The sequence below is a fragment of the Mesoplodon densirostris genome, chromosome 3 (genome assembly GCF_025265405.1).
Source record: "Mesoplodon densirostris isolate mMesDen1 chromosome 3, mMesDen1 primary haplotype, whole genome shotgun sequence".
Taxonomy (NCBI): domain Eukaryota; kingdom Metazoa; phylum Chordata; class Mammalia; order Artiodactyla; family Ziphiidae; genus Mesoplodon; species Mesoplodon densirostris.
Genome location: NC_082663.1, coordinates 83,116,466 through 83,260,644, shown reverse-complemented (window position 1 = coordinate 83,260,644; position 144,179 = coordinate 83,116,466). Strand labels below are relative to the sequence as shown.

General features: G+C 36.3%; 1 protein-coding gene and 1 long non-coding RNA gene across 3 annotated transcripts; one reads left to right on the top strand and one right to left on the bottom strand.

The window, feature by feature from the left end:
• Positions 1-34,939: 34,939 nt before the first annotated feature.
• FAM174A (family with sequence similarity 174 member A) lies at positions 34,940-62,993 on the bottom strand. Of its 2 annotated transcripts, XM_060091825.1 has the most exons (3): positions 62,401-62,993; positions 47,688-47,822; positions 34,940-35,507 (listed from the first exon to the last, which is right to left on the bottom strand). In XM_060091825.1, the coding sequence occupies exons 1-3, from the start codon at positions 62,838-62,840 to the stop codon at positions 35,504-35,506; spliced, it is 579 nt and encodes a 192-aa protein (XP_059947808.1). In that variant the 5' UTR covers positions 62,841-62,993; the 3' UTR covers positions 34,940-35,503. The 2 variants fall into 2 exon arrangements, with proteins under 2 accessions (XP_059947808.1, XP_059947809.1); XM_060091826.1 differs by lacking the exon at positions 34,940-35,507 and having other exon boundaries at positions 47,684-47,822.
• Positions 62,994-63,239: 246 nt separating this feature from the next.
• On the top strand, positions 63,240-115,571 carry LOC132486022 (uncharacterized). The gene is made up of 3 exons (XR_009531432.1): positions 63,240-63,326; positions 65,998-66,060; positions 115,487-115,571. It is a non-coding gene; the product is annotated as an uncharacterized LOC132486022 (long non-coding RNA).
• The last annotated feature ends 28,608 nt before the right edge of the window (positions 115,572-144,179 follow it).

The following is a 144,179-nucleotide window of genomic DNA, read 5'->3' as shown; positions in this document are numbered from 1 at the left end:
GAAATCAGGTCTGCTTATTTCACAGAAGAAAAAAGAACTGCACTATTATCATCAATGCTGAACTGTGAACTTCTAAAAAGCGAGTTGGATTTTTTCCACCTAATGCAGTGTCAAAATGCTGCCAGAAATATCCTGATTTCAGGATTTTTATTGCTGGTGATGATGTATGAAGTGAAAAAGAACATAGCTTGATTTTCTAATAAGTAGTTAAGCTTGCACTACTGACTACATTATTGAAAAAATAAAAAGAACTTGGTAACTGAGTGAGCATGATAGAAAAGTCACTGATGAGGAAGAAAACTGGAACACTAAGATATGTCAGCTTTATAGAGTCACATTTTGGGAAATATTGTACATTAAATCGAAGAAAGGTTACATAGAATTTTTTTTAGTAAGTTACAGCACTTTTGAATAAAATGTAGTGTTTGCCTTAAAAATGCTTCCAATGGAAAGTATTTGTCATTTTTAAACAAGAAATAAGCTATCAACAAGTATAAATCTCCATAGTCAATTTTCTCATGGTAAAACACAATTAGGCTTCAATTATAATAATGCTTTAGTGATAAGCAATGATATATCACATGGGCTTGGGAAATAGAGAAATGAGAAAATATGTGCTTATCTTAAAAGTTGCTATTTAGACTTATTTACACATACTTGAATTCACATATAATCAAATTATGTAATAAACAAAATTTGATAATGTCCTGTGCCTCATTGTTAGTTCCTGGGGACCAAGCAATAATAGAAAAACCAGACATAGGCAGAGCATGTTAGAAAAACAGATAAATCTATTCATTGTATACTTTCCACAGAGTCATTTAAGAATAACTTAAATTGTGTTGGATCATTATGTATTATCAATATCATATCATTATTACATATTATAATTATATATGTACACATACTATATGTATCTTATATAATCCTGTTTTAACATGTTCATATTATTACCTCTTTTAAACCTGTTAAACATTAGAAATACCACTCTACATATTTCACAGGTTTCATTTTTATCTCCTGTTACATATTAATTTTTTCCCTATAGCAAATGGCTGCACTATAATTACACATCATCAAGATTAAATTAAGATAGGAAAATCAACAGTATGGTCTTGTAAATATCTTCACTAGTTTATCCTGAAGTCTCATGTCCTATATCCATCTTGGGTTGTTCTTTCCCTCAAGGACCCAAGCTAATGGAGCAGCCCCAGTCTATGCATGTCAAGTTAATGGCAGGGCAGAGGAGCCATGGAAGAACCATCAAATGACTCTTAATTGTTCTGCCTGAAAATAGGATGCTTCACTTCCACTCACATTTCATTGGACAAAGTAAACCTTATGACCGTGACTGATGTCTATGGGATGGGCTCATTATGGAGGAGTTTGGTGGGGAAATCCTTGACTATTTTGCCAATAATGTAGATAATCCCAACGCTCAAGTTGAAGTTCTCAAACAGTATTGGCTTTGCTTACTAATCTATTATTCACTTTAAAACTGTCTTTCCTTATCTTTATATTAAAACTGTTCCTACTCAGATCATCTCAGTGTTGGCATATCTAATGGACACTTTTCTATTCTTCTCTTTTGCCCTATCAGAAGCATTCAGGTTTCCCACTCCCTCCTTACTCTCTTTTTCCTTTTGACATTGAAGACTCCATGATCTCTCCCCATCCAAAATGTGCTTCTTTACATCTTATTTGACAGTATTTGAACTCCTTCAGGTTCTTCTAGACAGTGATCTGGGCTTTATTCTTTAAAACTTCCTTTCCCTTGTCTTTTATGCTAATCCATAATAGAATATTATTCATTTTTAAAGCAACTTTATTGAGATGTAACTGATACATCTTAGAGTATTGCTCATACAATTAAATCTTCCTAGAATTCTTTTTAATCCACCTTTCTATGCCAAATGTCTATATCCCTTTGGTTTTAGAGTAAAATCACTTCCTTGGAGAGCCCTCTATAACACACTGGTCAAAATTTATATTTAATATATGGTTTATATTTTCCTGTTGTTATCTCTCATGGTACCCTGAGTTTTTCTTTTGTAATTTTAGAGCGACTACTTCTAGGATTTTTCTTGCTAAATCCTTTAAAGTTCCTTTGTTCATTCATTCATTCAATTCATTCATTCAGAATTTGCTCACTCAATGAAGGAAAGGAAATGAAAGAAAAGGAATAGTCTCAAGAGCACATGCTGAAAGGAGATGAAGGTAAGTAAAGATTTAGTTAAATGTAAAAGTATATATAATCTCATTTCATCCTATAACAACCTAGATATGTAGATAAAAGCTTTTCGATTTTGAAGCTTAATAAATGAAGGTGCAGAGTTGAAGTAATGTCACTGGGATTTAAAACAATATGTGAGTGGCTTAAAAAGCGCTTTCATTAAACTATGCTGCCAAATATGGTGAAATTGCTGCAAATCTGTTCAGTGTTATCATTTGAGCCTTTTATCCCACATGATCCAGTTTCATTGACCTGCCATGTTTTATGAATAGTGAGAGAATTAACTTAAAAGATATATTATGAAGGGACCTTATATTTTAAAGTATACATCCTCACATATTTTATGACTTTTAACACAGATATTAGGGGACTACATACCCACACAAAGTTGAGTATGCAAATATAATGTTTATATAAATGAATGAAAATCAAAGATTAAATTAAATTCATGTAATATATTACAAAAATATTGATTATAAGTACTTTATCAACACAATATAAAACATTCTGCAAGTAAGTTTAGCAAGATTTTTGCCATAAAAAATAAACAATTCTAAGGAAAGAAGTTTTGTATTATGTATCTATTTAAAAATATGTATTGGTAAATGTGCTTACTCATACAGTAAAGAAATTACAGTGGGATGCCACTTTTCTTCTTAGATAATGATAAATCCGAACATTTAAATATACTCATGAATATTGTAACAGGGGTCCTGTCACACATCCAGAGTGTATCTGTGTATGACTGGGAAATTTACTTTTTCTTTACATTTTCCTTTTTTCAAAAAAAATCTTTTGGCCACACCACGTGGCATGTGGGATCTTAGTTCCCCGACCAGGGATGGAACCCATGCCCCCTGCATTAGAAGGTGGATTCTTAACCACTGGACCACCGGGGAAGTCTCCTGACTGGGAAATTGATGAGGATACTATAATTCTTTTTGTAGGAGGGCCTGGAAGCCACTTATCTTGTTTGGTTCCCCCCCATAATTTCCCTGTGGGATTAAGCTCAAGTAGCCTCAACTTGAAATGGATCTTAACTACTTTTCCTTCTTTGAACGGCATCCTCAATCCCTACCAGTGGTTTCTGAACTTCTCAAATAAACTATTATACTCAAATCCTCATCTTAGAATCAGCTTCAAGGGAAACCCATTCTAAGATAGCTGGTACCATTCTAAGATACCTGGTTTTACTGTCTTGCTAACATATTACAGTCCAAAAGAGGCTCAATTATCTGGATGTTACACAGAACATAACTGTAGCCCTCTGTATTAATGACCTCATATTAATCAGAAATGAGAAGCAAAAAGTAATAAGTATTCTTCATGCCTTAGAAAGAAACATACCAGGATGTGAGAAACGAAATATAAAAATTCAGGAACCTGCTGTTGGTGAAGATTTTAGTCAGTCAGTGGTCTGGGGAATGCCAGTATATACCCTCTAAAGTGTAAAGCAAATCATTACGCTGTGTCCCTCCTGTCGCTAAGAAAGAACTTCAGTGCTTGATTGCTTTCTTCAGGGTTTTGGAGGCAATGTCTACCACACTTGCACATGTTGATTCAGCCCATTTATTAAGTAACTTGTTGGGTGACCTAGGAAATTCCAGCTAGCACTGTAGCCTTGACATTAAACTGGCAGATCCCATTAAAATCTCAGGAAAGAGGATTAATTCAGGAGAAAAAATAATTTCAAATTCCTGAATGTATAGACTCAAAATATTAATCACACTGTTGGCTTTATCTTGATAAAACAAAACAAGGTGATTTTTGTACATAAGAAGTTCATTGAAGCCATAAAGAGGGGAAATTTTAGGAGGGACTATTAGGAATCATGATAGGAAACCAAGTATAGATGAATATAAATAATTATAAAAAGTGAGTAAGGAGTCAGTTCAGGTCAAAAACACCAACATATATTGAACTTAACAAGGATGGTTACATTATCCCCTCAGTAACACCCAGCAGTGTCATATGAGGAGAACAGAAAACAAATAATCAAGACTACCTGAGCTAGATATTGGCAAAGTGAGAATGGAGGGGGAACACTAATGTGGGAAGTAGGGAGAGTGGACTTGGAGTAACTTGAGTGAAACCTACTGTACAACAAATTGGTACCATAACCACAGAAAAAAAACATGTAGCTTTTGAGCACAACTCAGACTGTACATCATTAGTAAAATATTCTTTTAGAATAAAAAAAATTGCAAAGAAATCTTAAACTTCTCTTACTAGATGTATTGTCAGTAAAAATATTGGTTGGTAAAAAACATATATATTGGTATTGTAATTTTGAAATAATTATATTCAAATTGAAAGCTCAAGCAAATAAATATGCTATTAATATTAGTGACTGAGATTTTTCATGTAAGAGAAAAGAGGCAAAATTATAAAATCAACAAAGTTAAAAATTCTGCCATGTTAAATTTAAGTTAGACACGTCAACATGAACTTATGCTTTTTAGGTCACTGAAAGATCACGACACTCCAGTAGCAATTGTACCCCTAAAACCCAGAAACCCGGATCTTGGTTTCCACATATCCTGATAAAATAAACTAGGGCTCTTGGACACATTCCAAAATCAGAAGAGAGAAAACAAAATGTGAGTTTGGGACTTTTGTTGTGCAAGCCTAATGTGGAAGTTGTCAAAAGGACATAAAATCAGCTTGGAAGGGCTCCCACTGGCCAATTAACACATCACAAGTGACTGCACTTGAAGGTAAAACAATGAATAAATAAAAGTCTGTGAATTCTTTGTTACACTAAAAAAAGAGGAAAGATAAGAAAAATTTACATTTATATAACAATATAAGGCAAAATAGTTATATTACTATATAAATGTTAAATAAACGTGAAATTATTGTATTGACTATATTCAGGAAATAAATGATCTCTAAAATACATAAATCAGTTTTCTGATAAATATGAGGGGTTTTACTTGTAATTTTTACTTTGCCAAAAATAAAAAATTATAAACTTTGCTACCTAAATTATACAATGTTTAACGGGTACTTATAGGAGAAATTCAAAGTTATTTATATATTTCCTACTGGTACAAATACTAATTAATAAAAACCCATTGCTGTAAAGGAAGATGAATTAAATACATATTTAACTGGTGACATATTTTCAATGGAAATCATAAACTCTTTAATAATGTCACACTTATAATAATTATAATCACTTTAACAAATAATTTAAAGTAAAAATAAGAAAAAATCATTGATACAGTTTTAAAAAATGAAAGTAACCATACATCTGTTCAAAGGAGATTCCAGAAGGAAACTCTTAAGGATTCTTCATTCTTGCTGACTTTATTTCTAATAAACAGTACAGCCAAAGATGCTTAAATTCATGGGCAAATTAAAAAGCTCTCTTACTCTGGGATGAAGAGATCATAAATCCATGGTACTGACATGAAAGAGAGCATGAGTGCTCACAGAGTTTATTTGGCTGTAAAAATCAAATGGTGGTCTTTAAATAACTTATGTGACTGGGTGGTCGCTTAGGAAGCTGCAAATGTCATTTACAATCTTTGCTAAGAAACTGCACAGTTTCTCCATGAGAATGTTTTGATTTTCTGTGAGAATTGTCTTTTTCAAAAAATAAATTAGTGCTTTCTGATTATGATAGCTTCATAAAATTCCTGCTTTACAAACTCTTATAAAAATAAAATGCACATATTTCCATCTGTAATTTCATGAAATCCCATTATTCAAAAGTTATTACTGTTCCTTTCCCATGTATTTACAGAGACTGATAAGCATAAACAGAAGAGATCACAGAAAGAGATTCCTTATTATAGCTATATGTTAAATGAAAGAAAATTCTAGTTCTGAATATATGTGGCAAAAGGGGCCAGGAGATAGGGATAATTCAAAGAACTTCTCTTAGGAATTTAGACATGGTGGTGCATGTAATACATTTCAATACTAAAGGCATGTGGAAATCCAACATAAGTAGAAAAATAATCTAAACCTATCCATCTATGGCATGTTTCAGAATGCAAAAGGAAGACCATGGTTTGTGTGCATGTGTGTGTGCGTGCGTGCATATACATGTGTCTGTGTTTTAAGAGAGGGAGAATTCCTCCAGTAATCTCTCTGGAATTGTTGTTCTCCTATGTGGATAGTAGGCAAGTTTTTGCCCAGTGTTTTAAAATGCCTGGACCTATGGGTACAAATAGATGTGGCTAGAAAGGATTAGGTTTACACAAATAATTCACAAGAAATGCGCTTCTAAAAATATAAAATTGCTTTCTTTCAGAAAATTGAGGAACACACTTAAGCAACATACTAAATATTTAATTCTCTCTAAGAATCTAAATTAATTTGCATAGCCAGTGGAGTGTCTTTTAGGAAGCAAGTTTTCAGTTCAGTGTTTCTCATTCCTGGAAATATGTTCATTTATTTCATGGTTATTTATTAATTCTGTTCTGTGTGCTAGGCATCATGCCAGGAGTTGAATACAAAGTAATGAATTAGTCAAAAAACTTACCCACATGCAGTATACATTTCTGTGTTGGTGGTGAGAGGGAAAGAGACATACTTGCAATTAATATAAATAAGTAAATGCATAAGCTAATTTTATACTGGGATTAAGCAAATGAAATAAACAAGACATGGTAATAGGGAATAACTGGGCTGAATTATGGGTAAAAATGGGAGACCTCTTTGGGACAGTGACATTTAAACTGGACCTAAACCATAGCTGGACCTGACTAGTTATGTGAAGAACCAGTAATGAATTCCTTAGAGTGACTACTTAAGTAACTTGCCCAAGGCCAACTACCCTGTTAGAATGAAGACCAAATTCAAACTCAGATTTTCTAACTAGAAGATTACTCTTCTCAGCACAGAACATTTCTATCCATATAATTATAGCCTATTCAAAAGTTTCAGATTCCTTTCCCTCCATCTGTTCTCTTCATCTCTTGGTGTTGGAGTCCTCCAAGACATGATCTTTAAAATTTCTCTCTTCTCAATCTTTGCTACATTTATGCCCTTTGCAATCATGTCTCATCTCATACTTTAAACACCACCTATAGGCTGATGGCTCCTAAGTGTATATCTGTAGTCAGGACCTCTTTCTGACCTTCAGACTGATTGCCTACTCATAAAAATGATGGCTAATAGACATATCAAATTTAACATATCTTAAAATGAAATACTGGTAGTCAATACTCCTTCAAACTGACTCTATCTCAGTTAAATGCAATTCCATTTCTCCATTTGCTAGAGCAAAACAATTTGGAGTTATTCTTGAACACTTTCTTCCTTTTATAAACTGTCTCCAACTCATGAGCAAATTCTGTTAGCTATACTTTCAAAAAATGTCTAGAACTTCAGAACTAGGTAATTTCTTCAAGATATTTTTTCTTGTGTTCGCTATGTGTGTTCTGCTGCTTAACATATTGTTGATTTTCTAGTCCTAAAATTATTTTTTTCCATTTCTATCACTTCCACTTTTCTTTCAAATTTGCCTATACGTTTCTATTAATCACTTTTTTGTTCATCTTTGTGATTGTCTTTTTTTTTTCCTTTTTGATATTTTGCACACGATCTCCTAAGTCCTCTAAATTACTTTTTGTTCAGTCCTTAGTAATCTAACTATGATACTTTATTTCTATGACTATTACACATGTTGTCTTGACAATGTCTATTTTTTTTTAATTTTTGATTGCGAGCTCATTGCTTTATTTTAATCTGTGGGAGTCCTGTGGCCCTAAAATATGAAAGCCTTCCTCAAGATAAGATTTGCTTCTGCTTCTTTTTAGTAGCTGGGAAGCACCACCCACATGGGTGGCATTCTAACCATTTTCAGGTAAGAGGTTTCACTAAGTCCTAGCCTCAGTTCCTCCACCTTGATTCTAGCCCAAAGCTAAGGGTTCAACAGCTTTTATGCTGGTGATATCCATTGTGCCTCTACTTGTTGCCTGCAACTCTTAGCACCAATTCTTGTCTTGTTTGCTCACTTGTTTGGGAGGGGTTTTCCTTGGAGATCACTACTACCTCATATGAAACCAGTGCTTTACAGAGCGTGTTATATCTATGATCCAGTTGTTTTGAAGTTAGCGGGTCTTTCACATCACCAATCTACTATAGTATGGCCAAGGAAGGAAAAAATTGGTATTTTTGACCTTTTATTTTGTTTCTAGAAATGGATATAGAAAACCTGACATGGTTGTAATTTTTTTTCTCCTTTAATTATCTCAGATTTTACCTTGTATTTTTCAGGTCTGTGCTTTAAGTACATACAAGATTATGATTAATGATCTTCCTCTTAACATTAAGTAACCTTCTTTAGTTATATCCCATTTAATTAATTTGCCTTAAGTTCTATTTTTCATATAATGCTCCTTTTCTATTATTAGTGGTCTAGTGAATCCTTTTCCCTTTTATTTTATGCTCTTTATATTTTTAAAATATGGATGTGTCTCCTTTAACAGTTATATTATATATAATTATATATATTATATATATATATATATATTTATATTTATATAATTATATTTATATAATTATACAGTTATATTTATATATAATTATACAGTTATATTTATATATAAATTTATATATAATTATATAATTATATAATTTATATATAATTTATATATATAAATTAAATATATATTAAATATATATAAATATATATTAAATATATATAAATTATAAATTTATATATAATTATATAATTATATAATTATACAGTTATATTTATATAATTCCAATCTTTGTGTCCCATAAACAATAAGTTCATTCCTTCTGTCTTTATTGTTGATATTAATACTAGTGTGTATTTGGTTTCACTCTTGCAATCTTGTATATATACCATGCTGCCTTTGCTTTGTTCTCCTTTTACCCTTTTTGAATTAATAAGTTCCTCCTTTCCCCCATTACTCATTATTAAGTGATACATTCTATTTCTAATTTCATTGATTAGCCATAAATGTTGAACAAACTTATTAACTTTATAAGTTTTCTGACAAAGTTCAAAGTCAGCACATAAATAAATTTCACCTCCTCCCTATACTCCTCTTTTTCCCATCTTCTTCTTCTTATAAATTTACCTTATTTTTATTTTTATTTTTATTTTGTGGTACGCGGGCCTCTCACTGCTGCAGCCTCTCCCATTGCAGAGCAGAGGCTCCGGACGCGCAGGCCCAGTGGCCATGGCTCACGGGCACAGCCGCTCCGCGGCACATGGGATCTTCCCGGACCGGGGCATGAACCCGCGTCCCCTGCATCGGCAGGCGGACTCCCAACCACTGCGCCACCAGGGAAGCCCCTAAATTTACCTTATTTGTATGTAACAACTTGGTTTATCAATTAGTTTTTTCACCATTTCTTCTCACTTTCCATTCTTTTCTTCTGGGTTCCTTTTATTTCTTGTTGAAGTGTATCTTTTAATCGTCTTTCTCCTAAACTTCCCACAACTACTAAACTCTTAATCATGTTTTGCTTATACAGGTATTTATTTTATTTTCACTTTTGAGTAAAAAATTAGCTAGGCAGAGAATTCTAGGTTTATAACAAAATTACATTTCCATTTAAAAAACATAATTCTATTGCCTTCAGACTTTTTTTTTATTATAGATGAGGTCTGCTATATTCAATTTTTTTTCTTTAGTTGTTTGTAAACATGCTTTTTTCTTTGGTAGTTCTGAGCTTTTTCTATTTGTCCTTGGTATTAGGTAGCTTTATTAGAATGTATGAAGTGTATCTTTTAGTTTTTATTCTGCTTTTTTATTATTTGTTAATTTAATATGCTCCACTTTCTTCAGTTCTCAAAAGTTTTAGCCATTATAACTTTGAATTGTATCTCACCCCACTTGCCTCTCTGTGCTGCCCCTATAAATTAAGTTACACACTTGTTTTCTTCTATCTCTCTGTTTAGAATTCTGAGTGATTTTCTCAGTTTTACATTTCTAATTATATGTTTCGATGTGCCTAGTTTACTGTAGAGCTTTTCTATTAGATTTACTATATCAACTATTGTATTTTAATTCCAATATTTTAATTTTTATATTAGTCTGTTATTGATTAATAACTACAGGCTTTTACTCCATAATTCATTAAAGTGTGAGACTCCTAGATGTCCACTAGCAGATTTTGAATAAAAGCATCATGTGCCACTTGCACATGTGGCTCATAAACCTCCTGTCCACGATGCCCCATGCTCTTTCCACTGTCCTGTGGCCTTCAAGATGGTCATAAGAGCAATTTCTGAAGCCAGCTACTAAAGATGGAACAACATGTACAAGTCCAGGTCACTGAACAATTACATGTGTCAAAGTCAGCGCCAAACTAAAATTCCCACTCTGTACTGTTATGTGAGAAAGAACTAAACTTCTTGTCCTTTAAGTTAGCAAATCTTAATTTGAAAACTCATCTTGCATTGGAATATTTCTCTTTTGGTCACCAGATCAGTCCTGTTTGTGCAGTATTTTCTGAGGTCATCTCAGCCCAGCCCCAAGAGATGCAAAGCTCAGAAACAGATCATCCAAATGTGTTGAGAACTCTAGACAACAACATCTCTGTCTTAAAAATCAGCATATGGTTTGGCCAGGATCCAAGTTGTATTGTGACCTCTTTTTACTTCCTCCACCACGTACAAACAGTTTGTTTCTCCTACAAGTGGGCAAAACTTTACTAACTACATTCTTGTATCTAGACTGGCTTTATGACTCAACCACGAGCTGTGAAGCCTCTGTTTATATGCAAGGGTTGAAATTCTAGGCTCAACTCCTGCTCCTGAGCCCAGAATCTCTTAGACTATAGAGCTTCACTTCCTACTTTGACTTCCAAAATATTTCTTGTTCATGTATTTTTTTTTAGCACTGTGATACTGTTTTAACCTTAAAAGCTATTTCTATGTATTCATAGAAGTGAGAGCAGTTATACTTGTGTACTTAATCTAATATCATGACTTCTATAATTTATCCTAAACAGTGAAATCCATGCAGCAATGTATATACAAAGACATTTATTTTAGGGTTCTTTATAAAAAATCAGAAATGAAATAAATGATTGACAATAGGGTTTGATTAAATAAATTACACTATTCCACAAAATAGAATATGTGCAGTCTGTAAAAATAATTATGTTAGAAATTATTGGCTAAGCTGAACATAGATTAATTTTTTAATTTAAAAATAGCTGCTTATACTATAGTTCATATATGTATATTTACACATTTGCATGTTTGAGTGCATGTGTGTGCATATACAGTATGTTACAGTGATAGGACATCAGGTTATTTTAAATTTGTAGGCTCTGAAATTGCATTTTCCAAAATTTTTATGATGAATATTTTAATGTCAGAAGACAGGATAAAAAGCTAAACTTCTGGGCCTCCCTGGTGGCGCAGTGGTTGAGAGTCCGCCTGCCGATGCAGGGGATACGGGTTCGTGCCCCGGTCCGGGAGGATCCCATATGCCGCGGAGCGGCTGGGCCCGTGAGCCATGGCCGCTGAGCCTGCGCATCCGGAGCCTGTGCTCCGCAACGGGAGAGGCCACAACAGTGAGAGGCCCGCGTACCACAAAAAAAAAAAAAAAAAAAAAAAAAAAAAAAAAAAAAAAAAAAGCTAAACTTCTGAAGGTAATATTGGACTTTCATAGTGAAAATAGAGTTGGTGTTAACTGGCAATGTATTTAAAAACATATAATTAAGATATCATTTAGATTCTGATCTGTTCATTCAATGGTTTCTGGCACAAAAACAATACCTATGCTTATTTACTTCAGTATATGACTGGAATCTGGGATCTTGAGCCTGCTGCTTCATCTGGCATATGTTTCACAAACAGATGGCTCTTCCATTATGCCCCAAGGGCTGGAAAACTTGGGCTCTTTCAAGCAAACCAGTAAATTATTTAACTTCCTCAGGGTTCTGTTAATGACCTGATAGATCAGCAAAGCAATGAAATGTGTAAAGTGCACTAAGTTAATGATGGTATGAAAAATTCAATGAACATAAAGGGAAGAAACAAACTGAGCAAAGAATCAGTAGAGAAAAATTTTGCCAACATACATTCCTTACAAAACTCTATGGGAGGGAGTCGGTGGAGGCTTTTAGGGAGCAGTGTTGGCGGGAAATCTCGGAGCTTCCCAGGTGAAATCTGAAACGGAACCACTGTACAAGGAGGGCAAGGAGAGATAGAAGAAAGAGGCAGCCACTCCAGATTCTAGATTTTATGGGAGGACCTTCAAGATGGTGGAGGAGTAAGATGTGGAGATCAACATCGCCCCCATAAATACATCAAAAATACATCTATCTGTGGAACAACTTCTACAGAATACTTACTGAATGCTGGCAGAAGACCTCAGACTTCTGAAAAGGCAAGAAAGTCCCCAATTACCTAGCCATGTGCCTGACAGGGTCTTGGAGTTCCGGCCCGTGGTCAGGCCTGAGCCTCTGAGGTGGGAGAGCTGAGTTCAGGATACTGGACCACCAGAGACCTCCCAGTCCCACGTGATATCAATTGGCGAGAGCTCTCCCAGAGATCTCTGAATGCTAAGACTCAGCTCCACTCAATGACCAGCAAGCTCCAGTGCTGAACACCCAATATGAAAGTAGCAAGACAGGAACACAACCCCACCCATTAGCAGAGAGGCTGGCTAAAATCATAATAAGGTCACAGACAACCCCAAACACACCACTGGATGTGGTCCTGCCCACCAGAAAGACAAGATCCAGCATCCTCCACCAAAACACAGGCAACAGATCCCTCCACCAGGAAGCCTACACAACCCACTGAACCAACCATACCCACTGGGGGCAGACACCAAAACGAACAGGAACTATGAACCTGCAGCCTGCAAAAAGGAAACCCCAAACACTATAAGTTAAGCAAAATAAGAAGACAGAGAAATACACAGCAGATGAAGGAGCACGGTAAAAACCCACCAGACCAAACAGATGAAGAGGAAATAGGCAGTCTACCTGAAAGAGAATTCAGAGTAATGATAGTAAAGGTGATCCAAAATCTTGGAAATAGAATGGAGAAAATAAAGAAACATTTAACAAGGACCTAGAAGAACTAAAGAGCAAACAAACAATGATGAACAGCAAAATAAATGAAATTAAAAATTCTCTGGAAAGAATCAATAACAGACTAACTGAGGCAGAATAACGGATAAGTGACCCGGAAAATAAAATAGTGGAAATAAATACTGCAGAGCAGAATAAAGACAAAAGAATGAAAAGAATTGAGGACAGTCTCAGAGACTTCTGGGACAACATTAAATGCACCAACATTTGAATTATAGGCGTCCCAGAAGAATAGGAGAAAAAAAAGGGGACTGAGAAAATATTTGAAGAGATTATAGTTGAAAATTTCCCTAATATAGGAAATGAAATAGTTAATCAAATCCAGGAAGCGCAGAGTGTCCCATACAGGATAAATCAAAGGAGAACCATGCCAAGACACATATTAATCAAACTATCAAAAATTAAATACAAAGAAGAAATATTAAAAGAAACAAAAGAAAGCAACAAATAACATACAAGGGAATCCCCATAAGGTTAACAGCTAATCCTTCAGCAGAAAATCTGCAAGCCAGAAGGGAGTGGCAGGACAAATTTAAAGTGATGAAAGGGAAAAACCTACAACCAAGTTTACTCTACCCAGCAAGGATCTCCTTCAGATTCAATGGGGAAATTAAAAATATTACAGACAAGCAAAAGCTAAGAGAATTCAGCACCACAAAACCAGCTTTACAACAAATGGTAAAGGAACTTCTCTAGGCAGGCAACACAAGAGAAGGAAAAGATCTACAATAATATGTCCCAAACAATTAACAAAATGGTAATAGAAACATACATATCGATAATTACCTTAAATGTAAATGGATTAAATGCTCCAACCAAAGACATAGACTGGCTGATGGATACAAAAACAAGACCCGTATATATGCTGTCAACAAGAGACCCACTTCAGACCTAGAGAAACATAATGACTAAAAGTGACGGGATGGAAAAATATATTCCATGCAAATGGAAATCAAAAGAAAGCTGCAGTAGCAATTCTCATATCAGACAAAATAGACTTTAAAATAAAGACTATTACAAGAGACAAAGAAGGACATTACATAATGATCAAGCGATCAATCCAAGAAGAAGATATAACAATTGTAAATATTTATGCACCCAACAGAGGAGCACTTCAATACATAAGGCAAATGCTAACAACCATAAAAGGGGAAATCGACAGTACAGAATCATAGTAGGGGACTTTAATACCCCACTTTCACCAATGGACAGATCAACCAAAATGAAAATAAAGAAGGAAACACAAGCTTTAAATGCCACATTAAACAAGATGGACTTAATTGATATTTATAGGACATTCTATCCCAAAACAACAGAATACACTTTCTTCTCAAGTGCTCATGGAACATTCTCCAGGATAGATCATATCTTGGGTCACAAATCAAGCCTTTGTAAATTTAAGAAAATTGAAATTGTATCAAGTATCTGTTCTGACCACAATAGTATGAGACTAGATATGAATTACAGGAAAAAAAAACTGTAAAAAATACAAACACATGGAGGCTAAACAATATGCTACTAAATAATCAAGAGATCACTGAAGAAATCAAAGAGGAAATCAATAAATACCTAGAAACAAATGACAATGAAAACACGATGACCCAAAACCTATGGGATGCAGCAAAAGCCATTCTAAGAGAGAAGTTTACAGCAATACAATCCTACCTCAAGAAACAACAAACATCTCAAATAAACAACCTAACCTTACACCTAAAGCTATTAGAGAAAGAAAAAGAAAAACACCCCAAGGTTAGTAGAAGAAAAAAAATCATAAAGATCAGATCAGAAATAAATGAAAAAGAAATGAAGGAAATGATAGCAAAGATCAATAAGACTAAAAGCTTGTTCTTTGAGAAGATAAACAACATTGATAAACCATTAGCCAGACTCATCAAGAAAAAAAGGGAGAAGCCTCAGATCAACAGAATTAGAAATGAAGAAGTACCAACTGACACTGCAGAAATACAAAGGATCATGAGAGATTGCTACAAGCAACTATATGCCAACAAAATGGACCATCTGGAAGAAATGGACAAATTCTTAGAAAAACACAACCTTCCAAGACTGAACCAGGAAGAACTAGAAAATATAAACAGACCAATCACAAGTACTGAAATTCAAACTGTGATTAAAAATCTTCCAATAAACCAAAACCCAGTACCAAATGGCTTCACAGCCGAATTCTCTCAAAGATTTAGAGAAGAGCTAACACCTATCCTTCTCAAATGCTTCCAAAATAAAGCAGATGGAGGAACACTCCAAACTCAATCTACGAGGCCACCATTGCCCTGTTACCAAAACCCGACAAAGATGTCACAAAAAAAGAAAACTACATGCAAATATCACTGATGAACATAGATGCAAAAATCCTCAACAAAACACTAGCAAAGAGAATACAACAACACATTAAAAGGATCCTACACCATGATCAAGTGGGGTTTACCCCAGGAATGCAAGGATTCTTCGATACACGCAAATCAATCAATGTGATACACCATATTAACAAATTGAAGGATAAAACCCATATGATCATCTCAATAGATGCAGAAAAAGCTTTTGACAAAATTCAACACCGATTTAAGATTAAAAACCCTCCAGGAAGTAAGCATAGAGGGAACTTACCTCAATAGAATAAAGGCCATATATGACAAACCCATAGCCAACATCATTCTCAGTGGTGAAAAACTGAAACCATTTCCTCTGAGATCAGGAACAAGACAAGGTTGTCCACTCTCACCACTATTATTCAACATATTTTTGGAAGTTTTAGCCACAGCAATCAGAGAAGAAAAAAGAAATAAAAGGAATCCAAATCAGAAAGGAAGAAGTAAAACTGTCACTGCAGAAGACATGATGCTATACATACAGAATACTAAGGATGTTACCAGAAAACTACTAGAGCTAATCAATGAATTTGGTAAAGTAGCAGGATACAAAATTAATGCGCAGAAATCTTTTGCATTCCTATATGCTAATGATGAAAAATCTCAAAGAGAAACTAAGGAAACACTCCTATTTACCATTGTAACAAAAAGAATAAAATACCCAGGAATAAACCTACCTAAGGAGACAAGAGACCTGTATGCAGAAAACTAGACACTGATGAAAGAAATTAAAGAGGATACAAACAGATGGAGAGATATACCATGTTCTTGGATTGGAAGAATCAACATTGTAAAAATGACAATAGTATCCAAAGCAATCTACAGATTCAATGTAATCCCTATGAAACTACCACTGGCATTTTTCACAGAACTAGAACAAAAAATTTCATAATGTGTATGGAAACACAAAAGACCCTGAATAGCCAAAGCAATCTTGAGAAAGAAAAACAGAGCTGGATGAATCAGGCTCCCTGACTTTAGACTATACTACAAAGCTACTGTAATCAAGACAGTATGGTGCTGCCACAAAAACAGAAATATAGATCAATGGTACAGGATAGAAAGCCCAGAAATAAACCCATGCACATATGGTCAACTTAACTTTGATGAAGGAGGCAAGAGTATACAATGGAGAAAAGACAGCCTCTTCAATAAGTGGTGCTGGCAAAACTGGACAGCTACATGTAAAACAATGATATTAGAACACTTCCCAACATGATACACAAATAAACTCAAAATGGATTAAAGACCTAAATGTAAGGCCAGACACTCTAAAACTCTTAGAGGAAAACATAGGCAGAACACTCTATGCCATAAATCACAGCAAGATCCTTTTTGATCCCCCTCCTAGAGAAATGGAAATAAAAACAAAAACAAATGGGACCTAGTGACACTTAAAAGCTTTTGCACATCAAGTAAACCATAAACAAGATGAAAAGACAACCCTCAGAATGGGAGAAAATATTTGCAAACTAATCAAGGGACAAAGGATTAATCTCCAAAATATACAAGCAGCTCATGTAGCTCAATATCACAAAAACAAACAACCCAATCCAAAAATGGGTAGAAGACCTAAATAGACATTTCTCCAAAGAAGATATACAGATTGCCAACAAACACATGAAATGATGCTCAACATCACTAATCATTAGAGAAATGCAAATCAAAACTACAATGAGGTGTCACCTCACACCGGTCAGAATGGCCATCATCAAAAAATCTACAAATAGTAAATGCTGGAGAGGGTGTGGAGAAAAGGGAACCCTCTTGCACTGTGGGTGGTAATGTAAATTGATACAGCCACTATGTAGAACAGTATGGAGGTTCCTTAAAAAACTAAAATAGAACTACCATATGACCCAGAAATCCCACTACTAGGCATGTACCCTGAGAACACCATAATTCAAAGAGTCTTGTACCACAATGTTCATTGCAGCTCTGTTTACAATATACAGGATGTGGAAGCAACCTAAGTGTCCATTAACAGATGAATGGATAAAGAAGATGTGGCCCATATATATGATGGAATATTACTCAGCCATAAAACGAAACAAAATTGAGTTATTTGTAGTGAGGTGGATGGACCTAGAGTCTGTCATACAGAGTGAAGTAAGTCAGAAAGAGAAAAACAAATACCATATACTAACACATATATATGGAATCAAAAAAAGAAGATTCTGAAGAACCTAGGGGTTGGGCAGGAATAAAGACACTGACATAGAGAATGGACTTGAGGACATGGGGTGGGGGAAGGGTAAGCTGGGACAAAGTGTGAGATTGGCATTGATATATATACACTACCAAATGTAAAACAGATAGCTATTGGGAAGCAGCCGCATAGCACAAGGAGATCAGCTCGGTGATTCGTGTCCACCTAGAGGGGTGGGATAGGGAGGGTAGGAGGGAGACGCAAGAGGGAGGGGATATGGGGGTATATGTATATGTATAGCTGATTCACTTTGTTATACAGCAGCAAGTAACACAACAATGTAAAGCAATTATACTCCAGTAAAGATGTTAAAAAAAAAGAAAAAACTCTGGGAAATAATGAGGTAAATGAGAGTAATGGAAAGAAGTATCAAGAAAGGATGAGTTTGAATCTCTGAAGATGCCTGTGTGTGTCCATTTAGAAAAAAATTTAATATAGAAATTTCTGTTGTGAACTGTGTCTTAATACATTTAAAACAAAATCTAGAGGACTTATGCAACTAAAAGTTACTGGATTTGATTTCTTTTAAAGCACTATATATAATCTAAGCTACTTGAATGCTGGGCAAAATAACTATCATTTTTACTTCCCAATGTATCAGCCCAGTGTGCTCCGTGTAGTAAGTGATCATTAAATCGTTGATGAATTGAATAGAATGTACTGAAGTTTCCAAAACTAAAAGAGATTTAAAAGCAATTATATAAATGTTAATAATGACAAGGTGAATTCAGGAAATCTGTGCTCTATTTGAGATAAATCTGTTTTCTATTTGGTTTTTCTATATGGAAAGTACCCTTTAAAAATTCTTGGGTTTTAGATTTATCCTTGCTTTAATTTTTCCTGTGTCATTTACTTACTTTTAAGATCTAAGAACAGTAGGAATAGAAATGGGTATGTTTTTTTCAAAGTGAAGCATTTTAAAACCCAGTGTTTATAAATAATTAATGCATCTTGGCATAGAATTTAACTGATGCACACAAGAGCTGGCCTACCCAATGAGGCTGACTTTTTCCTAAGCTTTGAAGGCAATAATAGCTTTAAGCTTTCTGGGTAAAGAGAAAAAAGAAAGAAAAGCAAGCCTCCAAGTAGGGGACAGCTGTGTTTATGAACCCTGAAGCTCAGCAGATAGATATTTTTGCCTAAAACAAGGCCTGCTAACCGTGGACACATAAACCTAAATCATGTTAGTCCGCCAGCTTCGACAGTGAGACAGCTGCAACACAGAGCCTGATTCAAACAGCAGCCTTGGCGGGTTTTCATGTTGCTTCAGCTCATATCCATGGGTAAGCACTCTGCAAGGGAGCATGCTGAGGACAAAAAGCATGCTGCCTGGGTACAAAGACAAAAGAAAGAAATGAACAGAAAATAAAATCTAGGTCTCCACTAAGGAACACAGCTTGTTAAATATCCCTTCCTGATATCCATCATATCAAATATCCCTCACTGTGTTTAATTTTCTTTAACCCCAAATTTTTTTTTTTTTTTTTTTTTTTTTTTTTTTTTGCGGTATGCGGGCCTCTCACTGTTGTGGCCTCCCCCGTTGCGGAGCACAGGCTCCGGACGCGCAGGCTCCGGACGCGCAGGCTCAGCGGCCATGGCTCACGGGCCCAGCCGCTCCGCGGCATATGGGATCCTCCCAGACCGGGGCACGAACCCGTATCCCCTGCATCGGCAGGCGGACTCTCAACCACTTGCGCCACCAGGGAGGCCCTAACCCCAAATTTTGGACAACTGTATTTTTTTTATTTATGTATGTATGTATGTATGTATGTATGTATGTATTTATTTATTTATTGATTGATTGATTGTTGGTTGCATTGAGTCTTCGTTGCTGCCCGTGGGCTTTCTTTAGTTGTGGCTAGCGGAGGCTACTCTTTGTTGCAGTGTGCGGGCTTCCCATTGCTGTGGCTTCTCTTGTTGTGGAGCACGGGCTCTAGGCACGTGGGCTTCAGTAGTTGTGGCACACGGGCTCAGCAGTTGTGGCTCACAGGCTCTAGAGCACAGCCTCAGTAGTTGTGGCGCACGGGCTTTAGTTGATCCGCGGCATGTGGGATCTTCCCAGACTGGGGCTCGAACCCGTGTCCCCTGCATTGGCAGGTGGATTCTTAACAACTGAGCCACCAGGAAGTCCCTGTATTTGTTTTTTAATGGCAATGCATCAGTGACAAACTACAGTTAACTCCAAGGTTGTTTCTTTTTTTTTTTTTTTTTTCTTTTTTGCGGTATGCGGGCCTCTCACTGTTGTGGCCTCTCCCGTTGCGGAGCACAGGCTCCGGATGCGCAGGCCCAGCGGCCATGGCTCACGGGCCCAGCCGCTCCGCGGCATATGGGATCCTCCCAGACCGGGGCACGAACCCGTATCCCCTGCATCGGCAGGCGGACTCTTAACCACTGCGCCACCAGGGAGGCCCAAGGTTGTTTCTTTTTATACCATATCGTTTTTATGTCTACAAAAGATAAATATTTTGTATAGATCCTATATATGATAAATTATATATCCTTTTATTTTTAGTATTGTCCCATGAAGTATCTAGTTATTCCCCACCATTATTAACTGAGATACCACGAAAATCTTAAGGAACTGCATTTCAGTAGTGATCTCTATTTTTTAATAGTTGAAACCTGTCTTTAAGCCCAAATTTTGTAACCTATAGAAGAAATAAATTCTTGGGCCCTATGACCCATTTTTTAAAACCACATCCCATCATAAGATAAATATCAAAAGATTAACCAGAATTAATACCAGAAAGACTACCAACCTCACAATCATAATTTCAAATATCTCACAACCTCAAAACATTTTCCATCTGGAAAGTTGTTTTTAATATTCCACAATATTTTAATTTCTTTGAGATCACCAACCCATTGATCTCTTCACTTTCTCACAGTCCATCAAGACTGTCATGTTTTCACTTCTCTCACTGTCCAGCTTAGATCCCATTGTTAATCATTTTAATCTTCACTTGCAAATACTCCCAAATGCCTTGTCTTCCATTTTTTCTTTTGCATTCACTTGGCAAAACCTAAACCTAGTTATACCCAATTATAACATAAACAGCTTAGTGCCTACACAACAGCCATTCCCCATTCCCTTTCAAAAAGAAGTCTATTTATTATTACTACTATTATTATTATCGCCATACTATTCTTCATGAGCACGTAATTTAGGAAAGGCTGACTCATCCCCAGATGTAGGTTCTGACTAGACTAAGCTACCATGTTTACCCATTCCTCTTGCTGGGGAGTGGCTGAAGCTTGAAAATATGACAGAACTTCGGCCAATAAAAGAAAGTTTTCTAAGTGGTTTCCAGAAACAGTGGAAACTCTTACAAAGAGATAGTGGTGTTATGGTACATCTTTTTTTTTTTTTGCCTAGATGTCTGCATATGGCTCCTAAAACTGGGGCAGCCATTTTGTATCCATGAGGGAGCTAGTCATAGAAAATGCCAACATTTGGAGACTAGCCAGGGAAGTTGAATGAGCTTTGGTTACTATAAACCACTGATTTAATCGACCCTGGACCAATGCAATGTTGAGACTTTTTTATTGAGAAAATAAATCTTCCTTACTGGTTTATTTGGGATTTTGTCTTGTTTGTGGTCAAAAATATTCTGAGAAACCTGAAATAATAACTATTAAGTAATCACATACCTGGTTTCCCTTTCAAATTATGATCAATAACTTTGAATAGACATTACGTACCACTGAGCACTGAGCAATCCCATATCCTTCTTAGTAATTTTCCTTTTCTACTGGCTCAAATTGCTATTTTATACCATCTCGCCCCTGCCTTTTTTTTTTTCAAGTATAATTTTTTTTTTATTTTACAAATTTAATCAGTTATACATATACATATGTTCCCATATCCCCTCCCTTTTGCGTCTCCCTCCCACCCTCCCTATCCCACCCCTCCAGGCGGTCACAAAGAACCGAGCTGATCTCCCTGTGCTATGCGGCTGCTTCCCACTAGCTATCTACCTTACGTTTGGTAGTGTATATATGTCCATGCCGCTCTTTCACTTTGTCACAGCTTACCCTTCCCCCTCCCCATATCCTCAAGTCCATGCTCTAGTAGGTCTGTGTCTTTATTCCTGTCTTACCCCTATGTTCTTGATGACATTTTTTTCTTAAATTCCATATATATGTGTCAGCATACAGTATTTGTCTTTCTCTTTCTGACTTACTTCACTCTGTATGACAGACTCTAGGTCCATCCACCTCATTACAAATAGCTCAATTTCATTTCTTTTTATGGCTGAGTAATATTCCATTGTATATATGTGCCACATCTTCTTTATCCATTCATCCGATGATGGACACTTAGGTTGTTTCCATCTCCGGGCTATTGTAAATAGGGCTGCTATGAACATTTTGGTACATGTCTCTTTTTGAATTATGGTTTTCTCAGGGTATATGCCCAGTAGTGGGATTGCTGGGTCATATGGTAGTTCTATTTGTAGTTTTTTAAGGAACCTCCATACCGTTCTCCATAGTGGCTGTACCAATTCACATTCCCACCAGCAGTGCAAAAGTGTTCCTTTTTTTCCACCCCCTCTCCAGCATTTATTGTTTCTAGATTTTTTGATGATGGCCATTCTGACTGGTGTGAGATGATATCTCATTGTAGTTTTGATTTGCATTTCTCTAATGAGTAAAGATGTTGAGCATCCTTTCATGTGTTTGTTGGCTGTCTGTATATCTTCTGTGGAGAAATGTCTATTTAGGTCTTCTGCCCATTTTTGGATTGGGTTGTTTGTTTTTTTGCTATTGAGCTGCATGAGTTGCTTATAAATTTTGGAGATTAATCCTTTGTCAGTTGCTTCATTTGCAAATATTTTCTCCCATTCTGAGGGTTGTCTTTTCGTCTTGTTTATGGTTTCCTTTGCTGTGCAAAAGCTTTTAAGTTTCATTAGGTCCCATGTGTTTATTTTTGTCTTTATTTCCATTTCTCTAGGAGGTGGGTCAAAAAGGATCTTGCTGTGATTTATGTCATAGAGTGTTCTGCCTATGTTTTCCTCTAAGAGTTTGATAGTGTCTGGCCTTACATTTAGGTCTTTAATCCATTTTGAGCTAATTTTTGTGTATGGTGTTAGGGAGTGATCTAATCTCATACTTTTACATGTCCCTGTCCAGTTTTCCCAGCACCACTTATTGAAGAGACTGTCCTTTCTCCACTGTACATTCCTGCCTCCTTTATCAAAGATAAGGTGACCATATGTCCGTGGGTTTATCTCTGTCGCCCCTGCCTTTTAAAAAAAAGATTTCCTTATCATTTTCTTAGCTCTGTTCTTACTGATTATGTTATCAGAATCAAATGTGCAATCTCATTTTTTCATGACTAATTTTTCAATCCTATCAGTGTCTGCATTCAACTTCTCCTTCCCTCTTGTTGCATCTAATGAAAATTTTGTGCTCCTATAAAATATCAAGCCTTCCCCATTGAATTCAAGATCCCCATAATCCTTGCTTTCTAAAGGACTTCAGTTCCTTCTCTAGGTTCCATTTCTTCACTCTTGTTTTCTATATTGTAACTACTTGATCTCAAACTCAGGATTAAACTTACTTTTTCTGGCTTAAGTCTCCATCATTTAATTGATAGGGATCTAGTAAAGCCACCAATAAATTTCATGTTCCTAAACTCATTATATACTTCTATGTCATGTTATTAAAACTTTCAGAAGTATCTGATTCAGTTAACCACTCCATCTCTCCTAAAATATTTTCCATTTTCCTTTCTCAGCCATTGTGTCACTAACCCAAGGTTTTTCTCCTTTTTAAAAAAATTCTTCTGTGTATCCTTCTCCACTACACCTTTCAAAGTTGAAGTTTCTCTGAGCTCAGTCTGGGGCCCTCTACTCTTCTAAATCTATACACTCTCCCTAGGTGACTGGTGACCCCATCCATCTCCAAGACTTTTTCAAAATCAAATATTACTTACACAGAAACATACCTACTCTTTTCCTGCAGTCTGTAATCTAAGTCAAGAACATGCATAACAGAACTCTTTACAAACTTTGTACATTGAGGTTCCTTGGACTGTGATCTTATGACTTTTATTCTCTAAATCTATATAATCTCCCTAGGTAATTTCATTTTCCACCCCAAAATAAATATTTTCTTTATGTCGATAATGCACAACATTTTAATCTCCAACCAAGAGTCATGGATTTAGATATCATTGCATTTTGGCAATAGTCAAATGCATATTTTACTACCTCTGTGTTCCTGACCCACACCCAACTGTCTACTTGAGATCGTTACTTGCCCATCTCATTGAAATCTTAAGGTCAACATGAGCAAAATGAAAGTATTGATTTGGTCAATATTGGTCACCTCCCCCTCCCCCACAAAATACTTACTTCAAACCTAATCTTCTGTTAATTTTCCCTATCTCAGTTACAATACTACAACTGACCCAATTACTAAGGCAAAAAACCTGGGATTCATTTGACTTCTTTTTTTATCTCCCCCTCCAATCTATCAATAGGTCCAGTTGGTTTATATGTCTAAATCATATCAAGTATCCTTTACTTAATCCACTTCATTTCTCACCACCTTAGTCCCATACACCACATACGTAGTTCAAAAGCCTCCTAACTAGTTTCTCCAATTTTCTCTTACTTCACACCAGTCTAGTTTCTATCTAACAGCCAGAGGGATCTTTCTGAACACAAATTAGATGAGACAACTTCTCTACTTTAAAAACCTTTCCATAGCTTCCCATTTGCATTGCAGTTATAATAAAACCCAAACTTCTTGCCAGGCCTTTATAGCTCTGCATAATCCGGCCCATGTTGGCTTTCCAACTTTGCACTAGTCTCTTCTAACTCGTTAAACCCCAGACAGCCTGGTGTTCTCTCAGTTTCTATAATGGTTCGAATTAGTTTCCATTTAGGGAACTTAACATTGTAATTCCCTGGAATGTTTTCCCACCATTTTTTCACACATCTGTCTCTTTTCATTCCTTTAGGTCTCATTTTAAATGTACCCTCTTTGGGATGCATTTCTTAAATTCCATGCTAAGTAGCTTACCCTGCCCCTACCAACACTTGTCTAACATAGCAACTAGGTATTTCTTTCACAGGACTTATCAAAATCAGTAATCATTTTACCCATGTTTGTATACTGGTATATTGTCTGTCTCCCTTATTGAAATATAAACTCTATGTGAGTGGAGATCTTGTCAGTCTTCTCACCTTTAGGCAAAGTGACTAGCACATAGTAAGCGCTTAACAAAATTTTGTGGAATTAGTGACTAAATATTGACTCAATAAAGTTATCCATGGCCCAAAGAGAAACGTGAGCTGATAAACTTGTTTACATAAGACCTTTATAGCTCTCCCTGAAAAATCCTGAGATACTTTCTACTGCTAAGTCTTAAATTTCCATGCAACTTGAAAAATATTTTAATACTCAGAATTATTTATATTTAAGCCATGTCTCATTTCAAAAAGAAATGTCAAATCCCTGAAGTACCTTTTCAAAACAAATATAGAAAAACTTCAAATTGAATAAAAACTTGGGAGATTGCTTCAAAGTGAAAATAATCTATAACAGCAGTAAGTATTACTATTCTTGAGAATTACAACTATTAGTGAGAATTGGTTTCATGTAGATACTATGCAAATAACTACTACTTGTACTATCCTATATGGTTGTCACAGTAAGCTTATGATGTGGTATTATTATCCCAGTTTTTCAAAATAGGGATACTAAAGTTTATAAAAATTAAGTAATACCCAAGGGCACACAGCCAGTGGCATATGAACTCTGAGTATTGAATCTACTGTGTTGCATTTGCCACTCTGCTATGTTGCTTTTTTTTTTTTTTAATTTATTTATTTTTGGCGGTGTTGGGTCTTCGTTTCTGTGCAAGGGCTTTCTCTAGTTGCGGCAAGTGGGGGCCACCTATGTTGCTTCTTAACCAGGAAGGGAAATACAATAAAAAACAGGTGTGGCAGGGCTTCCCTGGTGGCGCAGTGGTTAAGAATCTGCCTGCCAATGCAGGGGACACGGGTTCTGGGAAGATCCCACATGCCGCGAAGCAACTAAGCCCATGTGCCACAACTACTGAGCCTGTGCTCTGGAGCCTGCGAGCCACAACTACTGAAGCCTGCGTGCCTAGAGCCGGTGCTCTGCAACAAGAGACGCCACCGCAATGAGAAGCCCACGCGTAGCAACGAAGACCCAACGCAGCCAAAAATAAAAACAAAACAAAACAAACAGGTGTGGTAGATTCTACACATCCACTTGCATCCCTTTTAGCTTGCTTTTCTGTAAAATAGAGGCTGTAAAGCTAAAAACTACAACCCCCAGACTGCTTTGCGATACCAAGCAGAAGTTTGGCAGCAGAATGAAGCAAAATGAGTCAGCCTTTGGGCAGAGAGATCTGATCTTCTGGCACGTATAATCAGAGGTATGTTTTTCTGGGGCAGCTGGAGCAGTTTCTGTTATCAAGTTCCTAGTGTTATAAGTGTTAGGTGACAAGCCATGGTAGCAGTAATGTTTCTCTGTGAACAGTTTCTTCTCTGGCTCTTCTGGGGATTTTATGAACTAACTATTGCTAATTAAATTATTTAAAGTGCATTGTTCTGCACACAAGCACTGCGACTGATTCAGTAATTGTTACTACAAATAAGTAACAGGGACTAAAATATGGACTCGACTTAATGGAGAAAATGGAAAGATGAAAAGTCAACTCTTAGGTACTTGACACTGGAAAATTGGTCACACTTCAGATACAATGGAAAATATTTGGTCAAATTGTTATCTGATGAACTTTGTTGAAGCAAACTATACACTGACTGAGGCTGTACTGTTGGGAAGAGTGAGGACTGATTGGAATGTTGGCTAGTGCTAGCTCTATTGCCACCTTTAAGAAAATTCTACAAGAGCTAGATGAACCCAGGTGAGAGGCAGACAGCTTGGAAGCACAGATGGGAGGAAAAGCCACTTTCGTAAGAGAAACACCCTCTCCCTACAGTCTAACATCTATATTGCCAGAGAATCCCCTAATTTGGGGCCTAAAAACAAACAAACAAACATATTTCACACCCTAAATAGAAGCCATCGCAATGGCAGCAAAGCAGCAACCTTAGCAAGAGATAAAACTGGTAGGCAGCCAGGCAAAGGCAACTAGTATGAAGGCAAAAATGTGATTAAGGATTTGGCCTTACCCCATATACATTATTTTAAATTACTCCAAGGCAATGACCATTAAGTTAAGGGAGGGGGAATGGGCAGAATGTAAAGGCTATTCAGTAAAGAGAATATTCAAGATTAAAAACCTTCACTAGGTAAGATCTTTAGCTACAGTTACATCTATAGGATACTGACTGGACACAGGTAATCTGCTAACTTTCGGACAAAACAGTAGGTGACCAAATACCCAGTCTGGATTGCAAAATCTTGTGACAGTCATTGCTCCACTAAAAAAGGTATGAAACAATTCCCAGTCTCCCCCAACACACAATAATAAGCAATTGCTTTTGAAAAGTACAACAGCCTGAAGTATCAGATCTGTGCAGCATCTCAGCAGAGCCAGGGACCATAAAAATGGAATGAGTACAAGATTGGCTGACCCAGAGCTTACTCTGCCCTAGTGGCAGTGTAAGGGGAGTCCTTGCTATTCTTATCAGCAGGATTTGAAAATTTCTATGGATGTTACTTCTATTTTCTTAATCCTATCTTTTTCCAAATGGAAGTTTTCATAATTGTTAATCTATACTTTCTCCAATATTGTGCATATTTTGGGGACAATTTGCCTTTTAGTTAATAAATTGCCAGACAGCCAGGAACTACATATGGTGCTGCTGGTGAAATTGGGGGCTTCCCTGGTGGCGCAGTGGTTGAGAGTCTGACTGCCGATGCAGGGGACACGGGTTCGTGCCCCTGTCCAGGAAGATCCCACATGCTGCGGAGCGGCTGGGCCTGTGAGTCATGGCCGCTGAGCCTGTGCGTCCGGAACCTGTGCTCCACAACGGGAGAGGCCACAGCAGTGAGAGGCCCGCGTACCGCAAGGAAAAAAAAAAAAAAAGATTACATATCTTAAACTTTGATTTGGATGCAGCAACTAGAAGAGAGTTTGAGATGTCTTCATTGGAAAAGAGGTGGCTCTATTCAAGATAGCAAATGTTGTTAGTTCCCTACCAAATACCCATTCCCTTCTTCCTCATTATAACTCCTATTTTTTGTGTGACTGATTTGACTGATAGGATATATCAGGAGTGACGGTCAGGAATTTTTGAAACCTGGTCATATGAAACCTTTTAGTTAGACAAAGTTTAGTAACGACATGCTCCAGTAATGTAGAAAATAGAAAATGGTCCTAATGAACTGATATATCAGGCAAAGGAGATTTCCAGGAAGAATGTTTAAAGTGCCAATTGTTTTCTGTTAGATGAATAGGATAAGATACAGACAGAGAAAGAATGAGCTAAAAAAGACAATATTCAGTGTTTTATAGAAGAATTTAGAGGGAAAAGAAAAGAGATAGGATTTATTGGGCTCAGAAATAGAACTGTTTATCATCTCGTCTTTGTAGGCAGCAACAGGTTTCTCAAAATAAGAAATGTCTTCAGGGCAAAACTCAAACCCAGAATATTTCTAATAACACGTAACAGGAGGATAAATTTCAGTTCAATGGTGCCTTCAGAGCACACTTTACTGACACCTCAGAAACATTTCTGGCAGGGCCTTAACCAACACAAAAAAGCTTCTATGACTATCACAGAGTGTCTTACAGAAAATAGGGCTCCTAAGAATATTAAGGATATAATTCCACACTATTGAGTCTTTCAGCCTAAAATAAAAGAAAAATAATTGTGGGGATGGCTTTTGTCTAATAGAGTGAACCCTAATACAACTGGACTGAAAGGAATAGAGGCAATTCACAATAAAAAAGAGCCCCTGGGGACTCCAACCTTCTAAAAGCAGCAAGTAGGCTGAGAAAGCTACTCAGCAGCAAACAGGCCAGTTCTAAATGAAAAGAAGGGAAGTGTTAGAGAGCATAGCAGAAAACTAAAAGGCAGACCCAAGTGTCAGACTCATTCTCAGGAAGCAGGACTCAGCCCCAATCAAGGAAACTGCATTTGAGAAACTGGACCCTCATCATCCCCTGAACATCATTTAAATGACGAATCCTACACTTTAAACCAACGTCATAATGGAATACAACTTGGGGGATATTGTAGAGGAATAAGTCTATTTTGCATGTGGAATGAACGAACATGAATACTGGTAGCAAGAGAACAGACTGTGGTAGATAGTCTTCAGAAATGGTCACCACTGATACCGTCTCCATGCCCACACATGCTGCTCCTCACGTGACAAGGTAGGCTGTAATTTCCTCCCCTTGAATCTGAGGACACTTTAGTTATTTTCTTGACCAGAATATGTGTCAGAAGCAATATTCAAAAACACCTGAGACCAGATCATTAAAAGTCTTGCAGCTTTCATTTTTAACACTTACTCTTGGGATGTTCCCTCTCAGAACTCAGCTGCCAGGCTATGAGAAGCCAAAGCCATATGTAGGCATTTCAGCTGAGCTCCTGGCCAACAGTCAGCATCAACTCAGCCACGTGAGCGAGTCACCTTGGACTCTGAGCCCAGTTAAGCCTTCAGATGCCTCCAGCACCAGCCACAGTCTGACTGCAATCACGTGAGATATCCCAAGTAAGGACAGTCAGTTGATCCTAGTCAATACACAGAAGTGTATGAGATGATGATAAATTGTTTTAAGCTACTAAGTTTTGAGGAGGTTTGATGTGAAATAATAGACGGTAGGAACACCTCTTATCAGGACCAACCATGTTTCTTCTGGTCTTTTCCTCCTTCCTTTTGCAAACAAAGTCATGATGCCTACAGCTGGAACAATCATCTTAAGCCCATGAAGGAAATACCAAAACATTTTTAGAGACCTTGATGCTGAATTCCTTGAGCTATAAAGGAAGCACTATCAACCACAAACTTCCTGACTTCAAGACATTAGGAAAAAGAATCTCCTATTCGGGCTTTTGGTTACACACAGCCATGTACACAAACTGATACTCCAGGGATGAGGTGAATACACAAAATGATACCATAACGTGTTGTACTTTGCTCAACAGAGGCTGCTGGTTCAGCTTTGAGTTTTGTGGGCAAAGAAAAAGAATCAGTCACACAGCTACAAAATTGCCAGAGTATATAAAATAAAAAATCAAACTAGCTGTTCAATGGGAACCCAAACATTTCTGATACTGAATTGAAGTAAAATATCTCTCATAGATCCTTTTAAAAAAAAGATATGGTGTGATGCAGTATACAATTTACTCATTGTTAACAAGTTAAATATGACATATCTTTCACAGCTATATATTTTTATAACATCTCTCTCATAATGCCAGACAGTCCAAAGCAATTCTACAAAATGAAAAACAATGAAGTTTTACAGTTGTTGGTAGTCCAAATTAATCTAAGAATAAAATTCAGAATATAGAGAAAGTGGTGGCCAGTGATTTCTACTATCAATCTTTATAAAAACCTTCTTGCTACTAAGCTGTTGATAAATCAGTCTGATAAAATCCAGCAGTATAAGTATTGCATATAATTAAAGATAGACACAAATGCTGATGTGGAGATAGAGTTAGCATTTTCTTACGAAAACTGAAGAGCCTAGTTAGGATATGTACCTAGATAGGAGACTCTAATTCAATCTGGAGATTGGCTGAGATAGTAACCAGTAACAAAATAAGGGTTTTCTCCTAGAACATTTCTGTTCATTTCACAGCAAAAATGGCAAACTGATATACTAATGATCAAGCCCATAGAGTATATGTCCAATAATTTTAACTTGGAAAAAAATTAGATTGGGTACTGCCAAGTGTCCTCTTGGACTGTATGTTATATGAACATGGTGTTGATTTGGATACAGGAGGTGAGGGAAATGCTAAGGCTGACGTTCCCTCTGGTCTCTGTACTAGCAACAGAGTGACACTGAGTGACATTTATGACACTTTTATAACAAATGTATGGAATTTCAGAGCATAGATGTGAGGCAACAAAATCATAGTATGACCTTATTTTCCTACTGTTTGTCTCCCTGTGCCTCAATTTCCTCAACTCCTTAAATTTATCTTTTAATTGTATATACATTTATAAACAACCTTACCCTTTCTTTGGAAACTGAGATTTACATTAGTAAAAATAAATTTCCTAAACTCATATTCATTATGCCATTCTGCTACTTTATAGCTGTTTGATTTGGAGCAAATTCTTCAAATTTTCTGAGCCTCAGTATACTTGTCTGCAAAATGAAAATAATAATCTGAAAGAGCTATTGTGAGGACTGAATGAATTAACAAGTCTAAAGCATTTAGTACACTCGTGTTGTTAGTCTGAACTGTTAAGTTATATGTGGAGAATAAGAGACTGTGGAAAACGAAATATGGAAGACAACTAAGTTGAGGAAAATGATAGAGCCAGAATCCAGTACAAATCTGTTAGTCTCTGAAGCTCTGCTCTTAATCATGATGTGGTTAATCTTCAGACTGGTAGAGGATCTCAATCTGAGATTACAACAGAATCTTTTATGGAGTTTTCTAATTGTACAGATACTTAGACCACTCCCTATGCTGATATAACATGAGTTCTTGAGTGTGGGATCAGCACATGTATATAGTTTTTTTAAATTTCCATAGGCTAGGAACCATCATACTTTCTGCAGAAAAGAAATCTTGCTCTCTAACACTTCTATAAGGAGTCCCTTTGGTCCTGCTAATAGTTTTGACTTTCAGGTCCCCAGATAATATTTGTTTTTTATACCGTGTACATCATAAAGGAGTTAAAAGTAAATAAAACTGTGAACAGATATCCAGAGTGGGTTTTTTTCTAAGAATAATGTTAAGTACCTTGATAGGCAACTAATTCAGGAACAGTAAACAGTGGACATTTATGGATGCTAAAAATAAGTTTGATTCATCTACCCCTCAAAGTCTATTTTACCAGAGAGTTGAAAAAACTCAAAACTATGGGATACTGTGAAATTAAATTCACTTATCCGTTTCTTGAAAACAGAATATTGAAATCCATTAGAAAAGAAGCCAGAGAATTGGGATGATTACTTTTTGAAGCCCAGCTTGCCATATTCCAAGAAAGAAATAATTATCATCAGCAATGATATAGAGTTTATCTTCTCTGAAAGCCTACACCTATTGATTTTACCTTAGATCTTAGGATTTGTTAAATCCATAGCTCTGGGCATGGTGTAATGCAAATTTGACAAGCCAAGGGCATCTAATTAAACGTCACATGTTTGTTGCTTAGAAACAAGTAAATCTGCAGGCTTCTTGGACCTCCTTGACTACACTGGTGCTTGTCTACCTAAAATTTAGGTCATTTATCCACAAGAAGCTATTAGCCCACATGAAGCCTACTGGGTAAAATACAGTTGGAATTTTAGGGAGGGAGATTGGACCCTGCACAGATGAAGAGTAACAACAGTCAGTGGGAAATATATGTAAAACAAAGGGATAAGAGCTAAAGTCTGAAGCTTAAAGATTGCCATCCTTCCTGTTTTGGAGATAAAGGATTAAAAAACAAAACAAAAAAACCCAGCCTAATCACCCTATGTAAAGAACTTTCTTCAGGCTAGGGAGTGAACAAAGTCAAAGGATAAAATAAATTCCTAATCCTTTTTAAGTAATGAAAATAGATATGGGGCCAGGTTGCCCTAAAAAGGACCCTGGCCAATTAAGAAGAATAACTATCAGAGATGTTTGCTTACTTTGCTTCAAATGCCTATTTGAGAAAAAGTCCCTAATTTTGCCTCATCCCTGATGACATGAGTATTGAAGGAACCTGTATAATTAGAATGGAGAGAAATCCAAGTAAAAACACATATATTTAGAGTCAGATGAAAAATAGAGCCAGAAACCTGGCTAGAGATCCTATACTATGCTCTATAATAGGATCTTTTAATGAAATGCACAGCATCCATTGTTTCTTAACCAGCCAGACATGAAAGTTTTGGGGAAGGTCCCTCTTCTATCTTCTTCCCTTCTGCCTTTACCTCTTGCCTTGTAACATGCTATTGATACAGGCAGGCAAAATATATTATAGACTGTGGATTTAAAAATGTTCAACTTCTGATGTAGGGACTGATGTGAAATTACAGGGACTATCAAACATCTAGCTTAGTAAATCAAGCATAGCATCTGTACTGAGAAGAATTTTTGCTGGATTCTTATAAGTCACTGAGGATAAAGCTGTTTATGAAAGCCATCCTTGAAAGTGTTGGGATAGGCTGAGGAGTATTGGGGAAATAAGTATTCCAATCACACGTTTATGAAATGGATTTTAACTACACTCATCCCTTCAATTTTTCTTACAAGTTCTTTTACCTTTCAACATGAAACAATTTTTCCTTTATTGCTTCACTTTAAAAAGTAAATTAGGTAAAACTATATTGAATAAGCAAAAATGAATAAAACTAAAATTAAAAAAGAAAAAGAAAAAGAAAGAAAAAAAAAGAGGATAGTTGATAAAAGGTAATAGATTATATCCTTGGTAAACAACTAAACTCCAGAACCAGCAAGAAGCTAACAAGGTGAAGGTTGAGTACCCAACCCAAGGATTTGATTTCACAGTAGTACTTACCTAATAATTATGAGAAATTAGGCAGAAAGAAGTGATTTGATCTTCTAGCCACATGCAGTGGTTGGTCAGGCTTCCAGATCAAGTGTAGAACAGCTACATACTCCAAACCTATTCTTTCCCTCCATTTACTCCCCTCCTGAGCAGTGAATGCAATTACACTAGTTTCCATTGATCTCTAATTTTGGTTAGGCTCTTACTAATAAAACAGCCAAAAGGAGGTGCAAAAGGGAAAGGAGAATAGTTAACATGTTTTCAAACATCAAGATATCACCAGCTATTTTATAATGTATATTTAGCTTTGTAGGTGAAAATCCTAACCATTTTATCAGCATGATTGTTACACATCTAATGAAAATTTATTTCCATAGCTAAATAAAATTTTGTGTACTATCTGGCACTTTAATCAAAGTGTGACTTATGATGATGATTAAAATAGTAGATTTGCAGTTCAGGAATGACTATATGAAAGTAATGAAATAAGAGCGTTTTTAACTGACGTGTCAGAATTTCATATTCATTTAAAAGATATTCTTTTTAAAGTAGTAACCTAGAGAAACTATATTTTTCTTATAAAGTTGCCAGTTAGCATATAGGTAAAATGCCAACTTTTAAGTGGCCAAATACTCCAACTTACCTCATTGCTAGAGGATTACCTAACCTTGCCTTGCTGAACTCTAGAGTGGCTCCAGGGTTTGTTTTGGCCAATAAAATGTAGATGGAAATGAAATATATCACGTTAGGGCAGAAGCTTGTGAACTAGCATGCAGTTCACCACATCTGGACATTTAGCTACAAGGCAGTATTCCAGGCAGAGGTTTCTCCATCAGCCTTGGCCCTGGAGAAAAGACAATGAAGAGCAGAATCACAGTCCATAACAAATGGGCAGGGTAATGAGAAATAAATCTTTGCTGTTAGTCCACTGTGATTTGGGGACCATCTGTTACTACTATATGAACTAGCCTATCCTGAAACACACATTTAAATTACCTCCATGGCCCCTCTTGGCAAAGGAGTTTGTGACCCATACTTTTCCTATAAGTTCTCCTGTAATTTTTAGAATGTGAAAAACTGAAGCTCAATAGTGTTAAATACATGTTCAGAAGATAATGAAGTCAGTCTCTGTATCTAGGTCTGTCTGACTCCAGGTCTATACACATACTTTAATTCCTTACTCTCCTACGTCATAATGTGATGGGAATGTTTTCACCATTACTTCTCTCACTCACAATACTGTAAATATATTAAATGGCTTTGAAATACACTGGTTTCTGAAATATCTAATCAAAGTAGTATCATAATTTAACAAGGAAGTTGCTAAAATACAATAACTTTTTGACAGATTTTTTCTGGAAATCAAATAAAGTACATGTTAATATGTAATTCTATAGTGTTGTGTTTATCTTGTAAACACATTCTGTACCACTTTAAAAGTATTTTAAATCATATTTATTGTTTTGCATACAACTAAGACATTTTTAATATTCAAAAAACCCAAAGGCAAAGTAATAAATTTGGCTTCTTTTCCCCACAAAAATGGGAAATACATCTTGGTAAAGAAATTTTTAAATTGTTTTTACACACCAGTTGTTTGTTGGGAATTATAGTTCCAGGAAAAAAAGAAAACAAAAAACAAAACCTTAACCGGCCAAAAAAAAAAAAAAAAAAAAATTAACTGATTAGTATGTAAACAGTTTACAATAATAAGGTAAGCAAGAAAGAAAAACTGATCAGAAAATACCCTGCTTTAAAGTAATTTTCAGATTTCTATTATGGTACAATTTATTCCCAACAACTCTGAGCCCATTAAGAGCACTTCTATATAGAGAAATACATAACAAAATGATACAGTATTTATTGCAACAAGAAATGAAAGTTTATCATAATATATGTAACTTAAATACCCCCCCATTGATAAAGTGGCTTTTTATTCCTTAAACATAGAAATTCTGCTCTTCATTGTAGAAAGATGACGTCCTCTCATCAAAAGGCACATTTTTATCTGCAAGGAAAAAAAAATACTATAAATGCCCATCCTGGAACAAATTTAAACACATTTAAAAATATTCCCAAAGATTTGAAATGACAGAAGATAATGAAAGTATTTAAGGAAATGATAATGAATGGCACCAATAAAACACATGATTACTTTGTCTATATTAATTATATCAGATAATATTCTTCAAATTATAATTCTAACTTTTTCAAAGGAATTTTATATATAATTATTGTGGGTAATTAAAGGTTATTTCATAGTCATACTAAAGTTTATCCTTATATAATATTCATAAACAACTTTAGTTGACTTAAGTATACAATATAGTTATTTATGTATAGTTTCTATAAACACAATTCTTAACTGATCCTATGTCTAAACCTTCAGAAATGAGGATTAATTGAAGTTGCAGGCCTGGAAGTATATTCAATGAAACAAATAAAAAATGCTTTTAATATTTATAATACAGTTACAAAATTTATACATACAGAAGATAAGGTTTTCTCTAAACTATATAATCGGCAAATTTGCCCATTTTCTTACCTTATTGACTAGTTTATGGTAATATGAGGCTATATTTTCATCACATATTCTTATAGACTTTAATTCTAATTATACATCAGGCTTTACTGCTACTTAATCCAAACCATAGATTCCAAGAAACTTCTGCTAATAAGAGCCATTACAACCAAAAGCACTTAGTCCAACCAAAGCCAAAGGTGTGCAGATTTTACTAACTTAATAAATCGTCCTTGGGCCTCCCTGGTGGCGCAAGTGGTTAAGAGTCCGCCTGCCGATGCAGGGGATACGGGTTCGTGCCCCGGTCTGGGAGGATCCCATATGCCGCGGAGCGGCTGGGCCCGTGAGCCATGGCCGCTGGGCCTGCGCATCCGGAGCCTGTGCTCCGCAACGGGAGAGGCCACAACAGTGAGAGGCCCACATACCGCAAAAAGAAAAAAAGAAAAAAAAAAAATCGTCCTTTATAATCATCATTAACATATAGAACTTCACTGGAGATACCTATGAGAATGACTAATACTCTCTTCCAACTTATTGTTTTGTCTGAATCTCTAGTAAACAATCTATAATAGATCTCTAAATGATTAGATTATTACAAGCTAATGAGATTCTAATAAATTTTAATTTGAGGGTAAATTTAAGCTTTTCAAAAACATATATTGAAGGTCATTAAAAAACCTGCTACTCATGAACAATAATTCCTCGGAATTCATGCCTACATTTAGTGACCCACAACTCCAAACCCAACATTTCTCTTTTGCCAGTTGCCAAATTTAACCTTCAGAAAATACTCTGAATAGCCAGAGTGACATATTATAAACTGTGTGCTCAATATTTATTATCTCCTTTTTGTTTGCTAATAAAAATACTGATTTTTTTGTGAGCAAAGTAGGGTGGCAGTCTGTTGGGGGGAAGGGGACGGTTCTGAGAAATTTTGATTTCCTGATAAAGAGACAGATGTGGCTTGGGTTCTTGCCTCTCACTATTTTGTTTTCTGGAATACAGATGTGATGGCTAAAATGGAAGCAGCCATATAACCACGATAAAACAAACATCAGAAAAGATTTGGGAAAACTGCATAGATGTAGAGATCCTGTAATCAAACTGCCGTTGAATAGATGCTAGGAGTCAACTCCTGCAGACTTCTTATGATAGGAAAAGACTTGAGTCTCTGTAACTCTAGGTTCTCTACTACTTGTAACAAGAAATAGTCAATCTAACAGAAGCAGAAAGTAGAATGGTGGTTACCAGGGACTGAGGGGAAAGGGAAATGGGGAATTGATATTCTAAAGGGTATGAAGTTTCAGTTATGCAAGATGAATAAGTTCTAGAGACCTGTTAAATAACATTGCATCTAAGGCTAACAATAGCATATTATGTAACTAAAAATTTGAGAGGGTAGATCTCATGTTAAATATTTTTACCACATGTTTTTCTATGAGGTAAAGCAAGTCTGTAGTATTAATACATTTTATGGAAAACTCAGTTTGAGTATTTTTCAAGCTTCAAGAATGTTCTGTCTCTACACATTATGCAATGATACAATAAAAAAAGACATTTTCAAGGACAAACTAAGAGCTAACTGGGAAAATCTTAAACTATCAAAATGGCTATTAAACCAAATCAAGTTTGAAAGGAAAAACTGTCCTAGTGTAATCAAGAGTATTGTTATTCTTTGTTCATTTAAATACACTTGCAAATATTAGATTACTGGAGTTTTTTTTCTCCCTGGTCCTTTTAAAGAAGAGATAATGTCTTTGGATTTTAAAGAAGGAACACTATCTGAGAATGCTGGGAAAGGTTAATGCCTTAATAATTGTGTTTAGGACTTTTTCTGTCCATAAACTTGAGGTCCTTGTCCCTGTACTGTCCTGCAACCCCATTCACATAAATCAACCTTACAGGTGGCTATGCTCTGCGACCCACGCCCAACTATCCCACTATATACCTCAGAGAGTCTGCAATCCAGACTATCACGGCAGAATATAAATCCTGAACCAAAGCAGTAAGTAAACATTTTATTAAATAGATCAAGTGCTATATGAACAGAAACTTGTGATTCAACTGTTCTGTAAGTTTCCAGTTGACAGAATTAGTTTAGACCAGATCAGTCAAACACTTCTGCTCTAGGTCTGTACTGTCCAACACAATAGGAATCTGGCAATTTAAATTAAAATGTCAATTAGTTAAAACCCAATAAAATTAAATATTCAGTTCCTCAGTCACACTAGTCAAATTTCAAATGTTGAAGAGCCACATATGGCTAGTGGCTATCAAATTAGACAGGGCAACTCTAGACCATGTGCTGAGATGAGAAAACAGCATTACCAAACAGAATTTAATGTTACATATAATTTGTTGAAATAATATACAAATTATTCATGTTCTTAACCAATAAGGATACTGTGATGATGAATGGAGCAAGGCAAATTTTCTTCTAAGGCTCAATGTCCACAAAAAAGTAAAACATACAAAAAACCCCAAAACCCTACATGAAGGTTCTCTTTTATTACCTGTTTAAATAATGACAAAGACAGCATAGTTCCCTTTAAATGGGTAAACTACAGACTATCCTACTAGTAACACACACTGGACATCCTTAAATACCAATTTCTATCTAAAATAAGCATTAGTACTTTGACATATTCCTATACATATTCTATTTACTTTGAATAACCTTAGTGTTTATTCTGATAAAATGTTATGCTCCACATTGAAAGTAGTGATTTAGAAATTAGAACTATTTTCAAATTGATAACTGTTTGAATAAGATCTTCTTAATGAGAGTTTCTGGTTAACACACTTATATCAAATCTGCTTCCTGACTGTGATATGCTGATGTTAATAACCAGAAAATACTTTGTGGCCAAGTAACATTGAGCACAAATGTAATGAACATATACAATACAATATTAAATTTAATGAAGCAGAATGGAAGTAGCTAAAAAGCAAATATAGAGTTTTTTAAATTACATACTTGGCAGAAGTCACTAGAATAGCCTTGAAGTGATAGCAGTACTAGCTTTTAGAAGCTGCTACCAAGATTGCCAAAATGTCCTACAGAGTACATCAATATAAAATAATAATAATAACTTTACTGTTCAGCAGAAATCAAACAGAATAACAAGGTATTTTTTCCACTTGTTTTGTGTTGTAAAGCACTGTTTTAAACTGCGTTTTTGAGACTGCTTATGAGTATTTATTTCCAACATTTTTTTAAAGAAAAATGAAGGTAATTTTTAGTTAATATACAGCTGTCTCTGATTACTCATCGGTTTTTCTATCTGAGTGAGCTAAAACGTCCTACACAATTGTTAAAGAATTGATATTTGGTTTTCAGTTTTATAATTCCTTTGTGCAAAATGTTTCAGTAACCAAACAAAAGAAATTACCTCTAATGTACAAAATTAGGATATCAATAGCAAATTCAAGAGAAGTCATATTAACGAAACTGCTTGAGCTATTTTTTTCCACATACCTACAAACTTTCCCAATTTGACTGTATTAACCTCAATGCTTAAATCTAGTGGTAAGGATGGTTAAGTCCTCAATATCCATTCAACCCCAGATAATAATTCTGAACTAATCATGGTACTTCCATTTTTCTTGCAAGGGTTTAGTTTAGGAATGATCACATAACCAATGATATGAAAAACAAAAACAAAAACAAAACTCTGTTAAACAGAGTTTCTGGGGAAACTATTCTCATTCCTAAGAAGGAGACACAAGATAGCTGGTCCCTAACTTCCACTGAAAATTACTATTCATGGGCATGATTATAGGAACTGCTGGCACCATTCTATTATTGGCCTCCGAATGAAGCCCGCACATGAAGATGGTCAGAGTCAAAGGGATCACGAAGAACAGAAGCCAGAGCCCTGATGTACTGTGCCTGGAGTTGGCCCTACCTGTTATATCTTATTACATGAAATAATAAACTGCCTTCAGGAAATTTAGGTTAAACCATATACTAGCAGTTTCATATGGTTCAATCTAATGCAAAGAAAGTTAAAAATAAGCACTCCAAATTCTAGCCACCAACAATTACTATTAAAATTTTTATGTACTAAAAGCCACATTAAAAACACCGCTCTCAGAAAGAGCTGACTACAAAAGGATAGTTTTATACTGTGATGAAATTGTAAGCAAGGAAATTAATTTACCTCTCTGGAAATGACTTGCTTCCCGTTATTTTGTGGATAGAATTTGGAAAATGAAGATAAACTAATTTTAGAAAGCACTTAAACAATGAAAGAACCATCAGTAAGACATGATCCAACAAGAATCACCAGCAGTTATACTGTACACTAATATGATTCTGCACTGCAGTTGGCAAGGCAGGCAAATAATAATATTTATATTCCTAATTTTGGGGGTCCCATTTGAAAAATGAACAATAGCGAGTGCTTGTATAGAAGACAGAATGAACAGACTTTAGAATTATTCTTTTTATGGGTATAAATCAAATAAATATTTGAAAAATGAAATGAGATTGCAGCAGGAAGAGAAGCCTAGATTACTTAAACTCTCTGAGCCTCAGTTTTCCTATCTTTAAAGTGAGAGCAATAGAAACTACCCTGCAAGGTGGTCTTGATGATTTCATTGTTAAGGAGCCTAGCACAGTGTCTGGTACATCCTGCACTAAGGCAGGTATTTACTATTAAGTGATTATTATGATTACACCTATTATAGTTCTGCTACCCCACTCTGTCCAGGTTTCCCCCTGACTCAGTGATAGGACCCCTGCTTGATTTTATCCCTCTAAAGACATTCTCTCTACCACTGTCATACATTCCTTTGCTTTTTTCTACCATTTATATGACTGCTCTGGGAAGCCCTTGCTGAAAATCCTCTTTCAGGGCCTATGAAGACCTTGTGATACACTCTCCATATAAGTATTGATTTTTCCCTTTTATAGAGAGCAACAAATGGCATCAGCCATGATTATCAGCTGTTATTAAAGTGAGTTACAATAGGATCTATACAGATAGTCCCCAACTTATGATGGTTTGACTTAACAATTATTTTTTTGACTTTATCATGGTATGAAAATAATATGCATTCAGTTGAAACCATACTTCAAATTTTGAATTATGATCTTTTCTCAGGATAGTATTATCTTTCCTCTTTTGTGATGCGGGGCAGTGGCAGGGAACCATGGTTCCCAATCAGCCATGCGATCACGAGGGTAAACAAATGATACACTTAAAGCCATTTTGTACTCATACAACCAAGCTGTTTTTCACTTTCAGTGTGGTACTCAATGAATTACATGAGATATTCAACACTTTATTATAAAATAGGCTTTGTGTTAGATGATTTTGCCCAACTATAGGCTGATATAAGTGCTCTGAGCACATTTAAGGTAGGCCAGGCTAAGCTATGATGTTCAGTTAAGTTTGGTTTATTAAATGCATTTCTGACTTACAATATCATCAATTTACACTGGCTTTATCAGGACATATCCCCATTGTAAGTCGAGGAAGATCTGTGCATCTTTCCCACAAGATAAATTTGAAATGTTGAATAAATTGATGGCATAATGCACATTTAATATCTAATACCAACATTGGAAGATCAGAGAAAAGTCCTGCCCATTGAATCTACTTCAAATGAAGTAATAGAGTTTGGACTGTGTATCTCAACAGAAAATAATCTCTAAGTTACAGAAGGTAATAGGAATACAAACACACCTCTATCCACACTTCTCTGAAACTTCTGTCCATTACTAGAAAAGAAATGAGTCTACCTTCCTCAAAGTGAGAGACAGAAAAAGAGGTCCATGTGTGCATAGACCTTGAAAAAAATCACAGTAGAGATCTAAAATCAGTGTAGGTGTTATTTAATGCTGTTTGAAGAAGAAAATAAAAGGGGAATAGAAAAACTGGTCTTTGCTTCTTGGCACCCTGAAATATCCTTCTTATTGCTCATTTTAAAAGGTGCAAAAGTAGGTCGGGCTTAGAGAAGAGCATTACCTCTGGTTTTAGCAAGGTCAAAAAACAATAATTGGGAATTCTAAGTCTAGCTCAGACTTCTTTGTTCTGTATTTCTGGCCTATGTATGTATATCTATTGTTAACTACATGAGGCTGGGCATTTTGTCCATTTTTGTTCACCACTATATCCCCAGAGCTTAGTAGAGTGCCTGGGGATATATGGCAGATAGTCTATCATTGCTCTTAGTGAAAAAATGAATCCATCCAATTTGCTATGTCCTCTGGGATATCATAGGCACCTCCAATATTCATGGTTAAAACTGAGCTCACACCCTTTGATAATAATCCCACTCCTATAAATTTACCCTGAGCATACACCTCCAATAATATAAAAATATGTATGTGCAGGTTTATTCACTGCAGTATAATTTGTAATTGCAAAATCATTGAAAACTACCTAAACATCAGAGCATAGGCAATTGATTCAATAAATCATGATACATACACAACATGGAGTACTATGTAGCTGTGAAAAATAAAATCTCTATGAACTTATGTAGCATGACTTACAAGAGATGCTATTAAGCGCAAGCAAAAAATATAAAAGAATATACACTATATGCTACCTCTTGTGTAAGAAAGAAGAAAAACATAAGAAATAACATATTCCAACCAACTTTCATCAAAAGAACCACAGGAGGACAAACCAGAAAATAATGAAGTTGATTATCTACAATGGGTGAGATGGGAAGAATGGAGTGGAAGGGATATGAGGGAGTGCTACTTCTCTGAGTGTACCAGAGAGTGAGTGGGTGTATATTCTTAAATTTTTTTGGTATAGTTTTTACTTTTGGAAGCATGTTAGTATTTTTCATATTAAAAAAAAACAATAAAAATGGGAAGGACAGAATAAATCTAAAACAGAAGCGAGCAAATGACTTAAATTATATTTCAAATGACTATTACAACCACATAGAAAAGGGGAGAAAAAAAAGAACTAAGCCAAATTACTTACTGTATCCGACTACCCTCAGTCCTGGGCAGGATGAGGCTCTGAGGAGAAAACTGCAAACAAATCCTAAACTCTTCTTGGTAGGTCTGTTTATTGTAGTGCTCTAGGCAAAGCGATTCTGAAACTATATCAGTTTTATTATAAGACTGAGCAAAGAAGTAAACGTGTTGATGTTGCTGGGAGCCAGGATGTTGCTGGGAGACATTCTTAACACAATGAACAAGAAAAATGCCACTATGGAAAAGGAAGAAGGCAAGAAAGAACCCAGTGTGGATAGACTGGAATGGTAGAATGGGAGGTGTGAAGTAATAATATCTAAAGTATGCACATATATGCAAATATGCATGTATAGTGTGTGTGTGTGTGCGCACGCACGTGCGCTTATGTATACATTTCATAAGCTTGTCTGCTGACAGGGCCAAGAAGCAAGGACACCCAGTAACAAAAAGCTCACCTAGTACCCAAAGGAACTAGGCCTCCTTGGAGAAATGGTTGATTCCATGGCTGTAGCAGGGTAGGTACAAAATGAGCCTGGAACACCTTGTTAGGCCAAAATGTAAGGAAGTGCTTAAAAAAAAAAAAGGGAGCAAGTCACAAGTGCACAGAAGCCAGCTTGAAGAGGCTCCCACTGGCAAGTACATCAGTGAATTATAAACCTTTGAAAAAAGAGAAAATCATGATTCCATAATGTCAATAAGTAGATAGATAGTTAAGTAGATAGATAGGTAGTTAGATAGGCACACAGATAGGTAGAAAAAGAAGAAATGAGGGTAAGCTCTTGCTTACAGTACAGTGTCCATGCTGAATGGTAAATATGGAGGAAATGTTGTGGTTGGAAAATCATTATTTTGCAACTATCATAGTGAAGATTAGATCAGGCAAGAATCACAACAAATGGGTACTAAACCTAGGGGGAAACGTTGATGATAAGCAAAATATTTTCATGATTTTAAAATGTCTATTTATTAGTTGCAAAGGGGAAAAAAACAGTGCATACTAGAGAAATTAGACAAAACCTTGAAGAGGTACATCACAATTACCACTGCTACTGAAGGACAGATGGACACTATGTGTCTCCAGATACAATATCCTGAGAAGGATGTAGAAAGATCTATGTAGTATTTCCACCAAGAATGCATACTCTGAATCTAATTATGAGGAAATACCAGAACATCACTTAAATATAAGATGAGAGGGATGCATTCTTCCATATCTGTATTATGTGAGTGAAAGAGAGAACACAAGAGAACAAATAAAGTAAAATGTTAGGGAAAGGTGATTCTAGATAAAAAGTTTAGGATACTCTTTGTACTATTTTTATTCCTATAACTTTTCTGTAGATTTGAAATTATTCCCAGACAAAAAGTTTTTTCTTTTTAAGTAATGTATGAACATATGCTCTTTGAAGAAAAAATATCAAATAACATAGAAGTATATAGAAGGAAAAGTAAAAATGAAAATGAACTGTCAACCCCCCAATCTCACCTCTTCCCCACTAGAAGCTAAGCTTCACAAAGTCAGGATTTAAAAGATTTTTCTTTTCTATTCTGTTGCTTTAATGTGTTCCAAGCACCTAGACTAGTGCCAGGCATTAAATAGTTGCTGTATAAACTAGCTGCTACATCATTCATTTATTGGATGAATGAATGAATGAATAGGTAAGTATACTTAACAATGTGCTGTTCTCCTTACTTAATCTAGACATATGTACGTTAAAGTTTATTCTAAGATTTTTAAGTAAATGGTATCATAATACTAAAAAATTCAAGCTGATTTCACTATCAATTATCATTGATAATTATCATTATCATTACTCCCCAAACTTGCTTCTCCATTATTACCATTTCTCTCTCTTTCACCCCCCAAACACAATACCTAAATCTTGTTGATAATACCTTTCAAAGCCTCTTGAATAATTCACTCCTCTCTACTTCTCTTGCTATCACCTAGCACAGGCCACCCCATGTACGTGTACCATCTAACGGGTCTTCTTCCTGGTCACCTTACTCCTTATCTTACTCTTCTCCAATTTATGCACAGTAATCTTCAAACTATAGCTTTGATTGTTTTCCCTGTCTTAAATTTTTCCAAGTGTCTCTTTGTAACCTGTAGAATAATTTCTAACTGATTAACATGGATCACAGCCTGCCTTCTGATTCTTTGTTCTGCCTTACCCTCTTCCTTTTGCATTCAAAGCTCAAAAATCATTCATCCACCCATTCATTTATTTCACACATATTAATATAGCATATATATAACTTTTTTGAGTTTCTTGAATACACTATACTATACTCTTTTGCTTCTGGTACTTTGTGACTGCAGTTCTGTCTCCAACTCCTGCCCCTGTATCCACCTTTCATTTAGCTAATTTTTACTCATGTCTCAAGTCTCAGTTTACATGTACTTCCAAGAGGCTTTTCTGGACCATTTGTTTTTGGTTAAGTGTTCTGTGCTCCCACTATACGTTCTCACACCACCCCATTCTTATTCTTTCTCTGTTTATGTAACTCTGATTAATGTCTAGCACCCTAATGGAATGCAAGATTCATGAGAAGCAGGGCATAAGAGAGGGATAAATATGGGAGAAAGGTCTGTGATGAAGCAAGATACAGAATAAAAGATGGCTACAGGTAACTATATCTCATGGAAACTATCCCCTTCTTTATGCCCCTCCTACCTTCCCTAGTGCTGTCCCTCTTCATCACTCCTAGGCCACTTTCCCCACTACTACAACACAGATCTCGTTATCTGATTACATATACTCCAGTCAAGTGGCATCAATAGTTCTCCAACGATAGCAGGGCACTACCAAACTCCTTAAAAGACTACAAAATTCTTCCGGGCTTCCCTGGTGGCACAGTGGTTGAGAGTCCGCCTGCCAGTGCAGGGGACACGGGGTCGTGCCCCGGTCCGGGAAGATCCCACGTGCCGCGGAGTGGCTGGGTCCGTGAGTCATGGCCGCTGAGCCCGTGCGTCTGGAGCCTGTAGGCCACAACAGTGAGAGGCCTGCGTACCGCCAAAAAAAAAAAAAAAAAAATTCTTCCTATTTTCCTAAAAAAAAAAGACCTTGCCCATCCCCATGACTTGTCACGACTGATCCCCAGGTATAACACCTTGCATGTATAAATACATGTGCACACACAACAGGCTGCATTCCAGACATTTTCTGCTGCTTGCATTCTGAACAACTATCATTTTTCACAACTACTAAGCTCTGGGTGGTTGCTTCTGACTGTCAAGCACACTTAAAATAGACAAACTGGGCTTCAAATTCAGTTCCTCTTTGGAAACAACCCTGACTTCCTAAGTCAACAGCTTCCTTTTTTGTGTTCCCTTTCTGTGTGTGTACAGAAGAGGTACCTCATATGCATTTAGCTTTTTAAAATACTACAAATACCACACTTTTAAAATACTATAAAAACTTTGCTGAAAATTAAAGGGAAATAATTATATAAAAAGTGAGACTTCACCCCCCATCCTCCTCAATGAACACCTTCTGTAGGGTGAGCCCAAGATGAGAGAAATGGTGAGGTGTTCCCTCAGTCAGTCTCAGTTCCCAACTGTATTTCACAATTACTGTCAATCTAGTGTGTAAAGATAAGTATCTATTACACACAGTGGCTCCTAAATGCACGCAAGCAACTTCATCAGGTTCACACCTAAAGAAGCAGTCAACAACTGGCAATATTAGACTTAATGGGCATTGTACAATACTTTATAGGCAATTTAAGACCTTTCAGGGGGTATATTTGAATGTTCTAAATAAACTTTAGAATATTCTAAATAAAAACATTTTTATGTATTCTATTCATGTTTATTTTCACTAAGAGACTGAATCCCTAATGAACAAATACAGTTGTTTTGTTCATGTTTATATATCAGGTCTCTAATACTATTTTATGGCATTTCACGAATGTATTTTTATTAAATGAATGAATTACCAGCAATTAAAAGCTCATATGTATTTGATTTAATAGCCCAATTTTTGTTGAGTCTTTTTTTTAACCCCCAGATTCCTGTTCTCTTTCTATATGTACCTGATTCTGGACTCCAGTTTTCCTTCATCCAACTAATTCCTCCTCTATTCCGTCATGTCTTTCCCTATTGAGTGGAACCTTTATTGCCTCCTTTCCTCATTCCATTTGCATTGAAACTAGTCTATATCCATATAACTTTGTTTATCCAAACCTTTTAGGAAAGATCTTAACACTCAGTGAGAATAGATTTGAGAATAGACGTTATAGCCACACTGTCAGACCACTGACCATTAGTCCCATAATTCTGCCGAAAACACTGTTTACAAATAGAATAACCCAGACTAAAACCAAAATATTTTCAGAATGCAAAAAGAAAATCAAGTTTACTAATCTCTCTCTGTCTCTCTCTCTCTGTCTCTCTGTCTCTCTGTCTCTCTCACACACACACAAATATACACACACACACAATTATTATTATGCAGCAGTTAAAAGGAAAAGGACCAAGCTCTTCAAGGAGATCTACAATAATGATTTCTTTGGGGGATGATATTCTATTGTTTACATCTCTTTTAGCAAAGCAATGCGAATGTGAGCTATTGGTTGGGTATCACAAAGAACTTCATTAAACAGAACTGAAAATAATCATTTAGGATACAAACTGTTAAATGAAATTCTACTTTATTTTTTCAGTTTACTTGTCAAAGTACCTCCTGACTCATGGCTTTAAACTGCTCAACACTTACCTTCGAGGATGATTGACATCAAACAATGTGTTATCATCATCCTCATCATCTTGTTCTAAAGGTGTCAATTCCATGTTTTCTATGTTAGTGTCCAAAACTCCGTATCTCCTAGTCTTTCGGTTTCTTCTTCTCATCCTATTAAATAGAACATATTAATGAATAAAAATTATTTGAATGTGGTATAGATGATCTTTATACTTACTTGTAAACTAAAAATAAATTATCCCAGTTTCTGACATTGGAGGCATTCAATATCAGAATGGTTATATTTCAGAAACGAAACCAATTTACCACCTAGGATTATTAATTAAACAAAAGCTACTCCTGTATGTTTGTGCCATCACCATTTCTTCTGTCTGACATACCTTCTTCTCTTTCTGTCAACGTATAATGTTGACAGATGATCCCTCAAGTCATAGTTCTGGTACAATATTTTTACTGAAGGCTTATGTTCCAGCCTTTTTCCCATCTCCTCCATGCCTTCTTACCACTGTGCAGTGTTAGGTACTTTCTGCCCCACTATGAAACTGTATGTATATATGCACTCCAATTCTAGACTAGGTACACTCCTGGCTGCATATCAGAATCACCTAGGGTATTTTAAAAAGCTCCTTACTCGGGCCGTATCGCCATACAATTAAATTATAATTTCCAGGGATAGGAACTAGGCATCAATAGCTTATTAACGTTCTACAAGTGTCTCCAATGTACTGAAAGCCACTATCCTAGATCAATGGTTCTTGAAGTGTGGTTCTCTGGATCAGCAGAATCACAGTCATCTAGGGGCTTATTAGAAGTGCAAATCCTCATGCCCACCCGGACCTAGTGAGTAAGAAACTTTGAATTTGGGGCCCAGAAACCAGTGTTTGAACAACCACTCCTTGTGAGTCTGATGCAAACTAAAGTTTGAGAACTACTGCTCTAGAGGAGGGAAAATATTTTAATAATAATATATTATAATATATAATATAAATAATATAAATATTATTAATATTTAATATTTAAATATTTTAATATTTGACTATTATCTGTATATATATGAAGACGTCTCATGATTTAGAACCCTACTGTCTCCTTCTCTAATAACTTGTTCTTTTCCTTCAAATTATTTATCTCAATTTGCATTTATGTGTGCTACGTATGTATTTATTTGAGTGTTTATTTGCCTGTCTCTCCCACTAAGTTGCATGAGGGGAGAAGCCATGCCTATCATGTTCACCACTGTATTGTTACTTTGTAGCACAGTGTCTGATTAAGATTCTCCTTAAATATTTGTTGAGGGTCTGAGTGACATCATATTCTAGTTCAGTGATCCAAATCTGACCCTGAAATCAATGCCTAAATCACCTCCAACGTAACAACCTCAACTCTATACACACAGAAAAATGTTTCACACAAGTATCTATGGGAGTTTAAAAACAAAACAGAAGATAGCAAGTAATAACAAATAAGTTTACTTAAATTCTGATTCACTTTGTATGAGGTAATAAGTGTGATAAGAAATACTACAACTATAGCACCAAGTATAGAGCAATACGAGCCTCTGTAAAAATGATAGTGGGGACCCCTAGGAGACAAACTGTCCCGTGTGTGTATATATATTTGAGCCTTACTAAGAAATAGTTGAGGCTTACTAAGCATCAGGCATTGTGCTAGCTTCTGGGTATAAAGTACCTGGCTGAGTGATCAAAATTTACAAAATATTACTAACTTTAGGTAAAAATCGAGATAATTTCCACTAATCACTGCCTAAAAATCTATTGTATATGCCCACCCAAAGATGGTAGAAAAGGAAACCGAGGTTTAAGTATAGTATTTAAAGCTACAAATATAACCAGTGAAAGAGTTAATACTAATAACTGGCAAAAATGAGGTAGAACTGGTGATGGTATGAAGTATAAGCCTGTCTTTATATAGTGAAAAATTACATGTGTTTAGGTTGTTAAATTTACAAGTATATATATGTGTGCATGTTTCTATGCATTGAATATGTGTGTATGCTGATAAACATACACATACACACATACCTTATGTAGACCAGAAATCTAAACTTTTTTCTGTAAAGGATCAGACAGTAAATATTTTAGGCACTGTACATCACATATGGTCTCTGTCACACATTCATCTTAACTTCTTCAGTTATTATTTTGATTTTTTACAACGCTTTAAAAATGTAAGACACATTCTTGGATCATAGGCCTTAGAAAAAACAGGTCAGCAGACTGGATATGGCCTATGGGTCAGTTTGCCAATCTCTGATTTAGACTTATGAAAGTAATTCACAGAAGAACTAAGAACAGAAATGATAGAAGTACTGACACTGGAAGTAGGAATAGAAAGGTATAGGGGAATTATAGTTCACTATTGGTCTTTTTGAACCACAAGATTTAATAACATTTGCACGCATTGCTTTGATTTAAAAAAGTGAATACATAAGAATGAGTGAAGCCACTTGGCAGCTTAAGTTAAGAATATTCAGAGTCATAATTTCTTCTCTTCCTTTTTGCCAGTCTGTTGCTCAACTTTCTAAACCATATGGCTTCCAAACATTCTGGCATTTTCAGTCATGTGAAATTATTTTTGGAAATAAACTAGATTCTTTCAAGTCACATATTACATATCAAATAGTCAATATGTTAATAACCAGGTCATTGTCAGTCACAGGATACCTTGCCAAGTCTTTAAAAAGGAAATGATATGAACATAGAGTTTAAGGACTTTTGACATTTATCTCAGCTGACACTCTTCTCCACTTCCAAGGTCATCATCATACCTTGAATGATTTTCCAAGCTTTCAGTGAGTGGCTAATCTAATCTGCCCAACAACACTGTTTTCTCTTTCTGTTTAAACATTTGACTGCATTGGTGTGAGCATTTTATCATTTATTTCAGCTTCTACTGTCTTTTAACGTGTATATAAATACCACCTTCTGAATCCAAACTCTTTAATAAGAACCTACTTCACATGCAAAGACTGTGTACTCTCAGGCACCAAATAAATAGGGGAATGCAGTTCAGTTAAAATGAATTTAGTATTTTGGTAAATGTCACTAATTCATACAATAAGTCAAATAAAAAACTATATATTGTTAAATAGAATTTAAACTTGAAATGCAACTTCCCTAAGAATGTCTTTCCTAAGTCCAAGGACATAGGCGGTGATGGCTACATGGTCATGACAGTTTTATGGCCATAAAAACATCAAATATAATAAAACACATCCATATGCAGTGATTTTTCTCAGGGAAAGCCAGGAACACTTATAAAGCTTTAAAATTATTGGGCTGATTCAATGAACCGCCTACTTAAAATACTAATAAACATGAAGTGAAAAATACAATACACATAAAAATATACTGAAACTTTAAGTAAAAAGGCTACTTCCATTTTTTAATATGCAGTGTACATTATTTTTAAACAAAAGAGGAGGATTTAAAATTCATGCAATTTTAACAGCTATGGCTCTTTTCCTACAAATTAATGTTTTCATTAAGCTCATGATGCCCAATTTGTCCATGTATGTTAATAACTACATACATATAATCATAGATATGCACAGTTTTCTACCAGACATAGTAAATGCATAACTGCAACCTGAAAAAAAATTTTGTTGGCTCTTCAGTTAACAAAAAAATTGGGACTTTATCTATAAATGTGTAGAGAGGAAAATACGGAAGCCTAAGAAGGCAAAAGAAAATAGCAATATGGTTTATTATTATATTGAATTATATTCATTCACCACATGGCAATCACAGGTAAATGATCTTGATCAGATACCTTCCAGGTATTCAAGTTATTATTCAAATAGCTGTCTAAAATAGATGCAGATTCCATTATACTATGTTCCATTATACTCAGGTCGGTAAGAATGATTTCTGTTTAAATAACATGTAAAAGCTACAGTAGAAAACTAAAACTAAACTACTAAGTAAGGTTGATAAAATTTTATGTAAAAATGTATGATGCCACATAAAATAAACACAACAGAATAAAACTCCATTTCATTTTACTACTCTGTGAAAGGGAGAAAACCAATCAATGTAACCTGCTGTAACTTGCTGTACCGATCTGATATTCTTGTTTTAACTGAATGCCTGTAGGGTATTATTAAGTAAGGAATTATATAAGTAATATTATTCCTTAATTTCTTCTATTATGCATTCAAAACTGACTGAGGAATATAGTATTTAGTGTATATTTTATAGACATACACTCTCCTATATGATTAGGCACAATGATAAAGCAGAGTAAATCTTAATAAAGGTACGACTAATGATACAGAATTTGTGTGCCTTGACTTTTTTTGGCAAGAAAAGTGAATTACTGATGAAGAATGGTTTTGGAACTCATTTTTTTTTTGCACTGAGACATAACTTAATAAAAATTGGTGAGCCACAATTTTAGTTGTCTATGATTTTCATGAAGAAATTCAACCCAATATATAACACACAGTAAAAATTATTTTATCTGAAATCTCTCTCATCTTCATCTCCTATTCACCAAACCTAATCCATCACTGAAATGTCACGTTTTTCAAGAAGCAGACACCAGTAAGAGATGAGTATGTTATGAGTTGAATTGTGGCCCCTGAATATTCATATGTTGAAATCCTAATCCTTAGTTGCTCAGAATGTGGTGTTGTTTGAAAACAGGGTCTTCACAGAGTCAGTCAAGTTAAAATGAAGTCATCAGAATGAGCCCTACTCCAACATGACCAGTGTCCTTACAAAAAGATGAAATTTGGAGACAGATATGGATACAGAGAGAACATCAAGTGATCATGAAGATGGCCCATCTAAGAGCCAAGGAGAGAGACCTGGAACAGAACCTTCTCTGTATTAGTCTGCTCAGTTTGTCATAACAAAATACCATAGTCTTGATGGCTTAAACAACAGAAATTTATTTATCACCATTCTGTGGCTGGGAAGTCTAAGATAAAGGTATCTGAAAGACAGGTTTCATTCTGAGGCATCTTCCCTTGGCTTGTCGGCAGCTGTCATTTCACTGTGTGCTCACATGATCTCTTCTTTGGGTGTAAAGGAAGAGAAAGAGAGCAATCTGGAGTCTTTTCCTTTTCTTATAAGGGATCAGCTCTATTAGAGAGGGCCCCTCCCCTATGACCTCATTTAACCTTTTTTGCCTCCTCACAGGCTTTATCTTCAAGTACAGTCACATATGAATTCTTTGGGGGGGGGATGTAAACATTCAGTCCAGAACACTCCCTCATAACTCTCAGAAGAAACCGACACTGCCAATACCTTGATTTCGAATGTCTAGCCTCCAAAACTGTGATGTGATAAAATTTTGTTAAGTTCACCTAGTTTGTGGTACTTTGTTATAGCAGCCCTGGCAAACTAATACAGTATGCAGAAGATTTATCAAGGGAAAGGCTTCTGAAGGATAAAGAGGGAGGGAGCTGGAGACGAGGAGGAAATCCTACAGAGGGTGATACAGGTCTGACACCTGTGAGAGTAGAAAGGATGACAGGATAGGAACAGCAGTACCAGTGCAATGCAATTCTGAGAAAGTTTGGACCAGACCAATGGTATGTCCTTAAGCAAAGGTTGCCTATTAGAGAAGGGAGTCCTCTTTCAGTCACGATGACCAGATTTGGCTACATTCAATCATTGGCTGGAAGCAGGTCTAGGAATCATGGCACTGGCATGCATGCTGTGACAGATCCAAAGCTGTGGAAACTAGAGGCTATCCCCACAGCAGGGTCTCTTAAAGGGAGGTTTGATCAGTGTACCTCCATGGCTGCCACAATCACGAAGTCCAATTGACTGAACTTCCTGAGAATCACTGAAGTTCACTTATAGTGCTTACCACTGCTACTGTCTATTGCCTTAATTATTAAAATAGCTTTATAACTGTCTACCTCTGTCTACTCTGGTCACTTACCAATCTCCCCTCTAAAATTACCAGTGGTTTCCTACTGCTTGGCAGTAAATGATTCTGTAATAAGGCCTATAAAGTTCAACACAGGATGGCTCATACTTTTCCCTCTAGCCTCACCTTGCTCTTGACTCTACATTCTACTTCACTTTCTATACTCCATTGACAAAGCCTTCCCTCACTCCCTCATAATAGCTATGCTTTCTCTGACATTGGCACCACAGTATTGCTGTGGTACTGCCTATTCATTTTTACAAGGAAGGCTTCCCTAATCTACCCAGCTAGGTCACAAGCACCTATTATTGGCTTCCATACCACCCATGCACATATCCTTTGAAGAACTTATCAAAGATGTACTTGCACTCTTATTTTTGTAATCTTTTTATCTTCCCTATTAGACCATTACTTTCATGGGAATAGGAATTAGATCTGTTCTTATCACTCTGCCTACAGCACACAAGGACTGGCATAAAGCATATGCCTAGGGTTTCCCTGGTGGTGCAGTGTTTGGGGGTCCGCCTGCCGATGCAGGGGACACGGGTTTGTGCCCCGGTCCCGGAGGATGCCGCATGCCGCGGAGCGGCTGGGCCCGTGAGCCATGGCCGCTGAGCCTGCGCATCCGGAGCCTGTGCTCCGCAGTGGGAGAGGCCGCAGCGGTGAGAGGCCCACGTACCGCAAAAAACAAAAAAACAAAAAAAACATATGCCTAATAAATATATGTTAAATTATTTAACTGAAATATTCAGATTCACAATAGGTCTTGCATTTTCTCTGTATAACAAAGACACCTACAATTTTATATGCAAATCATCCCTCTCGTATAAGAGAAGCCTGAAAGAACACCATCTCCAGAGCCATACCACAGCAAAACCTAAGGGATCTAGCCAATTTTTAAATTGTAATTTGGGTAATAGCCCCCTGGCTCAGGACACACACACACACCCACACACACACCCACACACACAGTGCTAGAATAATTAAGCATATTAAACATGCATTCACTCCAGGACCTCTAAGACACTCATTTAGGATGTTTTAGGTAGATTTGCCCACCTGCTTTAGCCCAAGTGATTCTCATATGCTACCTCAATTAGGATCACCAATATTCAGCTTGTATCCTGTGCTGTGGAGTTTCATTTTTATCTTTTGGGTATGTAAATTTACCATATTATAACATGTAGTTATTCTTCATTTACACACTAAATAATTGAAGTTTATCCTTTCAAAAGCCAAACTATTGTTTTTCTTTTAAAATCTCAGCATTCTACATGGAGCCATATCCAACACTAGAGCTATCCATGCCTTAATATATAGGATAAAATGAGTTAATTCTACTCTTTTTCATCTCTCAAGGATCATTGTAATTATACCACTTTAATGTAAAGCAATGGTGCTGTCATGAGTTATTGACCCCAAGTTGATAGACTACTGAACTTTTGAATCTTTTTGGCTTCTTTTCATAATTATTCTTGGGTCCTCTCTATTGGCTTATAAGTTACCAGGCTCTGTCACTATCACAAGCTTGACCAAGTGCAGCACTAAACAGAAGATTCCCCAGCATGGTATCTATCCTGCCACTCTTCATCTCCCATAACATGTTCACTGCTAATACCTAAAAGTTAAAAAAGAAAAGATCAAATGCATGTTTATCTATGTTTAGGTTATTGCAATGTTGCTTTCTCTGATAGACCCCTTTTCTAAACAAGCTCCTTGTAATTCAGTGTACGATCAGTTCTTGTGTTTAGATTTGCCTCCCATTTGATGGTATTCTGGTGGATATCCCCAGGTAAAGTAAACCTTAAGTAAATGTCATATAGCTTAGCTATGAAGTATCCTACATGAAGGTGCACAGCACATAGCTCCCTTCTCATCTTTCCTCTTTGTCTTTATATAGATTTCCTAGTGTTCTCTTTTAGGCCCTAGAATTTGGGATGTGAAGACTGATAATTCTCCTGACCTCCACCTCTAACAGTTCAGAATGGGTTTATTCCCCAACCGACTTTAAAGTCTTATTTACAAACCAGCGCCTCTAAGATTCATCCCGCCTCACCTTTGACTGGCTCTATGACCAACGCTCTAGCAGATTTCTCTTACAACCTCCTTTTTCCCCCTTGCTCCCACTCCATCTCTAGCCTTGTCAGAACTAATCTCTTGCTGATTATAGTTTAAAAGGTCGGATACCACAGAGTATGGTATGGGGGAAATACATTTTTTTACAGAAAATACTATAAAACCCCCCAAATATATTACAATAGCAATTCTAGATACAGAAAAATTTCACTAAGAATATTACTATTTACCGAGTGTGCACATACGTCAGGCATTGAGCTAAGCAGCTTGCAAGCATTACCTGATGTAATCCTCACAACAATCCTATAAGTATCCTCATTCTAAACAAAGAAAGTCAAAGCTCAGGACAAATTAAATTTGGGACAGTAAATGGTAGAGCTAGGATTCAAATACAAGCAGTTTGATTCCCAAGTCTAGGTTCTTAAACATTAAGCTATATTGTCTTCCTAATGATTCAAAGTAATTCTAACCAACGTCCAAAATTAGCTACCAAACAGTCTTCTGATCCCTTACACAATGATCTTACATTATACCAGTCTGGATATATTGTTTTAAGTGAATTGCATTTTCTGGTTCATCCTTTCATGGTAAAAAGTAATGACTTGGTAGCTACTTACAATAATAAGTACATTTATGATCTTCTGGTTAGGCCACCTCTTAGTTTTGATCACCGTAACAGTATTTGCTTTTTGTTTATCCTAAAGTAAACTCTCTTCTGCCTTAACAGTACCATGATTTTGGTTAGACAGCAACTGAGCCCAGCCCTAAGAGATACATAATGATCATAATAATTGGTGCAACCAATCATGAAAATATAATTTCCCTTTTGCCAGTCATTGTCTAGGGCTAAGTAGATGAAGCAGTTCAGACAAATGAGATAGAAGGGGTTAATTCAAGTAGTGGGGTTTCTGGGAAAGATTTTTCTCCTTGATAAAAAAAGAACATAGGAAGAGAAGGCCTCTTTTCAGGCCCCCTCCCCTCTTTCCTATTTGAGATACTATTTTGTGGGAACATAATGCTTAAAGCTGAGGTAGCCACCCCATGGTGAGACAAGGAAAGAAAAAGCCAGAATCCTTGATAATCTCACAAAGTCACTGAACTAAGGCTAAGCCTGCTCATATTCATGATAAGATACAACTACAAACATGTCCTTATGTTAAAGTCACATTTAATTGGATATTCTATTACTCACAGGTAAAAACCTTGTAACTGATAAGGGCATTGAGCATCCTAGCTTCTCTGAGTTAGGTTACCAGTGTTCCATCACCCACTTGTATGTTTCCTTATGATTCTCTTCATTTTAAGAATCTGGATTTAAAGGTGGCCCATATGATAACTTGTCCAACTACTTCTTTACATAGTCCACATTCAGCACCATTCTATAAACACTTCCCAACCACTGTGTCATACACACAAATGGTTTACCTATTTGCCAAAACAAAGATCTCCTTAGCCCTTTGGAGTAGCTAACAGGGTCCAAGGTAGACAGAGATCAGGGAAAATAGTCTCAAGCACTTACCCTACATGAATATCAATTTCTAAGTGAGGCATGGCACGAAAAAGGTTGGGGACCACTACCCTGGCCCAAATTCCCCAACAAATTAACCTCATTACTTTTATCTCCCAGAACTGCACCTGATAAATATTGCTTAAATACAGAAAACCCTATTATCATATGTAGAAGAACAGACTAAAGAGATAGCTTTAGAAGCACGAAATCATCTGTGTGAAACTTTTGAAAATTGTAAATCACTATAGAATTTAAGGAATCTTTCATTCAATTACAAATAAATAAATAAATAAATAAATAAATAAATAAAAAGAAGCACTCTCAGAAGCCTAGATTTTGTCCTTATTATAAGAGAAAATGGAAAAGATCCATGGAAGAGATCAGAAAAGAGTGATAAGAAAAATAATAATCATTATCACTAGTAAAATTCATTGAGCAGTTATTATGTGCCAGGAACTTGGTATAGGTCCTTGAAACAATCCGTTCTGGTAAATACTATCATTTTCTCTATTTTACAAAACCTGAGCTGAACTTTAGAGCTGCTGTGTAACTTACTCAAGAGTACACAGCTCTTGGAATTAGAACTCAGAAAGTCTGACTTCCCATAAGACTATACTGAAAAGGGGTTAAAATAGTAAAAAGGAACAGAAGCCAATAGAGGAAAATTACTGAAGAATTAAATGATTGGTATCAAATGCAGTAGAGCTATTCAGAATAAAGACCCTTCTGGTAGAATAAAGAACATCTGGTAGCTTGGAGGTGATTAGTGACCTTACAGACTGCTGGTCAAATTGCATGACACTTTCTGAGCCACTCATAGGGACTGGTGTTTTAAACTGCTTGGCTAAAAAATATCTAGCAAGGTGGGTATGAATAGTTTATATTCCTCCTTGATTCCTAGAGCAAAGATGGATCAGGGAGGTGTAAATATGTTGTTTTGGTGATGGTATTCTTTTCCTTTTTGCACCCATATTCCTTTATTGGTAGTATCTCTACCACAATAAACAGTCAGGTGAGATGATAATTAAGATTCCCACCACCTCTGCCAACAGATAGACTTAATTTATTTCTCCTTCCATGGAATTTGATTCCTAAGCTGAGGGACAAAGAGACTGAAAACTACTGCATATCTATACAATGGTATGTTCCTGCAAAGAAACCTGTGTGGTATTTTGATGTCTTGTCTCCTAAGCTGACTCAGTTTCTGCCTGTTCCCAGAACCGATTCTCCAGTTTCTCTTTGACTTTCTGAGATCTCAACATTCTTCCAGTAAATCCCCATTAGTTTAAGTTAGCCAGGCTTGTTCTATGTGTTTAACTAAAATAGTAACTGATAGAAGCAGTAATCTAATATTCCTTTAATATTAGAATGAAGCATGAAAGGAAAAGTGTACAGGAAGAGAAAGATGGGGAATGTTATTTCTTTTGAAAAACGTAATTAAATAACTGTTTTCCCTACCCAAACATTTATTTTCTCAGTCTAATCAAACTTAGTTCATTTACTAAATGTCTGAGGGCAAACACTCTACTTAGCCTTGGATAAAAAATGGTAAGTAGGGCTTCCTTGGTGGCGCAGTGGTTGGGAATCCGCCTGCCGATGCAGGGGACATGGGTTCGTGCCCCAGTCTGGGAAGATCCCACATGCCGCGGAGCGGCTGGGCCCGTGAGCCATGGCCACTGAGCCTGTGCGTCCGGAGCCTGTGCTCTGCAACGAGAGAGGCCACAACAGTGAAAGGCCCGTGTACCGCAAAAAAAAAAAAAAAAAAGATAAGTAAATAGCCTTTGTTCTCATGTTTTTGAGTCTTCCCCAGACTCGCACTGATCCCCGACAAGAACTAAGAACACTCATTCATTAGGCAACTACTTACTCAGTGCCTACCCTATTTTGTACATAACGTTCAGCACTGGGGATATAATATAGAATGAGACAGACAATGAGCCTCTTCTCATAAAGACTATGTATTAATCTTAGGAAGCCTACTCTGTTCCTTCTCTCTCTCTATATATTTCAATTTCTACAGAGAGAATCTAATTGTTTTTTGGAATATTTCCAGACTCAAAGGGGAAGTTATCTCTAGTTACACGTTCATTATAACTGAATTAGATTAAAGTAAAACAATATGGACATTTCATGGACTTCAAGTACTTAACAAGTAAAATATTCTCAGTGTTTTCACATATCAGTTAATGAAATGATGATTTTGGCCCATTCTTCCCCCTTGGCACAAATAAATAATGCTGCTGTGTTGTCACAACTATTTTGGAAGTTGGGGGGTCAAAATAGGCATCCACCAAAATGAATAGTTTTCATCCCATAATCTGGAAGCAAAAAGCATAAGTTCTGAACATTGCCCAGACATTGTTAGCATCAGTCAAGCTTTGGACATCAGGTGGCCAACTAAATTTAGGACTTGGACTAAATGAATGTACTAGATGCTGGTTAAAGAGTCCAGTTTTTCTTAGCCATAGGTTCAGAATTTGGCTGTTAACACACAATACTAGTGAGTCATCCAACAGAATCAGACTGAAAAGACTGTACCCTTCAGAGCTTTACAGAAATGTAGAAAATCAATGGCGATAAACAATTATATATAAGATTATATATAAGGTGGAAGCAAAATGAAAAATGATCATCCCCAAAAAGTTATCATCAGACCCGTTATTTATATGTGTATGAAACATAGTACTTAGGATACTCTGGATATTTATAGGCAATATACAGATAGTATTAACTAACAATTATATAGAGGGAAAAGTAATTACTGCTTCAATTTTCTTCTAACATTTCTTTATATCAAGAAGAAAGTCTCAGTTTAGTGGTAATATGTCTGTAACACCTCATTTTCTAACTTCCTCTTTAATAGAAAATGGGCCTGGATTTGCTGGGTTTTGTGAACCAACAGTATATAACTCAAATAATATTGTTTCCATCAGTGGTTCTCAAATGTTTTCATCTTAAAATTCCTTTCCGTTCTTAAAAATTATTCAGGACCCCAAAGAGCTTATAAATATGTGGATTATATATATATCAATTATGTGGATTATTAATATGTTAATTAAACCTAAGAAAACTTTAAAATATCATTTGCTTTTTAAAATTAGAATAAATCCACTACATATTAACAGTTTTTTTTGTGAAAAATATGTTATCAAAAAGAAAACAGAAAAAGGTGAAAATTGGCATAGATTTAGATTTTTTCAAATCCCTTTAACGTCTGGCTTAAATGGATAGAACTAGATAGAAAATGAAAAGAGAGAAAATAGAAAACAGCTAGATTTTCATATCTGCTTCTGCCTTCAATCATTTGCAATGTGTTGTTTGGTTGAAGGATATAAAGAAAATCCAGGTTCATGTAGATATGAGCTTGGAAAAGGGAGGTGCATTTTAATAGTGTTTTCAGATACTGGTGTTTATGCTATTTTGATAGTACACCAAAACTCAACAAGAGGTAGTTTCTTAAAAGCTAGTTGCAATGTGCAATTTGAAACTGTATCAATGAACTTCTTGTGCCCTATAAACTTAGACTGTATTATTTTGAAAATAGTTTTGATCTTGCAGATCCCCTGAAGAGGTCTCAGAGAACCCTCCCACCCTCCAGGGTTCCCTGGACCACATGTCTACCACTGGCTTACACTGTACTTCTTCAATCGGTTATTTAAGCCAAGGGATGTTGGTTTTCTGTTCACAAAATAATAAATAGATATGTTTAAAAGGAAACTTTCAGTTTAAATAAATCCATTTAAAGAAATATATGAAATAGTAGAGGGTAGGCAGTTACAGGAAAAAATGTGAAATAGTTTAGAAAACAAACCAGTGCATTCCTATAAACCTACCCTCTACTGTATTTATACAGGAGGAAACTACACAGTGCTTCCTCAGCTCTTCTCTTGGCTGGCTCCTTTTAACAGTGAGGTCTTGGCTCTGCATGTCAACTTTTCAGAGAGGTGGTCCCCAACTAACCCAGTTAGAGGCTTTATTATAGATTTTCCAAATCAGTCTTACTACATAGTTGAAATATTTTAATATCATGATTGATGCCATAAAATAACTTTACTTCAGTAACAACGGAACGTATCAAGTGGAAGTTACTTACAACAGTAACAAGTGTCACTAATTGAATTATATAATTCCTTTTCTACTTGATAAGGCATTAAGAGGAGTAGAAAAATAAGTGACAGTCTTCTACTTTTACTCATAACCTGGTACAACATAAAGACCTGGTCTACTTCATCAAAAGGTTGATCATAGTCTTAGGACACAGACATCACGTTAATGGGAAAAAAAGTCAAACAAAGCAAACAATGGATTTTACAATCATAGATGGTCATTAGACTCCATGGGACACAAATTAAACCACTTTAGTCTTCTAGGTCAGTTTCATCATATGTAAAGTGAAAGATATCATTTACATGTCCATATCTGTACCAAATCTGAAATTTAAGTAATTCTATAATCTAACATTCTGTAGTAAGAATAGGCTCAAAAAACTATTCATTTGTAAGTTTCAACTTTTGAATGACTTAAATTTATAGATGAATTCACTTTGCAAAGGTTTTTTGTGTGTAAGAGATCAAATTTAACCATTTACTAATTCAAATTTTTGTAAATTTAAAATCAGGATAGGATAGTTAGGATATTACACATAAGTACCAATATTAAAACAGGATCATATTTATGACATCCCCCCCCCCCGCATAGGTATCAGTTTTCCATCTTATCATGCAACCGGTAACACTTTGCATTGAAATATTTAGTGCCATGCAAAAGAATGCTAGATGTTTCTAATAGGGACTATGACAAAGATTGAATCATAAAAAATTGTCAGTATTCCCGGTTAAAAAAGGTGGAATGTAAGAAATTTCATATACAACCGAATTACTAAGGTGGTGGGTTAAAAGTCAACACTAAGAAACTACTGCTAAAAGAACTTTTCTTCTTTTACGTTTTATAAAATAAAGTACCCATATAATAAGGTCATTCTGCATTACTATTAATTTACTCAAATAAAAATTGATTTAGAGGTTCGGTACTACTAATTTATAACTTATAAATGAAAGGGAGCAACTACTTGGTGGTTTAAATACTCCCAAAGGTACCACAGGCTTTTAAGACATTCATCCTCACAGTCTCTCACTCAGGCAGGAACCCATGATACTGGGGGTGGGAAGAAGGCAACGCCAGGTCAAAAGATGGCCCATTTCAGGCCTGCAAGGGAGGCTCATCGAGGCTTCGCCTCACCTGACCGTCCTGACGACGAAGTACACCAGCACCGCGCCACTCACCACCATCAACACGGTCAGGGCTCGTTGGGTCATGGGCTTGTCGCCGGGGTTGGGGCTCACAGCGAGGACTCCACCCACTGGGCCTTCTTCCCCCGCCTTCCCGCCTGGGTCTTCTGCTGCAAGCCCCGCCCTGGGAGTGCTGCTATTGACGGCCTCGGCGCCCCGTCGTCCCTCGGCTACGGCCGGAGCGCGGCCCGGGGACTGGGCAGCTGTGGGGCCGGACGGCAGAGGTGGCAGGGTTCGCGGTCCACGGTCCGGAGGCCTGGGGTCCGGCACGGCCTCGGCCGCCTGCAGCAGTACCTCCAAGGGCCCTCTCCACTCAGGCAGCAGTAGCAATAGCAGGAGGGCGGAGGCGAGCAGGTGGCTGAGGCAGCAGCTACAGCGCGTCGCCTTCATTTTCCCCGGACCGCCCTCTCACCACGTGGGAGCTGCCGGGCCCGCCGCCCTGTCTCCAGGTGGGACCATGGGCGCAGTGAAGAACGAAGGGTGACCAAATCCCGGGCTAGGGAACCCGGCCACAGCAGGTGGCAGAGGCGTCAGCGGCTGCAGCTACCGGGAAAACCGGAACTTCGTACATCTCAGCAGCCACTGCTACCAGGGACGCTTTCGGTTGCTAACATGCTGGGGCTGGCGCGTTCCGTGACGTCAGGCGCGCAAGGCCATCTGCGCACGCGCCCTGCCAGAAGGCGCGGGGAAGAGCTCTGTGGTTGGCTCGCAAGTAAGAAAGTAAACAAAAAAAAAAGGTGTGTAAAGTGTGCAGCAGCTCTTTGCATGAAGAAACCATAAAAGATTGGAAGCTCATTATTTGAGTTCGTTGGTGCAGAACTGCAGAAACACAGCTAATCATTTATTAAGACCGCCTTGACGTTTCCCTCAGCTCAGGTACAAATTTTAGACAGGTTACTTCCTGCCTCTAGGTCCTTGACCTCTCTCTTTCCTTAGGGCATTTACGTTAGAAAACTTGTAACTGTACATTGATTCTCTGCATTTTTGAAATATAAATCTTTAAAAAAGTTCTTGCCGGTGATACAACCCAGGGCTGTCTTAAGGAACAAGGAGCCATCCTTTTGAAATGTCGTCAACAAAGAAGATAGCATCCCTATTCCCCAGTCTCTTTGGAAAGGTAGGAGCCTAACTTAGGCAGGCATCTTGTTTCAATTTGTAAAACTACCTCCTGCCACGAAGCTGAGAGAAAATTTTACTTTTTCTTTGGGTAAGGCTAATTAGTAAACAGAATTGGCCTAAGGGCCTCCCTACTCGTAAAATCTCGTAAGCTTTTTGTTACTTTCTGGTGAGTTGAGCTCAGAGTCCTGGCCCCTCTTCTCTATTGCAGTAATCTTGGATAAGTCTTCTTTGCCTGTTTAACTTTGACATCAGTAACATGGAACTTTAGTTTGAGCAGATACAAACAAACACCAGACCAGAAGTCAAAGTTAGTATTTGTTCTTTTAAAAACTTATTCATTCAACAAATTGTTTAGACTTTCTACTCCTTTCTTAGCACTGGTTCTGAGTATTGAATGGTAGGCAAGTAAGATATGATACTTGCTCTCATAGCTCTTAGGTTCAAATGGAGATAACAGAATAAACACTTGCATTCATTCTGATTCTGAAGTGTGTGTTATAAATGACAAGTACAGAGTCCACAGTAAAAATTGTGTAAAGGACTATTGTAGGTAAGGTGGAGAGGATAGTGTCTTCTAGCTGCTTGGGGGTAACAGAGCAATTCAGTTGCTCCTGCCACGTAGAATTGCAGGGACTAGGCCTCTTAATACTGGGTTCCAGTGTGAGGAAGACCATTGGTGACACACCCTAATTTTAGCTTCCAACCTGGGCATTTATCAGTAATGAAGTGGCTCCTTGGGTTTCTTCTCTCCCTTATTCACAACCTTATTCAGAGTCATACATGGAAGAGAGTTAGTATGTAATGACACTCCCTTCCACTCCTCAAAAAAGTCCAATATTCAACAATCAAAAAACAAAAAAAGTTCATCATCATCTTTCTTTCTTTACAGTATCTCATTTTTACCATTGTGTTCCTTGTCTTGATTAATGGCATTATTCTTCACTCAGGTGTTCAGGCATAAAATCCTGGAGTCATCCTTTACCCTTGGCTTTCCACTGGCATCAATGCTTGCCAGTAACTGCAAAGTGCTAAATAATTCTGAAGTAGCAGAGTTAAACTAATGATTCCAAATAGTTAGAGCGTATCATGTTCTAGTGTTTCTCCAAATGTGATTCTTAGCTACCTGAATCAGAATCAGAAATGGGATTTGTTAAAAATGCAGGTTCTAGGTTACTATTCCAGAATGAATTTTTGGGATTGGGGACATGGACTCTGTATGCATTTTTATTAAGCTCTCAGGGTAATTTTTATTTGCACTAAAGTTTAAGAATCTCTTCTCTCTCTCACCACCTATGTCCAAATGTTGTCAAATTTTCTCCATTTTCCTAATGTCTCTGTCACTAATCAACTCTTTTCTGTTCCCTGCCTCTGACAAGGGATTATTTTTATATTGCTAGAGATCTTAAACCTGCAGATTATTGTATTTTTTGCATAATACCGTATTATTTGTAAAGTGTCATGAAACAATATTTTCAATTCAATCACAGGAACCAGGAGCAAGTTTCCTGGGAGAAAATATTGTATTTTGCTTGTATAATATAAAATGACAATTTGGGGGCACACATGTCTATTTAAAAGGCAGATTGTCAAACTAAGTATAATTGGTGTTTCTGAATTTTTTCTATTAATAATAATGATATTTGTTCATTTACATGTTTTCATTTGTCTTGCAAACAAGTTGTGCCAATCACTAGAGATTTAAAAACATATAGGGGAGAAAAATTATTAGAACAAGTAATTTATATCAATTTATGTAAATTAATCTGCATACTAGGAAAAGACCACCATTATTCTAATTTATCAGGGAACACTCCAGCTGACAGAACAACAGTCTTCTGTGGAAATCTGTAAAATACCACTGGCCTGCTAAATAAAATCTAACCCTCCCTCCCTGGTGAAGTATTGAATAATAATTTTGAATATTACTGAAGCATCTATTGTGTACCAGATATCATTTTATCAAATGCTAAATGATTATCTTTGTTTAGTCCTTACCAGAAAAAAACAAATAAACTAAAACTAAACCATTATTATTCCTATTTTACAATTAAGGAAACTGAGATCAAGGATAATCAAACTGGTAAAAATCAACACGAGTAAAAACAATAGAGCTGGGCAGTGAACCCAGGCAGTCTAGCAGCAGAGGTGAGCTATTGCCTGCTACATTTTATCTTCTCCTAATGGTAGGTTTCCATGATTTGAGTCTAGCTTATTGTCTCAATCAGCTATTGCTAGATTAATGCTGCATAGCTAGTAACTAAAAAGATATCAGTGGCATACAGCAAATAAACATTTATTTTTTCTCCTGTGTTTTTGGTAAAGGTGGGATTGACTAATTTAAGTTGACCTTGTGAATAAGTGGAAAGGGGATGGGGAATGGGCATAAGGAGAAATAAGGAGCCATATATGTCTTTTTTTTTTTAAACAGTGAAAACAACTGGTTACCCAAAGTCCCACCTGATGCCTTTGACAAACATCTCACTGGAGAGAGGTATGTCACATGGCCACTTCTAGCTTCTGGGAATCTGGGAATTTTAATGTTAAAATGGGCATATTCTAGTCCCTGACAAAATTTGTTTATGTTAGCAAGAAAAAAGAAGACAATTTATATTGATAGGCATTTCATTTTCAGTTCTATCTAAGAGAGAACAAGGCTCAAATGAGTGTTCTCTGGTGTCAGAATTCCCTACCTTCCCTCTTCCCCTCCCATTAAGGAAGAGGGAAGATAGGAGGTTGGCTCAACTGGAATGGTCATTCATAGCGACATCTGATAGATGGAGTCTCTTATACTTTAAGTGGCAGGATATTGCCACATCAGGTGGGACTGTCTATACCCTGAAGTCCAAAAAGAAAAAGAGGATATAGGAAAGAGGATATTTTCAATAGGAAAAGAGAATACGAACTGTTCACAAAACCAGGAAGTCAAGAGAATGTACTAAAGAGCTCAAACATGAAGGAAGAATTGGAATGTCAGAGGACAACTAAAGAGCAACAGTTCAAGAATAAGAAGGAACACTGTTGTTGGGGTAGGTGCCACATAACCAAGTAGGAATATGAATAAATATTAAGGTTAAATATCTAAAAGAAAATGACCCTGTAAATGGGCTATGGTTCCTGAGAGGAAAGAAACAAGGTGAGCCCCACAGTTTCTCTGGATCTCAGCCTGGGGAAAATTTCCCAGCTAGAGTGCATCAACCTGGAGTTCAGTCAGAATGTGCAAGTCTCTCTTATCTGAAGAGGCAGAGAGATCAGAGTTCTGGGCTTTTGAAGTGGTTGGGATCTGTGGGCCAGGGCATTAAGAGAAGGAGTCTGTGGAGGTCATGAAGTTCATGTGACGCTTTCCCACACACCCTTGACTGAGAGCTGGGCAGTACCACCAAACACAGCCACACAAAGTTAATAAGAGACTGGCTGTTACAGAGGTAAGAGCAGAACAGAGAGGTTAGACATTAAGCAGTGCTGGGGACTTCGAACTTAGGGCCCAGACTTCCTGAATAGACCCTTTAACACCTCCTAACAAAGTGGGAATCAAGCTGAATCACTGCTTTATGATAAAAGCCACACCCAGAGAAAGGCCCTCTTTATACCCACTTTAACAAAGCTTAAAACCAAGCCCTAACAAGATTCTTAGAGGAGACAGAGTTTTGAGATTGGATCTCACCAATTTACAGGGACTTGGAAAACAGATAAACAGAAATTATATAGTCTCAAGAACAGAGATCTAAAAAGATTCAAGAAAAAATGAACAAAACCCCTTGAACTTATGGACCAATATTATACAGTTTAATATATATGCATTGGAGCTCCAAAAGAATCATTATAATGAAGCAATAAATATTTTTGAAAAATGATTGAAAAACTTTCACTTACAGTTCCAAGAAGGTCAGAGAGCAGTTAGCAAGATAAATACGAAGAAAACCGCATATAGGCATATCAGAGTCACACAGAGAGTCACGGATATCAGAGTCCAAATTAGAACGTCTTGAAAGGAGCCATAGAAAAAAGATGCATTCATTACAGAAGAACAATAATATATATGAAGGCAGAGTTCTCATCGGAAACAATGAAGACCAGGAGCAGTAGCATCTTTAAGGTGCTAAAAAGAAATTAAAAAGTTATCCATCTTGAATTATATATCCAGTAAAATTATCTTCTAAAAAATATGGCAAAATAAAGATAGTTTCAGGCAAGTGAAAGCTGAGGAAACTCATTTCAAACAGACGGCACTACAGGATGTTTTTCAGGCTGAATGGAAGTGATACAAGATGGAAATTTCGATTTACAGGAAGGAGAGAATGGCAAGTGGAAATGGAAAATCACTGTGTAAATTCAAAGACCAATTTTTTAATTCTCTTCTAATTTTCTTAAAAAGAATTTAATGCTTTGTATAAGGCCACGCTTATGATGCGTGTACATGTTAAAACATGGCAATAGAGCATAAAGGTAAAGGACAAGGGAGGTGAACTAAATGGAAATATACTTTCCCATTTGTGAAGTATGACATGTGACATGTGAAGTTTGAAATGTCAGATGTGAAGTGGGATTTATGAAGTAGGAAACTCCTAAGGTTAGAAGTGGAATGTTTATAAGTAGAATCATGCTGTTGTAAGGCTATAATATTTGTGAAGTATGAGGTGGGAAATGTCAGGTGTGAAGTGGGGTTTATGAAGTAGGAAGCTCCTATGATTAGGAGTGAAAATTGAAGTGACACAATATTGATGCTAAATAGGCACTGTTAAAATAATGATAAGGAGAAATATCATTAGACTTACAGCAACCAGCCAAAAATAATGAATAGAGTTATATCTTTGGAAAGATAATATAAATATATAGCTACAAATAAAAATATATCTTTGTCAAGTATTTCTTACAGTGGATCATGAAGATGGCATTTTTCTAATAATAAAAGTGATATGTTGATACTATTGAAGGTTAGAAACTTACAGTTTAAAGAAGCAATAATTCTACCACCCTGAGAATTTCCTTTATTCCAATATTATATATGTGCCTGTGTGTATGTATATGTATATATACATATATAATTTTTTGCTTGTATATTTAGAACAATAGAGTATATATAATTTATATTCTATTTTTATATTTATATCATAAATAATATTTTGTCTCAAATATCTTTGTAAACATGAATTTTAATGATTTATTATATGTAACCACTACGTTGGACAGTTTCCCTTTAGCTGGAGCACTGTTATGAAAAATATCACTAAAGTATTATTTAAATATTTTCTGTATCTCTGCCAGTGAATTATTTCTTAAGGGAATATATGCCAGTGACCTCATTTTAGGGTTTTAGGTAGACAGAGTCTCTCTGTCTTAAAGATTTAAAAAAGAAATTTGTTGTGTCAGTTGTTTGAAAAGCAGAAGGGGATAGAGCTGAGGCAATACTAAATGGCGAATGGTCTCATAGGCTGTAACTGAGCACCCAATCCAGTGAATAATAACTGTGGGAAGTAAACCCAAGACTGTGGTGTAAGTACAGGCAAGAATACAGGAGGGTGATGTCTGAGAGTGGAGCCAGTATGGAGTAGGGTGATAACACCTTTGCCTCCCATTCATTGCCATCATCACTTGGGAGAAGGTAAGGCTTCATTGAGGAGGGTTATATTAATTAACATTTCAGCCTATGCAGCAATTTAGTGTTCCTAAGGTGAGGGATAGTCTATTGGCAATGAACCTAAAAGGAGAAGTCAGTGTCATGTTTGAGGGGAAGACAGAAAGATTATTTTGTGAGACAAGGCAGTTATGACTGGCTTTATATGTGCACAGTATAATCTTCCTTAGCATGAGTGTCACCAAGTGGGTAAAAAACTGCATTTATGGGGCAGTGGGAATTTACTGAGGCACGAAGAGTCATTGGGATCAAAGGGTCATGAAGTTTATAATCTGTAACAGATTTGTCTACAACTGTCTTCTCTAGGGCCTCTTCAGTGCAATATAGGGTGGTGGTTGATATTAGTAGGGCAGGGGAGCAGGTGCTGTTTATGTCTTAAAGCTGAGAAACAGGGCAGGCACCTCAGAAAAGAACCAAATTCACCAAGGCAATTAAATATGCAAGCCTTTGTGAACAGATCTTGCCATTCTTTGATAGAGCTGAAGCCAGATTTAGAATTTGTTGGAGACAATATACTTGTGTTTTTAATTCCAGAAAAAGCATATGATATTGGGATAGTAAGCATTATATCTTAAAATGGCTCATTAATTTGGAAGGATATACTTGATGCCACGTAAGAGAGAGAAGTGCTTCCTAATGATCAGTTGCTTCCGTATGATGAAAACCAACTAGTTTTTAAATATTTTTATTTAAATACTTTAAAAATATTTTTAAATATTTAAGAAATATTTTAAAATTTTAAAATATTTTTATTTGAACAGATATTAAATTTATATGGTTCAAAATTCAAAATGTACAAAAGGATATTTACTGAAAAACTGTCTTCCATCCCTATTTACCAGATAAACAGTTCCTCTCTCAGAGCCTAAATATTTTCAGTTTCTCATGCATCTTCCACTGATAAACATATGTATACAAGTTATATAAAAGTGTCCTTTTTAACACAAATGAAATGGTAGTATTCTTTACATACAGTTTGGTACTTTGCTTTTCTGTTTGCGTTATTTTTAAAAATACCTTGGAGATCATTCTGTATCAGTACATCATAAGATTTGTCATACTGTTTTATTCATGGCTGAATTGTGATTTTTGTGAGCCATAGGTTCTTTTGCCTTCTTTGACCCCTTTCTCCATAAATAATAGTAATAGTAACAGTAATGGTAATAGTAATAATAATAATAATAAAGTTCTATTTTATGACTGTGTTGGTATAAAGATGAATATAATCAAGGTTGGATTCATTATTATTTATTATTATTATATTTATTTTTTCTGATTTTAAAAGAAATTTAAATTAGCACATTTTCATGGGTCCCTAAAAGTACTGGTGAGCCTTACGCACTATGTCTATTGTGACTAATTGAAAGATAAATCAGCTCTGGTTTTATTATTACAAAGTTTTCCATAATAAGGACATTATTTTAATCAAGTCCTCGTTGATGAACAGTTAGGTTGTTTCCAAACTTTTTGATTTTTTTTAATAGTAAGGAGTTTAAAAACTGTAAGCTAAACAAAAAGATGCAGCCAAACATAATAACTATTTACATACTAATTTAGAATGGTACTACCTTGTAAACTAAAATTATTATTTTATTTTATTTTCCTGCATTTTTTAGCTGGCAGTAAACCAAATAGTCACCAAGTGCTAGTGGGGCATGTGAAATAGCACTTTTTGTTTCTCTGTCATGATTTTTATTTATTTTTCTTTCTACATGCACCATCCCCTTTTCTTTGCCTCCTCCTCCTTTGATTCAGATAAATATTACTATTCTCTTTACCGTTCTTCCTTCTTTCCTATTGGTTCTTTAAGTTTGTCCTAAAGGCTTATTTATATTTAAACACTTTGGTAGAATTCAAAGGTGAGGAAATGGCCAGTATTGTTAATATTTGAAATGTGCCTGCATAGAATTTCCCTGGGCTGAATTCATAGATAAATAGCCTAACACAAAAATTAATTCATATGCTGTGAAATGTCTTATAAACTAAATGATCAAATTGTCTTATATCCTTGATTCTCACAAGTTTATTAACTGTATTATGTCTTTCTCTTTATCCCATCCTTTATGCCTATCTCTTGACAAAATCATTTCTTAGGTATATATATTGGCTATCTTAGCATTAACATGAAACTCTTACAGTATACTTAGCTAGCTCAGTATGGCTTCTCTCAGTGAGATATTTTCCCAATTAATTTTATGTTTGTAGATCAGTGGTTAAAACTAAATGAGGCTGGGGGTAGGAAGGTAAATGCATATATAATCAACTAGGGAATGATGGTCCTGTCTAAAAGTAGATGTCATTTACTTTTAGTCTGTTTTCATCATACAAGACAAGAAAGCATAAGTTGATTTTTTTCTCAAAATAAACCATGAATTCATATATTTATGTGACATCACTTTTTTTTTTTTTTTTTTTTTTTTTGCGGTATGCGGGCCTCTCACTGTTGTGGCCTCTCCCGTTGCGGAGCACAGGCTCCAGCCACGCAGGCTCAGTGGCCATGACTCACAGGCCCAGCCGCTCCGCGGCATGTGGGATCCTCCCGGATCGGGGCACGAACCCGTGTCCCCTGCATCAGCAGGCGTACTCTCAACCACTGCCTCACCAGGGAAGCACCTATGGATATTAACTCTTTAATGTTATATATGTTGAAAATATTTTTCTTCTTATATCACTTCCTTTAACTTTGTTTTTAAGCTCTGGTAATATATAGAACTTTAAAATTTTAATGTCATATCTATCACATTTCTTTTATGACATCTTGTTCATATCTTGGTTAGAAAAGTCTTTTATCTCAGGAATATTCAAAAATATTTTTCTAATACTATATTTTACATAAAATTCTTATTTGTTAAATCATTTATAGTTTATTTTTCATTATGATATGTGGCTGGAATCATCCTCATATTATTTATTCCCTGTTGAAGTGAAATTTTCTCTTTTCCACATACTAATTCCCCATATATGTATGTGCCCTTTTCTTAACTCCTCAGTTACTTTTTTCATCTGTTTTTCCATTATTGCATAATATCACATTTATTTTTATTTTCTTCCTTTTCAAAAATTTCCTGGCTATTCTTGAGCATTTGCTCATCCAGATAAACTGTTGAATAAATTTGTTTTTCTCCCCCTAACCGCATAAAAACCCTCTGAGAATTTGATTGAGTTTGGCATTTACTCTGAGTCATTTAATATTTTTATGATGTGGAATCTTCTCATCTAAAAGTACAGTATGTATTTCCCTTAACTTTTATATTTGTAACAAAAGATTTACAGTTATTTTCAGACAGCTTACACATTTCCTGTTTGGTTTATTCCTATGTCTTTTATAGTTTTTGCTGCTATTGTGGATTTCAATTATTTTCTTATTTTCAAAACAATTTATTGATAGTTTATGAAAAAGACATTAATTTCAGTATATTGATATTGGGGCTGCCACTAGTTACCAAGCTCTCCTAGAATATCTAATAGTATTTTTTTCTTAGTGTAATTTTATTTTTCCAAGTTAGTATTATATTCTTGGAAATAATGAAAATTTGCCTCATTTTAAAAAAGTTTTAATTCTTATTTATTTCAATTGAAATATTGCTTCAATCATGAACTCCAGTACAATGCCAAACTTTGGAATTCTCGTGGTGTTAATGGACGTCATTGCTTCTGTCTTTTCCTTTTCTTTTATTTTCTTCACTTAAATGGTATTGGTTCTAGTGTACTACATATAAGTACACCGAGTTTTGCATTTGTTTTCTGGGTATGGGTTTATCATGATAAGTAAGTTTCCTTCAAGTGCAAAATTACTAAATGCTAAATCTTAGCTAGTATGCTCAATTCTTTCTGCCATTCCATTCAGTGCATACATCCTCTGAAATTAGCTTTATGAGGGAAGATAGGAATCTCTTTATTCAGATGAATTCAGTTCCTGTTTGCCTCTCATTGTGGAAGACTTTTCTAAGATACATTTTTGTTCTGGTATTTAAGTGTATGTATTTTTCAATGACCAGGACCCCTAAATGTAAAGCAAATATTTAATGAGTTATAATCTGCTGTACATACAGAGATATAGTATTGACAAGGTTTACAAACACAAAGCAGCTTATTATGTTGTTATGAGCATTTTAAGGGGTCTTCAGGGGTAATTTCAAATATAAAACAGATTTTACCTTAGAGACTGAGTTCAGAACCTAATCCTCCTGTAAAATGCAAAGCCACTGCACCTTTGTAAATCAAATGAGTCTATGATTTTCTTTTTTTTTTTTTTGCTATGTTTGTTAGCATTAGGTGTCAGAGTTCAAATAGATTTCTAAAATAGATTGGAGAGCAATTGTTTTTTATTTATGCTCTTAAGTATTTTAAATAACTTGGAATAAGTAAAGGTAGATCATTTGTTAACTTTTCCATTTATTTTATGTAATTTGGTTTATTTACCTTTCCTACGGTTTTCAATCAGCTCTGGTAGTTTCTGTTACTATATATTTCTTATATAAATAATTCTAAATTTAACATCCTAATACAAATTTATTCCCATATAATTTTTAATCTTATTCTTATCTGTCATTATGTCCCTGTTATAATTGATAATGTTTACTTTTCATTTCTCTTTGATTTTTTTCTTTGCTCACTAAGAGTTTGTCTATTTTGTTGGTCATTTCAGAATTTCAGCTCTTAGTCTTATTAACTGTGCTTATAAAAAATGTGGTAAGAATACTTAACTTTAGATTTTTCATTTTAACAAATTTTAAGTGTACAATACACTGTTGTTGACTATAGGTACAGTGTTGTGCACAGCTCTCTAACATTTATTCATCTCACTTAACGGAAACTTTGTACCTTTTAACCTATTGATTAATTACTCCCTATTTCCTACTACTCTCAGCTCCTGGTAACCATCATTCCAGTCTTTGATTTTATGCATTTGACCATTTTAGGTACCTCATGTAAGGAGAATCATGAAATATTTATCAATGTCTGGCTTATTTCACTTAGCATAATTTCCTCAGAGTCCATCAGTGTCATCACAAATTGCACAATTTCCTTCTTCTTTTTTTTCCCTCATTTTCTTGCACTTTGCTTTATTGTTCTTTACAGATACTGTTTTCTTTTTTTTTTTTTACATCTTTATTGGAGTATAGTTGCTTAACAATGGTGTGTTAGTTTCTGCTTTATAACATAATGAATCAGTTATACATATACATATGTTTCCATATCCCCTCCCTCTTGTGTCTCCCTCCCACCCTCCCTATCCCACTCCTCCAGGCGGTCACAAAGCACCGAGCTGATCTCCCTGTGCTATGAGGCTGCTTCCCACTAGCTATCTACCTTACGTTTGGTAGTGCATATATGTCCATGTCTCTCTTTTGCTTTGTCACAGCTTACCCTTCCCCCTCCCCATATCCTCAAGTCCATTCTCTAGTAGGTCTGTGTCTTTATTCCTGTCTTACCCCTAAGTTCTTCATGACATTTTTTTCTTAAATTCCATATATATGAGTCAGCATACAGTATTTGTCTTTCTCTTTCTGACTTACTTCACTCTGTATGACAGACTCTAGGTCCATCCACCTCATTACAAATAGCTCAATTTCGTTTCTTTTTATGGCTGAGTAATATTCCATTGTATACATGTGCCACATCTTCTTTATCCATTCATCCGATGATGGACACTTAGGTTGTTTCCATCTCTGGGCTATTGTAAATAGGGCTGCTATGAACATTTTGGTACATGACTCTTTTTGAATTATGGTTTTCTCAGGGTATATGCCCAGTAGTGGGATTGCTGGGTCATATGGTAGTTCTATTTGTAGTTTTTTAAGGAACCTCCGTACTGTTCTCCATAGTGGCTGTACCAATTCACATTCCCACCAGCAGTGCAAGAGGGTTCCCATTTCTCCACACCCTCTCCAGCATTTATTGTTTCTAGATTTCTTGATGATGGCCATTCTGACTGGTGTGAGATGATATCTCATTGTAGTTTTGATTTGCATTTCTCTAATGATTAAAGATGTTGAGCATCCTTTCATGTGTTTGTTGGCAGTCTGTATATCTTCTGTGGAGAAATGTCTATTTAGGTCTTCTGCCCATTTTTGGATTGGGTTGTTTGTTTTTTTGTTATTGAGCTGCATGAGCTGCTTATAAATTTTGGAGATTAATCCTTTGTCAGTTGCTTCATTTGCAAATATTTTCTCCCATTCTGAGGGTTGTCTTTTGGTCTTGTTTGTGGTTTCCTTTGCTGTGCAAAAGCTTTTAAGTTTCATTAGGTCCCATGTGTTTATTTTTGTCTTTATTTCCATTTCTCTAGGAGGTGGGTCAAAAAGGATCTTGCTGTGATTTATGTCATAGAGTGTTCTGCCTATGTTTTCCTCTAAGAGTTTGATAGTGTCTGGCCTTACACTGAGGTCTTTAATCCATTTTGAGCTTATTTTTGTGTATGGTGTTAGGGAGTGATCTAATCTCATACTTTTACATGTCCCTGTCCAGTTTTCCCAGCACCACTTATTGAGGAGGCTGTCCTTTCTCCACTGTACATTCCTGCCTCCTTTATCAAAGATAAGGTGACCATATGTGCATGGGTATATCTCTGGGCTTTCTATCCTGTCCCATTGATCTATCTTTCTGTTTTTGTGCCAGTACCATACTGTCTTGATGACTGTAGCTTTGTAGTATAATCTGAAGTCAGGGAGCCTGATTCCTCCAGCTCCATTTTTCGTTCTCAAGATTGCTTTGGCTATTTGGGGTCTTTTGTGCTTCCATACAAATTGTGAAATTTTTTGTTCTAGTTCTGTGCAAAATGCCAGTGGTAGTTTGATATGAATTGCATTGAATCTGTAGATTGCTTTGGGTAGTAGAGTCATTTTCACAATGTTGATTCTTCCAATCCAAGAACATGGTATATCTCTCCATCTATTTGTATCATCTTTAATTTCTTTCATCAGTGTCTTATAATTTTCTGTATACAGGTCTTTTGTCTCCTTAGGTAGGTTTATTCCTAGATATTTCATTCTTTTTGTTGCAGTGGTAAATGGGAGTGTTTCCTTGATTTCACTTTCAGATTTTTCATCATTATTATATAGGAATGCCAGAGATTTCTGTGCATTAATTTTGTATCCTGCTACTTTACCAAATTCATTGATTAGCTCTAGTTGTTTTCTGGTAGCATCTTTAAGATTCTCCATGTATAGTATCATGTCATCTGCAAACAGTGACAGCTTTACTTCTTCTTTTCCAATTTGGATTCCTTTTATTTCCTTTTCTTCTCTGATTGCTGTGGCTAAAACTTCCAGAACTATGTTGAATAAGAGTGGTGAGAGTGGGCAGCCTTGTCTTGTTCTGATCTTAGTGGAAATGGTTTCAGTTTTTCACCATTGAGGACAATGTTGGCTGTGGGTTTGTCATATATGGCCTTTATTATTTTGAGGAAAGTTCCCTCTATGCTTACTTTCTGCAGGGTTTTTATCATAAATGGGTGTTGAATTTTATCAAAAGCTTTCTGTGCATCTATTGAGATGATCATATGGTTTTTCTCCTTCAATTTGTTAATATGGTGTATCACGTTGATTGATTTGTGTATATTGAAGAATCCTTGCATTCCTGGAATAAACCCCACTTGATCATGGTGTATGATCCCTTTAATGTGCTATTGGATTCTGTTTGCTAATATTTTGTTGAGGATTTTTGCATCTATGTTCATCAGTGATATTGGCCTGTAGTTTTCTTTCTTTGTGACATCCTTGTCTGGTTTTGGTATCAAGGTGATGGTGGCCTCGTAGAATGAGTTTGGGAGTGTTCCTCCCTCTGCTATATTTTGAAAGAGTTTGAGAAGGATAGGTGTTAGCTCTTCTCTAAATGTTTGATAGAATTTGCCTGTGAAGCCATCTGGTCCTGGGCTTTTGTTTGTTGGAAGACTTTTTATCACAGTTTCAATTTCAGTGCTTGTGATTGGTCTATTCATATTTTCTATTTCTTCCTGAGTCAGTCTTGGCAGGTTGTGCATTTCTAAGAATTTGTCCATTTCTTCCAGGTTGTCCATTTTATTGGCATAGAGTTGTTTGTAGTAATCTCTCATGATCTTTTGTATTTCTGCAGTGTCAGTTGTTACTTCTCCTTTTTCATTTCTAATTCTATTGATTTGAGTCTTCTCCCTTTTTTTCTTGATGAGTCTGGCTAATGGTTTATCAATTTTGTTTATCTTCTCAAAGAACCAGCTTTTAGTTTTATTTATCTTTGCTATCATTTCCTTCATTTCTTTTTCATTTATTTCTGATCTGATTTTTATGATTTCTTTCCTTCTGCTAACTTTGGGGTGTTTTTGTTCTTCTCTCTCTATTTACTTTAGGTGCAAGGTTAGGTTGTTTATTCGAGATGTTTCCTGTTTCTTAAGGTGGGATTGTATTGCTATAAACTTCCCTCTTAGAACTGCTTTTGCTGCATCCCATAGGTTTTGGGTTGTCGTGTCTCCATTGTTATTTGTTTCTAGATATTTTTTAATTTCCTCTTTGATTTCTTCAGTGATCACTTCGTTATTAAGTAGTGTATTGTTTAGCCTCCATGTGTTTCTATTTTTTACACATCCTTTCCCGTAATTGATATCTAGTCTCATAGCATTGTGGGTGGAAAATATACTTGATACAATTTCAATTTTCTTAAATTTACCAAGGCTTGATTTGTGACCCAAGATATGATCTATCCTGGAGAGTGTTCCATGAACACTTGAGGAAAATGTGTATTCTGTTGTTTTTGGATGGAATGTCCTATAAATATCAATTAAGTCCATCTTGTTTAATGTATCATTTAAAGCTTGTGTTTCCTTATTTATTTTCATTTTGGATGATCTGTCCATTGGTGAAAGTGGGGTGTTCAAGTCCCCTACTATGAATGTGTTACTGTCGATTTCCCCTTTTATGGCTGTTAGTATTTGCCTTATGTATTGAGGTGCTTCTTTGTTGGGTGCATAAATATTTACAATTGTTATATCTTCTTCTTGGATCGATCCCTTGATCATTATGTAGTGTCCTTCTTTGTCTCTTCTAGTAGTCTTTATTTTAACTTCTATTTTGTCTGATATGAGAATTGCTACTCCAGCTTTCTTTTGGTTTCCATTTGCATGGAATATCTTTTTCCATCCCCTTACTTTCAGTCTGTATGTGTCTCTAGGTCTGAAGTGGGTCTCTTGAAGACAGCATATATATGGGTCTTGTTTTTTTATCCATTCAGCCAATCTGTGTCTTTTGGTGGGAGCATTTAGTCCATTTACATTTAAGGTAATTATCGATATGTATGTTCCTATTCCCATTTTCTTAATTGTTTTGGGTTCTTTATTGTAGGTATTTTCCTTCTGTTGTGTTTCTTGCTTTGAGAAGTTCCTTTAGCATTTGTTGTAAAGCTGGTTTTGTGGTGCTGAACTCTCTCAGCTTTTGCTTGTCTGTAAAAGTTTTAATTTCTCCATCAAATCTGAATGAGATCTTTGCTGGGTAGAGTAATCTTGGTTGCAGGTTTTTCTCCTTCATCACTTTAAATATGTTCTGCCAGTCCCTTCTGGCTTGCAGAGTTTCTGCTGAAAGATCAGCTGTTAACCTTATGGGGATTCCCTTGTGTGTTATTTGTTGTTTTTGCCTTGCTGCTTTTAATATGTTTGCTTTGTATTTAATTTTTGACAGTTTGATTAATACGTGTCTTAGTGTATTTCTCCTTGGATTTATTCTGTATGGGACTCTCTGTGCCTCCTGGACTTGAGTGACTATTTCCTTTCCCATATTAGGTAAGTTTTCAACTATAATCTCTTCAAATATTTTCTCAGTCCCTTTCTTTTTCTCTTCTTCTTCTGGAACCCCTATAATTCGAATGTTGGTGCGTTTAATGTTGTCCCAGAGGTCTCTGAGACTGTCCTCAGTTCTTTTCATTCGTTTTTCTTTCTTCTGCTCTGCAGTAGTTATTTCCACTATTTTATCTTCCAGGTCACTTATCCGTTCTTCTGCCTCAGTTATGCTGCTATTGATCCCATCTAGAGTACTTTTCATTTCATTTATTGTGTTTTTAATTGTTGCTTGATTCATCTTTATTTCTTCTAGGTCCTTGTTAACTGTTTTTTGCATATTGTGTATTCTATTTCCAAGATTTTGGATCATCTTTACTATCATTATTCTGAATTCTTTTTGAGGTATACTGACTACTTCCTCTTCATTTGTTTGTTCTGGTGGGTTTTTTTTCTTGCTCCTTCTCCTGCTGTGTGTTTTTCTGTCTTTTCATTTTGCTTATCTTACTGTGTTTGGGGTCTCCTTTTTGCAGGCTGCAGGTTCATAGTTCCCGTTGTTTTTGGTGTCTGTCCCCAGTGGCTAAGGTTGGTTCAGTGGGCTGTGTAGGCTTCCTGTTGGAGGAGACTAGTGCCTGTGTTCTGGTGGATGAGGCTGGATCTTGTCTTTCTGGTGGGCAGGTCCACGTCTGGTGGTGTGTTTTGGGGTGTCTGTGGACTTTTTATGATTTTAGGCAGCCTCTCTGCTAATGCGTGGTGTTGCGTTCCTGTCTTGCTAGTTGTTTGGCATAGGGTGTCCAGCACTGTAGCTTTCTGGTCCTTGAGTGAAGCTGGGTGCTGGTGTTGAGATGGAGATCTCTGGAAGATTTTCGCTATTTGATATTATGTGGAGCTGGGAGGTCTCTTGTGGACCAGTGTCTTGAAGTTGGCTCTCCCACCTCAGAGGCACAGCACTGACTCCTGGCTCCTCAGTTTAGGATGATTCATTGTGTATTCATGTATTCCACAGATGCAGGGTACAGCAAGTTGATTGTGGAGCTTTAATCCGCTTCTTCTGAGGCTGCTGGGAGAGATTTCCCTGTCTCTTCTCTGTTCTCACAGCTCCCGGGTCTCAGCTTTGGATTTGGCACCGCCTCTCCATGTAGGTCGCTGGAGGGCATTTGTTCTTCGCTCAGACAGGACAGGGTTAAAGGAGCAGCCGCTTCGGGGACTCTGGCTCACTCAGGCCATGGCGGGGGCACGGAGTGCAGGGCGAGCCTGCAGCAGCAGAGGCCGGCGTGACGTTGCACCAGCCCGAGGTGCTCCGTGCGTTCTCCCAGGGAAGCCGTTCCTGGATCCTGGGACCCCAGCAGTGACGGGCTGCACAGGCTCCCTGGAAGGGGGGCTTGGACACTGACCTGCGCTTGCACACAGGCTTCCTGGCGGTGGCAGCAGCCCCAGCATCCCATGCCCTTCTCTGGGGTCCGTGCTTTCAGCCGCGGCTCGTGTGTGTCTCTGGAGCTCCTTTAAGCAGCACTCTTAATCCCCTCTCCTCGAGCACCAGGAAACAAAGAGGGAAGAAAAAGTCTCTTGCCTCTTCGGCAGGTCCAGACTTTTTCCTGCACTCCCGGCTAGCTGTGGCGCATTAGCCCCTTCAGGCTGTGTTCACGCCGCCAGCCCCAGCTCCCCGCGCTCCGACCGAAGCCCGAGCCTCTGCTCCCAGTGCCACCCGCCCCGGCGGGTGAGCAGACAAGCCTCTCGGTCTGGTGAGCACCGGCTGGCACCGATCCTCTGTGTGGGAATCTCTCCGCTTTGCCCTACCCAGGTACGTGGGGAGTTTCTTGCCTTTTGGGAGGTCCGAGGTCTTCTGCCAGCATTCAGTAGGTGTTCTGTAGTAGTTGTTCCACGTGTAGTTGTATTTCTGGTGTATCTTTGGGGAGGAAGGTGATCTCTGCGTCTTACTCTCTCCTTCTTTTATATTTTAAAGTTGAGTAGTATCCCATTGTGTGTATAATACCACATTTTCTGTCTTCTTTTATATTTTAAAGTTGAGTAGTATCCCATTGTGTGTATAATACCCATTCATCTGTCCAGGGACATTTAGTTTGTTTCCATACCTTACCTGTTGTGAATAGTGCTGTAATGAATATGGGGGTGCTAATATCTCTTTGATATCTTGATTTCAATTCTTTTGGACATATATACAGAGGTGGGGGTGCTAGATCATATGGTGGCTCTATTTTTTAATTTTTAGGAATTTTCTACTGTTTTCCATAGTGAGTGCACCACTTTGCATTCCCACCAACAGTGTACAAGGGTTCCCATTGTTCCATATGCTCACCAGCGCTTGTCTTTTTTTTTTTTGATAATAGCTATCTTGACAGATGTAAGGTGATATCTCACTGTGATTTTAACTTGCATTTCCCTGATGATTTCTCATATATCTGTTGGCCATTTGTATACTATCATCTTTGGAGAAATGTCTATTAAAGTCTTTAGCCCATTTTTAAATTGAATTAATAGTTTTGTGGTTATTGAGTTATAGGGGTTCCTTATATATTTGGGAGATTAACCCCTCTCAGATAAATGATTTGAAAATATCTTCTCCTAATCTGTAGGTACCTTTTCACTCCATTGATTGTTTGCTTTGCAATGCAGAGATTTTTATGTTTGATGTAATCAAAGTCCCAAGTCATTTTTTTGCAGAATTAGAAAAAAACAATTCTACAATTCATGTGAACCAAGGACTATGAATAACCAAATTGATCCTGAGAAATAACAAAGCTGTAGGAATCCTAGTTCCTGATTTCAAAATATATTATCAAGCTACAGTAATCAAAACAGTATGGTACTGGCATTAAAAACAGATTTATAGACCAATGGAACAGAATAGAGAATCAAGAAATAAATCCATGCATATATGGTCACTTGATCTTTGACAGGAGCACCAAGAATACACAAGGAGGGAAGGGTAGTCTCGTCAACAAATGGTTTGGGGAAAAATGGGTATTCACATGTAAAAGAATGAAATTGGACCCTTATTTTACATGATATGCAAAAATCAATTCAAAATGGATTAAATATTTAAAACCTGAAAATGTAACACTTCTTGAAGAAAATGTAGGGGAAAAGCTTCATGACATTGACCTTGGCAATGATTTTATGGATCTGACATCAAAAGGACAGGCAACAAAAATGAAAATAAACAAGTGGACTACACACTAACTTTTTTGAGGGGTTTTACTTTTAAAATCCACCTTAATATCATCTACCTAAATTCATCCAATATATTTTATTGCTTTTTATCTACCTTCTTAAGGGCATAATTCATTTATTTTCAACATCTCTTTCTAATTAAATGAGTTACTGTGCACATTTTTTACTACATTGAGCTTTGGCTGAATCCTATAGGTATTCCATATAAAGTTTTCATCAATATTAATTTCAAGCAGATTTAAAAAATTTAGTTTTCTCTTTTAGGAAAATTTATTTAGAGGATTGATTTTTTAAAATTCTCTGTTTTATATTAATTTTAAAAATATGTTTTATTATATACATTGAAATAAGGGAATGTTGACTTTATAGTTATTACTTGGAAATTTTATTGAGATTTTTTTGTGGCAAAAGACATAACTGATTTTATAAATAATATTTGTCAATTTTAAAAGAATATATATTCAGGATATGATATAGAATTCTAGGGATATTAAGGATGATACTTAAATTTCTTGTATCATTTGTCTCCTCAGCCTATTGAATTCTGAGGTAAATAAGTTATTGTCTCCTAACATGAATTCTTTTTGGACGGAGGGAGGAAGGATGACAAACAGTCATTGTTTCTAATACTTTAGCTTTGTATATTTTGCTGCTATATTAAAAGAATTTATGTTTATAAATATTTATAATATTGTAGCTTTTCCCATTTTGAAAGCTTCACATTTGTTCCATTACTGCAAAGTAAAATTTTTTTCTTGAGTACTGTGTCATCTATAAAACTGCCATCTTACAATATTTTTTGTTTACTTTTATCTGTTATATTTTTGCCTATGTATTTATTCATTTGTTCAGTTTTTGTTTTTCTAGTATAAATTACATTTACTTAGATTTATTGATACTTTCCTCTTTTTCTTTAATAATATATAAAAGTTTAAAAATCTTATTTACACTTATTTTAATAATCTTTTATTTGTGTTATTTATCCTAGTTGATTTTACACTTCATGTTTATTAGGCTTTCTTATGGGTTCTTGTCTTTTATTAATTTTGCTAAAATAAAACTTCTTTTCATTTTTCCCTTTCATGATTTGAATGTTTTTGTGTCAAATTTTTATTTTCCTTGTGGTGTCGTTAATTTTTAGAAAACATAAATAGTTATAGATTTTGAGAAGTGTGATGCATTTCTGATCTCCCATCCTTTGTGTATAATCTGTTTTTCGATATCTAAATTTTTTAAGATCAATTTCACATTATATGTGTTCTGAAATGTTACTGTATAGTATAATGGTGGGATTTTTGTGTATGTCATTGTCACATTGTAATTTATTAAAAAACTAGTTATTACAATTATTCTCACTTTTATAGTCTTCCTGGGATCTCAAAACTTCATATATGAATGTTGAAAATTTCTCTTATTATCCCACTGTAGCCATGAAACAATGATTTCAGTCTCAGCTTTCATGTGCAAGAAGTTCTAGATGATGGGGTCTCCAGGGGAAAAAGAGAAGAGTTGTGAAAATGATTACCTTAATCATGCCCTTGAAAACCTGTCAGTTTATTTTGGGAGATAGGCATGTAACCGACCTATTCAAATCCAAATGTATCAGTGATGAATAGTGATGAGCTGTATTTCTAGTCAGGAAAGAAAATAAGGACAGAAGGAAGAGCATGAGCAAAAGAATAAGGGAAGGTGTGAAAGTGACTGGCATATTAACATACCAAACAATGATGGAGTGAATGCAAAGCCAAAAAGGCATGGAACTGAGTGGCGAGGGGTACAACTAGAAATAATAATAGATACGTGAATGAGAGGATTGGGAGTATGGGCTTTATCCGGTCTGCAGTTAAAATAATTGAAAGATTTTGTTCAAGGAACTAATATGAAAAGGTTTACGTTAATGAAATGATAATTCAGGAAGTGAGTAAAAGATGATTTAGAGAGAGCTGAGATTAGAAAGTGTTGAGCAAGTGGTACTAGAAGAGAAAGTGGAAGCAAGGAGTTTATTTAAACACATTTTTGGCACCCATTTATCAAAAAATTGTAAACAAGTTGAATGTGGGTATTATTAGAGATGGAGTGGTCTGAGCAGTCTCTTAGGTTTCAAGTATGAGTGATTGGTGGATGCTGAAGTCATTACCTGAGTTTTAAACAAAGTGGAAAAACAGGTTGCATTGTATATAAAATTTGTTTGTGGAAGCAGTGGAATTTAGCAGTTAGATAGACTTGAATTATAATCACTGTACTTACCTTTATTTTTTTTTTTTGACATTGTGCATGTTACTTAATCATCCTGATTGTTAGTTTTGTTCATGGTTAAACATGTAGAGTAATTCTTCTCAAGGAGTTTTTATGGAGATTAAAACAGCTAATGTATGTGAAATGGGTTACTATTTCTATCATAATATTATTATTATTATTATTACTGTTATTATTTTTGTCAATAATATACTTGAAATTTTATTGGAGAACTACATAGATGTTCAGAATTTGGTAGGTGAGTTAAAATGAGCTTTGCACTCAGGAGAAAGTTTAATATTGGAGAAATAATTTTTGTAGTTGCTATCATGGAAGGGACTGTAGAAAGACCATAACAGGAACAAAGATATTGTTCATCTCTGGGGAAGGGAGCAGATGAAAAACTAATGCTAAACTAGCCAGGTAAATAATAGTGATAAGAAGGAAAATCAAAACAGTACTGCCAGTTAAGCTAAAAGAAGAGAGAATGTCCAATAAGACAGATATGACAAAGAAAACAAGGCAGGTGAAAAATAAAGTCTATTTGATCATCCAGAGGTCAATTTCAGAGAGTTTCTCTGGAGTGCTAGAGGAAAAGAAATAACAGTGCAGTGGATTCAAGACACTGGAAGGCATAAGCATGAAAAAAGTGGGTAAAGATTGCTCTTGAGGGTCTATATCAAAAGAGGAGGAAGAATGGAAACTGAAAAACATGAACTATTTCCTCCATTTTCTGAGTGGAAAGGACTGACCATGTTTGAAGGCCGAGGTGAGGGTGACAGTCAAGAGGCAGGTTAGGGATTCAAGGAGAGTAGTAAAGGTATAGTAAAAACCTGAGGAGAATGAGAAAGGAAGTCAATAAGAAAGTGTTGATTTACCTCATTCATATAAACGATTATGTAGTTATATGCTCAAGCCAAGAAAGAAAAAGGTTTGTAACCGATAATTTGAATCAAATCTTAACACATTGTTTTGCATCTTATATTTCCTCTAGTTCCTACTAGTGTGTCCTGTTATAAGATGTATACATCTTTCTGAGGCTCTCATAAGTGTGACAAAAACCATAGAATACTCTTGGATTTTTAGATTTTGTTTTAGCTTCTTCTCTCTTATCATTTCTTATGCCTCACCCATCCTATATCTTACTATCCATGTTTCAAAAGCATGCACATCTCACAAAGGTTATATTTTTTATTTTCTGCTACAGGCACATATTCTGTAGAATATGTTATAATTCGAATGCAACCTTTGGGAAAAAAGGAATCAGTAACTCCTGTAGATCACAGAAACAGGTTAGAGAACAGCCAATGTAATTATCTGTTTCCTGATGCTCAATACTGACAGAGTGGACTAAATAACAATTACTGTCCTTGAGAACATTGGGCTTGTCAAATGCAGCATCTAAAAAAGAAAAAACATAAACAAAATCAGTGTTTTCCTTGGTTTGTTTATTCAGAAGCCAATAGTTACGATATAGGATTAATTTTATTTTTGTTGTTCTTTTACCAAGTAGAATTAAAATCCCAGTGAATAAACATAGATAATAGATATTCATTAAGTACAGTGATGTTTGTGGAAGCTTCACTTAATTCTAGATAAGCAAAATTGTTGTACCATATAGTATTAGGAGAGATCTAAACTGTGTATTGTTGGACATTTTTATTATGATTTTGTCCTCGCTGGTCCCTACTGCTATCAGCAGAGCTAATTTGGATGGTATAAAACTGAATTTACCAATATTGAGCTATAATGATGTAGCAATTTTCGATTCAGTGGTCATGTCATATTTGGTCAATAGCCAGCAATTGCCATTAGTGAGAAGTGAAGCACCTACACAAAGTGCCAAGTCAGTAAGAGAAACAAATCAAAGGAAGATGAAGTGATCCATAATGAGCAGGGAAAAGTCAGTCAGATAAAAAAAGAGCCTATCTCTTAAAATTAATAAAGAAACTGGCTGATGTTTGAACTACATTTATGCCATGTAAGTAGTCACTCTGAGCAGTAAAGCTTAGCACAAAAATACTTCTTGCTTGCTGTAATTCTCCCTGATTGTGAGCCTATTCTGAAACTGTATATAGTGATTGTACCTGGTAATAACATTGAAAAAATGTATGTCTTATTAAAAAATCATGTTTAAAGAAGCAAACTTAAAATAAGGTCTACACTACGCAAAACCCTCTCTCTACAATAGTAAGCCACACACCTGATTGTCATCCTAGACATACCACTCCTAGTAACTTAATTCAGATTGACTAAAGAACAGCATGTGAATAGTATATAGGTTGGCCTTGAGGCTAACTTAATTCAATGTTCTGTCTTGAAGCATGTAGAAAACTTCTCAGGAAAACATCAAAGAGGAATTCATGAGTCCTTGAAAAGCTAAACTATTTCATGGATCCTACGAGGATAAATGGGAACTTTGACAAGAATGGAGAATGTGGTACTTCAAAGGTGTAAGTACAATTGCTTTGCTACTCTGTTCAGCTTCTCCTGGTAAGAAAACTGCCTCAGCTTCTGATTAACAGTAGACTTTTCTAGTAAATCCATTGCTTTAACTGGAGAATACACCAAGGCAAGGGAATTCAGGATTTTACAGGGGCATTCAGTACATCACTTCACTGCTCGAATACACTATTGCTTTATGTCTCCCACGGATGAAACAAAATCAGGAGGATATTCAGTGCCTCTAAAATCAAAAGGCAAGGGGCATCTTTTCTAATCATGGCATTTTTGGGAAGGATAAGGAAAGAGTGGGTTTTCATCTTCCTCTACTACCCAGATGACTTTATTAACTCAAATCTTTGGATTCCAAGTCAAGAGCTCTGTGATAACCAGCCTTAAAAATTGCCCCTGATGCTTCCTGATACCCAACCCCTTTCTGTTAATTGACTAGGGTTAGGATGTTTGATGAATCAGATATGGCAGAAGCGATGGGATGTCACTTCTGAGCTTAAGTTATAAGACATAGCTTCCAACTTGGATTCTCTCTCTCTCTCTCTCTCTCTCCCCCTCCCTCCCTCCCTCCCTCCCTCCCTCCCTCTCCCTCTCCCCTTCCCTCCCTCCCTCTCCCTCTCTCTCTTTCTCTCCCCTTTTCTGTCTCTCTCATCGCCTGATTTGGGGGAAGCCTTATGGAGAGTCCCTCATGGTGAGGAACTGAAACCTCTTACTAATATACTAAAAGCCACGTGAGTGAGCTTGGAAAGAGATCAGGCCCCATGAATCCATAGAGATGCAGACCAGCCAGCCAACAGCTTGACTGCAACCTCAAGAGAGACTCTAAGCCAAAAACACATGGCTAAGGATTCCTGACCCTCAGAAACTATGACATAGTAAGTTTTTTCTCTTAAGCCACTAAATTTTGCAGTAATCTGTTATGCAGCAATAGATAGTGTAGGCTATTTCCATCTACACTGGGACACAACCTTTTCATTTGTGAAATGATTTTTAAAAAAAATAAGTGATGTCAAAAATTCTTTCACTTTATGAATGTCACTGACTGAGTGAAGCCACACCCTTTCAGTAACCATGATCCAGGAGATTTAAAAGAAAAGGTTCTCTTCTTGTTTTCAGAATTTTAGTTGTCTTATTTATTTAGTTCATGGTGTCTGGCACACATGGCAGGCACTAAAGTTAGGGAGTATCTCTATAAAAATTGTAAAGGTCTGCATTCTGCAGTTATGCATATTTATTATCATTCTTCGAGTAATTCTTCTTGCACTGGTCTATATGTATAAGTTGAAGATAATAATAGTACTGGATTGTTGGAGAGACAAAATGAGTAAATATATGTAAATTACTTCAGTGTCTGAAATTTTTGTAATTACTATAAATGTGCCCCTTCCTGTGTTATCTCCTTCTCTTCATCCTGACAAATAGGGATATTATTAGAGAGACCTCAACCTGTAACTGTGATCCTCACTTCTAATCCACAGTATACTGGCTCAGAATGTGTTCCCCTTAATGCCTATCATGATCTTGCTTCTTAAGATATTCAGCTGAACACGCAAGATTTTGGGCCTGTCCTTTGGCCAAGATCAATTTGTTGGAAAATACTCAAATTTAAAGATAGCCTACCTATTAACTAAGATCATTTAAAGAGCATTTTAACCACAAGAAGGAAATGTCAATAATTGTCAGTCCTTTTATGAGAAAAGGAAGCACTGGTTGATTTAAGGTGTACACTGTCAATTAACCCAAAAGAGTGGTGGAAAAGAAACATTAGCAAACCAGATTTGAATGCAGACTCTGCCATGTAAGAAAGAAGTCCAGAATATACCTTCAGTACACATTTTGGCTTAATATATACCCTTTTTAAAAAAAATAGATTTTTCTTATTGTAAAAATTACTTTAACAGTACTTTAACATTACAATAATTTAATCAGAAAGAATTAAGGAAGTAAAGTTATAAAGGAACTAAAAAGTCATACAAATCCCTATATTGAACTTGGAAATAATCTTCCTAGTGCTTGATCTGTACATATGTTACATTTCATCCAATCTAAGGTACCATCAATTATAGGATGCTCCCTTATGTTATGATCCATTAAGAAAGAAAAAAATATACACTGCCAATTAAAACTATGATAAAATGCTTGCCTATGACATATTGTTTTTATTTTTATGTATTGAAAGGGCTTTTTTAGACATTTTAGCAAATACTTTAATCATATATCACACTTGTACATGCAGAAGAAAGAAACTATGAGCAAAACAAATTGGTTAAGATACTCCTAAACTGTCTTACATGAAATTGTATCTTTTATTTTTTTTTGTCTTAGAGTGGTCAATGTACACGTTTTTCCCCATTATATCTGCTGCAACTTCAAAAGTATAGATTATGCAGTGTTTCTTAAAACTTTTCTATTATCTTCTCTGAGATTTTCCTTTAAGCTACTGACACTCATTCTTCAAAATTTGATGCATATACACAGGCAATTGTAAATAAGTCAGTTTTGCTATCTCATCAAAAAAATAACAAGATCCATTCTAATATCAGAGATTTTAGGACAAAAAAATAATGAATCAATTAGTGTCCAGTCCGGAAACAGAACTAATGCCAAGAAATTCAGTAGAAAGAATTTAATACAGAACTGACCAAGATGGCAGACTAGAAGGACGTGCTGTCACTCCATCTTGTGAGAACACCAGAATCACAGCTAGCTGCTGGACAATCATCGACAGGAAGACACTAGAACTTGCCAAAAAAGATACCCCACATCCAAAGACAAAGGAGAAGCCACAATGAGATGGTAGGAGGGGCACAATCACAGTAAAATCAAATCCCATAACTGCTGGGTGTGTGACTCACAGACTGGAAAACACTTATACCACAGAAGTCCACCCACTGGAGTGAAGGTTCTGAGCCCCACATCAGGCTTCCGAACCTGGGGGTCCGGCAATGGGAGGAGGAATTCCTAGAGAATCAGACTTTAAAGGCTAGTGGGCTTTGATTGCAGGACTTTCACAGGACTGGGGGAAACAGAGACTCCACTCTTGGAGGGCACACACTAAGTAGTGTGTGCATCAGGACCCAGGGGAAGGAGCAGTGACTCCAGGGGAGACTGAACCAGACCTACCTTCTAATGTTGGAGGGTCTCCTGCAGAGGCAGGGGGTGGCTGTGGCTCACCATGGGGACAAGGACACTGGCAGCAGAAGTTCTGGGAAGTGCTCCTTGGCATGAGCCCACCCAGAGTCCTCCATTAGCCCCACCAAAGAGCCCAGGTAGGATCCAGTATTGGGTTGCCTCAGGTCAAACAACTAAAAGGTAGGGAACCCAGGCCCACCCATCAGCAGTCAAGTGGATTAAAGTTTTACTGAACTCTGCCCACCAGAGCAACAGGCAGCTCTACCCAGCACCAGTCCTTCGCATCAGGAAACTTGAACAAACATCTTACATAGCCTCATCCACAGAGGGCAGACAGCAGAAACAAGAACTACAATCCTGAAGCCTGTGGAACAGAAACCACATTCAGAGAAAGACAAGATGAAGAGGCAGAGGGCTATGTACTAAATGAAGGAACCAGATAAAAACCCCAGAAAAACAACTAAATGAAGTGGAGATAGGCAACCTTCCAGAAAAAGAATTCAGAATAATGATAGTGAAGATGATCCAGGACCTCAGAAAAAGAATGGAGGCAAAAATCGAGAAGATGCAAGAAATGTTTAACAAAGACCTAGAAGAATTATAGAAAAAAACAAACAGATGAACAATACAATGACTGAAATGAAAACTACACTAGAAGGAATCAACAGCAGAATAACTGAGGCAGAAGAATGGATAAGTGACCTGGAAGAGAGAATGGTGGAATTCACTGCTGTGGAACAGAATATAGAGAAAAGAAAGAAAAGAAATGAAGACAGCCTAAGAGACCTCTGGGACAATTAAAAGCAACAACATTCACATTGTAGGGGTCCCAGACCAGAAGGAGAAGAGAGAGAAAAAGGACCAGAGAAAATCTTTGAAGAGATTATAATCGAAAACTTCCCTAACATGGGAAAGGAAATAGCCACCCAAGTCCAGGAAGCGCAGCAAGTCCCATACAGGATAAACCCAAGGAGAAACAGGCTGAGACACATAGTAATCAAATTGGCAAAAATTAAAGACAAAGAAAAATTATTGAAAGCAGCAAGGGAAAAATGACAAATAACATACAAGGGAACTCCCATAAGGTTAACAGCTGATTTCTCAGCAGAAACTCTACAAGCCAGAAGGGAGTGGCATGATATACTTAAAGTGATAAAAGGGAAGAACCTACAACCAAGATTACTCTACTCTGCAAGGATATCATTCAGATTCAATGGAGAAATCAAAAGCTTTACAGACAAGCAAAAGCTAAGAGAATTGAGCACCACCAAACCAGCTCTACAACAAATGCTGAAAGAACTTCTCTAAGTGGGAAACAGAAGAGAAGAAAAGACCCTACAAAAACAAACCCAAAACAATTAAGAAAATAGTAATAGGAACATACATATCAATAATTACCTTAAACGTGAATGGATTAAATGCTCCAACCAAAAGACACAGGCTTGCTGAATGGATACAAATACAAGACCCATATATATGCTGTCTATAAGAAACGCACTTCAGACCTAGGGACAAATACAGACTGAAAGTGAGGGGATGGAAAAAGATATTCCATGAAAATGGAAATCAAAAGAAAGCTATAGTTACAATGCTCCTACTAGATAAAATAGACTTTAAGATAAAGAATGTTACAAGAGACAAGGACACTGCATAATGATCAAGGGATCAATTCAAGAAGAAGATATAACAATTATAAGTATATATGCACCAGACATAGGAGCACCCCAATAGATAAGGCAAGTGCTAATAGCTATAAAAGAGGAAATCGACAGTAACACAATAATAGTGGTGGACTTTAACACCTCACTTACACCAATGGACAGATCATCCAAAATGAAAATAAGGAAACAGAAGCTTTAAATGACACAATGGACCAGATAGATTTAATTGATATTTATAGGACTTTCCATTCCAGAAACAGTAGATTACACTTTCTTAAGTGCACATGGAACATTCTCCAGGATAGATCACATCTTGGGTCACAAATCAAACCTCAGTAAATTTAAGAAAATTGCAATCATATCAAGCATCTTTTCTGACCACCACGCTATGAGATGGGAAATGAATTACAGAGGAAAAAATGAAAAAACACAAACACATGAAGGGTAAACAATACGTTACTGAATAACCAAGAGATCACTGAAGAAATCAAAGAGGAAATCAAAAGTACCTAGAGAAAAATGACAATGAAAACACGACGATCCAAAACCTATGGGATGCAGCAAAAGCAGTTCTAAGAGGGAAGTTTATAGCTATACAAGCCTACCTCAAGAAACAAGAAAAATCTCAAATAAACAATCCAAGCTTACACTTAAAGGAACTAGAGAAAGAAGAACAAACAAAACCCAAAGTTAGCAGAAGGAAAGAGATCATAAAAATTAGAGCAGAAATAAATAGAAACAAAGAAAACAATAGCAAAGATCAATAAAACTAAAAGCTGGTTCTTTGAGAAGATAAACAAAATTGATAAACCATTAGCCAGAGTCATCAAGAAAAAGAGGGAGAGGACTCAAAAGGAGAAGTTGCAACAGACACCGCAGAAATACAAACCATCCAAAGAGACTACTACAAGCAACTCTATGCCAATAAAATGTACAACTTGGAAGAAATGGACAAATTCTTAGAAAGGTACAACCTTCCAAGACTGAACCAGGAAGAAAAAGAAAATATGAACAGACCAATCACAAGTAATGAAATTGAAACTGTGATTAAAAATCTTCCAACAAACAAAAGTCCAGGACCCGATGGCTTCACAGGTGCATTCTATCAAACATTGAGAGAAGACCTAACACCCAGCCTTCTCAAACTCTTCCAAAAATTTGCAGAGGAAGAACACGCCCAAACTCATTCTATGAGGCCACCATTACCCTGACAGACCAATATCACTGATGAAATCAGATGCAAAAATCCTCAACAGAATACTAGCAAACAGAATCCAACAACACATTAAAAGGACCATACACCATGATCAAGTGGGATTTATCCCAGGTATGCAAGGATTCTTCAGTATACACATATCAATCAATGTTATGCACCATATTAACAAATTGAAGAAGAAAAACCATATGATCATCTCAATAGATGCAGAAAAAGCTTTTGACAAAATTCAACACCCATTTATGATAAAAGCTCTCCAGAAAGTGGGCATAGAGGGAACCTACCTCAACATAATAAAGGCCATATATGACAAACCCACAGCAAACATCATTCTCAATGGTGAAGAACAAAGCATTTCCTCTAAACTCAGGAACAAGACAAGGATGTCCACTCTCACCACTGTTATTCAAAATAATTTTGGAAGTCCTAGCCACGGCAATAAGAGAATAAAAAGAAATAAAAGGCATACAAATCGGAAGCGAAGAAGTAAAACTGTCACTGTTCGCACATGACATGATACTATACATAGAGTATCCTAAAGCTGCCACCAGAAAATTACCAGAGATAAACAATGAATTCAGTAAAGTTGCAGGACACAAAATTAATGCACAGAAATCTCTTGCATTCCTATATACTAATGATGAAAAATCTGAAAGAGAAATTAAGGAAACACTCCCATTTACCATTGCACCAAAAAGAATAAAATACCTAGGAATAAACCTACCAAGGGAGACAAAAGACCTGTATGCAGAAAAGTATAAGACAATGATGAAAGAAATTGAAGATGATACCAGCAGATGGAGAGATATACCATGTTCTTGGATTGGAAGAATCAACATTGTGAAAATGACTATACTACCCAAAGCAATCTATAGATTCAATGCAACCCCTATCAAATTACCAATGGCATTTTTTACAGAACTAGAACAAAAAAATCGTAAAATTTGTATGGAGACACAAAAGACCCCGAATATCCAAAGCAGTCTTGAGGGAAAAAAATGGAGCTGAAAGAATCAGACTCCCTGACTTCAGACTATACTATAAAGCTACAGTGATCAAGACAATATGGTAGTGCACAAAAACAGAAACATAGATCAATGGAACAAGATAGAAAGCCCAGAGATAAAACCACACACCTATGGTCAACTAATCTATGACAAAGGAGGCAGGGATATACAGTGGAGAATAGACAGTCTCTTCCATGAGTGGTGCTGGGAAAATGAATAGCTACATGTAGAAGAATGAAAGTAGAAAACTCCCTAACACCACACACAAAAATAAACCCTAAATGGATTAGAGACCTAAATGTAAGACCAGACACTATAAAACTCTTAGAGGAAAACATAGGAGGAACACTCTTTGCCATAAATCACAGCAAGATCTTTTTTGATCCACCTCCTAGAGTAATGGAAATACAACCAAAAATAAACAAATGGGACCTAATGAAACTTAAAAGCTTTTGCACAGCAAAGGAAACCATAAACGAGACGAAAAGACAACCCTCAGAATGGGAGAAAATATTTGCAAACGAATCAATGGACAAAGGATTAATCTCCAAAATATATAAACAGCTCATGCAGCTCAATATTAAAGAAACAAACAACCCAATCCAAAAATGGGCAGAACACCTAAATAGATATTTCTCCAAAGTAGACATACAGATGGCCTAGAAGCACATGAAAACCTGCTCAACATCACTAATTATTAGAGAAATGCAAATCAAAACTACAATGAGGTATCACCTCACACCAGTTAGAATGGGCATCATCACGAAATCTGCAAACAACCAATGCTGGAGAGGGTGTGGAGAAAAGGGAACCCTCTTGCTGCTGGTGGGAATGTAAATTGATACAGCCACTATGGAGTACAGTATGGAGGTTCCTTAGGAAACTAAAAATAGAATTACCATATGATCCAGCAATCCCACTACTGGGCATATACCCAGAGAAAACCATAATTCAAAAAGACACATGCACCCCAACGTTCACTGCAGCACTATTTACAATAGCCAGGTCATGGAAGCAACCTGAATGCCCATTGACAGATGAATGGATAAAGAATATGTGGTACATATATACAATGGAATATTACTCAGCCATAAAAAGGAATGAAATTGGGTCATTTGTTGGGATGTGTATGGATCTAGAGACTGTCATACAGAGTGAAGTAAGTCAGAAGGAGAAAAATAAATATCATATATTAATGCATATATGTGGAACCTAGAAAAATGGTACAGATGAACCGGTTTGCAGGGCAGAAATTGAGACACAGAACAAACATATGGACAGCAAGGGGGGAATTCCATGGGGTGGTAGGGGTGTGTGTGATGAATTGGGCAATTGGGATTGACATGTATACACTGATGTGTATAAAATTGATGACTAATAAGAACCTGCTGTATAAAAAAATAAATAAAATTGAAAAATTAAAAGAAAAGTGGAAAGGAAATAGGAAAGAAGTCCAGAGAAGCAAAGAGTTAACTAAGAGGCCTAGGGGGAAAAAAAATGAAGAGTTTAATACTTAACTACTTAGAAAAATGTTAGTGAGCTAAAAAGCAAATAGACATAGGTAAGACATATAAAATTTTTCATTAACTCTATTCTTGACAGTTAGTAATCTGGGCTTCTTATATCAACTTTTCTGTTTGAAGAGTAGGCTAGCTTAAAGTATGATGGTTTTATTATCAAACTCTGTATTATTCATTACTTTGTGGAAATATTTGTTAAGGATAATATTAGTTAATGTGGAACTTTTGTTGACCTTGTCTTTTATCTCTGTGACTTGGACTCAATCACGGTTACATATGCTTGTACTATTTGGTTAAACGTGACCAAAACTCAAAATAGATTAATTAAAAAAGAACTAATTGGCCCAAGTAAGTCAAAACTCAATTTTTATTTATTTATTTATTTATTTATTTATTTATTTATTTATTTATTTATTTATTTTTAATGAATATTTATTGAAGTATAGTTGATTTACAATGTTGTGTTAGTTTCTGCTGTACAACAAAGCGAATCAGTTATACATACACATATGTCCACTCTTTCTTAGATTCTTTTCCCGTATAGGTTATTACAGAGTACTGAGCAGAGTTACCTGTGCTATACAGTGGGTCCTTGTTGGTTAACGTTTTTTTTTAAACATCTTTATTGGAGTGTAGTTGCTTTACAATGGTGTGTTAGTTTCTGCTTTATAACAAAGTGAATCAGCTATGCATATACATATATCCCCATATCTCCTCCCTCTTGTGTCTCCCTCCCGCCCTCCGTATCCCACCACTCTAGGTGGTCATAAAGCAGCGAGCTGATCTCCCTGCGCTATGTGGCTGCCTTCTACTAGCTATCTGTTTCACATTTGGTAGTGTATATATGTCCTTGCCAGTCTCTCACTTTGTCTCACCTTTCCCTTCCCCCTCCCCGTGTCCTCAGGTCCTTTCTCTACGTCTTCATCTTTATTCCTGTCCTGCCCCTAGGTTCTTCAGAACCAATTTTTTTCTTAGATTCCATATATATGTGTTAACATACGGTATTTGTTTTTTCTCTTTCTGACTTACTTCACTCTGTATGACAGACTCTAGGTCCACCCACCTCACTACAAATAACTCAATTCCATTTCATTTTATGGCTGAGTGATATTCCATTGTATATATGTGCCACATCTTCTTTTTCTATTCATTTCTCAATGGACACTTAGCTTGCTTCCATGTCCTGGCTATTGTAATTAGAGCTGCAAGGAACATTGTGGTACATGACTCTTTTTGAATTATGGTTTTCTCAGGGTATATGCCTAATAGTGGGAATGCTGGGTAGTATGGTAGTTCTATTTTTGCTTTTCTAAGGAACCTCCATACTGTTCTCCATAGTGGCTGTATCAAGTTACATTCCCACCAACAGTGCAAGAGTGTTCCCTATTCTTCACACTCTCTCCAGCATTTATGGCTTTTAGATTTTTTGATGATGGCCATTCTAAATGGTGTGAGGTGATACCTCACTGTAGTTTGATTTGCATTCCTCTAATGATTAGTGATGTTGAACATCCTTTCATGTGTTTGTGACCATCTGTATATCTTCTTTGAAGAAATATCTATTTAGGTCTTCTGACCATTTTTGGATTCGGTTGTTTGTTTTTTCGATATTGAGCTGCATGTGCTCCTTGTAAATTTTGCAGATTAATCCTTTGTCAGTTGCTTCATTTGCAAATATTTAGTCCCATTCTGAGGGTTGTATTTTCATCTTATTTATGGTTTCCTTTGCTGTTGAAAAGCTTTTGAGTGTCATTAAGTCACATTTCTTTATTTCTGTTTTTATTTTCATTTCTCTAGGAGGTGGGTCACAAAGGATCGTGCTATGATTCATGTCATACAGTGTTTTGCCTATGTTTTCCACTATGAGTTTTATCGTGTCTGGTCTTATATTTTGGTCTTTAATCCATTTTGAGTTTATTTTTGTGTATGGTGTTAGGGAGTGTTCTAATTTCATTCTTTTACATGTAGCTTTCCAGTTTTCCTAGCACCACTTATTGAAGAGGTTATCTTTTCTCCATTTTATATTCTTGCCTCCTTTATCAAAAATAAGGTGACCATATGTTCATGGGTTTATTGTGGGGCTTTCTACCCTGTTCCATTGATCTATATTTCTATTTTTGTACCAGTACCATACTGACTTGGTTCCTGTAGCTTTGTACTATAGTCTAAAGTCAGGGAGTCTGATTCCTCGAAGCTCTGTTTTTCTTTCTCAAGATTGCTTTGGCTATTCAGGGTCTTTTGTGTTTCCATACTCATTGTGGAATTCTTTGTTCTAGTTCTGTGAAAAATGCCATTGGCAGTTTGATAGGGATTGCATTGTATCTGTAGATTGCTTTGGGTAGTATAGTCATTTGCACTGTGTTCATTCTTGCAGTTGAAGAACATGGTATATCTCTCCATCTGTTTGTATCATCTTTAATTTCTTTCATCAGTATCTTACAGTTTTCTGCATACAGGTCTTTCGTGTCCTTAGGTAACTTTATTTCTAGGTATTTTATTCTTTTTGGTGCAATGGTAAATCGGAGTGTTTCCTTAATTTCTCTTTTACATTTTTCATCATTAGTGTATAGGAATGCAAGACATTTCTGTGCATTAATTTTGTATCCTGATACATTACCAAATTCATTGATTAGCTCTAGTAGTTTTCTGGTAGCATCTTTAGGATTCTCCATGTATAGTATCATGTCATCTGCAAACAGTGACAGCTTTACTTCTTCTGTTGTGATTTGGATTCCTTTAATTTCTTTTTCTTCTCTGATTGCTTTGGCTAAAAGTTCCAAAACTATGTTGAATAATAGTTGTGAGAGTGGACAACCTTGTCTTGTTCCTGATCTCAGAGGAAATGGTTTCAGTTTATCACCATTGGGAACGATGTTGGCTGTCTGTTTGTCATAGATGGCCTTTATTATGTTGAGGTAAGTTCCCTCTGTGGCTACTTTCTGGAGGGTTTTTATTATAAATGGATGTTGAATTTTCTCGAAAGCTTTTTCTGCATTTATTGAGATAATGTATGGTTTTTCTCCTTCAATTTGTTAATATGGTTTATCACATTGATTGATTTGCATATATTGAAGAATCCTTGCATTCCTAAGATAAAACCCACTTGATCATGGTGTGTGATCCTTTTAATGTGCTGTTGGATTCTGTTGGCTAGTATTTTGTTGAGGATTTATTCATCAGTGATATTGGCCTGTAGTTTTCTTTCTTTGTGACATTATTGTCTGGTTTTGGTATCAGGGCGATGGTGGCCTCCTAGAATGAATTTGGGAGTGTTCCTCCCTCTGCTATATTTTGGAAGAGTCTGAGAAGGATGGGTGTTAGCTCTTCTCTAAATGTTTGACAGACTTCACCTGTGAATCCATCTAGTCCTGGGCTTTGGTTTGTTGGAAGATTTTTAATCACATTTTCAATTTCAGTGCTTGTGAGTGGTCTGTTCATATTCTCTATTTCGTCCTGCTTCAGTCTCCGAAGTCTATGCATTTCTAAGAATTTGTCCATTTCTTCCAGGTTGTCCATTTTATTGGCACATAGTTGCTTGTAGCAATCTCTTGTGATCCTTTGTATTTCTGCAGTGTCAGTTGTTACTTCTTTTTCATTTCTAATCTATTGATTTGAGTCTTCTCCCATTTTTACTTGATGAGTCTGGCTAATGGTTTATCAGTTTTGCTTATCTTCTCAAGAACCAGCTTTTAGTTTTATTGATCTTTGCTATTGTTTTCTTCATTTCTTTTTCATTTTTTTCTGATCAGATCTTTATGATTTCTTCTGCTAACTTTGGAGGTTTTTTGTTTTCCTTTCTTTAATTAATTTAGGTGTAAGGGTAGGTTGTTTATTTGAGATGTTTCTTGTTTCCTGAGGTAGTATTGTATTGCTATAAACTTCCCTCTTAGAACTGCTTTTGCTGCATCCCATAGGTTTTGGGTCGTTGTGTTTTCATTGTCATTTTTTTTCTAGGTATTTTTTAGTTTCCTCTTTGATTTCTTCAGTGATCTCTTGGTTTTTTAGTAGTGTATTGTTTAGCCTCCATGTGTTTGTATTTTTTACACATTTTTTCCTATAATTGATATCTAGTCTCATAGAGTTGTGGTCAGAAAAGATCCTTGATAACCATATCAGTTTTCTTAAATTAACTAAGGCTTGATTTGTGACCCAAGATATGATCTATCCTGGAGAATGTTCCTTGAGCACTTGAGGAGAACGTGTATTCTGTTGTTCTTGAATGGAATGTCCAATAAATAACAGTTAAGTCCATCTTGTTTAGTGTAGTATTTAAAGCTTATGTTTTCTTATTTGGATGATCTGTCCATTGGTGAAAGTGTGGTTTTAATGTCCCCTGGTATGATTGTGTTACTGTCCACTTCCCCTTTTATGGCTGTTAGCATTTGCCTTTTGAATTGAGGTGCTCCTATGTTGGGGCCATAAATATTTACAACTGTTATATCTTATGCTTGGATTGATCCTGTGATCATTATGTAGCTTCCTTCTTTGTGTCTTGTAATAGACTTTATTTTAAAGTCTGTTTTGTCTGTTATGAGAATTGCTACTCCAGCTTTCTTGTGATTTACATGTGCCTGGAATATCTTTTTCCATCCCCTCACTTTCAGTCTGTATGTTTCCCTAGGTCTGAAGTGGGTCTCTTGTAGACAGCATATATATGGGTCTTGTTTTTGTATCTATTGAGCCAGTCTTGTCTTTTCCTTGTAGTATTTAATCCATTTACATTTAAGATACTTATCAATACATTTGTTCCTATGACAATTTTCTTAATTGTTTGGGGTTTGTTTTTGTAGGTGTTTTCCTTCTCTTGTGTTTCCTGCCTAGAGAAGTTCCTTTAGCATTTGTTGTAAAGTTGGTTTGGTGGTGCTGAATTCTCTTAGTTTTTGCTTGTCTATAAAGGTTTTAATTTCTCCATCAGAGGTGAATTAGATCCTTGCTGGGCAGAGTATTCTTGGCTGTAGGTTTTTCCCTTTCATCACTTTAAATATGTCCTGCCCCTCTCTCTGGCTTGCAGAGTTTCTGCTGAAAGATCAGCTGTTACCCGTATGGGGATTCCCTTGTATGTTATTTGTTGTTCTTCCCTTGTTGCTTTTAGTATTTTTTCTTTGTATTTAATTTTTTTATAGTTTGATTAATATATATCTTGACATGTTTCTCCTTGGGTTTATCCTGTATGGGACTCTCTGCGCTTCCTGGACTTGATTGACTATTTCCTTTCCCATATTAAGGAAGTTTTCAACTATAATCTGTTCAAATATTTTCTCACATCCTTTCTTTTTCTCTTATTCTTCTGGGACCTCTATAATTCAAATGTTGGTGCCTTTGATGTTGTCCCAGCCATCTCTGAGACTGTCCTCAATTCTTTTCTTTCTTTCTTCTTTATCCTGCTGTGTGGTAGTTATTTCCACTATTTTATCTTGCAGGTCACTTATCCATTCTTCTGCCTCAGTTGTTGTGCTATTGATGCCCTCTAGAGAACTTTTAATTTCATTTTTGGTGTTGTTCATCACTGTTTGTTTGCTCTTATTTCTTCTGGGTCCTTGTTAAATGTTTCTTGTATTTTCTAAATTCTTTTTCCAATATTTTGGATCATCTTTACACTCATTACTCTGAATTCTTTTTCAGGTAGACTGCCTATTTCCTCTTCATTTTTTGGTCTGGTGAGTTTTTACCATGCTCCTTCATCTGCTGTGTGTTTCTCTGTCTTCTCATTTTGCTTAACTTACTGTGTTTGGGGTCTCCTTTTTTCAAGCTGCAGGTTCATAGTTCCCATTGTTTTTGGTGTCTGCCCCCAGTGGCTAAGGTTGGTTCAGTGATTTGTGTAGGTTTCCTTGTGGAGGGGACTGGTGCCTGCGTTCTGTTGGATGTGGCTGGATCTTGTCTTTCTGGTGAGCAGGACTGTGTCCAGTGGTGTGTTTTGGGGTGTCTGTGACCTTGTTATGATTTTAGGCAGCCTTTCTGCTAATGGATGGGGTTGTGTTCCTGTCTTGCTAGTTGTTTGGCAGAGGGTTTCTAGCACTGTAGCTTGCTGGTCGTTGCGTGTAGCTGGGTCTTAGCTTTGAGATGGAGGTCTCTGGGAGAGCTCCTGCCTATTGATATTACATGGGTCAGGAGGTTTCCTGTGGACCAGTGCCCTGAACTCAGCTCTCCCACCTCAGAGGCACAGACCTGACAACCGGCCAGAGCACCAAGACCCAGTCAGCCACATGACTCAGAAGAAAAAGAAAAAAAGAAAGAAAGAATGAAAACAAATAAATAAATTAATTAAATAAAATACAGTTATTGAACTAAAAAAATTTTTTTTAAAGATTAAAAATATTTTTTAAGTTTTAAAAAAAGGTAAGAATACCACACAAAGAAGTATACACCCAGTCATAAAAAGTGAAAAAGGAAAAAAAAAATATCTATATATATAAACAAAAAGGAAGAGACTAACCAAATCAATAAACAAATGTACCAATGATAATAAACTAAATACTAAAGTAAGTTAAACATAAAACCAGAAACAAATTAGATGCAGAAAGCAAACCCCAAGTCTACAGTTACTCCGAAAGTCTACCTCCTCAATTTGGAATGATTCATTGTATCTTCAGGTACTGCAGAGATGCAGGGTACATCAAGTTGATTGTGGAGATTTAATCCGCTGCTCCTGAGGCTGCTGGGAGAGATTTCCCTTTATTTTCTTTGTTCGCACAGCTCCTGGGGTTTAGCTTTGGGTTTGGCCCCGCCTCTGCATGTAAGTCACCTGAGAGCGTCTCTGCTTTGCTCAGACAGGATGTGGTTAAAGGAACATCTGATTAGGGGGCTCTGGCTCACTGAGGTTGGGGTGGGGGAGGGATACGGATGCAGGGCGAGCCTGCAGTGGCAGAGGCCGGCGTGACGTTGCACCAGCCTGAGGCACACTGTGTGTTCTCCTGAGGAAGTTGTCCCTGGATCACGGGACCCTGGCAGTGGTCGACTGCACAGGCTCCCGGGAGTGGAGGTGTGGATAATGACCTGTGCTTGCACACAGGCTTCTTGGTGGCCGCAGCAGCAGCCTTAGCATCTCATTCCTGTCTCTGGTGTCCATGCTGATAGCCACGGATTGCGCCCGTTTCTGGAGTTCCTTTAGGCGGTGCTCTGAATCCTCTCTCCTCACGCACCCTGAAACAATGGTCTCTTGAATCTTAGGCAGCTCCAGACTTTTTCCTGGACTCCCTCCCGGCTAGCTGTGGCACACTATCCGCCTTCAGGCTGTGTTCACCCAGTCCTCTCCCTGGGGTCTGACCTCCGAAGCCTGAGCCTTAGCTCCCAGGCCCTGCCTGCTCCAGCGGGTGAGCAGAGAAGACTCTTGGGCTGGTGAGTGCTGGTCAGCACCAATCCTCTGTGCGGGAATCTCTCTGCTTTGCCCTCCGCACCCCTGTTGCTGCGCTCTTCTCTGTGGCTCCGAAGCTTCCCCCCCACCCCCCGTCTCTGCCTGCTTAGGGGCTTCCTAGTGTGTGGAACACTTTCCTCCTTCATGGCTCCCTCCCACTGGTGCAGGTCCCGTCCCTATTCTTTTGTCTCTGTTTATTCTTTTTCCTTTTGCCCTACCCAGGTACGTGGGGAGTTTCTTGCCTTTTGGGAAGTCTGAGGTCTTCTGCCAGCATTCAGTAGGTGCTCTGTAGGAGTTGTTCCACATGCAGATGTATTTCTGATGTATTTGTGGGGAGGAAGGTGATCTCTACGTGTTACTCCTCCGCCATGTTGAAGGTCTCTCTCCAAAAGTCTATTTTTAGATATAATTCATCACTGGTTGGATCTAGGTACTTAAAATGTTAGTGGAATACTTTCTAAATTTATCTCACACTTATACAATACCTGAGATGAGAGCTATTTGGAATCAATTTAGACACCTCATTATTGATTTTTATACAGTACTCATATTTTAATACTTTTTTAATACCTAAGTTTGTGAGGAAAAACCTTGACTTGCTACTTTCACTTGAACTGGAAACCTGTTCTTCATAGAAAGGATAAAAAGGTACTCTCTTCTATGCAATTGACAGGAATGTATTTTCTTAAGTTTGGAGCCAACTGAATTGATTATGTAATCAATAGTAAGAAAAATGACTTCAGAGCTGCTATTCCATAACCAAGGCATATTTTGGTTTTTGGTACCTGTCTTCCAATAATTTACTGCTTTGTATCTAGCAATTGACATGTATTTTGGAACATGTACTTTGGTCTTTTACTATTATATATTTGTGTGTGCTTTACTGGAGAATACATACATACACAGATATACCTTTTTTTACAAATCAGGAAGTACTACTAAAATGAACTGCACATATTTTCTAGACTAATTTTCTTGTTGCCATCGTTTTTTGCTACACTATCTATGCACCCCTTTGATGGTATGATTTCCTCTGGAAATCCCTGTGGAGACCCTAGGACCTCCTTTCAGGAATTCTTTTATGTCCTATCTCTGTGCAGAGGAAGAAAGACCTTCTATTAAATTAGGCACCTGTATGTGTATCATTTTAATTTTCTTCCTCTCTTTTGTAAAGTGGTGTCCGTTCTACCCCCTGCCTAACCTATTAACTCCTGCCTGGTTTTGGTTTAAGCCACAGCACAGAATACATGCACTAGAAACTTATTAGGGAGAATGACCTCAAACTCAGTACTGCTCAGTGTCTCAAAATCTTTTTGGAAATAAATAATATTTACAAAGTATTTCCTGAAAATCAAGTAGTCCATCCATTTTTCTTGCTCAGAGATTCTTAACTTTGGATAAGGGAGGATCTAAGAGCACCTTAAAATTGCACATAAATTCTATGCATATGAATTTTAATGGGCTGTCTGTTATTTTCACCAGGTATTCAAAATGGTCTATAACTAAGAATTGGTTAAGAATCATCTCAGTTTATATTTTCAAAGCTATAGTTGGATTAATACAAAAGACCAGAAGGCTACATCCTACATACCTGGACTTCAGTTTTTCAGAACTACTGCATCTGATTAATTATCCCTAAGTCAACTGTTAAAATTATATATATATTTTAAAAACAATAACATAAACATACCACTTTGTCTAGTGAAGGTATTTATCTTTTGTGTCCGTGTAAGCAATAAACGTGCTTCTTTGAGAAACTGGCCTATCTTCATATTTTGGAATCTATGCCTCAGAGAACCAGTTGTGTTTCCTCTGGCTTTACTATTATAGACAGTGTACTGCCAAATTAGAGGCTCAATGTTAGCTACTATACTCCAGGGCATGCATTTTTGTAACTCTTGAATTTATTCTGTTGTCTCTACCCTTATTTACCTTTGCCACAAATTCTTTACTTTTTTGATAAGCATTTTGTTGTACTATGTATTTTTATAGGTTGCCCTAAATCATTTCCAAAGCACTGAGTATACAAGTACAGATGAATAAATAAATAATAATAGTGACTGAGGCAGCACATAAATCTTTTTGTTTATTTCATATATTTTTTTCACATGGTCCACAGTTTTAAATTGCTTTCAGAAGTGGCTTCTTTTTTTTTTTTTTTTTTTTTTTTGTGGTACACGGGCCTCTCACCGCCATGGCCTCTCCCGCTGCGGAGCACAGGCCCCGGACGCACAGGCCCAGCGGCCATGGCTCATGGGTCCAGCCGCTCCGCGACACGCGGGATCCTCCTGGACCGGGGCACGAACCCGCGTCCCTCACATCGGCAGGTGGACCCCCAACCACTGCGCCACCAGGTAAGCCCAGAAATGGCTTCTTTAATAACATACTTTTTGGGGGAAAGGGGGGAGTGGGATGAATTTTGGGAGATTGGGATTGACATATTTATGCTACTATGTATAAAATGGATAACTAATGAGAACCTACTGTATAGCACAGGGAACTCTACTCAGTGCTCTGTGGTGACCTAAATGGGAAGGAAATCCAAAAAAGAGGGCATATATGTATATGTATGGCTGATTCACTTTGATGTACTGCAGAAACTAACACAACATTGTAAAGCAACTATACTCCAAAAAATTAATTAAAAAAACACATACTTTTGTAGTTTTTGTTGTAAATATTTATTATTAAAGTTTAAAACCTACTAATGTATCCTTAATAAAGTAAGAAGAGCTAAGGGGCCAACACTGAAAAATGAATCCGAAGTATTTTAACCTGAATGATAAAGCAGGGAAGCTCTTTTTTCCACCTTAAGGTATAAAAACATATTTTAGGCATCATTGCTTTAGGTAGATGTACTATTTTGCAGTCACTTGTTCAAAAGATCTAACAAAATTGAGTATATTTTCAGGACATGTCTACTCTGTCTTCTTATAAACATGAGTTTCTGCTTTGGGATGTATTTTAGTGCACAGTAGTGTACTTTTGTGTGTGTGTGTGTGTAACTAAGCTTTGTCTTTTAGTAAAATTGCAGTTATTTATATAGTCCCTGTTTTGCTTTCTTTTAAACTTTCATTTGTAAAAAGTTAGCAATGCATATTGCTTCTTTGTTGCTGTTTGTCAAAAATGGGTTGCTGACTACTGTATTATTGTATTGTGGTAGGGTGTACTGATGAATGGAAAACAAGTAAAAAAGGGAAATGATTTTTCTTCTTATGTCCTGAGTAGGACTCCCCAGTCTACAGTGCCATCTATAGAATTATCATTTGAACGTACATTTAGTGGATAAGGTAAAAGCCCAAGCCTAAGACATAGCATATCTAATAAGCAAACCCTAAAGATCAGCTGTAAACCATTTCTTCCCAGCTACATATTAATTGTGCTGTAATGGAAACACTGAGTGTTAGCTTAGAGAAAAGAATGGGAATCCTATTCCCATTATATAAAACTTTACCAGTGACAGGTTAGGTAAAATTTTTAAAGCAGCATAAAATACATATGTTTTAACCTCAACAAAAGGTACTACAACTCTCCTCTTTGGGTAGTCTGTATGCCCAAGCATATGCCATGTCCTCAGATAAGCTGAAGAGGTTTCCCTCATCATATGTCTTATCCCAATGTAGGCCTAGGCTAAGTTCTCTGCCTGGTACATGGTAAGTGCTCAGTAAATACTTATAATATTGAATATTTGACACTGTTAGGAAAAAGAAAGGCCATGCACAGTGAGCGTGTGACTCAGAAACAGCTGTCCGGGAAGAAAAATGAAGTGCCCAGGTTGCCAAAAACCAAGTCTGCTGGAATAAAAGGAAATATCTGTGTGGTAGCTCCTAGTGAAAGAGCTGATATGCATTGCTCCCTTTCACAGCATGGCTGATTTAGCACTGTGCTACAAGATGTGGTCATTGTTCTACTCAGCTTTTCCTAGAAGCATCAGAGCTTGGCTGACCCTTATAGAAGGAAAAGGAAATGTGAACATCACTTCCTTCACAAGTTTGCAGTGAACTGCTAAAGTATAAAGACTTCATTCACTCTTAATACACAAAGAGAAAAATTTGCGATAGTTTTTTTAAGGACTGCTAACATAGCCTGAGGGACAGACTCTATAAGTAGTCATCAAGTAGGCAGGGAAGTGGAACAAGGACACTTACGACTGAAGACTTAAGTTAGTTTGAGAGTGAAAATTTGAAGGAGGAGCTACGAGGAGCTACATTCTTTCTACCTTAGGAGAAACTAGGTGTTATTGTGTAAAGTAGTCTCTAAAATAAAATAAGAACTATAGAAGTATATATTTAGGTATATGGAATCAAATCAAAGAAGGCAAAGTATGCTTATATGTTCTTCTACTAACCCTCTTTCAGAGTGTTTTGCAATTAATCCCTTTGATTAATTTCTTCATGCCTCTGAATTACTACTTTACCTGTCAGGATTTGGCCTGAGAAGTAGAATCACTATGAGTGATGTAGAATAGGGATTTATCATAGAGGCTTTCACTTCACACAGTTGTTCCTGGTGCAGAAGTCTGTACAAGGCTGTCGCCTCTGCATCTTGTACCAGACCTCAGGTCTCAAAAGGTCAGGTAGTCCAACAGTCTGAGAGAAAAGCTGAATGTGTAGTAGGGAAGAACTGAGAAATTTGGAACCTAAGGAGACAAACTGCAGCCCATGAGCCCAAATGGAGACCCAGATCTGTCTTTTATTGCTTTCAAATCTATAGTGCACGTAACCTGTAAGATAAGCTGGTGCCATTTGCCATAGAACTGAATACAAATCTTAAAGTTCATGGTTAGCCTGAAGTTCTTCAATAATAGCATTTTATCAGCTTACTTCCACCCTCCCCACACACACTCTTCAACTCTCTACAGAGCATTAAAAAATGCCCTAAAAGCTTATTTAAAAGGCTACTAAATCTTCATCTGAAATTGATCCACAATTATCTACAAGAAGCAGAATCCTTTCTGAGGGTACTTTCAGACTAAATTGGTTTCCCAAGGGGATGATTCTCAATACAATGAAATGGAATCTTTCTCTTGCATTTTTAGGATCTGTGTGCAGCAGTGGTAACATTAAAAAAAAAGGGTCACTGGTCATATGAAAAAGATGACTCTCCATCCCTGCTTCTTCAGAATTCGTGCTATATTTTCTAGCTATTTCTACAAAGGCCATGTGTACCAGATTAATCTCTGACAAATGAAGACCATCCATTCATAGTCATCTGGAAGACCTGTGTTGCACTACTATGCTGTTCAGAAATTTAGTGCCAGCTAACACAATGACTGGTTGACCAATGTAGTTTTGATGTGCACAGTAGTAATACAGTTTTTATTCTCCCTCTAAGGAGGAATGTTGGAGGCTGGCTCTTTAAAAATAACCAGTTTAGAATGAAGCAGCCATATGGCTGATTACAATGATGCTTTTCATTTTAGTTCAGCTTTGATTAAGTTAGAATCTGATACTGCAGAACAAAGTTTAGGCATTTCAGTCTTAGCATTTCATGTTTGTATATAAATGTTGAAATTCTAAAGATAATATGAAGGATCAAGCATTATATACATTTAAAATTCTTGATATTTAAAAAGTGTTTCATATTTACATAATGCCTTACTATAGTACTTAAGGTTTTCATATTTATATAATGCCTTACTATACTATTTATAGTATAGTAAATGATTTGAAGTTTAGTGAGAAATTGAGGAAAAGAAATTAACATGTAAATATTATTCCTTAAGAAAGGAAGTTACAAGACAGTTTATCTAATGCAGGTGAAACTAGAATTAAGCAATATATATATAGATGTTCACAGTTTTAGGTTCAGTTCACATTAATAAGGACATTGAATAAAGAGATTCTTTGGTCACATAAAAGAACTGATTTTCACTCTCCTTTCTCGCTAAGAACCAGTGTTGTCTTTCGTAGTAATTTATTGTCTTTTCTTTGGTAATGTCTTCTCATAATATAAGAGATGTAGAAATCAAAAAAGAAGGGGGAAATCAAAGGAATATGAGATCTATGTACATTGCTGCAATGATTTTTAATTTGTTCAAATGTTTTTGTATGAAGCTTGCAAAAAACATTTTTCTAAACCATGAATGTCAGAATAAAGTGCATCAACTTGCTACAGTTAAGTTTTAGATAGAAAAAGTTGTTATCATTAATTTTAAAGTTTGTATTGAAAAGTTGACTTTTGAAAGCCATTGAATTATGTGCAAATCTTGGAATATAAATGTTATACTATTTTTGTGAGTGTCATAATATCACAATATTATGCCCATAGGTCTATCACATAGTATCAGGTGTTGATGTTGAATTACTCACTATATAATTTCATTTTTAGACATTGAACATAATTTAATTTTCTAATTAGTATTTTTATATGAAGCAGAAAAAATATGAGGGGATTAAGAAAAATTTGAAGAATTTTCAGTTACATTTAGAAAAATTTTCCCTGAAAGCTTTTCAGTAACTTTGGTACTCCAGGTATCAGGTTTGTCAGTTATGTTTGACACTGGAGGTTTATTTGAGGAGCCTATAGAGAATGGTAACCTTGACCCTCCCTGGGAAGCCCTAGTATGTCAGGCAACCTGTTAGCCTTAGCCTGTAAGTCAGTCAATCAGCCAGTCAGTCAACCAATTAATTTACATTTACTCGTTACAAGGTAGAACATTTTGGAACCTAAAAGAGAGCACAAACCATTCTGGGATACTGCACAATCTTAGGCAAAACAGTAGGCTATACTGTACACAGCACTAGGTCCAAAACTTAGTTCACAGGCAATCCATTTTATGATTTTTATCAAGTCTAGTTTTTGATCCATGGACTGTTTAATTAGCGTGTTGGCCTAAATAGCTCCTGTACCTTATAATTCTAGAATTCTATGATCTTTTCTTTATTTGTATCAATCCATAGAATAGTAATTCCCAACAATTTCCCACAGCTTTCTGGTGTACTATGAGCTCTTTTCATTGCAACAACTCAAACTGATATTGAATATCATTTCATTTTGTTAAGTCAACTTTACGAACTGTTTTTAGTGATGTCCATCAAGTAGATCATTAAGTCAAATGGTTGGTGGTATAGAATTGGGAACAACTTGCTACAAATAAAAAGTAACGTAGGATAATATTAATCCAGTGCTAAAGAAAGGTAACTTCCTTAAGAGGGTGGGTATTAGCCCTGTCATATTAAGATAGTAAACAATTATTAGAACAGCAGCACGATGCTAAGTGTGAAAATGTGCATGGTAGAATAACTGTGAATGGTTTTCTAAATAGATACTATGGCAACTTGTTATACTTTAGTAGTGATTACTTTATAATTATAATTGCCTTTCAAAAAATGTTGTATTGGGTCTTTTAAACTTTACCAAATAATTCAGGTGTTAATAAGGGTTTTTACAAATATAAGAATTTTAAGATTTACTATAGAAAGTTGGATAATGGAGCTGATACGTAGTAAATTCACCTCAGATTAGATGGAACTCTCTGAATCCAGTCTTAAAATTTAAAAAAAATGTATCTAGAGACAGACCATTTTAAGTCCTCTCTGGCTTAGTGCAGGATGCTTTTCTGAATTTACTGTAAATAGGAATTTTATAAAAAGGAAGGCATGTGTCTACATTTTGTTATGGTACTTAACTTTGAGGAATGTATACTCCAAGTTGCTATGGTGAATAAATATTCAACTTGCAGTCATATTCAAATTTTGAGATTATTTTCTTGATAATTAAATATTACCCTAACTTAAAAAATTCTTAAAACCAGAACTATTGTTTTTAAAAACATGTGAGGTTAATAATAAGTATGAAAAAATACCTTGACTCAGAAATGGAAAAATGAAAAGCATGGATCAAATTGCATAGCACCTCTTTGTTAGTTTGACATGAGGCCAGAAGCAAGAGTTTATACTAAAGGTTGTTTGTAAAATGCACCCTTTAGCGTTATTTGATATTTTCCCCAAGCAAATGTAATAATCCCTTCTGACAATTTTATAAAAATGGACTGTCATGCTTAATTGATGACGAACCACTTCATCTGCCACCTCCAGACATTCGCTGTAAGTTATTGATATGGGGTTCACAGCCTCTATCCATCAGATCTTTGACTGCATCTGTGTTATTAACCTTTGGGTTGATCTGAGAGTGGCATCACCCGATCAACTGGCTGTCATGTCAGCTTGGCAGCTGGGCTTCACATGTTCTCTTTCACTTTGTCTCCCAAGAGCATCTGAACAGATAGGGACAAAGCGATGTAGCCAACTAATTACCTTGTGATTTCTAGATTGTCCAACTTTTCTCCTGAGATAATGTCAGGAGGAAATAAAATCTAAAATATATGAGTACTTGATGCACTAGAAATATGAGTCAAAAGTCTTTGTGCCGTAGAGACCCAGGTTCTGATTTCAGCGCCAAATCTATGTGACTTTTTGTAAGTTACTTAACTTCTCTGGGCCTCATTGGAAATTATTTGGAGGCAGAGACAGTGAATTTTCCTCCAGGATTTATTCTCCTTGTATTAGTTTATAGACAAGTCCTACCTGTCGGGGACAGATCTATCTTTTGGAAGTGTTAAGGACAAAAGGATATAAAATAAATAAATGAATATGTTGCTAGTTTCCCCTCCCTCAGAGTCTTGGAGGAAGCACATGGGCTCTGAAAGTTATACCACCCTAACTTCACAGTAAATTTGCCTTGACCAATTCTGCCACATACACATAGGTTTTAGTAGGGCTTCTACTCTCCTAGCTAGAGACATTTCTTAACCTGCCTTATTCTTGAGTGAGATCATCTGACTCAGCTCTGGCTCACAGGAGAACACAAATGTTACATGCAACTTTCAGATTCTGTTCTTAAAATAACCCACTTACACTGCCCCCTCCGCCCCCCTTTTTTTTTTCCTTTTCCCACTGGCTGGAGAAAGCAGTACCAGAGCAATAGTTGGGCTTGGGAAATGGCACTATCTTGGACTCAAGAGATGGAAGCTCTACCTTGAATCTGGCAGAACCCTCTTGGGATAACACATTCTGGATCACCCTATATATCTAAGTATTCTTTAAAAAAGAAATAAAACTGTATCTTTTTTTTAAGTCAATGTATATTCGGGTCTCTTTGCTAAAGTAGCTTAGTTTAAATCCTAATAAATATAAACACCTACATTCTGGTATTTTTATGAGGGTTAAATTATATAAGCCATGTAAAATGCTTGCATGTGGTACTGTGCAAACACTCTCTTAGCAGATGGAATTTTTAAATTATCTAGTTTTGTTTGGACAGACAAGTAATCCTAAAATCAATAGAGAAGTTAAACGTCAGTGTCAATGGTTTTAAAAATCTCTATTTTTTTATCTTAATAATAAATGTTTCACTGGTTTAGCATTTACAGGGCAAAGGTACTGCCCAGTATCATTCCATCCCATCTTCATATTTATTATCCTTTATGGATATTTTGATGAGTTTATAATGTATATAAAGTTTATAGGACATGTAGTAGGTGCTCAACACATGTTAAAATAGTCTACTTCTTTCCTTTTATCACATTCTACATTAGATATAAAATATAATGGCTTTCAAGCTCACAAATATTCACCCATTAGCCTTCGTATTCGTTTGAGGAACTGCACCTTCTCCCCACGTTCTAACAATATGATAAAAGGGAACTGTTGGGATCTTGCCTCTTTCTTCATAGCCCTTAATGGACTTGTGAATATTTCCCTAGGATTTCTAAAATATTGGTAAGAGAGAGGCACTCTTTCCCTGTGGTTCTGCTATTTTGGAAATGTGAAAATTAAAGCTTTCTGTAGTTTTGTCTGCTGTCACACAGCAATAGTTGTGGTAATAATTGATTTACTTGTTCTAAATGCGCAAGACAAGTTTCACTCTAGCTTTTCTTGTAATTCGAGTCCATGAAACAAAATATTTCTCCTTGATTAAGGTGAATTAAGGTGGGTTTCTTTCACTTGCTTATTCCCTGAATAATGAGGAGCCTCTTTGCTTCAGTGCAGTGTCTCCCATGGGCTGTTGCTGGAACAAAGATCACTATGCCTGAATTCTCTGCCAGATTAAGTCAGCAAGTGCCCTGCCTTATACAAAGAGAGTTGTTCTCTAGGACACAATCCTACCCTCAAGGGGTCTACCATAGAGAAGAAATGATATGAACAAAATAAATAGCTAAATAACAATACAAGCTTTAAGTAACTGTGAAAAGCAATAATAAAAAGAGATAAGAAAATGTAGCGCAGTGTTATCACAAATATAATTTCCTGTGGAAGTTGAGGTTCAGGGCAATAAGCAAAGCAAAGCATATCATAAATCATTAAGAGAATATTTGTTTAAAACTTCTGTGAGATAGTACCTGCAGGCATGCCTTCCCTTTTTCTGCAGCCTGAATAAGGTAAATAGAATTAGGTCAGCAGCCATGTAACAGAGCAGGACCCTATGGGGTCTTCCCGGGGCAGGCCCTTCCCCCATATCCTCTGCTTTAGCTCCTCTCTGTTACCTAGATAACAGTATTTCCTGAGTCCTTTTACAGATGTGAAAATCCCCCACCAAATGGAAGATGTTAACTACTTGATGACCAGGTGCACATAGCCCCAGGCCTCCTGGAGCCTAAGGACTGATACTGTTAACCCCCGTGACACAGATGGCCCTGCAATAACCCTTTCTCTGCTCCAAACAAGGACGTTTTGGTTTGTTTGGCCTCACTGTGTATCAGGCACATGAATTTGTGCTAACAGCAAAACCATAAAATCTGAAAAGATATGAAGCCTCTAAAGGCTTTTCTCCCCCACTCCCCACCACCCTCTTCACTCCTCCCCTCCCTGAGTATACTGCGTTCTTTAGCTCTCCCTTAAGAGCTAAGCTCTCTCCTTTTCCTCGCTAAGGCTGTGCAAGTCTACGCACTGGCCCAGCAGGATGTAGCACTATGTGCATCCCCAGAAGCATAAAGGTTCTAGAGTTTATTGAATTAACTGTGCTACATAGTATTCAGTGAAATATAATTAAGCCTCACATTTTCTCTAACTCCTTGGTTGTAGTTTTTATTTATCGTTCCAGGCCTTACTGGGAGTGCTGGGGAAATTCTCCTGAACCACAATACATTTGTTTGGGTATTTGTTTGCATATCTGCTCAAAGCCTTTCCACAAGTTCTGAATATTTTCCCTATAAGTCAGCTGCTCACTGAGTTTCCCTCATGGGTCACATCTGTAACACCCACTTCTTTTATTCTCTTATAAATGAACTGGTCATCCAAACCACGTTATCGACTGACTTAGAATGTTTATCACCATGATCACATTGATTAATTTGCTAACCTTGGGGATTAAGTTGTCTTGACTATTAACAGTGGTTTGAAAAAGCAAAATTTGCCACTTCCTTTGGTTGTTACTATGTAGACTGCTTGCCATATGGCCTGGGCACACATGACCTAGTTAGAGAGGCAGAGCTACGTGTTGGCAAAATAATCGGAGGCCTTGGAGCAGGGACTGTTTACTTAGACTGACGTGGGTTAAGCTAGGCCCTACCATTTACTAGCTGTATCGCCCTAATCAAGTTACTTACTATCTTTAATTTCTTTAAGTTTCACCAGTTGTAAGACTAGCAAACACAACTTACAGACTTGTGAAACTTAAGAATGACAACATTCATAAAATATTTACCAGGTCTATAGTGAGCACTCAATAAATAGTAAGCATTAGTTGTGATTGAGATGACAGTGAATATGAATAAGCAACAAGTAAATGTATAAATATGATTCTGTGATACTTTTTATATTGTAAAATTAATTTAGCAAGTTAAAGGAACCATTTGGAGGCTTAGTTTGAAAGCTTAGTATTCCTCTAAAGAAAAAAAAATGAGGACAAGATTCATCCTTAGATAATATTAAACTAAAGTTATTCTAAAATTTAATCCAATAAACAATTACTGGGTTTGGAATAAAGTCATTCTAAAATTTAATCCTGTAAACAGTTATTGGGTGTTGTCTTTGTGCCAGGAAATATGCAAGCATCAGTAATACAAAATTAAGTATAGTTTAGTGATATAAGCATACTGATTGAGCATGTCCATGAGATAACCTGAATGTAAAAGTGAAACAGATAGTTGTTCAGACATGAAATAAGTGTGTGATATTTTCTAGGCTGCATAACTGTTTATTTCATTTATACCTTCATATTTTACTAGTTGTGGTTTTTCAACATATAATTGAATTTCTACAATAGGAAAGAAGAAGCATTTTAATTTCCATCAAGATTTAGTATATGTATTTTTCACTGCAACATCCATGCTCTTACTATTAAACTACGATAAATAATGTGTCGAATTTATTGTTTGATCATGATTGCTTACCTACCCAAAATAAAAATTGGAAGAAATTTACTTGTGTATAGATAATTAATCATGCTCAATTGTCTAAAAATAACATCTATATGGATAACTGATTATGGTACTTTTGTTCCTCACTTATTTTCTCATCCTATAAATTTTTATCTTCAACTATTCAGTTATTGGGAGATAACATTTTGTGATTTAAAAAAGGCAGCTAATTTTATGTAAATGTTCTGGTTCTTGATATGTAAAGATGTAAGGACAAATACAAATATAAAATAAAAGGTTTGATTCTCCCTGTGAAAAATAAGGGAAGAGATGTCCTACCCTCCCTTTTCTCAGATATTTGCTTTAGAAAATTTATAATTGTAAATACTTTCTCAGTCTCTTTGAAATGTATGTAAACCTTTTTAAAGTTAAATAAGTCTTTTGTCAGTTTTACAATTCTGGAATATCTTTCTGTAGGACCTAGGAACCATACTTTTGAAACATAATCATCAAGGAAGGTAGCACCCACATTTCCCAGTTTCTGTGAGAGCCCAACCATGACCAAGTTGCAAAACTACCACCTGCCATAGAGGTAAGAATTTAATTTGCTTTTGGGTAAATCCAGTTAACGAATATAATGGATCATCTCAGGTGAATTTAGAATGAACTATGTGTGACAATAGTGCTGTCAAGTCCTCTTACTTGAACAATAGTTATTGTTTACCTTGGGAGCATGTATGGAATGGGTTGTGTCTGCTTGGCTGTATAAAAGGGTGAGATTTCTTTCTGCCTTTGAAATCTCTTAGTGAGTTACCTGTAAGGCTCATCATGTTCTGGCTTAATACTCATTCAAAAATAAAATTATTTTCTCTCACTTCTGCCTTCGTGAAGCCATTTTTCTAGCTCAGCAGAAGATTTTTTAAAAATTATATTTCCCTAACAAAGGTGAATACAAATATTCGCTCATTAAACCATTCATAGTTTTTAAAATGTTATTTAAGCACTGCTCAACAACTATTTAAAAATAAATAAAAATCTGTATACGTGCACATATGTATTAGGTTGAATCATTTGATAATGTTGTTTTGCAAGTGAAAAACAGTAGAATATCAGCAGTTTCATGTGTTATAACCTAAATTATATGCATTTAGTGAAATGTGTGGAAGAATCTACAGCTGTTAATATCAGCTAATTAGTTGGGGAGAGGTTATTACATTTTCTTTTATGTATCTATCCTCATATTTTTTGACTTATTGCAATAAGGTTGTATTATTGTTTTTCTTGGTTTACAAAGTAAATTGATTTTTAAAAAGATGCTAATTGCACTTGCAACATAAACGTCATTAATCAAGGCAGGGACAGTTCCCCTTTTACATTTTCTTTTAATGTCCAGCTCCTAATGTAGTGCTACATAAATATTTGTAAAAGGAAAAAAAATGAAAAAAAATGTGTGAATGAATGAATGACCATAGCCAGAGAAGATTTTTGAGGGAATAGTGAAGACTTAAAGAAGCTATACTGAAATCGTTGACAGGTGTTTGGGGGTAAAAAACAAAAAAAACAAAAAAAACCAGAGGCCGTATATAAATAAATAAATACCTTTTTGGAAAAGTTTTGCCAATAATAGACTCGGTAAAGTGACTTACATTGTTCAAAAGAGATCCTTTTGTAGTTGTGAGTTCTCAGAGCATATTTGCATGCTTATTAACATCATTGTTGGTGGCAAAGAGGTTGAAGATAGAGAAGGAGACAGGATAACTAAAAGCTAGAGATCACTGAGAAAGCAGGAGGAGGTACTGGTCTTAATTTGGTTCATACAGAGTTCTTCCATTATTCCAAAAAAGAAGAAAAGGTTGCAGAGGCAGGTCTATTTGTGCATCTGTTGGAAGATTGGGAGGATCTTGGCTGATGATGACTTTTCTGTCTCTGCGAGGCCTGGAAATGAGATATGATGCATCTGTTTTTCATGTTGCTATTGCTCTTTCTGAGTCCAATATCTGTACAAACAGAAGTGGTACCTTACATGCTTTCAAAGCTACAAGTTTTAGTGATCATTTGCATGCCCAGCTACTAATTCTGAAGAATGGTCATTGTGCCTGAGTGCCTAGGACAGATGGTTTTTCATCTTTAGTTACATATTGCCAAATAAACTTTCCCCCTATGGACAACCATGGAGTTGATCACAGATCATCAGCCCATTTTCTCCTTTCCTCTTGGTGAGTTCCTATTTGGGGTCCTTGGTTCCTTTCTTCAGTCAGGACTACCAAAGGACTTGAAAAGAAGGGAATGAATTCTGGATCCCTTTTCTTCCAGAGACTCTGTATTAATTGGGGTTCAGTCAGGAAACCAGAAGTAACTCCAGGTATTTCAACCAACAAATGGCTTAATAGAGGGGATTAAAAAGTATTAGAAGGTCTGGGATAGAAAAGATTAGGGAAGCCACTCTACCATTGAGGAAATCAGGAAATGATCAAATTATAGGAAACCACTGCCATTGATTTCACTGCCCACTGTACTGAAGCAGGTGAATCTTTGGAGGACACTGGGAAGTTGCTGGAAAACCCTTGATGCTGAAGGCTTAGTAATTGTCAGCCACAGCCATGAGAATAATAATTGCTTTTGCTTTTTGCTTTTCTTTCAGATTTACTCTAGCTCCTCTCATTGGCAGAATCTAATCTAGGGCCATAATGACAGTAATTCTTGAAAATGCAGTTCCCAGGCTTCCAGCTCCTATGATAAAAGGAAAACATAGAAGGGGAAAAATGTGCTGAGTGGCCCACACAATTCCACACAATCCAGTACATTCCTCAGCCAAATTACCTACATCCTTTCCCAGGGAACAGTTCCCACTTGACCTACAGTAAGAGGTGCTGAATATGTGTTCTTGCTTATTTGGGTGAGACCCTAGTAGAAACTGATGCCAAAAATTGATAACCTTAGAAAGTTGAAGCTAGTCAAGCATTAAAGGGCTGGGTTGATTTGCCTCTAGCTGCCATTATCACAACTCTCTTAGCAGTAGCCCCAAGGGCATAGCAAATTAGTGTAGGAATCATTTGTAGGGCTGCCAAGCAGAAGCTCAGTAATATTTCTATGCTTCCTCTAACTCCCACCCAGTTGTTTGAAAACCGAAATGGGGAAAAGGAAGTACCACTTTCAAAGGATCACTAAACAGTTGCATTCAGAATAAGTTATACTTCTCAATCTATGAAGGTAACTCTGTTGCTTGTAATAATTTAATAAAGACAATTTATAAGAAAGTTTGAGATAAAAAATTTATAGATGAGATTGCTTTGAAGATTAACTTAAAGCAACCTTATGAACTAACATTGGTAAAGAAAGTAGAAATTTAAGAAAATATGAGCAGGATGCAAAGACTAAAATTACAGTATATTCACTTAAGTTGTTATACTGAGTAGTACGCAAGGAACCATTACAGTTAAACTTAGTAATAAAATTTGGAAATGAGAATATCATAATAAAATCAGAGAGTTTTATGAAACCATGATCAGCCCCTTCAGTTTTATGAAATGTCAAGAGTTTTTTATTTCTGGATTTAAATCTGAATGTCTTAGATAGCCTGCTACTTATTTCTTCCACAAGAATATTGGCAAGCATATCAAACAACTATCTTGCTTTGTAGAAGCCTCATTTTATTTCTGTTTAGGGAAAAGTTCAGATTCTGGGAGGAAGATAGTGGTCATAACAGGACCGTTAGATGCTTAAATTGAGGCTGATGGAAAAAGAAATGGAAGACTTAAAACATATTCTTCAGTTTTAGGAGAAACTGAAATTTGAGGCCATGCTTGGCAATGCTTGAATTTCAGTCTTAGTTAAATACACAGTTTAAGACCTCTGAAATACAACACATACAGCTTTTAAAACATGGGAATGGCAAAATAAAAGTCCCTTATTTCTCACTTCTTTTATTCTCACAGTTGAATAAATTTTCCTTTTTTTTGGTACTCTGCAGTCTAAGACATGTGAAAATTTGGTTTTTAATAAAGCATCATTTATTAAACACTGAGGATTTAAAAAGTACCTTCTCAAACACTGAGAGTTTCTTTATTGTTAATTATTCTAAAATCTTCTCCCAGAGATTTTATAATTTAAAATTGAGAGTAATTTAACCTGATGTATATGTGATGTGATATATATGATGTATATGATAATATATATCACACGTATGTATGCACTGCCCATTCTATTTAAAAACATTTAGCAGTAGTAATTACTATTTTAATTTAGTTGCTTTAGTAAAATATTTTAATTTTGTGCAAAATGCGTAAATCAAAAGGAAATTCGTACTATTTTTTCTCTCACATGACCATAAAAAGACAAGCTGCTCAACCCAGAAGAGTATTTCTAGTTTCACCTAGTGATGGTATATATTTCTTCCAATAAAACTATGTAGAATTAAATAAGTTTTGACTGATAGATTAGAAAATCTAAGTTAAAAAATTGAAATTAAATATTAAAATTTTGTAAGATAGTGAAGCTTAAGAGTTCTTTGCCAAGTGAAATGAACACAGCATTGAACAGTGTTTGAACATCTCATGGTTCAACAAAAGTTGAGGAGGCTAATCTGGCTAGAGGAATGGGCTGTCTCATTGGAGAGAATAGTGATTAAAATATTCAGATGTGTGAAGGCTTCCATATTGATCTTTATTTCTTTCAAGGCTTTATATCATTTGCTATTTGTGCCCTACACTTAGTACTTGTCTTAACTTATCCTCTGATTTATATATTATTTTACATGAAATCTCTACCTTAAATAAACTCTTATAGGCCATGAGCCATATTTCATGCTTCTTTGTAGTTCTCAATTGTGCATGGCACAGTGCATATTATAGGCATGCAATAAACATTGCAACTGGCATGGTTGATGATGGTGATGTGATTATGCTGGATAGGTAGATTAAAACATGATTGGGGGATTGCTTGAATGCCAATCTGATAACATTAGATACAATTTTTTACCTAAGGGTAGAAAAGAATTATGGAAGATTTAGGTGATGAAGTCAAAATTTTAAGGAAGAATCTATAGTCGCATATATAATGAAATCAAGGTCAGTGGGGTAAAGAAAATCTATTGACAGGAAATCCAGTTTAAAAATGTAGATTAGTTGCCTGAGGAAGAAGAAAATTAGCAATTCAGGCTTTTTAGAAAATCATAAATGAATTAATAAGAACTTGAACCTCAGTGACATTCGTGACAATGAAAATAATGCAGTGAATGATGTGAATTGTGACTCCTGACGTGAAATCAGCGTGTTTATATGATCAGAATCCCCCAATCCCTAATATATCAGTGCTACTGTCACCTTTGCTATATTGCAAAGAATGTAGAATATGTGTGTAGGACTGCCTCCTAGTCACTAATGGCTATCTCACCCTCAAATGTAGCGTAATGGGTTGGAATATATGTGGTGTGCAAATACATATTCTTTTGTCCTTTAAGCTAGAGAGTGAAATGTATTGAACAAACTGTTCTATAACACTTTTATGTTAGGCTTGCAACCTTGGGATCTTAGCACACTTTGTGTTACCACTCTGGCTATGATAGATATAAGAAGAGACTAGAGGGGGAAAGAAGAATGGCTCCATTTCCCTATGGCCAATTGCTAGAGCCAGCCTAAGATTCTGCTTGTTCCCTCTTTTGCACCCAGATTGTTTCTAATCCTTTTTGCATTTCAAGTGAAACATCAACTCCTAGTATGGAGGCATTACCAAGGTCAATGTGATCACCTCAGTCACTGAAGAGGAGAAAAAATCTCAAAAAGAGGCAAACAGATAAAAGATTCAAAGAGAGAACAAAGGAGTAAGAATTTTTACCATATTCAAACTCCATTTGCAATCTTTTTATTCTTCATACCCAAATTTTGCCATTTATTATTGAATCTTAACTGTGTTTCTCTGGTGCCTCCATTTTGCCCTTGATAGGGTGTAGGCTGTGAGAATGGAAAAGGGATCTAAATCCCATGTATTATGTAGTTTCTTATGTCTTATTCTCTCATATACAAAAACACAATTTTTTGCACACTACTTATAATACTTGATACAATTTTAAAAATTAAGTAACTTTTAAAACTTTGGCAATTTTATTTCAAAAGTTGATTTCATATCACAAATGATGGGTTCAGGACATACTACCCCAAAATATGACACCTTAGTATACTGAATATTTTAAGTTGAAGGAGTTTGAAAGAAACAGCAGAAGCAGAAAGGTCTCTTTAGCTTTCCCCTGCCCTTCTCCCCTGAAACAGGTGGCAAAATCCTCATGTGAGAGGTGTCCTCCCTGTATCCCAGAAGAAAGGAGCACCCTTATCTCCGAAGACAAAGGGATGCCAAAAAGAATTCAAACAGGCCTTGCTAAGTTTTCCCCAGTTTACTACATTTACTTCATACCCTCTGACCTATCATATTTCTACATGACTGCCCACTCTTCATCAACTTAGCATAAAAATACTGAGGTCTGTTTCTTTGAGTCTCCATTTCCTAATGTAGACTTCCATGTCAAATAAAACTTATATTAAATAAATCTGTATTCTTTTCTTCTATTAATATGTCTTTGTCAATTTAATTTTCAAGCCCAGGTAGAGACCCTAATGGGGGTTGAGGAGAACTTTTTCCTCCCCTACACTACCATAAAAAATATACTTAGCATAAAAGAGAGCAACAATAAAAATGTATAAATTAAATAGTATCTCTGTAATAACCTGAAATAATTTTGTGGATCTCTAGAGGTACATGCACCACACTTTGGGGAGCAATGCATTAGAGGCTAGAATTCATCATGAAGGAGTTTCAAAGGCAGAATTATCAAGGTATTTGGTGATTGATTCTGGGTAAGGAGGGCACAGTTGGCACAAATAATAATTAACTGTAATATTTGAGTAATAACAATGAAAAAAGTGAAAATACCAAGCATATCATTAAAGATTATAAACTGGTATTTGTGCAAACAGCAAGGAAGGAGATATAGGTTTAGAATTCATTGTCCTCTGATTGATATTTGATGATCCAAGAAAGGATGTTCTAGTTCTCCTTCACAGAAAAAATGAAGAAAGAAACAACATATAAACATTTCAAAATGGCATATATGCATTCCTGTAAAACTTCACATTCTGCAGAACTGTACCCTGCAAATAAGGCTTACATGAAAGATAAGACTGGGTCAAACCTGTCAAACTCTTCGCAACGTTGTAACCAGAGCACTAGCATAAACAGAAACAATCCTAATTTTAAAAGACATTGACAGGTTTTTAAAAAGGCAAATTCCTAATAAATAAATTATACTGTAAAAATAAGATTTTTAAAAGAAACCAAAAAAGGGAAAGTAGCTTGATGGAAGGTATATAGAGAAGAGTGTGGAGTTACATGATGGGAAGAAGTTGGTAATAAAGACAAAGCAAGTGGCCAAACTGAGCCAAGACACAGAATGTGTGATGATAAACACTCCCCAGTGTCTTGCTGTCACTTAGCCCCTTGTGGTAGGCAGAATAATGGACCCTCAAGGATGTCCATGTCTTAATCCCTAGAACCTGTAGATGTATTACTTCACATGGCAAAGGGAAGTTCTTACGTGTAAAGACTTTGAGATTGGGAGATCATCCTGGATTATTTGGGTGGCCCCAGTCTAATGACACAGGTTCTTAAAAGCAGAGAAACTTTCCTGGCTGTGGACAGAGGCACATGTGAATATGAAGAATGGTCAGAGAGATACAACATTGCTGGTTGTGGAGATGGAGTAAGGGGACTCAGAGCAAGAAATGTGGGCAGCCTCTAGAAACTGGAAAAGGCAAGAAAACAGATTCTCCTCTAGAGCCTCCAGAAAGGAATGCAGCTCTGCAGACACCTTAATCTTAGCCTAGTGAGATACAAGATCCCTGTCAGATTACTGTTGCTGCTAGCACTACTACTACCACTACTACTACCACTACTATAGATCTGTTAAGACAATAAATCAGATAAGATACAGATTGTCCAGTTAAGTTTGAATTTCAAATAAGTGATAATTTTTGTTTTAATATAAGTGTATCTCATACAGTATTTGGAACATATTTATACTAAAAAGTTATCCATCATTTATCTAAAATTCAAATCTACATAGGCATCCTGTATTTTTATTTGCTCAATCTGTCAACCCTACTTGTTCTAAAAACTCTTAAATTTAAGACACTTTTAATATTAATATATTTGAAAACAGAAGGAATCTTTCAACTTAGGTATTTGATGTGTTTCACTGTACTTTTCAAAAAACCTCATTAAATTTATGGTGTATCTTACAATGTATGGCATCTTAAAATCATGGAAATACGTATGAACTTTTCTTGAAAAACGTCACCTCTTTTTTTTAATATTCCATATGTTTAACGTTTGTGTCTAATTGGTTAATTGATTTTTACATTTAATTGTTTGAGAGTACATTTGTGTCTATTTTTTATGAACTACTTCTGGGATATTTAAATTTAATCCATGATAGCAGAAAATATTAAGCAAAAAATTTCATCCTGTGATATTCTAAGATATGAGGGTAAGACAGTATTTGTGTTTGTGTGAGGCAGCTGCTATTTGCAAAGTAAATGAACAGCGGAGCAGGTTCACATATTCCTGTATACAGTGTGTATAAGCAGTAATGATTCCAAAGAGAGCCTGATGCTGAAAGATTTTCAGTCATGACTTTACACTATATCTGATCTTCAGTTTGAATTGTTTTCCAATCACATAACATCTTAAGTGTCCAAAGAATTTTACTCCAAAATTCTAGTTTTTTGAATTTTTATCTTTGTGTTTTCATATTCATTTTTAACTTTTCTTTTTTCTCTACACTTACAGATTTTAGACTTTTAAATCTTTGTTCTGCATGCTATCTTTTAATTTAAATATGTTAGGGACTGTGTACATATTGTGAACTGATTAGGTTTTAATCAGTTACTTTACTGACTGAGGCAAAGAGTCCCAGGAAAACCAGTAAGAAAATTATCAATATTCCTTAGAATTTCCATATACATTTAGGCAAAATTTTTTCTGGCCATAAAGTTATTCAAATAAACTAAACTTGTTAAGTCTGAATAAATTTACTCTGGTTTATATCATAGACTTGTGACAGTAAATGCACTCTGCATTCCAATATGGCACAATAGATGGAAAAATCTATTTAAAAATGATAAACAGGGGAGCCTTTCTTGTATGTAAACAATCAAAAGATTCATCCATTGGCAGCCACAATTTGTCTCCAAAACTGAGGATTAAAATTAAGGCAATCTTCTAAAAGAGGACTACTAAAAAAATACGTAAATTAACAAGACAATTGATTTTAACCAACTGTGCATGAAGCTCATCTTATTCGTTCTGGCTATTTTTTAAAAACAGGTGAAAAACTTGTGTATAATTTTGTGGTATTTCATTTGTATTCTTCTTTTTCTTTTTTCTAAATTTGTAGTTTTATTATTTTATACTTTGTCATAAGTTAAATATAAAACATAAATAACATTTATTATTTAAAAACTTTTCAGCATAGTAATCTTAGGCATACTTTCACATAATATTTGACATTAAGTTGAACAACAGCAACCCTCTCTGACTTATAAAAACAGTGACAGTGCAGAGCAGAATGAATAATAAAGGGCAAAATCTCCCAGAAGCTATGAAGAATTAAGAAATATCTCAGTTTGTGGTATTGCTCAAGGTTGCTTTTGAAATTGCTCAAGGTTGCTTTTGAAAAAAAAAATGTAATCCTTCATTGCATGACCCACCAATATCTGTAGGAGTTGCTGTATTAGGTGGTCAATGGAAGCTATATTTAAAGGCTGAAAAATTGTGTTGAGTTTGTGTATTTTATATGTAGTGACAATTTTTTCAACAAAAAGTCTCTTTGTACTTATATCTCATAAATGGAGGTTTTTGCTTCAAAATGCAAAGTATTCTCTTAGGTCATATTTAGGGAAGCAAAGGTTTCTAGCTATAAACGTCACAGCTTTAAAACAGATGCTTTTCAAAGTTCACTTACAGTTTGGTTTGTTGCTACCAGGAATACATTTTCACATGTATTTAACATTTGAAATCATGATTAGGTTCCAAGAAGAGTCTGAAAAAGAACTGAAAATATCAAATAATAAGATGAACCATATTTTCAGTGGTAAAGTATGTTGGAATTATAATTTAGGATTCCAGAATCCATTTATCTATTCCTTTCTCCCCTCCCTTGCTACATGTTACAAAAAGTAGTAACAAAAAGTTACATCCATGAAAGAATAACAAAAAGTTTCATCCAGGAAAGAATAACAGTTTTGGAATAAAAAACATCTAGGTTTGAACTGGGGTTTACTTTTGGCAAGTTCCTTGCCATCACTGAGCTCTATTTACCTTTTCTGTAAAGCAGGGATAATGGCAGTGTGCCATTTTGAGGAGACAATTCTCCATTATTATTATTTTTTTGTGTGTGTGTGCAAGGTCTGGACTTTCTGAACAAAACTCACTGGAAAACTTTGTTAAAAGATGATTAATAGCAAACATGCCTTGAAACCTTAAGATGGTGAACTGCTCCAAAGATATTTAGACTTACCTCCCCTGGGGCCAGTTGCTGTTGTTCCAGCTTTGGAGGGCTGGGGACTTTCCACTCCCTTCCCAGGCAAAGATTTGTTTACATTCCAGCTTGAAGGCCTCTCTCTCTCTTCAAGGGAAGGAGGGACAGATGTATTAACTGCCCTATACAACTTCTGAGTATCACAAACCAGGGCTCCTCCTCTGTGGTGCAACCCCACTGCAAGCACAGGGTAACATCAGGCTCTCACCACATTGCCCAGTGAAGGCTGCAGTTTGGGGGACCAGCAGTAAAATGTTCTGTGCATAATGAAGATCTGTTCTCTGATCCAGAGGCCTTACGTATCCCATTAAACACAAAATATAAATATATAACGTAAACTGTCATTTGTCTCGTTTCCTACGAACCTAAAATTTATTCAGCAGCAATATGCCCAACCCAGAGCATAAAGCATGTTTTGGTGACTAGCATGAGCTTACATAAAACTCCTTTTCCTCTGGTTAATTTAGGGATAGGTTAAATAAGGCCAAAGAGATTAAAGGAGAAATCTGCCAAGTTGATGATAGTTCTGTGAAAGATTTTCCTCCTAAGTGAGAAAGAGTGCCACACAAAGAGAATCCCTTTCACTCCAAATTACGGTATTTTGAGCTTGTCATATGAGGATGTGATGTTTGGAGAGGCAGCAGACATGTTATGACTATTAGAAACAAGTCTGAAGAAGGAAACTAATAGATTGAGGGTGAAAGAGCAGAAGAATGTCAAATGAATGAGCAAAAGAGCAAAAGAATGTTCTGGATGGCATCTTTAAGCTGTTGACTCAACCCTGAACTCATTTCTCTGTATATTTAAAAAATATACAGTAAATGCTTCTTACAATTCAAACAAATTCTTGTCGAGTTTTCATTTATTTAGAACTAAAAGCATTCTAGGTAACACAAGAATCTAACTCAAGGAATTGTGAAGGCTAAATGAAAAGAGAGAAAAAGTAATTAGAATATATATATATTAGATTATATATATGTGTGTGTGTGTGTATATGCTGCCACTGCTGCTAAGGAGACTCTCTCAGGTCCAAGCACCTGTTTGTCTATAGTATAAGTGTCTATATCATATCATACCATATCATCATATATCATATCATATCATATCACAAGTCAGGGGCTCCAGTTTGGGAGGGTTTGTGAAAGAGGGGTCATTGAAGCACAAGGACAGAAAAGATGGGACATAGTGGTCAATAACGGGAACATTAGAATAAAATATAAAAGTAAAAATTTAATTAGAGCAGTTCTCGAGTAGAACCCTTTATATTTTTAACAATTGTGTAGAACTCCAAAATGCTTTTTATATGAGTTTTCTGTATCAGTATTTACTGAATTAGAATTTAAAACTGAGATATTGAAAAATATTTTTTGAGCACCTCATTTTAACTTTACTATACTTTATTTAAAAACACACTGCCGGGGGGCTTCCCTGGTGGTGCAGTGGTTGAGAGTCTGCCTGCCAGTGCAGGGGACACGGGTTTGTGCCCCGGTCCGGGAGGATCCCGCATGCCGCGGAGTGGCTGGGCCCGTGAGCCATGGCTGCTCGGTCTGCGCGTCCGGAGCCTGTGCTCCGCAGCGGGAGAGGCCACAACAGTGAGAGGCCCGCGTACAGCAAAAAAAATAAAAAACAAAAATAAAAACACACTGCCGGGCGTGGGGTGGATGGATGGTGGGGGGTGGCCGCGTGGCGCGGGGGGATCGGCTCGGTGCTTTGTGGCCGCCTGGAGGGGTGGGATGGGGAGGGTGGGAGGGAGGGAGACGCAGGAGGGAGGGGATGTGGGAACAGATGTATATGTATGACTGATTCACTTTGTTGTAAAGCAGAGACTAATAAAAAAAAAATAAATAAAAACACATTTTCTATACAACTTTTTTCCCAAAATTAAAAAAAGAGAAAAAGGTCAGTGTTTACTTTTTGTTTGTTTTTGCAAATCACTCTGCTATTTGGCTTCTCATGTTTGCTTGTGCTTTCAAACTGTTGTGTTATATAAATTTGATTGAAGTATAATGAAGAAGTTTTGGCTTTACATAGATATGGACTTAGAAAATGAAAGTGTATTATAATACTCTTTTAAGATAATTGTGGTTGTTTTTTTTTTTTTTTTTTTTTGGAACTACACCAAAGCTTGGCAATAGATGGTTTCTTAAAAGTTGATTGTAATGTGGAATCTTGACCTGGCAAATATTTCATAGCAACAAGTGTGAAATACGTTGATCTGTCTTACACCTTAATTATTCTTTACCCATGGATAATTTTCTAACATCATGCACTGACTAGTAAATATTGATTAACTGAGTTATGTACATCTTCTAAAAGTTGACAAATTCATTGTCACATTTGTTAACATCATGGGTGTTCTTATCAGAATATTATTTAAGTATTGGGAAACTAGTTCATAGTGACAGACCTACATTTTCCAAAATTCTAATTTTTTCTTGAAAGCTTGACATTTATCATCACAGCAAATATTATCAGTTGTTTTCCTTGAAATGAAGTCCACTTCATTAATTTTTGAAAAAAAATGACTGTCAAAACACGTTTGAATAATTATAGTATGTCTGTCAGTTGTGTTTTCAAGTAAAAATGGTGTTCCACTAAAAAGACAGCTACTTGAGCTTGTATTTGAAACAAATTGCAGAAGTGCTTTTACTTGAGAAAACCATCATACTTCAGAATGTAGAAGTGTTTTATCTACATCTATTTTGTCATACAGATGATAAAGGAGGTATGTTATGCAAAGGTCTGGTTTAATTAAATTAAAATTTTACTGCTTCATTAAGAACACTGTTACGTGAAAGTCAATGTTTTTCCTTTTTTTTTTTTTTTTTGTGGTATGCGGGCCTCTCACTGTTGTGGCCTCTCCTGCTGTGGAGCACAGGCTCTGGACGTGCAGGCTCAGTGGCCATGGCTCACGGGCCCAGCTGCTCTGTGGCATATGGGATCTTCCCGGACCGGGGCACGAACCCGTGTCCCCTGCATCGGCAGGCGGACTCTCAACCACTGCACCACCAGGGAAACCCAATGTTTTTCTTTTTTTAAAAAAATTATGAGTGCCTGGCAATAAAGAATAGAATGATTACTACACTACTGATATAATTTGGTGCTGGTATTGAATATTTTATGTTAAGGTGATAGCATTTTTACCCTCATTGTTTTTGTATCATCAATGTGTGTGCCAACCCAGTAAAAAAGACAAATTATATCTTAGTAGTATTAAGGAATAATTTTGGCCTCATTGACCTCTGAAAAGTTCTTATGCACTGTTTTTGGCTCCATAGACTGTACTTTGAGAACAACTGCATTCTCAAAGGGTGGGATAAAAATGTATCAGTGTATCTCAGTTTTCCCTAAAATCCTGATATGTGCTACTAGAATGAAGACCTTACATCTAGCTCATCAAAAAAGAAACCTGTTTATTTGGATTCATCAGCCATCCATCCCAATAGGTAGGTTCATTTGTGTCATGTTTTAGATTACACATATAAGTGATATCATATGGTATTTATCTTTCTCTTTCTGACTTACTTCACTTAGTATGACAATCTCTGCTTTTATCCATGTTGCTGCAAATGGCATTATTTTGTTCATTTTTATGGTTGAGTAGTATCCCATTGTATATATGCACCACATATTCTTTATCCATTCACCTGTTGACAGACATTAAGGTTGCTTGTCTTGGCTACTTTGAATAGTTCTGCTGTGAACATAGGGGGTGCATGTATCTTTTTGAATTAGAGTTTGTCTGGATATATGCCCAGGAGTGGGATTTCTGAATCATATGGTAATTCTATTTTTAGTTTTCTGGGGAACCTCCATACTGTTTTCCATAGTGACTGTACCAACTTACATTCCCACCAACCATGTAGAAGGGTTCCCTTTTCTCCACATTCTGACTTGTGTGAGGTGGTACCTCATTTGATTTGCATTTCTCTAATAATTAGAGGTATTGAACATCTTTTCAAGTGCCTATTGGCCAATTGATTGCTTCTTGAGAGAAATGTCTATTTAGGTCTTCTGCCCATTTTTCCATTGGGTTTTTGTTTTTTGTTGTTGAGTTGTATGAGCTGTTTGTGTATTTTGGAAATTAAGCCCTTGTTGGTCCCATTATTTGCAAGTATATTCTCCCATTCTGCAGTCTTTCACCTCCTTGGTCAGGTTTATTTCTAAGTATTTTATTTTTTTGGTGTGATTTAAAATTTTTTTATATATATTCCCTTTCTACTGTTTCATTGTTAGTATAAAGAAATGCAACCAATTTTTTAATGTTAATCCTTTATGTTAATTCTTGTATCCTGCTACCTTGCTGAATTCATTTATCAGTTCTAGTAGTTGTCATGTGGACTCTTTAGGGTTTTCTGTATGTAGTATCTTGTCATCTTCATATAGTGACAATTTTACCTCTTCTCTTTGGATACCTTTTATTTATTTATTTATTTATTTATTTATTTTTTCTTGTCTGATTGCTGTGTTTAGGACTTCCAATACTACATTGAAGAGAAGTGGTGAGAGTGGGCATCCTTGTCTTGTTCCACATTTTAGCAGAAAGGCTTTCAGTTTTTCACCATTGACTATTATATTGGCTGTGGGTTTGTCATAAATAGCTTTTATTATGTTGAGATATGTTCCCTCTATACCCACTGGTAAGAGTTTTGATCATGAATGGGTGTTGAATTTTGTCAAATGCTTTCTCTGCATCTATTAAGATGTTTATGTGGTTTTTGTCTTTTCTTTTGTTGATTTGGTTTATCACATTGATTGATTTGTGTATGTTGAGCCGTCATTGTGAACTTGGGATGAATCGCACTGGGTCGTGGTATGTGATGTTTTTTATGTGTTGTTGGATTCAGTTTGCTAGTATTTTGTTGAGAATTTTTGCATCTATATTCATCAAAGATATTGGCCTATAATTTTCATTTTTGGTGGTATCTTTGTCTGGTTTGGTATCAGGCTTAATAGAATGTCTTTGGGAGTGTTCCCGCCTCTTCAGTCTTTTGGAAGAGTTTGATAAGGATTTGTGAAAGTCCTTCCTTGTATGTTTGGTAGAATTTGCCTGTGACGCCACATGGCCCTGGACTTTTGTTTGTAGGGAGGTTTTTGTTTGTTTGTTTGTTTGTTTATTACAGATTCTGCTTCTCTTCTAGTGATTGGTCTGTTTCTTGATTCAATTTTGGTGGGCTGTATGTTTCTAGAAACTCATCCGTTTCTTCTAGGTTGTCAAATTTGTTGGCATATGATTGTTCATAGTATTCTCTTATATTTTTTTTGTATTTCTGTGGTATTCGTTGTTATATTTCCTTTTTCATTCCTTATTTTGTCCATTTGGGTTTTCTCTTTTCTTCTTGGTAAGCCTGGCCAGAGGTTTGTCAATCTTGTTTACCCTTTTAAAGAACCAGCTCTTGATTCTATTGATTTTTTTCTATTGCTTTTTAAAATTTCTATTTATTTCCTCCCTGATCTTTATTATTTCCTTCCTTCTGCTGACTTTAGGTTTTGTTTGTTTCTCTTTTTCTAATTCTTTTAAGGGATGAGTTAGGTTGTTTATTTGAGATTTTTCTTGCTTTTTGAGGAAGACGTGTATTGCTGTGAACTTCCCTCTAAGAACTGCCTTTGCTGCATCCCATAGATTTTGTATGGTCGTGTTTTCATTGTCATTTGTCTCAGGGTATTTTTTAATTTCGTCTTTGATTCACATTGACCCATCAGTTTTTTAGTAGCATGTTATTTAATATCCATGTAATCATTTTTTTCTTATTTCTTTTTCTGTGGTTAATTTCTAGTTTCATGCTGTTATGGTCAGAAAAGATGCTTGAGATGATTTCCATACTCTTAAATTTTTTGAGGTTTGTTTTGTGCTGTATGTGGTCAATCCTAGAGAATGTTCCATGGGTACTTGAAAATAATACGTATTTTTTGTTTTTGGATGTAATGTGCTGAAAATATCAATTAAGTCTAACTGTTCTATTCTATCATCTGAGATCTCTGTTGCCCTATTGATTTTCTGTCTAGAAGATCTGTCCATTGATGTTAGTGGGGTGTTAAAGTCTCCTACCATTATTGTATTCCTGTCAATTTCTCTCTTTATGTCTATTAGTATTTGTTTTATGTATTTGGGTGCTCCTATTTAGGTGCATATATGTGGACAAGTGTAAAAGCCTCTTCTTGTATTGATCCTTTTATCATTGTATAGTGTCCTTCTTTATTTTTCTTTATGGCCTTTGTTTTGAAGTCTGTTTTGTCTGAAATGAGTATTGTGACCCCTGATTTCTTGTCATTTCCTTTTTCATGAAATATCTTTTTCCATCTCCTCACTTTCAATTTATGTGTGTACTTTGCCCTAATGTGGGTCTCTTGTAGGCAGCATATTGTAGGTTCTTGTTTTTTAATCCAATCTGCCACTCTGTCTTTTGATTGGATCATTTAGTCCGTTGACATTTAAGGTAAATATTGGTAGATATGTACTTATTGCCATTTTAAACCTTGTTTTCCCATTGATTTTATATTTCTTCTTTGTCCCTTTTTCTTTTGGTTTTTCTATTTGTGGTTTGATGATTTTCTTTTGTATTATACTTATGTTCTGTTTTTGGTTTTTGTGGACCTATTATATGTTTTTGATTCGTGGTTACCCTATTTTTCAAGTATGTGAAACCCTTCTTATATCTACTTGCTGTATAATGGTAGTCATATAGGCTCAAGCACATTCTAGGAAAAAAACCCTACATTTTCTTATTCTCCTCCCACACATTTTATGATTTTGATGTCTTCTTTTACATCTTCATGTTCATCCTTTTGCTGTTCACTGTGTTTATCATCACTTTCACAGAAATTTTTTGACTTATTTTTTTAAATCTGTGTACCGACCTATTTAAGTGATTTACTTTCCAGTTGCATTTTCTCATTCCTATTGATTCTTACTTCTGTTCTATTTAGAGAAGTTCTTTCCATATTTCCTTTAGGATAGGTTTAGTATTGCTGTATTGTTTTAGTTTTTGCTTGTCTGAGAAATTCTTTCTCTCTCCTTCTATTCTAATGATAGTCTTGCTGGGTGGAGTATCCTAGGTTGCAGATTTTTCCCTTTCAGGATTTTGAATATATCTTACCACTCCCTTCTGGCTTGTAGCATTTCTGTAGAGAAATCAGCTGACAGCCTTATGAGGGCTCCCTTTTAATTAACTATTTGTTTTCCTCTTGCTGCCTTTTGAATCATCTCTTTATCTTTAACTTTTGCAATTTTTATTATAATATGTCTTTGTGCAAGTCGTTTGAGTTTATCTTGTTTGGACCCTCTGTGGTTCCTGTACCTGGGTATATGTTTCCATCTTTAGATTTGGGAAATTTTCAGCCATAATTTCTTCAAATACATTTTCCATCCCCTTTCCTCTTTCTTCCCCTTCTGGAATCCCTATTATGTGTAGATTGGCACACTTTATATTACCCCATAGGTCTCTTATATTGCTTTCATTTTTTTTTTTTCAATTTGGCTTTCTGTCTGCTGTCCTGATTGGGTGATTTCCATTATTCTATCTTTCAGGTTACTTTTTTGTTCTTCTGCATTATTCATTCTGCTATTCATTGCCTTTAGCTCAGCTTTTGTCTTGGCAAGTGAGTTTTGTACTTTTTCTTGGTTTCTTTTTATAGTATCTAGTCCCTTTTTACAGTATTCTGCATTTCTGTCAGTAGCCTTTCTTAATTCCTTCAGTATTTTCATTATCTCCTTTTTGAAATCAGTGTCTGTTAGACTGAAGAGGTCTGTTTCATTGTTTGTTCTCTCAGGGGAATTCTCTTGGTCTTTTTAACTGGGAGTGGTTCCTCTGCTTCTTCATTTTACTTATACTTCTCTTACTCTGTGAGTTTAGGAGAAACAATTATCTACTGTTGTCTTGGAGGGCTATTTATATGTGGGAGTATCCCTGTGTAGCTTGTGTGGGTTTAGTTTTTTGGAACGGGGCTGTTTTTAGTATGGATGCCTATCACCTCTTTCCTCAACACGTGCTGGCTGTTATCCTCTTGATAGGGGGTGTGCAGATGTGGTGGCTGGTGCTCAGTCCTGAGGTTCTTGGTGGTGGTGGCAGTACACGTGCACCCCTGAAGCATGCGATGGGAGCGGAGGTGGCTTGCAACCGCTCCTGGAGCTCACGTAGGCAGTGTCCTGCTGCCTGAGACCACACACGGGGAAATATGCTGCAATAGCAGGTCCTGTCCCTCTCCTTATGCACCCCCCAAACAATGGCTCCTGGCCTCTGAGACAGCTCAGGCTTCCTCCATTAACCCTCAGTTGAGGCTGCACCAGACTCCAGCCCCTGCTGTCTGTTTGCAGGCAGCCAACCCCACTCCTCTCACCAGGTCCAATCTCTGAAGCACAAGCTTCAGCACCCAGCCCCTGCCCACACAGGTGAACATGTCCCAGGCTGGGGAGTGCTGGGAGGTGGCACTGACTGTCTGTGCAGGTCTCTCTCCATTCTGGCTGCTGCAAACCGGTTGCTGTGTTCTCCTCCAAGGGTCTAAAGCTCTCTCTCTGTCCCGGCTGATCTCTCCGCTGGTAAGGGCCTTCCAAGGTGCAGGAACCTTTCCTCTTTTACAGCTCCTGGCCAGGGGCACAGGTTCCGACAAGATTCCTTTGTCACTTTCTTTTTTTCTATTTTCTTTTGTCCTACCCTGTTACATGGAGATTTTCTTGGCCTTTCAGAAGTCTCAGGTCTTCTGCCAGTGTGCAGTAGATATTCTGTGACAATCATTCCACATGTAGATATATTTTTGATGTATTTGTGGGAGGTGGTAAGGTTCATGCCCTACTCCTCCACCATCTTGATTGCTCCCCTAATTGTACTTTATTGATCTTTATAAAACATTTTAACTTATTTTTGTAATATGGTGTTGTATAAGTAAGTAAATAAGTAACTAAGTAAATAAATAAAGTGAGTTCTAACAACTACTTTTCATATACTAGTCTGTTCTCATTCCCATTTTATCCCATTTTTTTCCTCTGATGGCAATTCAAATGGCACAAAGGGTCTAATTGTGTGTCTCTGATATTTATGTATGAAGACTTATGTACCAGACCATGATTCTCACAGCTATATGACCCCTGAAAATGAAACAAGCAATGGCATTTTGGGGATAAATGATTGTATGCACGCTGAAAACATGAGATAGTACTATAAGCAATCCTCAGGAAAATTAACCCATGGGAACATGAAATCTTCCTAGTCACTAATCACATAATAATTTTTCTTTCATGTGAGAATTAGTAGAGAACACCAATACCTTTAGATAATTGGTCCTAAACAATGTGTGCTGAAGGCCACTGCAAAGAACATCTGCATTTTATACTAAGGAAGAATGAATAATGCTTTTAAGTACTATACATTTCTTTGTAGATTTAAATGTCTGCTTAGAAGATTCTAAGGTTTAATTGGAACTCTTTGTGTGTATTTAAGTAAATTTTAACTTAAAAAAAATTTTGCCTTGTCTTAGAGGAGTACTTTTCATTTTTTCACTGTTAAGTATGTTAGCTTTGGGTTTGTCATATATGACCTTTATTCTGTTGAGGTATGTTCCTTCTATACCCGTTTTATCAAGAGTTTTTTTTTATCACAAATGGATGTTGAATATTGTCATATCCTTTTTCTGCATCTATTGAGATGATCATATGATTTATATTTTTCATTTTGTTTATGTGGTATATCGTTTTGATTGATTTGCAGATGTTGAACTATCCTTGCTTCCCTGGAATAAATCATACTTGATCATGGTGTATGATCCTATTAATGTATTATTGAATTTGGTTTGCTAATTTTTGGCTAAAGATTTTTGCATCCATGTTCATCAGAATTATTGGTCTGTAATTTTCTTTCTTTCTGTTATCCTTGTCTGGTTTTGGTATGTTCATTGCAGCGTTACTTACAATAGCCAACATATGCAAGCAACGTAAATGCTCATTCACAGATGAATGGATAAAGAAGGTATGATATATATATATATATATATATATGTATCATATATATATGTATATACACATATATATTTGAATACTATATTTGAATACTATTCAGCCATAAAAAGATGAAATCTTGCTATTTGCAACAACATGGATGGACCTTGATGGTATGCTAAGTGAAATAAGTCAGAGGGAGAAAGGCAAGTACCATATGATTTACCATATGATTTCACTCATATGTGGAATGTAAAAACTAATTAAGTAAATAAGTGAACAAACCAAACCAAACAAAAACAAGTACATAGATATAGAGAACAGAGTGGTGGTTACCAGAGGGGGCAGGGCATGGAGGGAGGGCAAAATGCATAAAGGTGATGAGCAGTATGGTGATGAATGGAAACCAAACTTTTGGTGGTAAGCACACTGTAAATATATACAGAAATTGAAATATAATATTGTACACATGAATCTTATATAATATTATAAGCCAATTAAAAATTAAAAAAAAACTTCTGCCTCAGGAAAGATATTGCTCCAGGTTGAGCAAATCCTAAAATAGTTTTGGACCAAGGATAAGATACCATCACATGGAGATATTTTGGCAGCACATGAAGAGGTATTTTGTCTCCTTTCCTGTATCTCCTTTGTTGTATTTACTTTCCTGTATCCTACACACTGCCAGTCTCATTACATAGCAAGTATGTTCCAGAATGTAGTGACTGGGAGATGAATCAGGGAATTTGGGAGAGGAAGACAAGTATCATAAGGAAAAACAGTGCATCCTTCCATAGAGTGCAGGAACCTTTCCAAGGCTGTCATTCATACATGAAAAACTTATTTAAAGAATTTAAATATAAATCTGGGAGTGTCTGAAAGGTATTGACCTCATGCAGAATGTAACCTTTTCCTTTTTTCATCTTCTTTCAAAGACCTGTAATATTTAATGTGAAATTAGCAAAGCCTGCTCATTCTTATTCATTATTTTTGGATATGGTATATTGAAAAAAAATATGTTAATGTATAAGAGTCTCATATTTCTGTAGAAATTCAGTGATTACCTCCACAAGATGTTTTTGCCCTTAGTGTTGCTATTGTACAGCATGACTTTAAAGCTTGTATATGGGAGATTTAGAACAAGTGTTCTATAAAGAAGTGATTTTTTTTCTTGATTTGCTAGACTAGAAAGTGCACCCCCATCCACCCACCCATGGTACAGGGAATTTTTCAGATTATTTCATTTTCCTAGATATCAGAACATCAAGGGAAAAAAAAAACCCAGGTACTAAAAAATTAGTCTTAAAATGTTCTGCTCATGATTAATTGCTATAATGCATTTTTAATTTGTTACACTAAGGTTCTTCTTAGAGGTCATATTTTTAACTTTTATGAAAACAACCTTATTGAGTTATATAATACAAATCATAAAATGTACCCATTTTAAGTGCACAATTCAAGAATTTTTAGTAAATTTAAAGAGTTGCACAGCCATCATCACAATCCAGTTTTAGAACACTTCCTTAAACTCAAAAAGATTTCCTGTGCCCATTTTCAATCCTCATTCCCACTCACATCCACAGGCAACCACTAATCTACATTCTATCTCTAAAGATCTGCTCTTCTGGACCATTCATATACATGGTCAATCATACACTATGTAGTCCTGCATCTGACCTTCTTTAGCTTCTTTAGCTTAGCATAATGTTTTTGATGTTCATCCCTGTTATAGCATATATCAGTAGTTTGTACCTTTTTATTGGTAAATAGTATTCCATTATATGGATATACCACATTGTTTGTTTAGATATTCATCAGTTGTTGGGCACTGAATTTTTCCCACATTTTGGCTAGTATGAATAATGCTGCTATGAACATTCACATGCAAGTGCTTGTGTGGCTATATATATGTTTTTTCTTTTTTTTTTTTCACACACACTCCATATATATTTTTGTGGGTTAGGGACCTAGGAATAGAATTGCTGCATTATATAATAAATTTATATTTAAATCTTTAAGAAACTGGCAAGAGGCTTTCTCTCCAAAATAACTGCACCACTTTACATTACTACTAGCGATATATGAGGGTTCCAGTTTTCTACTTTCTCACGAACACTTGTTATTGTATGTCTTTTGGATTACAGCCATTCTAGTGAGTGTGAAATGACATCTCACTACAGTTTTAATTTGCATTTCTCAAATGGCTAATGAGGCTGAGCATCTTTTCATGTGTTTGTTAGATGTTCATAAATCTTCTTTGTTTAAATGTCAGTTCAAATCTTAATTGTCAGTGACTCTGCAGGTTGACAGCAAGGTTCAGGACCTTGTTGAATTCACCTTTTAAAGCTTCTGGTTAGTCAGCCTCCCATTTTTTTCCTGGTAAAATGCTACTTTACTCTTCAGTGACATAAGTGGACCTTTCTATGTGACACTGTGATATCTTATATTTCTCTTTTGCTTACAATGATTAGGGAGAGAAGCCTAGTTTCATACTTCCATATTCTCCTGCAGGGCTCTGACCATGTTACAGTTTGTAGGCACATAATCATGTATCCATGTCCAAAAGTGGACTAGAGTAGCACAGAGTTCAGTGCTGCATGGTGATTCTTGTGTTGGTCATTCATAGCCCTGTAAAATTTGAATTGAGAACATTTGTGTACTTACGTCACCTCCTTAACTTGACCCTTTACCTGGTTAGACCTGTGATGTCTACAAGACTTGCACACATAAACTTGAGGACTTGAACCTGGATGCTCCTCACTCTTTGCTTTCCAGATTTCTACACAACACTTCTATTCCTATTTCCATAAATAAGACAGGAGCATACTATTTTTTTCAAGAGTGAGATTGCCACTTTATTTTTTTTAATATATTTTGATGCCTGGAACCACACACCAGAAATACTAATTTACTGTTTATGAAAGGAGTTTGCATCATTTTGACAAGACTTTGTTAGATAATATTTCAGAATTTCTCCCCTTGCCCTGTCCTACTGTGATATATGTATATCACACATAGAGACATTTGGCCTACTGTGTTACCAATAGCTATGTAGTAGAGTGGAGTAGAGTGCAGTTTTATGATTCCACTTTTTACCATCATAGAGTAGCTGCTATTAGACCTGTTTTGCCACAGTAAATAACTGCAAAACTGGACAAAATATTTGAGCTGTTTCCAGACATTGAATAAACAGGTGTCATGGGAGTGCAATCATTGAGAGAAAGGAAACAAGTGAGATTAGCTGCATGATCACTCTGGCTTTCTGCCTGAATGCATGTTTCTGACTATAGTTCAGGGAGAGGAAGCCCAAAAGTATTCTCACCAAGCTGAGGATACAAAGGTTATTTGTATATAACTTAAGGCTATTGAGTTGGCTGGAATTTACAGAGCAGGATATCAGAGAAAAGATATCTATGTAAAGAAGGAGATTCAGAAATCTGTATATATGACTTGCCTTTGGTCTTTGGCTAAATACCAAGCTGAACATGTGCAAATTGAAACTCAAAGAGGACTCATAGTGATACCAAAAGATACATATCTATTAGAGAGCCGTGAACTGAACAACTCCTGCAGCTTGCACAGAACAGATGTTCTACTTCCAATTAGCCAGTGTGGAGAGAATTCACTTCATATGATAGGTAGCAAAGAGGCCATGCTTTAAGAATAGGGCTATTCTAGCCCTCAGCTAAAGGCTGCTTTCTATTTTAACTAACAAACATTTTTTTTAAAGCCTTGGAAAGTTGAAAGATATGTGTAAATAAATTAACTGTCAGATTAATAACAAATCTGACAAAATAAACAAAATAGTAACAAAATAAACACTATTAAGGAAAAGAATAACATCTAAATAATCAATAATATAGTATTCATAATGTCCAGTATACAGTGAAAAATAGACACGCAAAAAGCAGTTAATGAGGTACATAATCACGAGAAGTATCAATCAGTAATGAAAGTGACAGAATTAGCAGATGAATTTATAACAACTATTAAAAATAGTTCAGGGCCTCCCTGGTGGCGCAGTGGTTGAGAGTCCGCCTGCCGATGCAGGGGATACGGGTTCGTGCCCCGGTCTGGGAGGATCCCATATGCCGCGGAGCGGCTAGGCCCGTGAGCCATGGCCGCTGGGCCTGCGCATCCGGAGCCTGTGCTCCGCAACGGGAGAGGCCACAACAGTGAGAGGCCCACATACCGCAAAAAGAAAAAAAAAAAAAAAATAGTTCACATTTTAAAAGCAATCTTAAAGGGCAATATTGACAATAAAATTTAATCCCCAATGTAAACTTTGCAACTTTTCCAAACCTCACATTAAATAAACACACAGTAAATATAAACAAACAAACAAACAACACATGCACACTTACATACAAAAATACATATTTTTGGCCGAGAGGGAACATGAGAACATTCCAGGTAAGAGAAAGATCAGAGTAGGTGATAGGAAATTAACCTGTTCTATATGATTGGTTGTACAGTTTGCTTGAGACAGTAAAAGATGAGGTTAGAGAGTTATTAAGGAGCCAGTTAGTATAGATTTTGAAACCAGATTAATGGGCTTGAATTGGCTCCAACTATAGGAGGTGTCAACCTAAAAAGAATAGACTGCCAGATATTTCTCCAGCAAAGATGAGTTTTTTGGGGATCATCGAGAATTGCCATTTAGTGTCTGCAACCATGGCGAGCCACATGGAAAACCCCACACAGCAAGGAAAGAACTATTTTATAGACAGCAAAAGGAAGTTGGGAGGGCTATAGTAAACAAAGAGTCCACGGCTGGGTACTTGCCAGAAAAGAAGAAACATCTTTCTTCTTTTTATTGGGCTCTGCTATCTTCACCAGGCATGAGGGCTCTCCCTTCTGGTCTCCTGACTCTATTTAATGGAGGTTTCTGTTTATTGATTTTATAACACTTCCCCCTTTTGATCAACCTCTTGCTCTGAAAGCATTGCTGATCAAGTCAGATTTTCTAGTTTTAGCAGCTTTTTGCCCCTGTGTCAGGAAGGACCTTTCTTGGGTGTAGTGTCTCACATTGGACCAAAAGTGCATGGATTGGAAACCTGTTGAGGTCACTTCGAGTAACAAGGACGGGTAGGAGGGGGAACTATAAGGTACATTTTATCTAAATTCCATATGTTATCATGATCATAGATATTAGAGAGCATCTGAAGTGTTATGTCATCATCAGAGGTTTGATGATAAACTTCCAACAGGACAGATCTGGATATCTTGGTAAAGCTTTCTCATCAGATATTGTCTGCTTCAATTTCAGGAAATCTTTCCTTTTACATTACCAGATGATGTGCAGGTCCATTTAGGGTTTGGTGCTTTCTTTAGGTGTGTCACGTGAACCCAAGAGTCTATTCCTTGGAGTTTGGCAGCACAAGGATTGGTTAGCAGTACCTGATAGTGGTCTCTCCAATGAGGTTGAGGAGAGTTCTTCTGTTCTTTTCCAACAGATAAAACCCCAGGTTGCAAGTTGTGATGCTTAAAGTCTTCATCTTCCAATAACACTCTATGAAAAGATTGATCTACCAAAACATGGTTATTTTATTATTATAAAGCAATTAGCCCTTTGCAATATTGAAATAGCCCTCCTTTTGTTAGTTGTGTATCAAGAGAAGCAGAACCCAAGTGCCTTGGGTGTCCTGTGACTATCTCAAAGGGTGAGAGTTCATAAGTTCCAAAAGGGATGGTTCTGAGATTTAGAAGGACAGCAATGCTTTCAGCCAAGGTATCTGTGGTGGTGGTGGTGGGGGCTCTGTAAATTTTGCCAATGGAATCTTAATAATGCCTTCAGTGCGTTTGACTAAACCAGAGCACTGAGGGTGGTAAGTGCAGTGAAAGTGTTGTAAAATCAGCTAAACAACACAGGCTTGTCAAAACACCTGGCCAGTAAAATGGGTGCCTTGCTCACTGTGAAGTTCAAGAGGAAACAGGTAGGGGTAATGTTTGCCAAAACGATTTAAGCCACAGAAGAGGCAGTAGCCTGTCTGCAAAGGAAGGTTTCAGTCTAGTATGAAAACATATAGACCATGACTGAAACATATTTATATTCATGAGACAAAGGAAGTTGTATGAAAAGCATTTGCCAGACTTTAAATTGTCCACTGTGCAGTTGAAAATGTCCAGGAGCAGAACAAACAGGCTTCCCTGGGTTGAACTTCAGACAGATGGGTTAATTGAAATAGGTACTTTTTATAGCCTTGTTAATGTTTCCCCACAAATATTGATTCATGAATACTATCATGTTGTTAGTAGACCAAGAGTTTAATACATATTCAGGGGTGAGGAGTAAATTTTAGAGTCTTCAATAGGACTGGGTTGTTACTTGGTCCAAACCAGAACTTTATGGGGTTTTTCTGTTGTCGTTGTTTCGTTTTTTTGTTGTATTCACTAGTTATATATATATATATATATATATATATATATATATATATATATATATATATATATATTTTTTTTTTTTTTTCTTTTTGCGGTATGTGGGCCTCTCACTGTTGTGGCCTCTCCCGTTGCGGAGCACAGGCTCCGGATGCGCAGGCCCAGCGGCCATGGCTCACGGGCCCAGCCGCTCCGCGGCATATGGGATCCTCCCAGACCGGGGCACGAACCCGTATCCCCTGCATCGGCAGGCGGACTCTTAACCACTTGCGCCACCAGGGAGGCCCCACTAGTTATATTTTTTAGATTACACATGTAAGTGATATCATACAGTATTTGTCTTTCTTTTTCTGACTTATCTCACTTAGCATAATACCCTTCAAGTCCATCCACATTGTTGCAAATGGCAAAATTTCATCCTTTTTTATGGTTGAGTAGTATTCTATTGTGTGTGTGTGTGTATATATATATATATATATATATATGTATACATATATATATATATATACACACACACACACACACACACACAACATACCACATCTTCTTTATCCACTCATCTGTTGATGGACACTTAGGTTGCTTCCATATCTTGTTAATTGTAAATAATGATGCTATGAATATTGGGGTGCATGTGTCTTTTTCCAATTAGTGTTTTCTTTTCATTTTCTTTTTTTTTGAATATGAAACCAGGAGTGGAATTGCTGGATCATATGGTAGTTCTACTTTTAATTTTTTGAGAAACCTTCATAATGATTTCCACAAAGGCTGCACCAATTTACATTCCCACCAACGGTATACAAAGTTTCCCTTTTCTACACATCCTTGTCAACATTTGTTATTTGTGTTCTTTTTGATGATAGCCATTTTGATAGGTGTGAGGTGACATCTCATTATGGTTTTAATTTGCATTTCTTTGATGATTAGCGGTGTTGAGCATCTTTTTATGTGCCTGTTGGCCATCTGTATGTCTCCTTTGGAAAAATGTCTATTCAGGTCTTCCACTCATTTTTTTTTTTTAAACATCTTTATTAGAGTATAACTGCTTTACAAAGCTGTGTTAGTTTCTGCTGTATAGCAAAGTGAATCAGCTATATGCATACGTATATCCCCATGTCCCCTCGCTCTTGCATTTCCCTCCCACCCGCCTTATCCCACCCCTCTAGGTGGTCACAAAGCACCGAGCTGATCTCCCTGTACCATGCAGCTGCTTCCAATAGCTATCTAATTTACATTTGGTAGTATATATATGTCAGTGCTACTCTCTACTTCGTCCCAGCTTACCCTTCCCGCTCCATGAGTCCTCAACTCCATTCTCAATGTCTGTGTCTTAATTCCACTGCTACCCATAAGTCCATCAGAACCATTTTTTTTTTTTTAGATCCCATATATATGTGTTAGCATACAGTATTTGTTTTTCTTTTCCTGACTTACTTCATTCTGTATGACAGACTCTAGGTCCATCCACCTCACTACAAATAACTCAATTTTGTTTCTTTTTATGGCTGAGTAATAGTCCATTGTATATATGTGTCACATCTTCTTTATCCATTCATCTGTCGATGGATACTTAGGTTGTTTCCATGTCCTGCCTATTGTAAATAGTGCTGCAGTGAACATTATGGTACATGACTCTTTTTGAATTATGGTTTTCTCATCGTATATACCCAGTAGTGGGATTGCTGGGTCATATGGTAGTTCTATTTTCAGTTTTTTAAGGAACCTCCATATTATTCTCCATAGTGGCTGTACCAATTTACATTCCCACCAACAGTGCAAGAGGGTTCCCTTTTCTCCACACCCTCTCCAGCATTTATTGTTTGTAGATTTTTTGATGATGGCCATTCTGACCAGTGTGAGGTGATACCTAATTGTAGTTTTGATTTGCATTTCTCTAATGATTAGTGATATTGAGCATCTTTTCATGTGTTTGTTGGCAAACTGTATATCTTCTTTGGAGAAATATCTATTTAGGTCTTCTGCAACCTTTTGGATTAGGTTGTTTGTTTTCTAGATATTGAGCTGCCTGAGCTGTTTGTATATTTTGGAGATTAATCCTTCATCTGTTGATTTGTTTGCAAATATTTTCTCCCATTATGAGAGTTGTCTTCTCATCTTGTTTATGGTTTCCTTTGCTGTGCAAAAGCTTTTAAGTGTCATTAGGTCCCATTTGTTTATTTTTGTTTTTATTTCCATTTCTCTAAGATGTGGGTCCAAAAGGATCTTGCTGTGATTTATGTCATAGAGTGTTCTGCCTATGTTTTCCTCTAAGAGTT

Excerpts from the sequence above, each read along its gene's own strand:
- FAM174A (XM_060091825.1), bottom strand. The coding sequence starts at position 62,840 with ATGAAGGCGACGCGCTGTAGCTGCTGCCTCAGCCACCTGCTCGCCTCC. Across the intron at positions 47,823-62,400 it reads TTCGTCGTCAGGACGGTCAG|GATGAGAAGAAGAAACCGAA; the intron begins GTGAGGCGAAGC and ends TCTATTTAATAG.